Genomic DNA, 117,138 nt, shown 5'->3' on the forward strand with positions numbered 1-117,138 from the left:
CTAGTTGAATTCAAGATTTTAGTTTATTTTTGTTTGTTTTAAAATCAACATTTAAGTAGACAGTATCAGGAAACATGTTTTCACCAGGTGCCACCGGCTAAAAAAGCGATATTTGATTACCAAAAGACATGTTATAATCGCCAGTACTGGTTTCATTTACCCCCCCGCGCCCCCGTAGGGGTTTTTAGCCTGTTTTCTGAAGGTGGGTGCACAAAAACTTTGTAAGAAAATGCTTTTAAAGGCGCTTTTAAAGTCAAAATTTAAGAACATAGTTGTTTTATTTCATTAAATCCCTGCTTTGTTTTACCTCTAAAGTAAATGGGTTTTTTCAAGTTTGATATTGCTGCGCTAATTTCTTAGATAATTCTTCCTGTCAATATTGTAAGAACCCGAAATTAGAATCTTAAAAAGGGATATATAATTACTTGCATGTTGCACCATATTTTCTCCAACTAAAATGAAATGGTCTTTACAGCATGCTAATATAACAATATCCCCTCCCCTCATACTGGACGTAAGAACTGACCAATAAATGAGGACTAAATTAGCAACCTAAATTGACAACAAAATTTACCCAGTTATAATATCCACGTATATTATGTCTATTATTTTAGAGTGTTTTGTTAAATTGGAAACACTATAAAAGCTATTCAGTATGTAATTTACTATTAAATTTAAGCATTTGCTCTTTAATTGTCCATATTCGCAATTTATCACAGTAGATTTTTTGTGCTTCGTTACTTATGAATTGTATCATCCTTATTGTTTACCTTAGAGGTTGAGATAGATAGATAGTTGGATGATGGAAAGATGGATAGATAGATAGATAGATAGATGGATGGATTAATAGATGGATAAATAGATGGATAGATAGATTGATATATAAATGAATAGATAGATGGATAGATAGATAGATGGATTTTGCAATTTACCACACTAGATAGATGGATAGATATCTGATTGTGACAGACTTTATTTATTCAGACTTTGAACTAATGATAATAATGAATAATTGTAAGTTCTATTGCACTAAATGTTGGGGAGGGGCTAAGCCTAAATCAACACCTCTTTATGTTCGAAGTTTTAATGTAACTAAATAATCGTTTCTAAGGATTATTACCATTATCAATGATCTAAAGGGATAAGACAAAGGTCAATATAATTGATGTACATTCCCAATTATAAAACACAAAATTACTGCATTACTTCTTGTGTAGATAAAAATTAGTAGTCAAAACATTTTAACACACAACTGTAAATCTTTGGCGACTAGTAGTGTTATAAACAGCCAAATGTCCCAAAGGTTAAGTTAATATCCAAATAACGTGGTGTTCTTATAATTAATAGATATTGGAATTAGCAAGTAGTGTTATGTGTCTGTCTATTGGTAATGCTTTGCTTTTAAATTATGTAATTACTTGGTCTTCATTTTAAAATCTGCAGTTTTATTTAGGAAGGGAGGGGACATTGGGCTGTTTATTACACTAGTCCCCAAAGTTTTAAAATAAAATTTTTATATTTTTTGGCCTAAAAACTTTAGGAAGTTTTATTGATTTTTTATTGCTTGGTTCATTAAGTAGAGTGTTGAAATATTTTAATCACTAATTGTCATCTACAGAAATCAATTTCATAATATAATTTGATGTATCAATATTATGTAGGTATATACAATATACAATGATACATATATTAATCGGTCATTGTTTTGTTAATTAACCCTTAACGGTTGGGCCCCTTGTCACACATTAATCGGTCGGGGGGAGGGGGTTCTTTTTGCAGGTTCCCTGATTGATAATGAATTTCCGACTATAAGTGATTCAAAGTCAAATTTTGCTTACTTCGCTCTTTTATTCAACAACCTTTGTTTTTAGGTCCTTTTTTACTTAAAAATTTCAAATAGCTGTTATTTTCTTTTTTTTGAAGCTACAAATACAATTTTTTCAGAAAATGTTTATCTTTATGTAAATTTTATATTATAAATCTCAAAACATAAATTTTGGCGGCCGCAGCTGTACTTGGCAGCTGCCAGCCGCCGCAGTCGGCGGGTGGCGGGAAAACGGCGGTGGATCTTTAGGAAATTTTAATACGTTATGTAGACATACAAGAAAAGCTTAAATTTAAAATTTGAAGTCTCTATTAGTCTCTCTAAGTCAAAAATTGCAGTCACAGGAGGCTTTTAAAGATTCTAGAGACCTGGAGGATCAGGACCTTCAAGATCATACCTGGAACCTAAAATTGACTTGAATACCTATATTTTACATAAGGGTTTACTACTAGATGATATTTTAGTAAGATAAAAGGCTTTGTTTAAGTCATAAAAAATGTTTTGCTTTTTATCTGGATGAACCTGTCAGGTTTGCTGGCATGCATTGCCCGCCAGGCTGGAGATATTCAAAAAATTCCAACTCTCAGTTATGTGGCATAGCCATAGTTAAAAAGTCACTCATTTATAGCCCTCTATCTTTCACACACAGAAAATATGATAGAAAAAACGGAGGGGAGGAGGGGGGGGGGAATGACCCCCTCCCCCTAACCATGTAAGGTTTAATATACACAAACAGTAAACAAGAATCATAATTTCATTATAAATATAGATATTAGTTTATAAAAATTTATGTCAATCATGCCTACATTTATAATGGATTTATCATCACTGAACAAACTTGTAGCTGAATAAAATAAGGATTTCCCATCCACCCCCTTTACACCATCCCCTCCCCTTCTACCAAAATGAATTCCCAGGCCCCAACAACCCCTAATTTGACACTTTGAACACTAAAATCGGACTACAATTGACATAGATACACTTTAAAGGGCCAAAAAAGCTAGTGATAGAGTAGCTGCGCTACTGAAAAATTTTCGTATTGCTCTGATAAGTTGAGAAATGCATTCCCTGACCTCAAACATTCTAATTTGACATTTTGAACACGAAATTCGGGCTCTAAATAATTAAATCCCCTTTTTGGCTGACATGCCCCAATGTGCAATGGGAAAAATGTTATAGAATAGCTTTGCTTCTATCAAAAAATATAATACATTTTCAATCATAATCAATTTCTATATTTAAATTGGCGGTAAAACTGGCGGCAAAAGAATTATTTTTGCCTAACTTTGATATTATTATGTAACATAATTGACAACTTAACATAATAGATGTAGGATTTCTATTGTCCTATTGTTATTTGAGATAAGTTAATAGACATCTACTTATAAATTAAATGTTTCTACTGATATGAGTTCTGCTTAACTTTTATATCCACTCCATTAGTAAATTAGATCAAATCTTTTTTGTAGCGAAGCCAATCTATAATTTGAAATGTACGTCCGTAGGTCCGACATTTCGACAGATTTTAAGGGTAGCGTGATTTTCTCGGCCCCTATTCAAGACAGACGGCTGAAACACTTTACACATACGGACTGTTATTGAGCACTTAATTAACTATAAAACATCCATGGCGGTTGGACAGCTTATGAGCAGCTTTTTGGATGCCTTTAATTTTTTTAAAATTTAATTTTTAATACTTTTATGCCTCGCTACTTTTGGATATTGTCATCCTTGTTTTATTCTTTAAGGATTCCTGTGTCTCTGTATTTGGAAATTGTATGGACGCGGCAGAGGATAAAAACAAGATGTCCTGTAAGGCTTGCAGGTCTGGAATTTGATTGGATCTTTCCCTCGAAGTATCAATCAAGCACTGATCCCCTCTTTATTTTATTTAAATAATTTGAAAATAAGGGTTGGGGGGGGGGGGGGTTAGTGCTGGTTTCCAGCACCCAATATAACCTAACTTATCTTAAACATTCAATTTTAATTTCAAAATAAGAGGGGAAAGGTAATTGACAGGTAACTTTGAGAAAAATTGAACGTCATTGCCTTATTTATTCAGAAACTTTTAGATATATTGCATATTTATACATTAATTTATTTCACTCTAAAATTGTTAATTGTTAATATCCTCATTCTTGTCAATAGTTTTTCAGTACCATCAATTTATTTTTCATTCAAAATATCTTAAGACTTCAACTGTGTGACAAGTCAAGCCCCCTCCCCCCTTAAATTGAAAATAAAGGGGGTAGATGTTCGTTTGTTAATCTATTTTTTAATTATTTAAGTCTGGTTAGTTTAGGTTATATTGGGTGCTTTTTTGACCTCTCGCATGTTTAGGCATGGTAATAAAATATCCAACCCCCCTTAATGTAATATATTTTCAAATTAAGCGGTGTAGGGAGGGGGCAGTTATTATTAAAAAATTTAAATAAAAGATTCTAAGATCATACAACCATTGCATCTAATATTCCCTATTGAAGGTACAAGGCATGTTTAGACCATGGTATGCAAGTTGAGCTTGTAGATATCAAAAGAAAATCTTCAGGTTCATTTTTTTTTCATAATATAAGATTAAGCATTTTTAAAATGCAATAAAATAAGACATGATGATCAGAGATGAAACATGACAATATCCATAAGTAGAGAATAACAAATAAACATAGATGAACAACCGCATAAAGTCAGTTTTAGAGCAGATGTTCAGTGGTCATAAAAAAAGAGATAAATACATGATAAAAGTTTTTAAAAAATCACGAAATTCTCACCAATACTCAAATATATATTACTAGCGGCTTCGCCCCTAGCCTCTAGGGGCTTCGCCCTATTTAGTAATGGGAAGTCAACCCTCCTTAATAGAAAAATTCAAAAAAAATATTCTTTGTTTAATTACTCTGTGGTTAAAGTAAACCCAGGTTGTGCGCTTTCTGCACAAAAATTTTAATTTGTACAAATTAAACCCAGGTTGTTTGCCGTATACACAAAAAATTTCCATTCGTAAAAATTAAACCTAGGTTGTTCGCATACACAAAAATTAAAATTTCAAAAAAAAAAAAATTTTTTTTTTTTGGGGGGGGGGGATTCATGGGGGCTTCGCCCCATGTTGCAGTGGGGTTCCCCCACCCCAAATTACTCATTTTTGTTTACAAAAATTTTAAAAAATTAAAAATTTTGGAAGTTGGGATTTTTTTTATTTTTGGGGGGGTTGGGGTGTCCCACCCCCCAATAAAATAGCTTAAAACCACCAGAGGACCAGTAGGTATATTCCCAGAAGGGTAGAGCCCAATTTGATCAGCAGTTACTGAGATTTTAAAAAAAAAAAATTTTAAATTTTTGGTGGGTGGGTTTTTTTTTATTTTTGGGGGGGTTGGGGGTGTCCCACCATCCAAGAAAATAGCCTAAAACCACCACAGGACCAGTAGGTATATTCCCTGAAGAGTAGAATCTGATTAGTTCAGTGGTTACCGAGATCTTAAGGGACAGACAGACAGACAGACGGACAGACATCAAGCTACTTTGTATTATAGATAGTAGTGGCGCCCTTAGCATCTAAGAACTCGTATTTTCTAAAGGGTAAAAAGGGAGGAGAAAAATAGCCTAAAACCACTCAAAGGATTGACCTATAGTAGTGTGGAACCATCATGGGATCTATGTGAAGCTTTCCTAAAAAGGAGAACTCAGTATTAAAAGTAATGAAATCTGAAGCTATAGTCAAATAAACCTTACTTACTACTTTATGTTATAGGATGTCTTTTATAACCTGAACCACAGACTGACAGACTAAGTAATTTGTAAACTGCATTCTCATTGGTAAGGGTTATCAACAATCTATAATACAAAGTAGAACGATGTCTGTCTGTTTGTTTGTGTGTTTGTTTGTAGCGAAGGATCTCGCTAACCGCTGAACCGATCGGGTTCTCCTTTACAGGGTAGCTTCTCATAGGTCCCGGGAAGGTTTACAACTATTTTTTTGGGGGGGTGAGACACCCCCAACCCCCCCAAAAATAAAAAATACCCCCCCCCAAAAAAATAAATTTTTCTTTTTAAAACTAAAATTAAAATAGTAGGTTCGACTACCCCCCCCCCCCAAAAAAAAAATCCCCCCCCCTAAATTTTTTTAAAATTTTTTTATTTTAAATCTAATATACGAAAAATTGGTTTGATCAAACCTCTTGGGGCAAAGCCCCTAGAGGCTAGGGGCGAAGCCGCTAGTCTATTTTATATAGCATCAGAAAAATTAATTTACAGTGTTACCAAAGGACTGACGTACAGACAAAGTGAACTATAGATTAGCTTTGCTAGATGAACAATATTTAAATCCATTTCTGGTACAATGTTTTATATAAAAAACTATGTACTTTATGTATCTACAATGTCAGCGGCGTTATTTCGTGGCTGATTAAACAATTATCGAAATATTTTTTTTACATTAAAAAAAAGTCGGTTGAAGTCGGTTGGCTGGCGAGATATATCAATTAACCAAACCGAATTATTAAACTTATATGTTTATTGAATAACAAATTTTTGTTGGATTGAAATAATCTTTTTATCGTTAAACTTTAATTATAATTTGATTTGATAGACTTTTAAAAAATGGCAACATGATTCTATGTGATAGATTTATTTTGCAGATCAGATCTGCATAGACTTCCAGGGAGGAGGGGAAGGGTGAAGGGGTGTTTACCCCCCTCAAAATTCTCAAACTTTAAACCATTCATTTTACCCTCCTCGAATTAAAAAAAAACATTAGACACCCGCCCCCCTAAAAAAATCATTGAAATCTCTCATTTTATACCCCTCAGAATTAAAAGCTTTGACGTCCCTACAGACCTGGTACTAGGTAGTACATTATTGCATGTTCTGACCTTTCCCCGACATTTTTATAGTTCAATTGAACATAACCATATCATCATACCATAAACTTTAGATGCACAGCAACTCAGCAATTTACAATTGTTGGTCTGTCTTTATTTGTTATGCTGGATTGGGTTTATTGAGTACAATCTTATATTTATATGCTATTGCAAATTCGTGTTTTTTCTTTCCCTTTCTAAATATGTTAGACATATTTATGCAATTTTAAATAAAATGCATACAATTTTTTCACCAACTAATTTTTTGATACTTTTTTTTATAATGTGTATGGACCCAGTGACCTCTAAAACAATAGTCTCTATAAAGTTTGATTGTGTGTCTTACTCAGTTTGGCATATCTTAGCCGATTTAATTTTTTTTTATAACATTACAAGTATTTGACCATGACTTTGTCAAAAATGCTTTCAAAACAGACCTTTTTTGACACTGAAACAGTTTATTTGTAAGCCCAAGTAATCAGTTTTGAACTAACTAAAGTAAAACAAAAAGTTTTTATATGGTAAAAAATTAATATTAGAATCTTGTAAGCCCAAGTAATCAGTTTTGAACTAACTAAAGTAAAACAAAAATGTTTTATATGGTAAAAAATTAATATTAGAATCTTAATTTTTGAATGATGATCTTAAAGATACTACTACTGGTGGTGATGGTGACCCAGATAGTATTTAAGCATATGACCATTATGACAACTTATCTATTGATCTGTTGTCTACTTTTTGTATTTGTAGCAGTCTCCAATCAAGAGAAATCCCTAAATATACAATCATGGTTTTTAAATTCTTGAATTCATAAAGTAAATATTGTAGTTTTTAAAAGATGGTTACATTCTTTGTTATTTCTTTTTCTTGAGACTGCTACAAATATAAAAATGAACCATAGTTTAATAGATAGGTTGTGATAATGCTCATGTACTTAAATACCATCTGGGTCACCATCACCACCAGTAGGGATATCTTTAAGATCATCATCCCCAAAATTAAGATTCTAATACTATTTTTTACCATATAAAAAGACATTTTTGTTTTACTTTAATTAGTTCAAAACTGATTACTTGGGCTTAAAAATAAACTGTTTCAGTATCTTGGGTCGAAAAAGGTCTGTTTTGAAAGCATTTTTGACAGAGTTATGGTCTAAAACTTGTAATGTTATTTTCGAACATATGAAAAACTTACAGACGTTGCATACCCCATATTTTTATGCTATTTTTGTGATGGTTTAGGTTATGTAAAGTAAAGTTTATAATAGGACTTTACAGCTACTTAAACCTTTTTTTATGTTTGTTCAAGGTCACAGGTTTATTAGGAAGCTCTTTATAGTGTCTAAAAAAATAAATCTTAAAACGTTTGACCGAAATATCCCTTTTAACCTTAGACGTATACCATTATTCTAATGTGACGTCATTTGCTCAAAATTTTTAAAGGGGTAGTTGAAATGCATTTAAACTTAAATTTAGTGAACTGTCTATCTACTTTTCTTGTTTAATGGTTGAAACTACATTTATAGAGCATATATTTGAAACAATTTAAATTTTCTACCATGTAGTTTCAAAAATATCTAGACTTGAAAATCGTATTCTTGTGATATATGCAATTTATATGGCTGGCTTATTTTCACAAAAAAAACAGCACGACGACTAATTTAGTATTTAAACTTATACTTGAAATCCTTTTCTGAAATGTACTTCATGCAACTATCTCTTTATACCTTTTTTATATAGGCACTATAAAGAGCTTCGTTCATTATAAATAGCAGATTTTATTTTAGTTCGAGGTACAGCTCGTAAGAAGCGACGAAATTTAACAGGGTCATTAGAGTCAGAACATGAGGAGACACAGTCACAGAGGAATGCTTAATTTCAATTATTCAATTTAAAAGATGAATTTTTATTTAGATTTGAAGTAGCGAAACAGCTCTGTAATTCCAATTATTCTTCTGTCTGTCTGTGCACCTGAAGTGTTTTGGTGGAAACGATAAAAACTTTATTTTGTGAAGATTACTATACTAATGTGCATTAATCATATAACTCAAATGTCCGTTTGTCCATATGTTTTACTTACAATATGTATAAAAATTGAATTCAAGTGTCATGATCAAGGGTTCGTGATTTTTTTCTCCCTCGATTATCTAATTCTTTTTCTCTCTCTCACTCTTTATCTCTATAAGCATCTTCGTAATCCTATCTATAATACAAAGTAGAACGATGTCTGTCTGTCCGTCTGTCCGTCTGTCCGTCCGTCTGTCTGTCTGTCCCTTAAGATCTCGGTAACCACTGAACCGATCGGATTCTACTCTTCAGGGTATCTACCTATTGGTCCTGTGGTGGTTTTAAGCTATTTTCTCGGGGGGTGGGACACCCCCAACCCCCCCAAAAACCAAAAAATCCCCCCCCATTTTTTTTTTTTTTTTTTTTTTTTTTTTTGAAGGAGTTTCCATGGTTCTTTATGGTCTCTCGCAATAATTTTTTTTTATCACCTCTTGGGCAAAGCCCCTAGAGGCTAGGGGCGAAGCCGCTAGTATTATATAAAGTAGTAAGAGTTTTTTGTCTGTCCCAAAGGATCTCACTAACTGCTGAACTGATATTGTTCTCCTTTACAGTGAAGCTTCTTATAGGTCCTGGGAAGGTTTTAAACTATTTTTGGGGAGGGTGTCTTCACCCCCCTCCTACCTTAAGGGCCCCTAGAGCTCTAGGGGCGTAACAGCTAGTTATTCTATATAATAGTTCCTGTCCATCCCATTTTTTAAAAGCGAAGCTTTTCTATAATTAGGGTCAGTCCAATCCGTTTGATCTGATTTTTGGTATATTGAATCATTGATTCCTGGGACAGCAAAGAACAATAGTAGAAGCGAAGCAACTCTATAATCAAGTCCAAAAATGTAAGTATGTCCATAAACATTTTTCTGTATCAAGAAGTTTTTCAACAAATTTACTTACAATTTTGCTCCGACTCTTTCGATACTTTTATATTCTGATTATTCAGTTCAGACACTATACAAGTGTTAATGTACGTTTGTCCTACCGTTTCAGTGCTTCGCTTTTATGGGTGTTGTCATTCTTGTTTATCCATTGTTTTGTCACCCTATATGGACCTAACCCTATACAATTTCTTGGCCTAGCCTTATCCTTTATGTTGGTGCAAGGCTGAACTTATAACTTCTAGTTTAGCCTATGCAATTTATATGATTTGGATGCATGTCTATTTTGAAAAAAATCGAAAGAGATCAAATATAAGGTACGTGTAAATAGGATATAAAACGCTTAAAAGAACATTTTATATGAATATTTTGCAAGAAAGTTTTATTTAGAAGATTTTTTGATCGATTAACTAAACTAGTCTATTCAGGAGTACAGAATAGGCATTAATAGACCTAAATAAAGTAATAAGGCTAAGAAATAAAATTTTGTTTAGTGAATTATCTATGAAATCATCTTTGATTTTGTACAATTTGGCCCTACATTGCGTTGGTTGAAAATGTAAAACTCATTATTTTAAATAGATTTTTTTTGAACTGGGTGTTCAACGAAAAATGTTTTGTTTTCTTTAAACGCTTATTACTTCCTTAATATTTTGACTACGTAGTACGCTTTTTTTGTCTGTAACGAAGGATCTCGCTAACCGATCTTTACCCTCCAAATAAAATATGACCCCCCCCCCCACAAAAAAATCAGTTTTTAAATTTTCGGTTTAAAACTTATATTAGTTAAATTATAAAGAATTGTTAGCTTACTACTGATCATATTACAGGATGCATATAAAAAATCTACTAAAATGACAGAAAAAAAATCCACTTGGAACACCCTGTATATTTAGATCATGATTTTATTGCATAAACAATGCATGCTTGTACATTAAAAAAAATATTTCATCTAAGCTTATCTGGAATTTGCAAGGAGGGAATGTTTTAAAAACACTTTATCTAATTTGTTGGCTGAAAAACATTGGGTAGATTTATTGCACTTTGAATGGTTCAAACTGGAAGTGTCTAAACATTGGTAATTTGTTTAATATTTGAGCTAACGAATAAGACAACTTGGTTATTGAACTATGGGTACCAGTATAATTTACGTTACAATGTCCCTGTGTTCTATGAATGATGTCATCATTTTTCATAATCAATCAACAAATTCAATGTAATTTTGATAATTGATTTTATAAGCATTTATTATCAGAGGAACTCCTCAAGAATCTGAACCCACACCTTCCCCATGTTCTAGTCAACCAGGAAAAAAAATATTTTTATTTTACATGCAAAAGTTATTCTAAAATGTACTTTTTATGATAATTTTTTTCCTCTAGTCAACTGGTGAGAAAGTATTTTATCTTTAGTAGCAAAGCTACTTTTTAATTCACTTCTGTCCGTATGTACGTAACACTATAGGAGGAGCATAAACTCTGCAACGTACAACAATATTTGTCTTCGATAATAAGGATATAAATTTTTTAAGTATTGAAATGCTTTTTTTCAGCTTCTACTATGGAAAGATGGCTGGTTTTTCTTTTAAAGATTCTGTCAATAATAGAAATATACTCAATAACTCAGTTATTTTAGTAAAATGTTTACATATATGCAGAGCTTCCCTACTTTTTTAATGATGACATTCTTTTATAAGATTGCTAATTTTTTGACAAGACTTTAACCCTGTATAAGTATTGTTTTTGTTCTAATTTTAATGGTCTAGCAAAAATTAACATAAACTATATTAATATTTAAAAAAAACAAGTAAATATCTTATTTAAATGAATAATCAAAGTTGGTCCTATTAATAAATTCTATCGTTGTTTGTCATTAATGAATACGTTTTTATCTATTATTTTTTATTTCCAATATATTTTAGTTTGTTATGTTATCTCTTGGTTTTAAACTGAACATTTGAGATTGTATAGTGTAAACGTAGTATATGTGTACAAAAATCAGTTTGACAAGGATGATTATAATTATGTCCAATTGCAGGGAAAGCTCTGTAAAATTATATATTCTAGCGTGCAGAGCGGACGGACGAACTTTACCAAGCTTTAACTGTAGAGAAGCTTCGATTCAATCCCCAAATAACACAGAGGTTATATACACCAGTTTATTTATAAACAAACAATACTGATTTAATATTTCCAGAATTAGGACGGGTAAATCAGGATAAGAATTGATCTAAATTTAATAGTCATAATTTGTCTGAACAGAATTTATACAAGGACGCAAAGTGGGTGCATAGATACTCTTCAAGTTAGTCTGTACCGCTACAATATCACTCACTAAAAAGTAAAAAGAAATATTAAATTTTTTGTTGGGTATGTTGATGCAAATTTATTAAATCCCAGCAAAAAGAAAATGGGGGAAAGTGTTTTGGGTGATTTTCGAGGAATAATGGGAGTCTGGCAAACAGACAAAGTAAAGTTATAGAATTTTTTGTCTTTTGTCGCATTACTTACTGACCAATCATGTCATATAATAGGTGTTCACTAAGGTATGGGGAATCTTTAGAAAAAAATCAGATGTCTATCTTAATTAACATTGTTGTAAATTTAGTTTCTCTCATAGCGTTACGGACTGACAGACGGACGGAGTGACAAAATAATATTAAAAAAATATTTTGAACAGATATCCCTTCGTCCGTGGTTGGATTCTTTATAACTGTTCCTGGTAAATATCCTAGGTAGGTCAAAATCAAATATTGTTTAATACCTATATTTGTGACAACTTTCATTAACAAGAACTTCTAATTTTAAACATTTACAAAACGGCTTGCTTTACCGCATCAAGATCCATGTCGGATCTATATAGAAATTAAATGTCTATGGTTGAGCTCGTTAAAACATAGTAGAGGGCTTTGGAAACTTTTCATTATACCATTTTGTCTTATATTTGAATTTTAGTGTAAGAATGGATATGGAATATTGTAAGGAATTTTCGCATACCCTGCTAAAAATTTTCTCCATCCTGTCTAATATGACGATCCCCCTCATACCCCCTTATCATTTTGCCCTATATCCTCTCCGGAACATGGAGGTACGTATTGACCATTATTTAAGGACTATATTAGCAACCTAAATTGACGACAAAAATTCCCTTGTCATGATATCCACTTATTCTATATCCATTTGTTCATAAGGTCAACTAAAACAAGTACAAAAAACATTTGAAAAAGATTGACCAGAAATTGACAATTTTTACACAAATCCACCAATCCATTTGCCTCATCCAATATTTCATAAAAAAAACTTTGAAAATTGTAGATGGATCCAGCTGAACAGACCAGAGAGAATCCTGGAGCCGTATCAACAACTGAATACTGCCCGGCTACAGCCGTACTCTTCATCAGTGGATTTAGCCAGGACTCAATTTATTTAGAGTATTTATTTTTCTACAGCGATTAGAGCGTTACTTCTTCTCAATATTGATGTAAAGCTGACACTTTTGTTTCGTAGCTTCTCTTTGGCCATGACAGACGGCATGAAAAGCTGTTCCCCATCGATGTATTTAAGTATCTCATAAAATAAATACTTTTTTCGTATTCATTCGAAACCGATTAATATATTGTGGATTAGAACCGGTTCTCATCCATACGAACAAATTATGTCTAGCATCATTTTATATTACATCCAGTTTTCTACGAATATAAAAATGTACTCATAATTTAATCATAAGATTAAAAGCAGTTTTAGAGCCCGTGCCTTCGTCATCAATCTCGTTATGATTGTACATTTTAATTCCGCGGAAAGCTGTTTATAATACGATGCGAGAAATACCTATTATAGTTTAAATTATCATTTTATGACTTATTTTTTACTTTGATAAAATAAGCAAATTTTAGCTTTCAGATTATTTTTATTAAAGGTTAAAAATATTTTAATAATTAAAAAAATAATAAGATAATACAATTTCCCCCCCTATTCTAAAGTAAATACCATATTCTTCTTAAGCAATGAAATTTTGAACCATTGCATGGAGTAGGGGGACAAAGTGTTTCAAAATAAGCCACGTGACGTCATAAAAATGAGGGAGATGAGAGGAGAAGTGGGAAAGAAAACCCTTAAAAAATATATAGATAATCCCTCATTTTTAAGACGTCTCATGGCTGTTTCTTGTGACACTTTGTCCCCCTACTTACATGGATCTGAAGGGATTAAACAATGTACGATTTTTATCCCCAATAACGCACCCCTTCAGTAGATTAAAATTATTGGTTGGAAGGCTTGGGTTTGATTACAGTACCTAAAGTTTTTGGGCAAATTAGAACATTGGGTACCAGTACAATTTACAGTCAAATTTCCCCTCCCTCTCAGATTATTTATCAATTGAATCCCAATTTACTGAAAATTAAATCATTAGCATTTAGAAAAAAAAGTAGATATCATAAGTGACAAAATTTTAATTCGCTCTCAACGAATCTGATTTCATTGTATAGTAATCTTGAGGAAGTGTTAAGAACCAAAGTTGAATTTAAGCAAGAATTCCCTTCATTAGGAAAAGATTATAACATTGTCTCCAGTTCATATGTTTTTAAAAGCAAAGCTTTTCTATAATTAGTACGTCTGTCCGGAACAGTTAGCTCTTTTCGTTAATTTTGACATGTTAGAATTGTCCTATCGTTTTCAAAATTTGTAAAATGATTCTTATAACAATTAGATCCATTTCAAACATATTACTTTTTTACCTTTTAACCAGGGTTCGGAAGCCGCGCCTCAGCCGCGCATAAGCCTCAGTTTTAAACCTGCTTGTGAGCAGAAAAAGAAATTTTTGAAAGAAGGATTGTCTACTAAAGAGACAGTTTTATATATCCAGCTAAATTTTATAGTGATAAAATGACGATTTCACTGAGGCTTACACGCGGCTTACGCGCGGCTTCCGATCCCTGCTTTTAACAACAATTTTTAATGTAATATAATTACCCCATTCATCTGATTTTTAGGATACTTATTAATACAACAAGATACAATGTCATTAGTGAAGCATCTCTTTAATCAAGTCCAAAAATTGTAAGTATGTCCTTAAACACTATGCTTTATTTAAGATGGTTTGCAACAAATTTTGTTAAGATCTATATATTTATATTTCGATTTTTCAGTTCTGACACTCTAAAAGTGTTAATGTTCGTTTGTCATACAGTTTTAGAGCTTCGCTTTTATGGATGTTGTTGGCCGCAGGAGGGGTTAGGCATTAACAAAATTCTCCTTTATTTTTAATTTATAATAAAAATAAAAGGAGGGGGAAAGATATGTGCTCGTTATATAGGAAAAAGCACCATATATAGAAGGGTTATAACATAGGTTAAGTAATAGAGCTCCCGCAAGGGTTTAGTTGTCAACAAGATAGGTTGGGAGAAATTAATGCGTTGAATCCTGTGACGTGCACATGGTTTTATCAGGGGATAAGAAGGGTTACGATTTCTTATACAAATGCCAGCCATTCAATTTAAAATCTTTAAAACAGTGAACAAAGATGTATCAACAAAGCAAGTGAAACAAGCGGTAGCTTATGGCATCAGGGTAAATTTTACATGGTATTATAAAAATTGGATTTTGAAGGAGGGATATGATAATTGCAAAAAGTTTTGATCTCACAATCTAACAAAATTTACATTGGCTGGGCAGCCGCGCGTCAGCCGCGTACAAGCCTCAGTAAAATTGCAATATTGCAATTAAAATGTAGCCGTATGTATAAACACATTCCTAAACAGACAATCAATCTCTCAGAATTCTTTTTTATTTGCACACAAGCAGGTTCAAATTTAAGCTTATGCGCGGCCGAGTTGCGGCAGTCGAGCCAAATGGGCCGGATACTTTTTTGGCCGGATACCGGATATCCGGCTGATTTCAAATGCCGGATATCCGGTATCCGGCCGGATATCCGGTTATCCGGCCAAATTACCGGATATCCGGCCGGATAACCGGCTAAATTACCAGATATCAAAGTAGCAAAAAATATTTATTAATAAACTTTTGAGATTTCATATAATAAAATTTGCATAAAGATAAACATATTCAAAAAATGTTCTTCTATCTTCAATAATAAGAAAATTATAGCCATTTAAAATTTTAAAAAGCAGAGATTTTTGGTGTAAAATATAAAAAAAAAGTTATAGCCGGATATCCGGCCGGATAGTTTCAATATCCGGTATCCGGCCGGATATTGAAAATGGCCGGATATCCGGCCACACCGGATATCCGGCCCAACCATACTTTATATATTAAGTTTCTTTCTTTTATTATTTTATTTTAAGGTGTTACAGGAAAAGTCTAAACGCGAGACACAGGAAGGACGAAATATTGTAAAGCATTTAAAATAAAGTTATTAAACTGAATTATAAAAAAATGTTTGATATACCTTATCAATTATCAATAATATTATAAAAAATGTTTTCTTCTTGATTTATATTAATTCAAATACGTAATTGTAATCATTTTAGCGACTATGCGAGAGAGTTGGAGGGGGGGGGGAGGGGTTAGTCTATCCTCGTTTTGAGAGGCCAGAAGTATCCTTTCTGAAAATAGTTACAAACCTTCCCCAAACAATGAAAAGGTTTTCTGTTTAGGAGAATCATATCGGTTTAGCAGTCAGTGAGATCCTTCGTTACATACAGAAAGACTTCCTATCACTTTTTTACAAGGATAATCGATTTTTTAAGAGTATTGTATTTTCTTTTCAAATATATATCTTAGCATAGAGTATCATCAGAAGGCAAGAAGAACAAGCTAGAGCCAGAAGGAGAGAAGAGCAAGTTGGAGTCAGAAGGACAGAGGAACGGACTTTCCCCCAGGCAAGTTTCAAATATCATATAATGATTCGATGGACTTTTTTTTATAAATAAGATAAAAAAATATATAATTTATTACACCAAACAAATAGAACGGAGGATCGAAAATTCAATTTTTGTTAAATCGCAACCGCCATCCGTTAAGCCTTTTTTATCAGCATTTTTAGCAAAGGGCTGTCAAAAACATTAGGCGCCACTTTTTTTTATTAAAATGTCAGAGACTTGCCGCATTTCTTTGAACAATTTACGAAAAATTGCTTGACCAAGGTGGCATTCAATTTTTGCTTTTTTCTTTAATTTTTTTGTAACCACAAAAGTTTTTAGTTTCTATTTTCTACAATAGAAATTCGAAAGCGATTAATATCCGCTAGTTCTCAGCCATACTTAAAATCATGTATAGCATCGTATTACAGGCAATTTTCCACAAATATCAAAATAAACATTATCAATTTATTACCAGTTTTGTTAGTCCTGGCCTGTGGCCCCTTTGAACAAAAACAAAACTAGTTTTAATCTTGTAATTTTCATTTTTAATTTCCACGAATCCACTGCAAGCTTTCTATGATACGATGCGATTTGTTCCAACAATACTTTAAAAAAAATTGTAGGAGGATGAAAGAGAAATATTCAACAGCATCCACAGAACTATATAGTAGCTCCTCCTCCAATCCTACCCCGTCCCCAAATTATTCTAAGGTTTGATTTAAATTGGACGTTATTGTCCTTGTTACAATTTTTATTTTAAAATGAAAGGTTTCGTGATTTTTAATAAAGATACATTTGAATTAAATAATGTAAATTTATTATTTTAGAATATGACCGAAGATCAAAATTTAAGCCACCCCAAATCTGAATTATTAGATTCTCCCAGACCTTCTTCAAACCAATCGGGGACACGGCCCAGTAGGCCTAGCACAGCCCATAAATATGAACCAATGAGTCCAATACCTGGGACCAGCAAAGCATTAATAAACCTGGAGCCCCCAGGGCCCACCCACAGGATTATAGACCAGTTTGATCCAGGTCCTAGTTATAGTAAAATTAACCTTGATAGGGAAACTCTAGGTGCAAGTATTAGAAATAATAATATACCAGAATTAAGTGACAAGTCATACAGGGTGGGCAACCTTGGTAATTTATCCACCCAGGTGAAAATGGATTTCTCCAACAATGAAAAGGTACAGACTTCTGGTGTTCAGAATCATCATATTTCATACAAGGAGAAATTAATATTATAAAATTTTTAAAACAAATAATCAAAAATATGTTAAGGAAATATTTTTTAGCTTTAGAAATTAATCTTTTGGAAAGGTTATGTAACTCCATTAGAACCTTTTAGAACTATTTATGCATGAATAAGTATTAATATTTATTTCTTGAGTTTTCTGAGAATATTAACCTGAACTCAATGAACATACAGGTAATCTACATAAAAGATCCATACTGGTATAATATTTTAAAGAAAAAACATATACTTGGTATTTCATCAACTTACCTGGAAACATAGGGTTGAAATTAATTATATTTCAGAAGTATCTGTCAAAGAATCCTGCAACTGATGAAAAACTTCAAAAGCTCTTCCATGAATTAGATTCTCTTCAACAGGTAGCCCAATATGTAGAAAAGTTTTACAAGATTGATAACAATATATTGAAAAAAATATTATCAAAATATAATTTTAGCATTTTCACATCATCGGAAAAAAATCCTTTGTGTATAGTATTTTATCATTTTAGGGCAAAACCAAAGTGTTACCATCAATTTCTGCCAATCTTAACAAAAATTTAAGTAAATCATCTAAAGAACCAGAATCTTCCAAAGGAATTCATGAATTACAAAGAAATAGGGAAGATCAACCTCTTCCAATTTCTTCAAGTTCAATTTCAAATGCCAGAACCTCAACTTTTTCCAATGATTCATCAGCAATACCAAGTTCTTCTAATTTAAATATACCAAGAATACCAACACCACTACCAGGCAATAATTTGATAAAATGATAAAATTAAGAAAAAACTTTAAAAAGTATTTTTTTGTAGTTTTAGAATTCTTTTTTAATTGCTAAAATTCTTAATTAACTATCAAATTCTTAAAAGTACTAGAGTATGAAGCAAAGATAAATGTTACTAGCCATCCATCAGCAAGCTATCATCGAAATCAACTTGAACCAAATACTCATCACCACTGTTGCAACCAGCCTCATGATCATCATCAAAATGAGCAACAACCACTTCACCATCATTGTGACAGGCAGCCTGATCTTCCTTATTACCTTGATCCACTTCAATTACCACCAGATAATGATTATTCACATGCTCATTTGCCACCCATGAATCATCAATTTCATGTTCATGAACATGGGAGACACCTGGAAACTTCTCATGCTTATCCACATAGACATTATCAGCCTCATGATAATGCTGCTGCACTTGGCAGCCACCAACACCATCAGTATTATGAGCAACCACATGTGCATCAGCCAATTGATCACAGTGAGCATTCTTTGGGTCTTCCCCACCCTCAAAGCAGACATGGAGAGGGATCCTGTCATCATTGTGAGGGCCATCATTATTATAATCAAGTGGAGAGAAATGATAATGTGCCTATGAATTTACCACCAGGAATATTTGATTCAAATTTTTTAAAAGATTTTCATTTAAAAAACGTTGGGTATAGTCCCTTTCGTGACAACGCCTCTTAAGGGGCGTTTCGTCGTATTTTCACAGTAGATTTTCTCCTTTTTCTAGCTCTAACCCTACGGTACAATCACCTTACCTAACATTACCTAACCTACCCTAACCAACCAAGAAAGGGACTATAACTAACATGTTTTATTATTATTAGAGAAATGCAATTTTGGATTGAGTGCCTGTAATAATTTTTGTAAATCATTATCATTTAAAGTATTCAAATATTATATTCTATTCAGATTTTGATGAAGCAAGATACAGATTACAAAGGTATTTATTTCCTTTTCCTTTTTTAGCGGGTAAAATGAAGATGTTAACTTTTTTTCTGTTGTAGAATTCACTCGGCCCCATTAGTGGATGACCCTTCTTATCCAGCCCATAGCAGCTACCAAAACTTTGGTCCCCAACCCCATAATCAACACCAACATGGACATCATATACCTGCCCAGCAGTATGATAATCAACAACCTCCCCAACACCAGCCAGCAGAACGACATCATTCTCAGCAAGAACAAGAACAATTACATACACACGAAGTCGATTTTTCTCAATATTAAAAAAACTGTAATTTAAAAAATTAAAATCTTTAATAAATTTTAATAAAGGTCTTTAATTCAATATGAAACTTTTTGAATAAAACTTTTGTAAATACATTTATAATTTTAATGTCAAATAAGGGTTGTTGTCTTTGGAAATAGAAATTCTATTAAAATATTTGATTTTGAAAATATATATTAAAAAGTTTTAGTTTTAAAAGTTTGCTAATTTTGCTATAATTTAAAATACGTACTAATTTGAATTTTATTTTGCTAAAAATGTTTTTTTAAATGAAGCAAAATAAATTATCAACATGACAACATCCAATAGTAGCAAAGCACAAAAAAATATGGCATGGAAAAACGGAAAAAGTCGGTTGAAGTGTAGATGTCCTTCGGCATAACGAAGAAAAGAGAGATAATATCTAAATCTCGAAGAAAATCACGAAGCCTGTAAAAGATTAGGAATTTGTCTGTTAAAGCATGACTAACAGACAGACGGACAAACCAATGTATAAAATAGATACAAATATGTCAATGGAATCTTCATTTAAAATTATAGCTTTTTATTTTTAATTGCAGCCGAGAAAACTGACGAACTGAATAACGTACAGACAAAGTAGATAATAGAGTAGCTCCGCTAATAAAACTTTAAATCAGACGTATTGTGCTATTGTTCTTTGACAAACATACTACTTAGTGTTATTTATTTAATTCATGCAGGTGTTATGAATATATTTATGCATGGTCAGGTAGGTGAATAGACATAATATTTCTAGATGGTCCATCTGACCCTAAATTTGTCAACATTTATAAGAAATTCTAGCAGACAAACAACTTTGCATTATTTGCAATATACGACCCATTTAAGTTATACAAGCGACGAAATTTTTCGCCGATATAATTTCTATAAAGCTAACTTTATCCTAAGGAATCAACTATTCATAGCTAACTTAATATATTGTTTTGTTATATGCTTCACACTATACTAGAAAGAAAATTTTACATGATATGTTTTTCAAAAAAAGATTTAAGAAATACACCTATTTGTAGCCGACTAACAATGCGAACGAAATGAAAAAATAAGCCCAAAAAATGTACACAATTTCAACCAAGCTATGGCCCGGTTGTTCCTCCACTGTTATCCTGTTGGCTGATAAAGAGAATGTGTCTCTAGATTTTCTCTATTGGTAGGTGAGACCTGAATTTAGCTTGACAAGGCTTGGGTTGAGCTGTTGCCAGATCACCGTCATAGGATATATATTTATTTTTATATAGACTGCTAGATGGAAATATCAGATTCTCAATATGGGTACGTCAACACACATAAAAAAAACGTGGCTAAATAAAAGATATAGAACCACCCTCACATCAAACTCTTAACAGTATTTAATTTAAGGTTATGAATTTGGTAATTTATAATTAGGTTCGGTCCCGCCATACACTCTTTTCGTTAATTTAAACAGGTTTGAATTGTCTTATCGATTCTGAATTTTGCAGGGTGATTCCTGTAGTTCTGAGGTACGATTTAGATGCGTAGCAACTTTTAATCGTTACTAAAATATCCGTACGTCCATTTTAAAAATGTTGAGTTTGACTTTTTTAACAACAAATTATTATGTGATAAAATTTTCCGATTGATTTGCTTTTTGGAATACTTCTTTCTAGGACAACATAGAATACTGTTATAAGCGTCTCTATAATCGAGTTCTAAAAATTTAAGTATGTCCGTAAATAGTATCACTTATTTAAACAGTTTTTAACAAAATTACTTACATTTTTTTTTCGACTTTTGTACATTTATATTCTAATTATTCAGTTAATATTTGACTGCTATTTTCCTGTCTCTGAATCTCTGATATATATATATTATATATATCACTTATTTATCGCATCGTATTATAGACAGCTTCCCACGGATATTAAAATAAGAATAAAACTAATTTTGTTAGCTCATAGGGGTTCTGATCCAGCGGATATTGATCGGTTTCGAAACCATACTGGAAAAATATGTGTACGTACACAAACCACCTCATCTTGATTTCACTATTAATATGAAACCTGTTAAGAAGGGATGGCCAACCGAAACAAAAAATAGATTTGTTTTCAAAACCGCTTTCAAAACAGATTAATATCCGCTGGATTAGAACCGATACTATACATTACGGGAAAATCATGTATCATGCCTGCGGCCTCTCAGGGCTAAAAAATTGGTTTTAATCTTATAATTTTACATTTTTTATATCAGCGGAAAGCTGTTTATAATATGGTACGAGAAATGATTTTTTCATACTTGTATGACAGATCTTGTCTCTTGGATTTATAATTTTAAGGCGCCACAATACTAAACTCCTTAATGTTATGGTTTGACAAACCCTATAGCGAAAAAAAAATATAAATATTTTGCGTTGTAAACTTCATGCTTTCTGCATAATTTGATAATGTATACATTTTAGTAAGCCAACCAGAAAAGTAGAGTTAATGTGATGATGCAAATATTGTAAAAAAATACTTAGTAATTTTAGTGTATAAAAAATTAATAGATTTTGACAAGTTTTTGTTTTATCTATATAAACATTCATATTAAAATTATATCTTCACATCTGAAAGAAATATACGTTGAAAACAGTTGATCGAAATAGAGGGTCGCCAGTCGCTGTAAACCGATCTTATTTGCTGTATAAATCCGCAGTTACGCGAAATAACTTTATTTTCAGTAATAGTTAATCCATTGCCGCTAAAATCGTTTGCTAAAATTTGACACTAGTCTCCCAATTGTTTCTAATCAGCAGTCAAATCGGCAGACGCAATAAGTCGCCAGAATGCTAGACGTCATTTTGACTTTAATCCGCAGCTTAACAACCCTGTAAATATTTAGCTACAGATTTTAAATATTGATTTAAACAATGGAATGAAAATCAATAAAGTAACATAATCTCCCGATTTGGTTCTTCTTTACAAGTTACCTTCTCATAGGTCCTAGGAAGGTTTATAACTATTTTGGGGGAGGGTACCATAGGCGTCCAAGGGGGGGGGGTAATGGGGCGATTACCCCCCCCCGAACGGGCACCCCCAAAATTTTTTTCATTTTACTCCCCCCATTTAAAATTTACCCCTACCCTGGGGGTGCCGTAGGCACCCCCAACCATTTAGGAGGGGGTATTTACCCCCCCCAAACAATTTTGGGGGGGTAAATACCCCCCCAAAAATAAAAAATCTCTAATAAAAAAAATTTTTGCGCACTTCGCACGCATTTTTAATACTATATATTTAATAAAATTTAAATTACCCCCCCCAAAAATTTTACCCCGGGGGTAAATTTTAGGGAGGGGTAAACTAAATTTACCCCTGCCATAGGTTTCAGGGGGGGTAATTACCCCCCCCAAGCAAATTTTACCCCTGGGGTAAAAATTTTGGGGGGGGGTAAAAAAAATTTGCGGCGCGCTTCGCGCGCCATTTTACCCCCCCCAAATACGATTTACCCCCCCTTAAAAAATTTTTACCCCCCCCAAAATAAAAAGCTTGGACGCCCCTGGAGGGTACCATCACCCTCATAAGAGAAAGAGCAAAAAACATAAAAATAACCCCACCCTGCGACGAAAAAATATTTTTGGTAAACAGCTGATCTAAACATAGATTGAAAATAAAACATTTTACGCACCCCGAAAGGCCTCTAGGGGCGTAGCCGCTTGTGAATGTTAAAGTAAAACCTAATTAGCTAAATTTTTTTGCTGTAGTGCCCAAACACCGTTTAGTGAAATTTGTTCGGAAGGTAATTTGGGACGCGCTTCTCCAAGGGAGGAGAAGGGGATGGGGGGTAGAATATGGCTAAACATTTGAACAATGGTTTATAGAAACCCCAAAACTTCTAAGAACTAGTATTTCTGTACACCTCCTTAGCGATAAACTAAACAAATTGTTTAGTTACATTTTCGTGACATGGAATTTTTTAATTGTGTTTAATTTTCATTTAAATTTAAACCCCTGTCAGAGCTGAACATTATTTAGTTATTGGAGCATTGTTTTGTTAAATTAAATGTCTTGGACTAAGTTAAAATTATTCTAAATTTGTTGTATGTACAATCTATCGTTCTGTTATTACTTGATTTGACATTTAAATTTGATTTGAATATGGTTTCTCTATTATAAGTCTTTAAAAATGTTTTGTTTATACTTCAAATGCAATTTTAATATCATCATATGACAATTATTAAGTTATTTATGAAATTATAATGTAAAAATAATTCGACGATATATGTCATAAAATAGAAGTGGTCAAATCTGACAAGTTATAGTTGATTTACATACCTCAGTAATAAGTCGAATATTTGGTAGAAAATGAAAGAAGTCTTGGCTGACATAATATTAACATAGCAATATTCTAATGGCACTATGACTACATACATATGTTGACATAATTACTTTATAATTTTTTGACATTTAACATAAAGGGCTAAAGAAAACTTCTGAGAGAACACAAAAAATCAATACTTAAAGGGTATGTCTGAAATACAATAAAACTATCATAGGACATGTTTAAAACTTACCTAAAATAGAGAAGCCAATCGGTTAAGTAGTTATTGAGATCTTAAGCTTCAAACAAAAAAGCTTACTTCTTTATGTAATAGAATATGCTGTTAACTTTTGATAATATAGACATGATTAACAATTTATTTGTTACAAGTATGTGGTAGCAATGAGTTAGATTACAGGGATCTTAAGGGATAAGACAATGGCCGATACATTGATGTACATCACCAATAATGATACACAAAATTACCCCTTCTGTAGATTTCAATAAGTTATTAAAACGTTTAAACACCCAACTTTATAAACCAACCAATACAAATCCAATAAAAAGTCCCCAACGTTGTTAAACCAACAAATAGGAAACCGTTATCATAGAAATTTGGTGACTAGTGTAATAAACAGCGCTATTGTCCCCTCCCTCCCTGATTATATTATTATATTAAAGGTGTCAGTATAGTTTGAACCATGGCAGTTCAAGGTTAACTGAGAGTTGTTAGTAAAGTGTTTATAAAGTGAAACTATTTATAGCTAATAGCCCAATGTGACAAATACATGATAATATTTATTTCTATCCATTGGTGACATTAAACCGTTGTAAACTAAGCTTCTTTAAGCCTATTTTTTTATTTGACCCAAAAATATTATATTATCTAACACCTTCTAGTTCTACTAAGACATTTTTTTCGATAGTTAATTGATAAATCAAATTTATTTATTTACTGAAAAGCTATAAAACAAGCAAAAGATTTTAATTGAAATACCTTTTAACCAAAAAATGTGAATTTAGAGAATAAATCAAAATAATTTTATATTGGAAACTTTATAGAAACTCCAACTACAAAGTTATTTGTGATTTTTAAGCTCCCTTAGTAACAAAATTTCTCGTAAATCCGGTGGATAGGAACCGGTTCTCATCCATACGAAAACACTATGTCTATCATCGTATTATATCCAGCTTTCTACGAATAAAAAAATGTACAATCATAAGATTAAAACAAGTTTTTTTTAGCCCCGTGGTGCAGAATTAATCTTATAATTGTACATTCTATATCCGCGGAAAGCCGTTTATAATACGATGAAAGAAATAACTATTAGTATTTTTATTGTGTCCATAGTAAATTATACTTAGTTTAAGAACGGAAATATGTTTAATTTTACCACAAAACAATTTAATTTTATTTTAATTGGTGACAAAACATTTGGTTAACATGATTTTTTAGTCGCAAAGCTATTCCATAATTCATTTTGTTCGTCATCAGTTCGTCAGTCCGTCCGTAATGCTATGGGAGAAATGCGAGTTTCTTAGTTGCTATTAAAGATAAACGACTGAAATTTTTGCTGAAGATTCTCTGCATCATTGAGTATAAAGTGTATAATTTATTTGTCCGTCAGTCTGTCGGTCATGCATTTTTATTATTATTTCAGAAAGATTTCGTTATTTCTATGAATTATTGCATATTTATCAACCGAACATCTTCTCTATAATTCATTTAGTCTGTATGTCCTTCTAAGAATTTTTAGAGCTTCGCTACTTATGGATGTTTCCATCCTTGATTTGTATACTTATTTAGTTTTTTTTATTATTGGAATGATCCAGCTTGAACTATTAAAAATAACACGGATGGCAACATCCATATGTAGCGAATCAATTTCATATAAAACAAAAAAGCAGACATACGAACATTTCAAATTATAGAGTAGCTTTACCGCAGCGATTAGGCATAGGACAATGGGCATAATTACCCTGCTTAGTTTCAAATTTTATTATTACAACTTGGATAAAGCCGCAGCTGTGTGGCATAATCGCTGTCGCAAACATGTGTACTTTAAGCACGCCTCTGTATATAATTGAAATATGTCGGCATAATGTCATTCGAATATTGTTAGGTTCATTATAATTGCCATGTAGTCGATATGAATATTGTAAAAATATAACCTAAAAAATGCATTTCTATACTACTTCAGTCATGACCACTTTTTACTAAAGCCTTCATGGTATATAATTTTCAGATTTATTGTACTAACATGTGAAATAAAAAAATCAATAATTTATTAATAAAAAGTGAAGAAAATTTTTAAAAAATGATTACTGTTTCGAAGCCATGGATGAAAACAGTGGCTATATCTATAATATCAGGAAAGGTTTACATTAGTTGAATATGCTAGATTCTTTGACCTTTTCAGAATGCTAGCGGCTGCGCCCAAAGCTTATAGAGGCCGTTTAATTTAGGAATAACCTCTATAAAGCTTACATGAAAATGAGAACTAAAGCGACAAACATTAGAACCTTTGTAATTTTTTATTTTATAACGGAAAAAACTTGGAGTAAATTTAGCATTTTAGAAGCTCCCTATTAATATCAAGCCATGCTTGATGATTCTTTTGAATGTAAACTTAATTATTAGCTATCTGTGCTGGAGGTATTATAGCGGCCATATGTGTTGGAATATTCACAAATAAATTTAATAATTTAAATCAGGTAAAATTTTTTAAAGTCTTTCTATAAATTCCTAAAGAGTTTCGGAAAAGGTGGTTTCCCTCAAAGTGCTTAGTAAATCCCAGAACTCCCCCCTCTTATTTTTAAATAAATTAGAAATAAGGAGTCGAAGTTTTTTATTTGCTTGTATATAACTTTTGGTCAGATTAGTTTAGATCATATTTGGTACATGATAGCCCCGCAGGAACTGGCACCGATTGGCGAGGGGTCTCTTCAGGTGTTATGAATAGGGTAAAAAACTATGCCCTCCCCTTAAATTCAATTTTTTAAAAGTGGGAGGGGTTTTCAGTGCTCAATAGGCACTTTGAGGAAAGCACTTAATGTTTGAACTGTAAAAAGTTTGTTTTATTGTGATTACTTTGCATTTCCTATTTACAACTCAGCTTTGTCACTTTTCCTTGTGTTTTGATATTAAACCATGATTTTGTTTGAAACAGAATGACAAGACAAAATTTTAATTTATGTAAGTAATCATTTCTAAATAGTATTTCAATTCATTATTCATTTTTGCAAATGCAATTGTTAAATTCTATCTCACAGCTGGTAAAGTCGGGTTTGCATTGCTAAACCTGGAAAAATGCAGCCGACCCATATACATATATAATCAAATAACGCATTTTTTTTTGCTATGTCTAATTTTGATTTATCAGTCCGTCCGTTGACTGCTTTGCCCTCATAAGTATTTTATTCTTTGATGATGTCCGTTTTTTTGTGTTTACCGATCATGATCGTACTAACCTTTCGATTGATAAGACTCGTCTTTAAGCTTTTTATATGTCCTGGGAATTTTTCGGGGTTGGGTAATTTGACCCATTAAAATAGAACGAGCTCTACAAAAATTACCTCCAAAATTTTTTTAAAGTTTGAAATGGAAGGTCGACCTCCCCTTAGTCTTAAAGGCCTTTCAAAGAAGATAAAGTATTCTTATAAAGTATTACTTTATCTTCTTTGAGGCCTTTGGTGCTATAGTCGCCAGTAATTCATGTAGGAAAGGCATACAGGGAGCGCTAAATGGTAAAGGATTATTCTTTGCAGCTCACATAAACTTTTCTTGTTTCATATTTCAGGAAAAAACTGATGATTCTCCTAGTTATGGATCTGACGGGGGTCTAGCAAATGTCACCTTTGATCCATCTCTAGCTCTTCTGTTAGCAGAACCTAGCCCTTCATCAAGGTATAATGTTAGGTTGGCTGTAATGTTCCGAAAATATAGAAATAAGTTACACTCACAGAAACAGATTTGAATTAATGTTCTTGTTAGTAGCTCAAACAAAGTGCAAATTCTTATAAATTTGATATTTGTATATTAATAATTGGTTGACAAGTTTGGAACCAGGATTTGATAAAACTATAGTTTTTGTACCTACGATCAAGAATTCCCGGTAATAAAAGGTTTGTGATTAAAAAAATTTCATTTAAAATTGCTGAAAATCTGGATAATTTTGTGGCATAATGTTGGCGTATAACTTGTTTAGTGCTGTAACTAAGGAAATTGGGTAAGCAGAGGGGAGGAAAGAAGGAAGTGTGTTGGGGAAATTTTCACTTATAATTGTTTTTTTTTTTACAGAAAACTGGTCCCTTGTCCGTGACCAGTAACAACTCCCATATTAAAAAAGAAAAAAATTATTCAACTGTTTACTTTAAATTTCAGTTTGTTGAAGTCTTTCCCCACAGCTGCAGTTGCGGTTGATTCCACGCCCTGCTCCAAAATTGGAAGGTAAATTTGTGTTACTGAGTAATTGTGCTTTAAGCCATAAAGTGGTTGTAGCCAATCAATAAAGGTCGTAGAAAATATTTTTAATATTTTATTTTGACTGCTTATTTTGTTAGTAATTGATATTATTATTTTATAAACAATAATTTTTATTGCTATTTTGCATTTAAATTATTACAAGCCTACTTAATTCTTTGCTGATAATATGAAATGCATTAATATGTTTTTTTCTCATTAAAAATTATAATTAGATTAGATTTATAATCCGGATTAGTTATTGGGAACCACCCAAATAAATAAATATATAATCTCTAGTTAAAACTAGTAATTAGCTAAAATTTTTGTGAATTTTATTTTGATTAGTTACTCAATTTAGGTTATGGCTATTGTCAAAACGTTCATAATTTCAACAAGGATGACAACAAAAAGCAAAACACAAAAAATCATGAATAAGAATGCAGACAAGGAGATCTAAAGAGCATTTGTTGAAATTAGTAATAGATTTTTGGAGAAACATCACTCATGTATTTTTATAGTTTTTATATTTATATTTTGTATGATGACTGAATTAGATATAACTAGATGCTCAGAAAAATGGGAAATTTAATTTTGATATTCTTATCCATAATTTTTTTTAAATCGGGTCAAAGATATGGGCGGAAAATGTCAAATGTATAAAATAGCTTAAAAGCTGATATAAAGCAGTACGACCATTCATGCTCCATGATGATGGGAATGTTGGCAAGAAGTTTTTTATTTCTATCTTAAATGGCAGTCGAGAAAATCACACTTCCCTCATTGCGATACTGACTGACTTACGGACACTGTGGCAATTTTTTTTTGATTTTGATAACATTGTTATTATTTTTAGGGATGTTTTGTTTAGAGAGGGTAGTGCTGTAAAATCGGCTGTTATTGCTTTACTTAATAAAATTGTTTTTTTTCTCATGTATGTATTGTCTAAAAATTCTGTGGCAATTTTATTTTGTTAACATTGTTGTTGTTATTTTCAGGGATGTTTTGTCTGAGGAGGGAAGTGCTGTTGACGCGGCTGTGGCAATTTTATTTTGTAACAGTGTCGTTACATCTCAAAGCATGGGCATAGGAAAGATACAATTTTCATGGAATCTTAATATTAGTTATTTGCTACTAGTGGCTCCCCTCCCCCTCCCTAGGGTCCTCTAGGGGCACTGGAGGTAGTGGAGGGTTGAATTTGACCCCCCCCCTCTCATATTTTTTTAGCTGACCTCTTATTTATCTTCAAGCTTTTCATACTCTCTTTAAACATTTATTAAATATCTTGCTTATTAAAAGTTAACTAAATGCTTTCTCGTAATAATTTTGAGCTAAAAAACTTATTCACCATTAAAAGTTACATTTTAAAACTTTTAACATTTTTAGTAAAATGTATAAAAATTAAATCATTTAAAAAGGCGGCGGTTTCCTTATGACTATCAGTCTTGCCAATGGGACAAGGGTGGCGCTAGTAGCTAGAGAGATGGCTCCTGCAGGAGCTAACCCACAAATGTTTGCAAAGTAAGTCTAATTTAGTTTAATATTATGCCACTAGATGTCGTTAGCATGAACATTGAAGTTTGTTTTTTAATATTACTTATTAATAAATGGACATACTTCATAATCAATTTAACAATCTACGATGGAAGGGAAGGGAAATTGCACCAGCACCAAAAGTTTAGTTTTAAACTTTGGGCAATTTTTCATTGCTTGGTTCCAAATATGTAAGGTCCAAACTTTTTAACCAATAATTCTAATATATTTTGTTTATTATCAATTCAAGTTGGAAAGTAGATTTAAGGCATATTTTACAAATATTATTTTAGTGCCAGCAGTACGATAGGACCTCTGTCATCTGGTGTACCTGGAGAGGTTATGGGGTATTGGGAGGCAAAACAGGTATCTCGTTTTTGTACCTGTAAAGTCATTCTGGTTGTACTTTCAGCTTACAGAATGCAATTTAGGCAAGTCACTATAACTTCAAATACCTATGTGAATTAATTTCATAGGACAAACTAATAATAAAGTTCGTTCTAAAATGGGAATTGCTTACATATATTAGAATTAGTTTAGAGCCTTTTTTCTTTTTTTGTTTCAATATTACAAGACATACTCTTCAAAGTTAAGTAAGGATCGATTCTATATCAAAATGATATTCAGTTATGTTTAATAACAAAAACTAAATTTTAATTTTAGAGATATGGAAATCCTAACATAAGCTGGAAGAGGTTGATTGAGCCGAGTAAAAATCTTTGTAACAAGGGTATTAAAGTCAGTGCTCACTTACAAAGGTAGGACAGTTCACTATTAATTATTATTAGTTAAATGTACAGGATGTATTTATGACATTAAAAAGTTTAGATGTAAATTTGGTAAGAAATAAATTTATATTGGACAATTTTGGATTTATAAATGCCAGTGTTAGATGTATTTATGGCAGTTACTTTAAGTATGGCTGTATTTTTGGTAAAGATTTTTACATTTTGACAAAAATAACATCTAGCTGTATTTCTGCTGGTTGTAGAAACACCATGTACCATCCACTACATGTCAGTTCTATCGGTCTGTCTATATGTAGATAGATACAACAGTTGATTTTTAATTTTATAGAAATGATTTTTTAACAAAGCTAAAACTAAAAATTTGTACAAATTTTTAATGAAACGAAATTATATGTTTTTTTTTATAGGATTACTTCAAAATTTAATCCTTTACGTATATGTGAACTTTTTAACCTTTACTTTTAGATCCTTAAAGAAGTCAGAAAAATACATCAAATCAGATCCTGGTCTATCATCTGTATATCTAAATAAAAAGGTGATTCTGAACAACTTGTTGATTATAAATTATAATTTCTATCAACATTTAACATATCTTATTTTATTTTACTATAACCAAAGCAAAAGTTTTCTATATAACATTGTAAAGGAGCATGTTAAAATAAATCTATCAATTTTTGACCTTTTATAACGATCTCTGTTATGATAAGGTATAATTTTTGAGCTGCATTCGCTTAAATCACAAATAATATATATGTTATAGGCATATCTTCAACCATAGTTTATCATATTCTAAAGGGTGTGCAAATAAAAATGCGGACTTTTTAAAAATTGAAATTGCGCGGCTTGTGTTAATAGTAGAAAAATGTTATGCATATCGTTAGAACCGCTATGAACTCTATTTTTTTTGGAAATATAAGAACGAATCCTGTTCTATGTATAGTTTGGGAGCTACGTGTTAAAATGTCCCAACTGACGTAAAACTTGACTTGCGAGTAAATTTTAAAATATAACTAAAAATTAGAGAAGATATTTTGCAAAAATTGATGCGTACATTTTTAAATTTCAAATTGCGCGGCTTGTGTTAATATTAGAAAAATGTTATGCATACCGTTAGGACCGCTATGAACTGTATTTTTTGGAAATATAAGAACGGTTCCTGTGCTACAAATAATCTAGGAGCTAGGGGCTAAAATGTCCCAAAATTTACTCGCAAGTCAAATTTTAAGTCAGTTTGGACATTTTAACATATAGCTCCTAAACTATACGTAGCAGAGGAATCGTTCTTATATTTCTAAAAAATAGACTTCTTAGCGGTTCTAACGATAAGCATAACATTTTTCTACTATTAACACAAGCCGCGCAATTTCAATTTTAAAAAGTCCGCATTTTTTTCCACACCCTTTAGATAGGTATACCAAAGTTTTGTGATTTTTTAAAAAGATTTTAATTTTAGACAAATGAGCTATTAAAAGAAGGAGAGACATATAAGAACCCAGCCCTTGGCATTACCTTGGACAAAATTGCTAATTTGGTAAGTTCAATGTTTAAACTCCATATTGTAGAGAAGCCACTGTAAAAGTCTTCGGATTTATTTTTCTTTAATTTTATGTATAAATATTGTTTAATTGTATTAAAACATTTAGCTCATCACGACAGGCTTTATGATCTCGTTGGGACGGGATTCTCCTTCGATTTCAAGTGATCATCTAGACAAATCAAAGCATCATTTGCTTGTATTGCGGGGGGGGGGGGGAATCTAACGCCCATTGTAGAATATTAAGTTAAGAAACATCCAACAAACAACCAATCCATTGATTGCTCGATCTTTGTCTTACTTGTGAATGGTAATAAGTTGCGCTTGTTTATGGGCCAAGGCATTTCCTCTATTCTTACTATTAGAGTAAGGTGCCAGACAAAACAGCAGCAATGTCTGTAGTATAGCGCGGTGTATACCAGTGTTTAACCCAACACCTCCTCGACGTCAAACAGGCACGCTGCGGCTAATGTCGCTGGTTACACACAGTGCAGACTACTGAGCTGTGTGCTGATAAAAACAGCAGAATAGATTAACAAAGAACAGCTTTATCACGTTTTTATATGAAATATTTATATATTTTATCGTAGGGAGCAGATGAATTCTACAAGGGGGAGATAGCTGAGTTATTAGTGAAGGATATCCAAGACGCTGGGGGGATTATTACTACACAAGATATGGCGAATTACAGGTCAGCAACATTAAGTGCCACACAGGGTGGATCAATATGGATGATTTCAGCTGTAACCACAATTGAATTAATAAAAAAAAATAATTTGGTTAATTTCAGCTAATTTTTTATGTTTTGGGGACAAGACTTCGTTGTAAAGACGAACATTTTATCTGCCCACCAAATATTATTTAAGATTAATTTCGCTTATTGGCTATACCTTATTCCTGGGATGATTTAAAAGATATGTGGAGAAAAAGCTCAATAAAAGGAATAACCTTATTTTGGACGTTAAAGAGATATGGTTATTAATGCATTGTGAATTAAATCATATTCGTTTTCTGATTTGTGAAATTTTTTTATTCTATTGTTGCTATAATTCTTGTAAACCTTTCATAAATGAATTGTAATAGGAGATTTGTAGGTCAAGGTTTGATACTATTACATTGTTACGTCTTACAGGTGGGTCATCATTTTCGCCAAATTTTTCACTTTGTCAAACACACCAGAGCTGTAAATTACCAGGGATCTAAAGGGATAAGAAAATGGCCGATAAATTGATTTAAATTCCCAATAATGATACACAACATTACTCCTTCTGTTGATTAAAATTTGAGATTAAAACGTTTAAACACTCAGCTTAATGAACCAACCAATCAAAATTCGATGAAGGTCCCAAAAGTTGTTAAGCCAACAAATAAGAAAACATTAATATAAAACTTTGGGTACTTGTGTAATAAACAGCCCAATGTCCACTCTCTGCCTGGTAAAATACTACTACAGCACGAACTAACCCATACTTCATGGATTTTGAGAGATAAGACAATGAATTGATTTACACTCATAATTATGATTAACATGATTACCCTTTTTTTAGATTGAAATCATTGATGAAAATGTTTAGACACTGAAAGTTTTAGCTAACAAATCAAGATTTTATAAAAGTATCCAACCTTTTTGAGCAAATAATAAGAAAATTTTTTATCAGGGGTAGCTATTCTAACCAACAATTCTACAAAAAATCCCGAAACCTTATAAAATATCTGGTGGTATATTTGGTTTTTGTTATGTAAGTAAAGAGGGGTGGGAAAGAAGGGGGTTGTGGGGAAATTTTCCTTTAGAGTTGTTTGTCAGAATGTCATTCCCTTGTCCCTGCGTTTTATGTATCTTTGATAACCCGTATAATTTACAGTCAAATTATCCTTTCCTCCCTGCTTTACTCTTATGAATATCTATCCCTTTTTAAACTCAGTGTGTAGGTTTGTTGGTGAATATGAAACACTTTGCTGGTATGATAATATGCATAAGTAAAAAAAATACAGGAAAGGAGGGGAAAATGGACTGTTTGTTTCACTAGTCCCCAAAGTTTTATAATAACGTTTTCTTATTCGTTGGCTTAACAACTTTAGGTTCTTTCACTGAGTTTTGATAGGTTGATTTATGTAGTTGAGTATCCAAACGTTTCAACTACTAATAGTAACCTAAAGAAGTAGGAATTTTGTTTATCATCATTGTGGATGTAAATCAATTTATAGGAAATTGTCTTATCTCTTAAGATACCTGTATAGTACATCCAACTTACATCATCGTTGAGTGTAACAATAAACCAATAAAGCAATTATTTATTTGTGCTAATACATAGGTATAAAAAGATAATTTCATATTAAAGTAAAACAATAGAGGGGGGAGGGGTTAAGTAACTATGTGTCCACACCCCATGGACCCTGTTCCGACTTTCAATTTTGTCTTTGATTTTAAGCTAATTGCGTCGGAAATATCAACACACCCAAGACACTACAAAAAAGCAGAAAGTAATTTGCTAGCAGACGAAAAAGGTCCCCAACATTGAATCCAGTTAATTATCTATAATTATACATTTATTAATTTTATAAATAATAACAATAAAATTTTGAACCCAAGACCATAGCTAAACTCTGCTCGATATCGGGTTAGTGATGGGATCGAAACCCGGCCCAACAGCATGAAAAAATAGTTTCTACTGTCTATAACCAATCCCTGTATGCCTGATATATTTGACATGGTTTCAGATGACATTTACAATTTGTCTGCATTGTCTGTGACATTTAGACTTATTCTTTTCCTATGTACTATCAATACTTTAAGAGAAAGTAATTTTTATATAGGGAGGGAGAGGACATATGGCTGTTTATGCCACTATTCTCCAGAGTTTTATAGAAATGCTTCACAGTCGTTGGCTTATCAACTTTTGGGACTTATACTGGATTTTGATCGGTTGGTTCATTTAGTTAAGTATCCAAATGTCTTAACCACTAATTGTAATCTACAGAATTTCAAATATCATCATTGGGGATGTACATCAATTTATTGGTTATTGTCTTATCCCTTTAGACCCTTTAATTTTGTTTAATATAAATATATATTTTAGAGTAAGTTGGGAGGAGCCTGTGAGTGTAAAAATTCCTAATACACCCTACACTGTTCTCTCTTCCCCTCCTCCAGGTTCTTTTTTTATAATAATGCAGCTACTCTATGACTCTATTATGCATGTCCTGTCCATACGTCCGTTTATTATCGAAATTTACGAGTATAATACGAGTATCCATACAATTACTTTTTAAAATTTCCTTATTCAATTAATTTTAAAAGCCACAAAATAACTTAGTTACTGATGGACGTATTTTAAATACCTTAGTCATCAGTTCAAATTTACATTTTATTACTTTATTACTTTTTTTGTCATTTTACTGTATTTTGCTTTAATTTGTCAATTGTAGGAAGTGGTATTATAACAGCCAGTATTCTTGGTATCCTTGGAACCTACAGACCTGATCCCTTGGACAGACCGAATGCTTTATTTTGGCACAGGTAATGATGACAAGAATGAAACCATTCATATATATGATTATTTTAAAAAGAAATAAAGACTTTGTTCACCAATTCTAACTTACTGAAATACTTTATCGTCATGTGTATGCTCCCAAGGACCTTTAAAACAATGGCCTCCGAATTGTTTGTGTGTTTGTCTATGCATCACACTTTTTAAAAGGAATAGTGGGGTGGATAACCAAACCTAAAACACAAATAAACTCAGCCGAAAAGATAGTCATTCTTTTCAATAAATGGATGTCTATCTGAAAAAGTGGTTTGCTGTATGAGTGACTGTCTAATTAAGATTATGTATAACTTGGAACTTTATGTTCAGATTTTAAATTATTTTGGCGTTAAGTGCCTGATGATGATTTCTAGACGTTTTTATGTTTTTTTTTGTATTGAATCGAAAGAATTGTAATCTTTTTTCAGAATGGCTTTGAAACCGTCGTATTACAGACAATTTCCCATTAATAATAATCTAAAAATCATAAAACTTATTTCAGTTTTGAATTCAGGACCCTCGGCCCTTCGGGGCTAACAAAGCTGGTTTTAATCTCAAAATTTTTCATTTTAATATCCGCGGAAAGCTGTCTATAATACGAGGCGAAAATTGCTGTCCTTTATTAAAAAGACATAAGTTTTCATAAAAATTAAACTTGTTTTATTTAGATTTATAGAATCATGTAAATTTGCCTTTGCAAAAAGAACTTTGTTGGCTGATTGGCATAATGAAGAATATGGGTAGGTTTTGTTCCATTTTATATCATACTAATAGTAAGTTGTATGAGGTTATGCCTGTTTGAGGCCAGTAAGATCTCGTAAACAAATGGACAGATGAGTCAAAATTTTCTAAATATTTTAGTATTGTCCTTGGGTAGGTTTTGGGCTATTTATTGAGGGTTAGAAAATCCCCCCCCCCCTTAAAATGTAGTTGAGGAAAGGTGAACTGATTGTGAAAAGTTATTTTATCATTTTGAAATTGTACTAATCATATTTTTATGTAAAAAATGAAAATTAATCAATTATAAAACTAACTTACAACCAAACATAGTTGTGTTTTTTCAAAAATAACTTACAACTAATGTTTTTTGCAAAAATGATGTAAATATTATATGATTATACATAATTTTAAGGGAAAGAGTAAAAAGGATAGTACAAGAGCTTTCTTTGAATGAAACCTTATTTCAAATTGCGAGTAAAATCAGGTAAATAGAAAGATTTACTTTTTATTAAACAATTACAATATCCATAAAAGCGAAGCTCAAATAAAACTTAAAAACTGAACATTAAAACATCAGAGATGGGTTTTTAATAAATGATAAAATTATTTAATCACTGAATCAGTCGTATATAAGATTGTCCAAATCTAGGAAGATTAATATAGACACACTTACATTTAATGACATAATTATAGAGATTCTTCGCTAAAAGAAGTTTACCCAAAAAGTTTATAGAACATTTAATAAAATTTAGATGTAATTTTCAACAAAACATGTTTGAAATGTACGAATCGACTTTCATTATAAATTTGAATGTATATTTCTTGTGCTATTGAATTTACCTTCATGTTGTTATAGAATAATATTATAATTCACCTTGCAATATTTGTAAGTGATGGCACCATTCTAAGCGAAATTGCGCAAGGACTGAAGAACATTCTTATTGTAGTAAAGCTTTGTTTTTAAAGATAGTCTTCATATTTTTTCTTTTCTCCGTACCAAAAACTTTTAATTGGGTTTTCAAAACTTTTCTATGAATTTCAAAGTTTATGTCTCTATGGTCATACATTCATTAAGATTTCTTCTCAAATTTCTCTGCTTTTACTTCATTTCTGAACAAAACAAATATAATTATAAAAGCCATTCATAAAATAGAACAACTTTTATGTAACAAATATACTTTGTATCACAGCAAAAACTAGTAACATTCCCCTTAGCATCCTTCTTTGATTTTTATAAAAATTTGGTTTGTGTCCTTTATGTTAGATTTCGTTGTTTCAAAAAAATATCTTGACACTATGTAAGACCAGATCGAATACAGATACAGACAAACGTCGCTCTACTTTGAATGGTTCCAGGACAAACGCAGGAGTGACAAAGGTGTCTAAAATATTAGGTTAATCAGGTATTTCTATTTAATCTAGAATATGCAGATACAAAAAAAGCCCCTGCAGGGATTACCCATTTAAAAAACCTATATGATGGTTTAAAATAGGTTAGATTAATTTGTAACTCCTGCGTTTTTCGTAGTACTCTTGTATTATAATTTTTTTGATGTTTGTTGTATTTAGTGATGTGAAAACGTCTACAGATGTCAACTTTTATGGTGCAGAGTTTACAAGCATAGAGGATGCGGGAACTGCACATATGTCAGTTCTTTCTCCTGCAGGTAAGAGATGTTTATTTTAAATATTAGCACTTTAAAAAAATGGGCGTTTTCCCTCAAAGTGCTTAGCTAACGAGGACTGAAACCCCCACCCTTATTTTTGAATTAAATGGAATTCCCCCCATTATCTTAAAATCTATTTTAATAATAAGGGTGAAGGTTCTGTACTCCATTAGGCACTTTGATGTAAACTACTAAAAAATGATACAGTCGCGTAAACTCGTTTTAGACACATAATCAAATATTCAAAATAGCAAGAATGAAAAAAATCGGCTTCGTTGCTCTTAAATTTAATCAGTCTTGTTTCTTTTTCATGTTATATTAAACAAAGCCAATGTATTTGCAAATATTTAGGTGATGCTGTATCAGTAACATCTACAGTAAACTTATTATTTGGAAGTAAATTTATGTCTCCTTCCACTGGCATAGTTATGAACAATCAGGTCAATATTAATATTTTTAATCTTTCCTTAATATAAAAAGTTTTAGTTCACCTTAAAAATTACTTAGATTTTATAGTTTTTTTTGCGGCCCCTCTCTAATTGTACATATATGAAATGAAATTTTTGTATTTAGATGGATGATTTCTCGTATCCTGGCATTGTAAACTCTTTTGGTGTCCGTCCATCTCCGGCTAACTATCCGGCACCTGGCAAAAGGTATTTATCAATTTGATTATTGCAGGGATGCTACTGCATAGTACCTGGTGTACTTTAAATAACTGATTTAATATATCCTATAATATAAAGTAGAAAGGCTTTTTGTCTAAAGCTTAACATCTCAAAAACTACTGGACCGATTGGGTTTTCTATTTCAGGCACTCTTCTCATAGGTCCGTGATGGTCTTAGGCTATTTAATTTGTACATCTCAGTTTGATTTTATTCCTAACTTACCTACTTCTCGAATCCAGAGCCCCTAGATACTAGGAGTGGAGCCGCTAGTATATTAAATTGTATGATAACAAGTTGATGTTAAGAGGTAATTGTGTTGCACTGAGTAGGCTTCCCTAAAAATAGTTATTTGCATATCATAAACAATGATCTCTAATATAACATAATCATAAAAGGTTTATGCCAATCAATGTTTTTTCATCTTTACCTTACATATATATCCATTTATACAAAGTAGTAATTTTTTTGTCTACCAAGACTAAAATATTAATTGTTACTGATCCAATTGAGTTCTCATTTTCAGAGAAGCTTCGCATAGGTTTAGAGTTGTTTTAGACTGTTTTGTTATTAGATTTAATTCAAAACAAAAAGCCTAAAGAGGCTATGGGCGCAGCCTCTAATATTATAAAACAATTTCTGCTGAAATAACTTTTAATTCAAATAAATTGACCATATTGACAAATATATAACATTGTGTTTGTTCAGCACTTTTATAACTATTGATTAAAGATTCTATTTTTCCCACAAATTCTATCAAAGTTTTCTATTGTTCATTACAAAATTTTCCATTTGCTCCTTTCAACAAAAGAAAAAGATTTTATAAAATGAATTTTCTTCTCTTTTAAGATGAAAGAATTTTCAAATTTTCTAAAAAAATGTATTTACAAAACTGTTTAACTTATGTAACAGTCTGACTCTGGCTGTTAATAATAAATTTTTGATCTATTAAAAAATTGTTTCTAAGGCTTCATTGGAATTTTACTTTATATAAATACTCGCGGCTACACCCTTAGAAACATTTAGGGGCACTTATAAAGGGGTGGAAGTCGACCCTCCCCTGTTTTCAATTCAAGTTTTAAAAATGAAAAGTGGAAAAACAAAAATATTTTGGGGGGTAATTTTTTTTCTAGAGTTGATTTCTCTTTGGAGGTTGGAGATACATAGTTATAAACATAGTATACAACCATAGTATACAACATAGTTATAAACCTTCCCTGGACCTAAAAGAAGCTTCGCTGTAAAGGAGAACCATATCATTTCAGCGGATAGCGAGATCCTTCGCTAAAGACAAAAAAGGCTTACTACTTTATATTAAAGGATAATATTAGGGGTGATCATTATTAAGATCTTGTGGTCAAGATATCTTAAACGCAATAGATTTCTATAATTTTATAGAAAGGTTCCTAATTCTAATTATTAATAGGCCAAACAATATGATTTACTATATCCGATATCATAACAATAAAAAAATATTTGTTTTCAGACCGTTGTCGAGTATGAGTCCTACCATTGTTCTTGACGATAAGAACAGGGTAGTGGCTGTGGCTGGAGCTAGTGGTGGCACTAAGATTATTACTACTGTAGCTCAGGTCATATTAACACTTTCTTGTAAATCAAAACTATAGATTTTTGATATAGAACTAGAATATTACAGCAGTAACTACATTTTGTGTTTAAATTTTATTAGGTCCATCAGTAATTTCCAAAACATTTCAGTTCACATTTTGCCTGTTTTTCTCTTGTACCAATGTACAGTCTTTTTAGTGTTATGAATCCATAAACTGGAAATTTTACTTCAGCTGACAATAGCTGATTCTTATTAACTCACTACCAAAACGAGTAAGGGTTCTTTATTAGCTGATGCTAACCGTTGTTGATATAGAGTGTTTGAAGATTTGCTGTAGAATAAATGAAATAATAGTTGAACCCGGTATTAGTGTCGAACTGATTATGACGCAACAAAAAAAATTAGCCAATGAGACGCCACTATGAATTTTACCATTGGTCAATAATGTCCTCTGATTGGCTAATTTTTTTTGTTACGTCATAATCAGTCCGACACTAATACTGGGTTCATAATAGTTTGATTTGTGTATTTGTTGTTTCTAGTTATCAAATGTTATCATTCTATAAATAAGTTTAGTTTTTTATATATTAATGTTATTGATTGATTGATTTTTCAGGTGTTATTGAGAATGTTATTCCTGGGTGATGATGTCAAAACTGCAATTGATGCCAGGAAATTTTGCAGTTCTTTTATTCTTTTCTATTAATAGTTAAATCATTAAATAATTAAAAATGTTCAATGGATAAAAATAGGTTTTAGTAGGATTGTCGGCAAGATCCTTAATAATTCAATTGGATTAACGACTTAACTTTAAGCCCCTTTACATATGTCTTTGTAATTGTAAGTAGGCCGTGAATGACCCCGCAAGGGTTGGTTATTAAACTGATGTAGATTTTTTGTTCTAAAATTTTGAATTAGCCACTGCGTCCCTAGTATCTTGGATAGTATAAAACCTTTCAAGGGCTTACCCTTAAAAATAAGATTGCCTGAATATGACAGTGGTTGACAATATTTTAACAGACAATAATATATGTTTTAGTATATATTTAGTATTTAGTTATTAAACGACTTTAAAGTAATTTGAAAGACCTTCCTGCTTATTTTTAAAAATTTTCCTATAAAGTGCACATTTTTATGATATGTTTAACTAATTTGTTGTTTGCTCAACTGCATTATTTTCAAATAGGAGGTTACATCATCAACTCATGCCAATGAAGGTATTTTAGAGTTTTGAGGAAGTGAATCTACTCAACAAGTTCTACATTAGTTTTCTTGATTATTTACTTTTTGTTGTTCAATTTTCAACTTCTTTACGAACATATCTCTTTACGACTAGCAACCTTTTCAACTTTTAATTCCCTTTCTCACGTTTTCGGTTCTTACCCTCTTATTAATTCTTAATTACAGGAAACACCTCCCCCCCCCCCTCCTCCCATTTATTAACATACGTAAATTTTGAGTGGATCCAACTACAATTTTACCAGAACAAAGTATGGGTATAGTCCCTTTCATGACAAAGCCTCTTAAGAGACGTTTCGTCTTATTTTCTCAGTAGCTAAAAATAGGGGGGAAAGCTACTGTAAAAATACGACGAAACGCCCCTTAAGAGGGACTATACCCTAAAGTAGGAAGGGAAAGACAAAATTTGTATAATCTTTGTTCCATTGATAATACCATGTATCCCTTCGTGAGTGTTTATCTCTGAAGGGCCTATGAACTAGTCTAGTTCAAAATGATAATTTGTTTGGCGGATTCGTACCTTTTAGGTTTAATTATGCTTTTCTTACACTTTTAGATTTTTTTTAGTATATTTTCGATCTCCCACATAATTTTTAATTTGTATTTGATTTTTGTTAAGGTTAAATATGAAGCAGGAACAACGAAATGGACCGTGAGAGGTCTGGAGAAGTATGGACATGATACAGAACCTTACCATCTAGGAGAATCTATAGTTCAGGTTTGTGTTGTTTAGACTTCAACAAAGCACTACTGGTAACGAATTGTACTTTCTATATGCACGGACATGGGACAGGGATTCTGACAAACAATTCAAAAAGAAAATTTTACCACAACCCACTTCCTTCTCCCCCCCCCCTTTTTTTTACCCAATTCCCTTTAATACTAGCATAAAACAAGTTTTAAGCTAAAATTACACCAATACTATATCAAAATTAAAATTAATTTCTACTGAAATTAATTTGCTGAATCACGACCACTGTTTCTATGTAAGAATTGAAAGATTTATCCCTGGGATAAAAGGATAGGACTATAGACAGTTGATTCAATTTTAGAGCAATAAAAAAATTATATTTATAAAGTTTATGTATCACATATCATAATATTTTTGTTTATAATCCTTAGAATTTTTTTTTCAAAAACTACTTCTGAATACTATTAAGAAATCATGTAAAAAAATGATCTTGTAACCAAAGAAAAAGAAAAAACATGAATCAGTATTTTTAAACTCTAGATTATATTAAAATGAATTATTTATGAAAAAAACATTTATTTATGAACTAGAATAAAATTTTAGTTTTCAGTTTGAAAATATTTTCATGTTTGAAGTGAAACACAATCTACAAAAATCAAAAGTATTAAATCTAATTCCAAACAATTTTGGTGTGAAATGTTTGTTCAGAGAATTTATTTTGAACTTATGTTGTGTAGTTATAAACAAGAATTCAAATATAAAACAAGGATTATATCTTTCAATTAATAAAATCTATGAGCATTCTAATAGCTATTATGAAAATCTTGAAAGCAGTCTGAATGTCAATCTTCTTAATACTACTTTAATCTAGGCAGGCTCATCAATGGCAAGGGAAAACTTAACTAACAATTTCATATGTACATCTTAATATGAAGATTATTACATTTCGAACTATACGGTAACAGTGATACTAATGTATCAGTATTTACACAATTAAATGGGTGCTTTCCAAGAAAGTGCTTTGCGTGGCCATAAACCACCAAGCTTAAACTTAAAACACATAACCTTTACGGATTTTACCCGAAACCTACTTCTCCCTTATATGCTTAACCCCTACGGAGGGAAGCAAGGGGCTAAACTTGCGGTGATCTATCCATTCGGGGCTACATATACCCAAAATATCCTGACCGGAAATAAAACAAAACACACAAAAACTACCTACCCCCTCTTTTTTTCAATATATCTAAAATTAATGGGAGGGATGGGGGGTTCTGAACTCGACTAGACAGTTTGAGGAAAACCACTGTTAAACGATATTTACCATTCCTCTATGTTTTAGGCTATAAAAATTGATCCTGATTCTGGAAAGATAACGGCAAACGCGGATTTCAGGTAATATAAAGGTTGCGACACTAACATAGGAGAGGATTGGGTATTGGTAAGGGGGAAGGGATGGGTAAGGAAGAAAAAAATCTATCTGAATTTAAGAGGGATTACGTACATGAAATAGTAAAGTATTTTGTCTGTTGCTAAAAATTTTGATAGCTACTGAACCGTTGGGTTCTTCATTTTAGAAAGGCTTTGCTGCACAGGTTTCGGGATAATTTTTAACTACATTATTTTTAGTAACCATTGAGATGTTTTAGCTTTTTTTCTGTCCACTTCTTACACTTTGAATGCAGAGCCCATAGTTTAATTATAGGTGATGAAATATCTAAAAGGACACAAATAATTAATTATATTTTTAGGAAACAAGGAACTGTGGATGGTTTTTAATGAAAAAAACAAATAGACGAGTTCCAAAAATTTAGGCCTTACTTTTAAATTTGTTAACTTATATAATTTATTTTATAACTATTCTTTATATAGAAACTGATAAAGAGTTATAAAACTTTAAACTTTTATTGAGTAATATTGACGTCATTGTTTTATATGTAACATGTACTACTATGCCTTATCCTATCGTTTCCAAAATAGTATGACATTGCCATAACAAGCTTTTTTTAAAAAAAAGAATTTCATTTACAAATTTACAATTTCAAATATCTATAGGGAATTTCAAAATTTCAAATTTTAAAGAAGCAATCATATAAAAAAAGCTAATTACTAAAATTTTATACTTTTTATATTAACCAATATTATGCAATTTTTTTTATAGTTGGCTAATATAATTGTACCGGTTCTTATAAAAAAGTTTTATTGCAGAAATTATTGCACACGATTACTACAAATATTTTTAGAACTTTTAAACTTTACTTCCAATTTGGTCCCCAGATATTTGTAGATGCCAAACTTGTGCAAAACAATAAGTTTGAATGAATGTTTTTGCTTTTACCTAACCTATGTAAAAATTACTGTATGATTTGTTAGAATTGTGATAAAAACACTTTTTATATGAAGTGTTTTGTTATTGATTTTATAAAAAAAAACATCGAAATAAATATGTATATGAATATGAATTTTTTTGTTTTGTTATAATTTCATCATATTTCCTTAAGTAGCATAGTTCATAATTCATATTCAAAAACAGATTTTATAGGGCTAAAATTGTTAATTATCATCTCCCCCCTCTAAAGTCCTGAGATTATGAGTCTGAGTATACTGTAGATTATATTAAACAAAATCATTGACTTACATAAAAAAGTGAAAAGTGTCAATATTGAGATTGAGAAAAGTTAGAAAAATTGAGAGAAAACAGAAATAAATATAGATAACAATTTGACACAAGCAAGAAAGTATATTTTAGATTTATCAGGGATCTATAGGGATAAGACAATGTTAGATAAATTGATGTATATCACCAATGATGATAAACAAAATTACCCCTTCTGTAGAATACGATTATTGGTTGCATATGGACACTCAACTTGATGAATGAACCGACCAGAATTCGTTAAGTCTCCAAAGTTATTAGGCCAACGAATAAGAAAACTTATTATAAAACTTTGGGAACAAGTGTAATAAACAGCAAAATGTCCCCTCTCTACCTGAAATTTATGCTCTTATGCTAAATATTTGGAATGGGGAGCCGAACTTGTAACATATTCAATGTTAAAAAATTATTTTAAAAATTCGCGGTTGCAGCTGAATGTGGCAGAGAGGCTGTGGCTGAGGTTTATTAAGTGCCTTTAGTAAGCCGGCTAACCGAGAGAATTAACCAGTGGCTGATGTAAGCCTCACGGCTGACTGTAATGTTTCTGACACAACTGTGTCGCAACTGCTGAAAGTTAACCTACAGAAGCTATGTCAGATGCGCGACATTAATTGTAAGAGAATGACTTGGCTGAAAAATAGGATTAACTCATTATCATGCTTAGTTAGGACTTCCGACAAAGGTCGTGCAATCAAAGGATTGGTTGTCTGCAGTAGTTGGGATGTGAACCCTTGGAAGGAACCTTATATATGTACGTTTTTATCATAGGTAATAATTCGGTACAAGGTTGCAGAACTCTGCTGTATATTTAAAAAAAAAAAACTTTTTTATCCCCGATCCGAATGTTTTTAGGAGATTTTAAACACCCCTTTAAATAATTATTTTTGCTTTACCCGGAATAATCTATCTGAACCTCTTTCAGCATACGATAATATATCCTAAACATTTTTAAAAGCAGGAAACGACAATTTAAGTAAAGAAATCAGGAAAAGGATTATAACAGATTCAAAGTTTGGTAGTATGATAATAAAATTTTAAACAAGGGGGGGGGGGGAGGTTCCAAGTTGGGGAAGAAATTTTAGGTTCATAAGAAAAGTAAATAAAGGGGAGATTTAAAATTTAGAGAGTAAAGTATGGGAGAGGACAAAAATATCTCTCTCGTATTTAATCATCTCCCTCCATCTCTATCTCTCTCTCTCTCTCTCTCTCTCTCTCTCTCTCTCTCTCTCTCTCTCTCTCTCTCTCTCTCTCTCTCTCTCTCTCTCTCTCTCTCTCTCTCTCTCTCTCTCTCTCGTTTTTTATCATCTCTCTCTCTTTCTTTGCTCTGATATGAGAGTGGATTTGTATGTATGTCTATACCTGAGCCTATAATATATAAACATATTTCAGTTAGTTTTCACTCTCCAGTTACTATATACATACACACACTCTCTACTAAACATACCTGGCATTTTTGTCACTCTCATTGAACCTTTATCTCTCCTTCTCTCTCTCTCTCTCTCTCTCTCTTTCTCTCAATATCTTTCTCGCTTTATAGTTTAGTTAGAGATGCTAAGTTTTAGTATTTAGCAGTGTTTCAATGATTATAAGATTTATGTGTTTGTATTGTATTACAGTGCACATTTCTTACTTTTGTGATTGGATTTTGTGAAAAAACTTTTTGTTTTGTTTTAATGATGGTAAGCTTAAAAACATAATTTTTTACCTTTTAGCACCTTTGTAAAAATTTAACTCTTTTTTATTAGCATAAAAAGTTATTTATTAATTTATGCATTAAATTTAATACAAAAGTATCTTAATGTTAATGATTTTTAATGAGATAGTTTTAAATAGTTTTGTTACATTAGTTCAAGATTTTTTTAAAAAAGCGAAAGTAACGGACAAAAGTGACTTTGCAATCCACGGAAAATTGCATTAAACCCTTTAAACATTTTTGTTATGTGTCGAAGTTTTTAGTTTATAATCGTTTAGGTTAGGTTTTGGACTAAGTAATTATTTTAACGGGAAGGACAGGTTTTTCTTCTTTTTAGGATTAGTTAGGGTCTATTGTAGTATTATTATTATTAGGACTTTTTGGTGTTAGAGTAACCACGCAGGTTTTCAGTTCAGAAGCTTGATGTATTAAGTTTTTTTTTTTTTTTTTCGATTTTATTATTTGATTAGAAAAGAAAAATAGATTTAAAGGCAATTATAAACAAAGTTTGAAATCACGAGGACAATTCTAACATAATTATATGGACGGAAAGACATACACAAATCTGTTCATTACACTAGTCCCCAAAGTTTTCTTATTCGTTGGCTCAACAACTTTGGGGTCTTTTATTGAGCTTCAACCATTAATTTTAATCTACAAAAAGGGGTAATTTTGTGTATCATCATCGGGGATGTACATCAATTTATCAGCCATCTTTAGATCCGTGATTAAAACCCCATAATAGATAATTTCCTTGAAAAAAATTTGGTTTCAACCGGCACCAGACACCCTTGTCTGTTGAAGAGAGAAAATTAATGTTAGGTGTTTATACATGATTGTCATTAATTAAACAGTTTTTAAGCAAATTTGCAGATATGTGTAGATAGGAATATAACACTTGAAGAAAAAACAATATGTCCCCAATCTTTCTGTTGCAAAACAATAAATTTGACTCTAAATTATACTGGTCTCCAAAATTCTGGTAAGATTTTTAAATCAATCTTTATTGGGTAGTATAAACTATCAGTGTACTAACTTATCCACCTATGATTTTAATCTACAGAAGAGTTTGTTTTATTTGTCATCATTGGGGATGTACATGAATTTATCGACCATTTTCTTATCCCTTAATATTCCTGGATATTCAGTTTAGTTCATTTAGTCACTTCTGTAGATTACAATTAATGGTTGAAACGTTTGGACACTCAACTTAATAAAACAAGCAATAAGAATTCAATAAAGTCCCCAAAGTTGTTGAGCTAACTAATAAGAAAAATATTTTTTATATGGAATATATTTCTATTAAATATGAATCTTTTGCTTGAATATAGAAACAGTAGTAAATTTGATTAATTACAAGTGCTAACTCAATCTTCCTACACCAAAACATCTCTCAGTATATATTTTCTCTCGCCATGTCGATAGGATTGATTGTCCATTATTAAACATATTAAAAAGCAAAATATAAATAACTTTGAATTAATATAAAACCCAGGGAACAAATAGGGTAATGGTAGACAGGCTTTTACACCTCAACTCTTCCCCCTCCCCCAAAACCCTTGTCAAACCTAAAAGCAATATAACCTCATGTGATTTTAAGATTGGTCCAGTCATAGTTGACATATTATAAATAGCAGAAACAACATTTTCCTTTGCAAAAATTTAAAGTCCCCTGGAGCATTTTATAGAGATTGATGGACCAAGTAAGTTATAGAGAAAATACTCATTGGACAGCAGATTATTCTGTAAAAAATTGACCGACTACATCAAATAACAGTCGAGAAAATCACTTTTTGTGCAGGTTGACCCTTGAAATTATTTCAATATCATGAAAGCGTTTTCCTTAATGAAACACAAAACCTGTTTTGTACTTTTTGCGCTGTGGCTTGTTTAATTGTAATAAATCAAGTGATAAATATGTTAAACATTATGTAAACATTCACAGATAAAGATATAGGTAAAAGACTTAAAATATTTGATGAAGATTTTCTATAATCCTATTATATAAAGTAGTAAGCTTTTTTTGTCTGTCCCGAAGGATCTCGCTAAATGCTGAACCGATATTGTTCTCCTTTACAGTGAAGCTTCTTATATGTCCCGGGGAGGTTTAAAACTATTTTTGTGGAGGGTGTCTTCACCCCCCTCCCCCAAAAAAATATTTTTAGAAATTCTTTTGAAACTCAAATTTAATATTGGTTGAAGTGCCCCTAGAGGCTTCTAGGGGGCGTAGCTGCGAGTCCTATTATATAAAGTAGTAAGCGATTTTTGTCTGTCTCGAAGGATCTCGCTAACCGCTGAACCGATTTTGTTCTCCTTTACAGTGATGCTTCTTATAGGTCCTGGGAAGGTTTTAAACTATTTTTGGGGAGTGTATACTCACCCCCCTCTCCCTCCAAAAATATTTTTTTACTCTTTTGAAACTAAAATTTAAAATGGGATGAGGTCGACTTTTCCCCCTCCTACCTTAAGTGCACCTAGAGGCTTCTAGGGGGCGTATCCACTAGTATGGACATAAAGTAGGTTTTAGAGTGCCACTATTTGGAACAGTCAAGTTTTTCGTAGTGGAATGGAAAGTTTAGAACTATTTTGGGACAGGGTATCTCAACCTTCTACAGAGAATTCAACCCTAAAAAGTTACCCCCCTACACCCCTTCTCACATCTTTTAATATTAGAATTAAAATAAGATGGTAGAAGTTATCCTTCTCTCTTCCCCCATGTGCCCCTAGAGGCCTCTGGGGCGTAATCTTTAATAAATTTTGCCACTAAAAAAGGTAAAAAATGAAAATTTAAGACGGTGTAAATTAGACAAAAACATTTTATAATACTATAATAATTTTACCTATACCTTGTTCACTGGTAAACATTTGTACAACTAAGGTATTATCATTTATACTAAAATGTTGTAATATAATATATTCTATTTGTTTTATGATTATAACGTTTATGATATGTTCCATTAAAATAAAAGTAAAGATAGAAATTGTACTGTAACTATTTTTGTCCAGAATGTTAATGCTTTCACTCAAAGTGCACTAACCCCCCCCCCCCTTATCTTTATATTGAAATTAAGGGGAGGTATTTCTTTTTCTGCGGAGGACCCTAACACTGAATTCTGCCCCCTTGCCTATTACCTAAACTAACCTTACCTAAATATTGTAAAAAATATTGAAAATTTGAAAAAAATCTACCAACCACTTTTTTGTAAATCCACGAAATTCTAAACTATATATAAGTTATTGTAGATTAAACATTCATACATATAGGTTAGGTTAGGTTAGGTTATAGGCAAGGGGCCCGAGCGCCCGCGGCTAGGCAGGCCAAGGGGCTGAGCGCTGCGGCCATGACCTTCTAGCATTACGATTTTTTGAATGTTGGTCTTTTGTAGGTGTTGGTCTTTTGTAGAGTTGGTCTTTTGTAGGTGTTGGCCTTTTGTAGAGTTGGTCTTTTGTAGCAACGCCCCCAATATAATACAACGAAAAAATTTACTCCTTCTCCCTTATTTTTACTTCAACTTAAGTTGGGGATATTTTAGTGCTTAACAGGCAATTTGATGGAAATCGCCCGAGTGTGATTTTATTTTAATTCTTTATTTTGTCTACACAAGTATATAAACTAAATCATTTTTACAAGTCATATACTTCAGTCATAGATAGAAACTAATGATATTACGCTTAAACGTCATAGGAATCATTATTTCAAAAATCAAGTTAGTAAGATGATTATTTCATTAACTTAAATGTATTCAAAGAGCTAAGAGGCATTCTATATTAAACCTTACTGTTACAGGAATCCCCCTACGGTTTAAAAAAAAATATTTCTTATATGAAACAATTTTATCTTGTTTTAATATCAAAGGGTGAATACGGATAAAACTAACTGGAATGACTCACTAACATTTTCTTTGACAATAATTTACCCCTTATCTACAAAATGTCTTTATTTGAACACAAGCAGAGGCGTACAGAAGGGGGGTGTATTCACCCACCTACACCCCTATATACATCCTAATACACCCCCTATATTGCCAAGGGGGGTGTTAGGGTAAAAAGTTACACCCACCATAAACTTGAGGAAGTGTTAAAAAATTTGCGTGATTCGCGCGCCATTTTACCATTTCAGGGACGCTATTATACTTTCTATTATGTGATTGACTCCAAGGGGGCCGGCGTATCATTTTCTTTGACAATAATTTACCCCTTATCTACAAAATGTCTTTATTTGAACACAAGCAGAGGCGTACAGAAGGGGGGTGTATTCACCCACCTACACCCCTATATACATCCTAATACACCCCCTATATTGCCAAGGGGGGTGTCAGGGTAAAAAGTTACACCCACCATAAACTTGAGGAAGTGTTAAAAAATTTGCGTGATTCGCGCGCCATTTTACCATTTCAGGGACGCTATTATACTTTTTATTATGTGATTGACTCCAAGGGGGCCGGCGTATCCAATCCCCCCCCCCCCCCCCCTATGCCACTAAAATAGACCCCTCTTGTTCAATATTTTGAAAAGGCTTATCATTTTACATCAAAGTTATTAGCACTACCAGATGTGATCAGCATGTAGCGTATAGAGAAGTTGCGCACAATAAATTTCCCCTAAATATAAAGCTACTAATGTTGCAGAATTCTTTTTTTTATCGCTAATTCTATTACAACTTTTTTCCATGCTTCGCCTACTTTTGAAACAATTACACTTGTGTGTTGAAACAGAAATTGACAACTTTCCATCCAGGTTTAATTTAACCCTGTACTCCCCTCCCGTGGTAGTGACGGAAAGGCTGTAATTATAGAAAAGCTTCGCTTAAAATAAGACGTTTTAGAATTAAGAATGAAATAATTAAGTATTAAGTCTATGTTTTGTGTCTGTAGCAAAGAATCTCCCTAACCGCTGAAACGATGTAGAATTTTATTACAAATAAACTATATTGGATTGTTTTAACATGTATTACTGCCCTTTTTTCTCCAAATGCAACGGGCACAGCCGCTAGTTATTGACAATATTGACACGTTCTGTCTTAGGCTATCGGATAATAACTTATTAAGTGTGGACTGGACATGTATAGCTCAATTTTACCTCTGCAGGGAAATTGTGCAGAAATTTAATCCTGTAGACTTAATCAGACAGAAGAAATCAAAATTAGAATCTAAACAATTTAGGTCACTGTGTTATACTTTTACTTTAAATACTTTTTAAGGCAATAAAAACAATTCTAATTTCCGCATTGTGCTTTTTAGCAAAAATATATTAATATTGTTCTTTATTTTACAGAGAGGTATGGGACAATTATAAGGGTTTCCAACGTTTTATAAGCAAAAAACACTGATTAGTAGAAATAAAATTTAAGTATTTTATTAAATCTTGATTACAGTGTACAATCTTCAGTATCCAAACTTTACCACCAATGCTTTTGATATGCAGAACGGGGTAATTTGTTTATCATAATTGCGGAGGTACATCAATTTACTGTCCTTCATTATCTTTACCTTTAACATCTCAGGGATTTATAAGTATGACATAAAAGTGTTCTTTAGTGACTTTATGGTAGTTGATAAAAGAGGGTGATAATGGCTATCATATCATCGCTCATCGTAATGTTATAATCTTTAAAGCTTAACGGTTCGATTTTTATATCGAATGTGATGAAATCTAACATGTATCATTTAACGCTAATCTAATAATTTTATTATCCGACAGTCTGAGTACACACATTTGCATTACCCTTTATTATTGCTAGTGTGTGTATTTTAATGCTATATTTCTAAAGTTAGGTGTGCTAACGTGCAAGCTGTCATCCTTGATTTTTTCTTTCCTATTTTCTAAGTAAATTTTATGTTTTGATGGCTGATAACTCTCAATTTCTCACATTGGTCAGACAAATTAAAATGTTTTCCTAAATATTTTCAAGCCTAACAAGAGAAAATTTCCCACCTATCTCTTACAGACAGACACACACACACACACACACACAGTTATTAACAGACAGACACTCCCCCAGAGGGGTTAGGTCTAGCCCTCCCCTTTGCTGGCCGTTTTCCTTTTCCCATTTACCTGTTGAGTTTGACCCATTACTACCCTATATTATTGATAGTTAAGCTACTCCTCAAATAGATTTATCCATACTTCTAAACATTCAAATAGTATTGAAGCAAAAATATTTTGAAAAATACATGTTTTAGTATAGATAAAATTATAGAAATCAACATGAGATGTACATATAATGATAGATTAAATGTTTTTAAGAAAAAATATAACATGATTTTCTTATAACATCTTTAATTTTATTGTTATTCTGAATTCTAACTCTAATTACGACTGTTAAAATAATTTATATTTTGAGAAAAAAATATTTTCTAGCTATGCTATATTTGTATATTTGTACCCTTGTTCCCATTTAGTACCTGATGCTGTTATTTAGGCCACGTCACTTTGATGATCGAGTAGTGATTACAAAGAATTTATACATTTTTATGGATTACTAATTTCCTCAGTTAAATTAAAGAATAGAAACACTTTTGTAGACATCTTGTAATTCAATTTTGGTACGCGTAGGAAACTCTCGAAAAGTTGTAGATTTGTTAATAAGCAGGAATTAGAAGCAGCGATGTGCAACCGAATATTCTTTCTTTTTCTTTGAATGTGGGGGGGGGGGGGGTGGTGCGGCTCAGCTCACAAAATAACCTTAATCAATGCACAATGTTTTAGGTTTGATTAAAAAATGAATATTTAATATTTTATGTTAAAAATAACGCAATCTTTTTTAAAAATTTCCTATTTTTACAAAACTTAAATATATAAAAATTTAAAGAATTATATGGGTTATTTCCAATATAAAGATAATTAGAAACCATAAAAGTCATTTTTATATTTTTGCAAAAATAGGATTACTATTTTTATAACCATCTTTTAATCAAATTTAGAAAAACTAAAATATTTTTTTAGTATTAATATGACCTCATCTTAGCATGCGTTTCAAAGCATGAGTAAATGTATTTTATTTACAGATCTAAATAAAATCTATTAACTCTTAAACAGTTCACTAATGTTTATAAGTGGCTAAAATAAAAACAAAATAAACCTTAGGCCCTTAATGAATTGTTTAATGTGATATAAAATGAAATGTTTGTCTTTTTTCTATCATGTTTGTCTGTCTGTCTTTGCTTAAAGTTTTTGCTCACCAAGTATGCAGAATAAGGTGTGCTTTTCAGGGACTCATCATATAGTTCTTGGGCCATTGTTTTATCTAATGCTAGCGGCTACGCCCATAGAGGCCTCTAGAGGCACTTGAGGAGGGGAGAGTCGAATTTGATATCACAATTTATTATTTTCAATTTTAAAAGAAATTTTTAAAAAAATTTGGAAGGGGGGAATTTTTTTTCTAGCGGCGATTTCTCTTTGGAGGGTGGTGGTGAACTCTCCAAAAAATATTTATAAACCTTCCCGGGGCCTATGAGAAGCTACCCTGTTAAGGAGAACCCGAAAGGTTCAGCGGTTAGCGAGATCATTCGGTACAAACAAACAGACAGACACACAGACAGATAAACACACATCCTGTTACTTTATTATAAGGATTCCCTAACTTTACTTTTTATGTCCAAAAATAAGATTACAGGTGCCTATGGTGAAACCCCTTCTGAAAATGCTAGATAAAAATGCTAGAGGTTAGGTGAAATATTTTAATGTTTACAAGCCTAAGACTTTTTCAAAGTTTCCCCTAACTTTGAATGTCTCAATAATATGTTTGAAGTAATAAATATTAATTTACGACTTTCCCTTTCCAAAATATTTCTAGGTAATATTACTACAACAAATTAGATAGAGTTGTCTTAACTTTCTACTGATACGAATTATACTCTTTAAGACAAAATGTAGTTTTATATGTTAGTTTGAACTAATATAGTGATTTTAAAATGTTTGAAATAGTTTTGAACATGAATTAGATTTAACTTAAATTAAACCAAACTTGAAACTGTAATTAAAATTTCAAAGATTTATTAAGCTTACAAAAATGAAAACGTTCATGAATAAAGCTGAAAAAATAAGGTGGTGCTTATTCGATATAAATTTTAGATTAAACTTCAAATTTACCATATTTTCCTTACTTTTTGTTGGTTTATATAAAAAATTTTTATGTTTTAAAATTATATTTTGGGGAATTATATTACTACCATCCTATCAAGAGAAATCGCCTTTAGAAGAAATGCCCCCCCCCCCCAAAAAAAAAAATATAAAGTGGGGTAAGTTGACCCTCTCTCCCCTCCCCCCAGGGGCGTATCCGCTAGTACTAAAAAAAGCTTGCACTTAATTTAAGAAATTTGTATCTTAGTGCTCCAGAATGAACTTGGGTTAAACAAATGTAAACAAATACCTCACTAGACTTGGCTAGATACACAAATAGATTATTGTATATTGGTTTACAGCTATACTAAGATACTTATATTAGAGTATTGCTTTTTGTATGGCTTTTTGTAAGTAAGATCTCCTAAACGATCATGGTGATATGATTAATAAAATATTTGAAATGAAATAATAAAGGGATTCTTATAAATATATTAAGAAAATAGGAAGAAAAATATTGATAAAAAAACATGATTTTTAGTTTACGGCAATAGAATATCTTTCCCAATGCATAGTGACACATCATGTATCTAACCAAGGCTAGAGTTTGCAATATCACAACGAAGCACAAAAACTTTATTCATTTCAATTACGAGGCAATTTTGCCAGGCAAAAACTATTCAGCCTAATCTCTTTAGGATTTTACAATGTTTGTTCAATTTAGACATAAGTTTAGTTTTGTTTAAGCCCTAGAAAAACTGATTGTTTTTGTCTGAAAATATTATCTTTCTGGTATAAAAATAAAACTCTATGTTCTTGATTAAATTTTAAACTAATACAAATTTAATAATCTGAAAATATTTTTAGGAAAATATTAAAAATTTTGTGTATTTTTTGTTTATGTTTTGTGTAAATTTGAATTTGTTTAGACAAGATGTATAAAAAATGATTACCTGGTGTGTAAATGTTTGTGTGGGCCTGTTTGTATCAACCTGTACATCAACCTGACCAACAGAATACCTGTTTTGCCTCAAAATTATTCCAGCAACGTACAAGCAAACAAATTAAGAATATGAAACTATGTAAGGTAGGAGCATTAACATTTTTTCTAATTCATTTATTTAGTCGGTTTAAAATAACCTACACAGAAAATTGTAGACCGATTAAGAACAGATTTATAAAGAAATAATTTAATTCGTAAATTTACAAAGAGGAAACCGGGGGTAGGAGGGAGGAGAAGTACGTGCAATAGCCTAAATAAAGTTTTATAACACGGAGTATTGGATTCTTTCATGATAAATTTTAAAATATAAAAGTAGATTAGATAATTTGTAATAAACAAACTAAAGAAAACAAGGATGAAAATATCAATAAGTAGCAAAGAAAAAAAACCTAAGTCAATTCTAATAAAGAGCAAATGTCTACTAGAAGCGAAAGAAGGATACAACTATAAAATTGCGATAGAGAATCACGAAACCTTTCATAAAACTACATAAATATTTATGTATTTTATATCATGACCGACGGACCAAGTAAGCTGTATACTGTACACTAGGGTGGGTTCATATCGGAATTAGACAAAGCGGGGATATGCAACAGATAAAATTAACCTTAAAAACATTTCTGACCGAAAAAGAATTTTAAAAAATTGAGTTTTAGAACACGACTACTTAAAAATATAATTCTTTACTTATTAGTATGCAAAGACGACATTCAAAAATTTTTTTGAATCAGAACTATGGCTTCATGGTGCTCCCTGGAAAGGCCTTGAGGAGCTGAATCAGGAACTTTTGTCCGTTTCAAAATATCTCGTTCCTAGCCTTAGAAATCACTAAAAAACCAAAAAAATTAAGGTTTATTGAGAATTGTCTAATTTGTAGAGGTTTTTTAGATTTTCTCCCATTTACAAATAGCTATACAATTGAATGTCTGGTCGTCAGCGGTGAGTGAAACACCTGCAATTAAATTTCTAGGTGTTTATCTTGATCCTAAATTAAACTTTAAATCTCATATTGATATGATAATTAAAAAGATTTCACGCTCATTATTCGCTATAAATGCTGCAAAACATATTATTGGTGGAAAAGCATTGCAACACTATACAATTCACTTGTCCATAGTCATCTTACATATTGTGCTCCAATTTGGGGAAGTGCAACAGCATCAACGGTTGATAAACTTGTAAAACAGCAAAAAAAGCACTGAGAATAATTACCAACTAAAAATATAATGCACATACTACAATTTTATATAAAAATTTAGAAATTCTTCCTGTAACTCAACAAATTGTCTATTCTAAATTACAATTTATGTTTGATTACGTTCATCATAGGCTTCCATGTTCTTTTGATAACTTATGGATAAGAAATAGCACAAGAACAACAAGAGTTCTTAGAAATAATCAACAGTACAATGTTCCATTTGTTAGACTTGAGACATTTAAAAAATTTCCTTACTCTGATCTACCAAAGCTATGGAATGAAATCATTATTCCTAATACTAATCCTAATCCTGAAAATGAAAATAATAATGATGAGGTTATATATACTTTTAGCACAGTTATGTCAAGAAAACAATTTTGTATGAAACTTAAAGATTTTTTGTTGGAAAAACTTAATTTTATTTGTAATAGAGAAAACTGTACCGAGTGCATAAACAGATCTTAAAAAAATGATTTCATAAAATACCTAGTGATTTTTTTTTTATTAAGGGGGGGGGGTTGTCCTTTGGCGGGGAGGGTAGGGCAGGGTTGAATATAGGGCAAAGATCAAAGTGGCATTCTATAAAAAGATATTATTTTGAAATGAGAAACATCTATTATTTTTTTAAAATAACATAATGACAATTACTAGAATTATTGCTTTTTTATCCTTTTCATGTTTTATTTTCTTTCTCCTTTCTTTTTTATATAAAACCTTTACTTATTAATCTTCAATGATATTTTAAAATTTAAAATATGGTATTAAAATTGTATACAACAATGATCTATCTTATTATTTTTCTTTTTTATTCTCTTTGCTTTCATACTTGATTTATTTTGTTTTGTTTTTCTCTAAATTCCTTTATCTATTTTTTTCATCTTTCTTATTATTTACTGATTTCTCTTACATGTTTATTTGTGTTTTTTTTCTCTTTTTTTTACCATCCTTACAACTCAATTTAACTAAATTAAAGTTTCAATTTTCCCTTTCACATTTAATATGTTTCATATTCTTTTTATTTCTTTTCGTATTTCCTAAAAAGGGGCTTCAGGAATCAAATACACTATCCCCATTTTGGTCAAGATAGTACTCCTGTAGCTCCTGGTGCATATCCTGAAAATTTTCCTTCTTTTCCACCAATTTATACTACGTTAATAATTAAACTCTTAGTCAATATTATTTTATTTTTTTGTATGAGATTAAACATCATAATGTAAACTCTAAATTGTCGATAGATAGCAGCAATTTAGAGTATTGTATGTGCTATCTCCTAAGCTGGGGGGTACCTGGCAGCACCAAATAAACATTATTATTATTATTATTTATTTTAAGTCATCCAGAGGTGTATTATATCTATATAAATTGAGTGCAGATCCCCGCTTTTGCCTAAGAAAAAAAATGTCCAAAATCGACCCACCCTACTGTACACTCATTGGAAAGATAGAAAATCACATTTTCCCCATAGCGTTACGAACAGACTGACGGACAGGTGAACGGACAGACAAAGAGTAGCATCGCTATAAAATAGATAAGGATGTCTACAAAAAAAGATGCTAGTCACAAAAAAACAACAACAACACAAGCTTTTAAAAATGTTTTGGATGTTGTAACTAGGAAAATATTTGCTTGTATTTGATTGTTATTGAAAGTGGGTATACTTTATTTAACCCTGTGTGGTACTTGGAAACTTTGTGTTGACAAACAATTTAAATTATGTATGTCGATAATTTGATAAAAGTGGTCAAATTCCATATTTTTACAACTGAATAGAATATTAATTTATTATTATACAATACAATTTGGGACTCTTATCCTCTTATAATATGTAATAAATAGCGGCTACGGCCCAATCTCTTGGGAGAATGGCGGTACCCTTACCCAAAATAGTTATAAGCCTTACCTGGACTTATGAGAAGCTATATTGCAAAGGAGAACTATAAAGGTTGAGCGATTAGGACGAAGGCCAATCTGTCCCACTGTGAGGAAGACGATTCCTATATGACGTCATATGAAGGGAAAATAAAAAGGGAAGGGGGGGGGGAAGAAAATCTCTTCAAAAGAGATGGGAGAAAAGGGCTTCGTCAGCGATTAGCGATATCTCACGGTACAAAAAATTAAATACAAAGATAGACATCCTGTTACTTTTATATAAGGGTTAGGTTATGACTTGATTATTGTGTTGAAACAAACTCAACATCAACTTTAAAGTTTAACATGTATATACACAGATATAGTATATATAACATGTTTTGAAACCTTCTATAATCTGTTACAAGGTTTCAATAGAAAGATGAAAACATAAAAAAAAGCGATGTTTATAAATGGGCTCTAGAGTGCTATTGGTAAAATGAATCTTCACAAGAAATTTCAGACATATCTTGCACCAATTATTCGCCAGTTAAATATTAGTTATTTACCGTATCCTATTGTATTAAGGACAGCTTTCTGCGGAAAGTAAAATGATTTTTTTTTAATATTTAACCAGTTTTGTTAGCCTGATCGGCCGAATGTAAAAAAGTGTCTGTAATACGTTGCTATTCATGATTTTTCAGTATTGTTAGGAACTGATTCTAATCCAGTGGATATTAAGAGGTTTTGAGGCCATACTTGAAAAAAATTCTATTAAAATTTCCATATAAAAGGAAATTTAATGGACAGACAACAGACAAAGTAAGTTACAAATTGAACACATTATAGTCATAGAAATTAAAACATTTAATACAAGGGAAAGCCAAAATGACATTATAAAATCAGATAAAAGTATGACTTCATTTTTGTTATAAAACAAAGGAGCAAAGCTGCTCTCATACTTTTTACTAGAAAACTTTTTTTCCGCATCTAATAAATTTTGCAAAAACTATAAGGGCTAGTGCAGGGATAAGGGATAGGAAACCTGGCCATTAATTAGGTCCCGGCCTAGATTCTAAAGGGATATTGCAACTATTACAAATTACTATCAAACTGGCGGACGCTCCCAAGTAGCTATAGCTCTAAACCAATAAGAATCGGCCTGTTTTTAACAACCAATCACAAATTGGCGAAAATTTTAGAAGCAGATAATGTTAGAAAAAATAATGATTTCGTCTGCTACTAAAAAATAAATATAAATGGTGTTAGATCACATTAGCTTAATTATTAAATCTGCTTAGAGTTAAACATTAAAAAAGGGCCATATAGAAAAAACAAAAATAACGGGATTATTTTTTGGAAAGGAGGTAGCTACGTATTTTCATTTGGTAGTTTATAAATTAGATGTTGTATTTTGAATTTTAAAAATTTAATACGGAATTGATACAACACTTTAACCCTAATATATGTACAATACACAATACAACACAGTACAAATATATCACTACCCAAAGAATACTTGATAGAATGTTACCCAAGTGCATATTAATTTATTTATTTTGAATTTTAATTAGCAATGAAATTTTCAAATAAAATTTTTACTCATTAATATAAATGCAAATAATACAAACTAAAATCTGTCTGAGGGAAACCCAACGATAGCTTTCTGACAGTTCAAATTACCAAAGTAAAAGATAAAAAAATTTTGGGAGAGAAAAAACTTCATTTTAATATATAGGTTTATAAAAAGTTATGTTTTTTACTTTAAACTAGCTACCTGAATTTGATTCTATACTTTATCTACACACACACACACAGCTTTTTATTAGCGTTTTATACGAACCACTGCGCCATCCCAAAACTGGTTTATTAGGCTAAAAATAGGCCTAGGCTTGAAATAGGCCTGAAATAATATTTTCCTACGTTTCCCATCCCTTATCCCTGGGCTAGTGGGGCATTTAATTCTATGAGCAAAATGTTTTTTTTAAAGATATGTTCTAGATAGATGGCTGAATTTTGTATAGATGATTTTAATACAAATCAACATATACTCAATTCATTTTTGTAAATTGTTTAAATTATTTATTAGCTTTGCTACTTTCTGATGTTGTCATCATTCCTTGTTTTAATTAATGTTTATTTCATTTGTGACGCAATTTCTTTTGAATTTGCCTTAACTAATCCAATATTTTTTTTATGAAAATCTTTTTATCATTTCATTATTATTAGCAAATAAACAAAACTATAAATTACAATTTAAAATTATAACTTTTCATCACATTTATTTTATACAGTTTTAAATCAGGAGTTCCTTATTGACTACATTTACTTTGTCCCACAGAATAGTATTATCTTTGCTTTGTCCGTTCGTCCGTCCGTCCGTCCGTCCATCAGTCTGTAACGCTATATAGGAAATATGATAATCTCGGCTGCTATTTTAGTGGACGGCTGAATTTGTTTATGAAGATTCCTAAACCAATGAGCATCCAGTCTATAATCTACTTGGTTCGTCGGTCTGCCAGTCACGCTCTGCAAAAAAGGTTTTGCAATTTTTTCGATGCTTTTTTTTCTTGATTTTGGGTCACTGATTATCTGCTTTTAAATCCAAGTCTTGCTTCTTATATATATTGTCATCCTTGTTTTTTAATTTGTTTGATATATAAGAAAGTTTTAGTTAGTTCTTAACTTCCTAGGGCACAGTCATAGAACGGCTGCGATTCTAAAATGTCAATATGCGAAATTATTTCTTTGTAATGTATTGTTTAAACCATAAGACATAACGGGATACATACTTTTACTGTATGCAATTTTAAATATTGAATATGTTTAAAGCGTTACTTTTCTATAAAGTGGTTCTGTCCTTACGCAGGAACCTTTGTAATAACTTATATGACTTATGAAACTATAATGATAGTATAATATTACATTTTAAAATCTTATACAGTTTTCTGTTTTATCTTGTTACTGCTGCGCTAAAAACGGCCAATAATAACACATTTTAATAATGCTAACAGTACATATTTCTTTATGAAAAAAAACGCCCTTTTAGTGTATGTGTATAGCAGACTTTTTATGATTTTATAGGCCTTAAGGCCTTACACTCCCTTTACAATAAAGAATATAATTCATGTACACACACATACCCAAACACCACACACAAATCAAACAACAAACAAACACACATCAATTTACAGATAAGACAACTGGCAAAAGACCTTTTACTGTAGAATATACGCACGTAGATAATATTCATTTCCTACTTTTTAATGCATACATAAAATTTCCAAAAACGTCAGAATCAATGTAAATAATTTAGTATATTTGTCTATTGTTATTTTAAGAGTACTTTTTGATTAGAGAACCAGGGCCTTACGCGTTTTTATGTGCTTACATTCTAGTAAAAATAATAAAAATATAAGAATCTTTACTTTTAAGTCGTTTAGATTTATAATACAGCGTTAAGTTAAAGATCAGTATAAAATAATTTTTAAATCTATATGATATTTTTCAGCTTTAATCTATAAATCAAATTAATGGACAGTCATTACCAAGATATCAAAAATATAAAAAGATAAATTTTATCTTACGCATATGCCTAGGTATGATATCAGATCAGAAAGACAGGCAGACTTACTCCTTTAGTCTAGTAATATAGTAGCTACGTCTCTTAACTATACCTGCGTTACCTAAGCCCAGTGGGGCTACCAAGTACACAATATAACTTAACATAAAATGACATAAAGCAATAAAAAAACACAAATCTACCCCTATCCTTTCATTTATGTATTTTAGAATTAGGGGGGGGGGGGGTGGTTGTGCTCATTTATGCATTTAAGGGAAACGCCTATTTTTATTTTTTAATCTAACTGTAACTGTTTCATACGCACACCGCGCGTTTGGTGCTTGGTTAGGCCTAAAGAATTACGCGTTTACTTCCCTCTCTAATCAAGGATGATAGCATCCATAAAATCAAAGAATATGAAAACCCAGGTATTTTAACATTTAAAAAGCGACTGTTCATTTACTTAAAAACAAAAAAAATTAAACTTTTAATTTAATTTTTATATGTCATAAAATTGCGTAACCCATTTATGACCTAATCATAAAAAATGTATCTACCTTTATCGTATCAAGAATCACCATTAAATTTCAAACTTACCAAATTTAATTAGCTAAAAACTAAATATAAAAAATACAAAGGGAAGGGACTTTCTGATATTATGGACGGACACTTCCAAATGTATAATAGCATTGCTTCTAAAAAAGTAAGAACTGGTTAAAATGCACTGTAGAACTGTAGAAGGAAGGTGAGTTTTTTAACAAAATAAAATGACTCATTTCTTGCTTAGTAATTCAAACATTTTTTATCAATTGTGCGTAGTAACATTTAAACTGCTAGTTTTTCTTACACAACCCGGAAATAACATTTAGTGAAAGGTGTAATATTGACGTTCTATAAATTTTTTCATTTTTTTGGTGTGAAAAATACTTTTTAGAACTGGATAAGAGATTGTAAGCGCTCAGTTATTTTCTAACTGTGGTTATGATATTTTATATTATTTAGTTATAAAGTGAGTTGGGTTTTTATTTCATTGCATTGACAGTTAATATACATGGTATGACATGCAGTTTAAGTTCAGTACATTAATTGTACTTAATTAGAAATTAGAAAACAAATGTTTTAATTAGCTTCTAGATTTGTATGATTGTTTGAAAGTTTTTCAAGATCATCTAAAAGTTTTTTTGTCTTAAAAAGGCTCATACAAAACAAATAGATGTGATATTTGGTTTTTCTTAAATCTTATCATACTAATTCCATTATCTCCATAAAGGAAAATGGTTGGAGAAAAACCTTAAAACCTTCAACTTTTATTTCAAAATTAAAATATAATACAATTAGAGGAGCACTACGCCAATAGAGCTTCATGATTCAGCTTATGCTAATAAATTTGCTAAGGCCGGATGAAAATATGCATTTTTGAGATGGTGTCATTGTCTACTACACCCCCTTCACGCACGCACCTGACACTGCCAATCCTTATATAAAAGGATCCTCCCTACCGCCGGGCCGATATAGTTCTCCTTTACAGGCTAGCTTCCCATAGGTCCTGGGAATGTTTATAACTATTTTGGAGGAGGGTAACAACACCCTTCCAAGAGAAATCACTTTTAAACTTTTAAATTATAAGACTATCCTTTGACAATACGTAAAAATAATTGCATTTCTATTGAAAAAAAAGTTGTGGAATGCAGAGTATTATATTTCATAATTATCTTACATGTCAAGTACACAATATTATATAATTATTTTTTAGTGGCGCACCTACTCTATGGATATGATATGACGGTACGTCCGACTGTTGCTACAAAAGTATTGTTATGTTTTTGGTATCTTTAATTATCTCTTTGGCTATGGACATAAGTGTTATTGTTGTTCTTGGTGACCGGTAGCGATGCACATTTTTAATGTGTTATATTTCTTAGGGGGAGGGGATGCCCCATGTCTTTAATGAAAAATTTATCTCCAATCTAGTTCCTAATTGCGACAAAACCTAACAAAACACGTTATGAATTGTACTTACTACTACTTTGTCAGACTGCTGTCTTATATTAAGTTTGAGTACTGAAAACCCCTCTTACGTAGAACAGGCAGAAAAATTACCATGCATAGATATGACTTACAGACAAAGGTCTTCCATTTAAGAGTTTTTATATGTAAAGAAATGGAAAAAAAACAAAAGCCTGAAAATGATCAATACAAATTTTGTATATCTTGACAAAAAAAATAGAACAAATGGACACGAAAGTTTTACTGTGTGGATATCTCTCTCAATTGTAATATAAAAGTAATATATAGACCCAAGTTATTGAGTAGCTTCACTATTAACAAACGGTATAATAATTTCAACTATTTTTTTTGGCAACTTTCAATGGCAATGCAACAATTTTTCTACCATACCATAATAAACAAATCACGTCATGCAAAAATCTTTAAAAACATCTGTTAGGATTAATTTTCTTAATTTTACTATCAAATATTGCAAAAAATCTTCCAATGCCAAGTAATATAGTTAGAATATTTCTTCATTGTGATTAATATTGTATATACCCGCATTTCACTTGGTATGAGTTTTTTTTTGGGAAGCTTCACTGGTCATAAGCAGGTTTTGCTCTAATTCCCAGAGAGAAATACGAAAAAAAGCACTGAAAAATACAAACCAACTATAATTAAAAACATTTTTTTGTTGTGAAACTCCATGATTAATCTTTCTAGTAAAGCATTATCCTTGTTATACTTGAAGGATAATAACGATTGTTTTCCTTATGTATAAGATTACAAGGATTAAAGTTTAATAAAAACACATAAGATTTGCTTCAATAATAATTATTTATAGCATGCATCGTATTATAGACAGCTTTCCGTGGATATTAATATAAAAATTATAAGATTTGTATAAGATCATTTTGGTTAGCCCCAAGGAGCCAAAGCCTTGGTCTAACAAAACTGGTATTTATTTTATGATTTTATTTTAATATTCGTGGAAATTCGCGGATATTAATCGGTTTTGAAGCTATACTGGAAAAAGGATTTTCTTGATAAAATAGTAGAAATAATGATTAAACAAGTATGACAACTTCCATAGGTAGCGAAGAACAAATATTCATGAATGGGAATACGGACAATAAGATTTAAAGAGCATTTGTACTAATCAAGAATGGATTATTGGAGAAAAAATCACGAAACCTTTCTTAAAAATTTTAAATTTCTTATATTTATATTTTGTATGATGACTGACAGACCGACAGTATTAGTAAATTACATACTGGATTAATAATAGATTTTTTACAAGATGAGTCTGGGGCAAGTAAACTTTAATACTAACACTGCTTTTTGAAATCATAATAAATAATCCAATTCCAAAATGATTTATATCAATCGGAAATCATATATTTTCTTTATTTATCATAAAAGATTTTGTTTACCCTATAAAAATAAAATTCTGTCGGCAAAATGAAAGACAAGATTGTTAATTTATTAATACAAATATAATTCCAGGCAGAGCGATAAAACTTTTTATTATAAATACAAATATCATCTGAATCAAATGTCATATTGTGCGTCTACAGTTTGCCCTTTTATATTGTTAGTTGAAAACGAATTTAAATGCTGTAGTTCATTTAAATAGTACGTCTTTTAAAAGCTTTTTAACAATTGGCTGATAAAAAGGTTTGCTTTTTTATATTCCTTTATTGACTAGACGCTAATACTGCAAATTTTCGAAATAAAAGTCCCTTTGGCTGCATATTCTTTTTAGATCTTAGCAGCTGGTTAGTATAATTAAGCGATGGCGGGATGTCCAAAAGTTAGGGGCAAGGCTGCTGCTTGCCATTAAAAGGAATACTGCTGATGCGGCTGCTGAGCCTCATTTAAAAAACGTATGATTTTACATATTTATTTATGTTAAAGATAAAAATTAAAAATACAATGTTTAGTTTAGAAACATATTTGTCTTAAAGGTGACTTATTTACACAATAAAGAAATGTTATCCGTTTATTAAAAATAAACAAAACTGTTTTAATCTTATTTAAAACATGAACAATTTAAAGTAAGTAAAAGAGTATTTTATCAATTTTATTTAAAACATAGGATTATAAAAAGAATTTTTTTGAGATCACAATTGTTGTAGACTAACAAGCTTACTATATTTTAGATGAATTACTTCTAGTAAACCCTCCAGTGCATGGAGAGTGGGGACATTAAGCTGTTTATTACACTAGTCCCCATAGTTTTATTGTAACGTTTTCTTTTTCGTTGTCTTAACAACTTTTGGGACTTTAGCTGACTTTTGATTGGATGGTTCATTAAGTTGAGTATCCAAATGTCTCAACCACTAATTGTAATTTACAGAAAGGGTAATTTGTTGCCCATTGATTTACTTCTTTCCATGAAACTCTACAGAATAATATATTTTTGGCTTCCGCTTGGATGTCTAAACCTGTTCCTAAAAATGACAATCTATCAGTTAATTTGATAAGCTTTCTAGCAAACGAACGTGTGCATATTGGCAGCTTATTACGCGCGGTTGCCGAACCTTGACTGAAAAACATTTTTGTTTAGAATTGTTGAAATGAGCCAAGTGCAGAGAAAGCAGGGAATGGGAGGACTCTTCCGTCCTGTTTCCTGGAACAAGGGGCGCAGGTTCACTAGTCCTGGTCCAGAAATACAGGTGGCAAACAAGAATGTGGCCATTCAAAACTATGAGGTATAGGATATATTTGATTATGCCAAACTTTTATATTATTTCTATATTAATCTTAAATTTGGTTTCCTTGATTTTATATATATTTTTTATGTGTGTTATGCTTCGCCCCTAGCCTCTAGGGGCTTTGCCCCAAGAGGTATAATTACATCTTCTTACCTACCCAGCGGAAAAAAATACGAATGGATCGCAAATTTTCGCGACTAAATAGCAGATTTGCAAAATTAGCTAAATTTGCAAAATTCGTAAAAAAATAAGGGAGGGGGATTATTTTGTTTTTGAAGAGGTTGGGGTGTCTCAACCCCCAGTTAAATAGCCTAAAACTACCACAGAACAGAACTTGTAGGTATATTCCCTGAAGAGTAGAATCTGATCGATTCAGTGGTTACCGAGATCTTAAGGACAGACGGACAGACAGACATAATTCTACTTTGTATTATAGATTAAGTTTTATTTTTCAATTAATGTTTTCATTTAAAAATATTCATACTTTTTTGTCACCACTTCATGATTAAATATAAATTGCATTACAAAGTGTTATCAATAATCATCATTCATTAAAAACTAGAAGCTAGGTCCCTAGCATCTAGGGGCTTTATTTTAGAAGGGATATGGATTGGTAAAAAATAGCCTAAAACCATACCCAGACTTTTTTTTTTATAAAGATAAAATAGCCTAAATCCATCCTATGACCTGTAAGAAGCATATCGGTTCAGCAGTAAGCGAGATCCTACGCTACAGACAAAAAATCCTAATACTTTACATAATAGGATAAGTATAAAGAACCCAGGGATCTTATAGGATAACCAATGGACGATAAATCTATGTTCATCCGAAATGTTTATAACTGAGCCTGTTGATTAAATTATTCACTGAAAAGTTTTAAACTGCTAGTTTTGAACCAACAAATTAAGATTTAATTAAAGTTTGCAAGTCTGATGTCCCCTCCCCCAGGAAAAAAACCTGTGGTTAGATGATGTACATTTTTATCAAATGCTTTGCTTATATCACAAGATCTTGAATTATGTATTTGTGAATCTCTAATATGAAAACATGCACAGGTTTTTTTACTTGTGTGTTTTAAAATATTTTTTTATAATTTTTTCCAACTAACAGTGACCAATCTTTTCAACCAATATTTTTTATATACATAATGGGTAATTTTATTTATCATCATCGTTTATGTATATCTATATCAATCTATCATCTATCATCCTATCCCTCTAAATCCCTGGGTGATTTCTGTGGGTTAACCTGTAATATAAAACTTTTTTTAGGGCCCTTTGTTACGGCTCCAGATTGAAGCATATCTGGATGATAATCCAGATTTCACAGAATCTTACTTCCTTAGAAAAATGTCAAGAAAGACAGTAGGTAAAATTTCTTTAAATTAAATGTTTTTTACTATTGCGGTTATAACCTTAACAGTTAGAGTTAAACATGCTAGCCACTAATTCATTAAACTGACCTCAAAAGTTAAAAGTTGTACTTAAAGTGTATTTAAAATTAAAACAATTTGTGGGATTTAAGAAATTTCACTAAGAAAGAATTCAAAATAATTTATTATAGACATATAGACAACTCTAAATTGTTTATTTACAGTACACCTAAAACTAATTCAACAGCATCCAAAACACAAATACAAGTACAAAAAGATTTAAACATTAAGATTATTTAAATTAAAAATATTTTAATTTTAAACTATGAAACAGAAAAAAACTCATTTTAGTCTAAATATGCATAGACTAAAAATAATACACCAAATCTTAAGAGAATTCAAATTTAACTATCAATTCAATGATTCTTTAATATACAAGTTCTATGTCTTAATAGAATAAATATACATAAGTCTTAATATTCTGAACTTGAGCCAACCGTTATGCTAAACAGACAGATTGACCAAAAGTTGAACACTTATTTATCTCATCGTATTATAAACAGCTTTCCGCGGATATAAAAATGTACAAATGCTGAAAGTACAAGCTAACAAAAATGGTTTAAATATTATGATTGTACATTCGATACTATTCATGATTTTTAGTATGGATTAGAACCGGTTGTAATCCATCGGACATTAATCGGTTTCGAAGTCATACAGGAAAAGTTTTACTATTTATTTAATTTTAGAGAAATGGTTGCAGCTACACAGCAATACAGAGGTTCGACCCCCAGCAATTGTTATATCCGATCATTCACCGGAACAAATAGGTTAGTCGCAGCGGGAAATAAAATATGTCAAAATTGGTAGATTAGCCACTAGAGGTATAACAAGAATGACAACAATCCATAAGTAGCGAAGCACGAAACCTTCAAAAAATATTTGTATGTCTCTTGTAGTACGACCGACAGACCAAATAAGTTGTATTCGGAATGCTATTTGGAAAGTGGAATCTTAAGACAAAAGAAAATAAGCAATCTATTCCAAATAGCAGCCGAGAAAATCAAATTTACCTCATATTACCAAATGTCCAATTATATTAATTTCTATTTAATTTTAACTGAAATATGAGCAGTTTTATCATACCTTAACTTAAAAAAAAGAGCATGGTTACATAAAACAATACATTAAAAACTTTTTTGTGTAAGAATTTTGAGGGTAGTCTAGTCATTTCAAGAATTTATATTAAATTCTAAAAGAAGCACAATACATAGTATGTGGATAACTTAGGATTTTAGGGATAGGACATTTGAAACCAAATTAAAGTTTATTCTAATTTGTATTACCTCTGGGGACTTTTAAAAACAACGTTAGGCTCTAACTTACAAACTATTGCAGACAACAAACCCTTTTTGCATGACGTTCATCCTAATGAGATGCTACTGTTGTATTTCCAGGCATTACCACCAACTCTTACTATTTATCTTTCGCTACAGTCATGAGTCTATAATGTAGGATACACAAACAAATTTTCAAAGCATTTTGTCGACACGCGATTTGTATAGTTTATGCTGGCCAATTACCAATGTACAGGAAAGTGGTAATCGCATAAAAAATATCGACATGTAGCTACATTCCTGTATGTCAAGTGTCGACTTTATGTAAATAATTCAAACGAAACCATAAGTTGTTAAATTAGAGTTAAATTACAGAATAATTTGTTGCAAATGTAACTAAATGTTGAATTAACTTGTTGTTGTTTTGGATGTGTGCATAAGACGAGAAATTCCTTCGTCATCATGAAATTGATATTAGAACAGCATAAAACATTTACAATGGTAGACATGTGAACTTTTTTACCAATGTATATTTTTACGTAACTTTATATTATATCATACATTATACAAAAATTGTATTTTTATCACAATTTATTGCTGACTTTAAAAATGCACTTTATATTTAAGGATTATCATTATTGGTGAAATAACTTTTATATAATAAAGAAACGTGCAATTCAGTTATGCAATATAAAAGTTTAATTTTGTTTAGGTAAAACCAATGAAGAGTCAATATCGTCAAAGATTAGGTAACAAATTTTAAATGATAGGTTTAAGTCGCTATGTTTTCAACTAAATGGACCATTAGAGCATTTGGAACTGCTTCATTTATTGTTTTCATAAAACATCCATACGCCTAATTTACCATGCTATAAACACTTTAATTGCAATGTCTTTAGTGATATGCATGTATTGTATAAGGCATGCCTGTTTACTTGCCAAAGTATTTCCTATCTATTATATTTTTAGTCAATATTCTCATGATTTCCTCAACAATATGCTTTTATTCCACATTTTCAAGCAGTGGCATGCACAGAGTTTTACCAGGGAGTGTAACACTTAAAGGGTTGGAAAGGGGAAGATAAGCAACTCAAATTTCAATATTACGGTGGGTGTTAAGACCCCTCTACACCCCCTTTCCACACGCGAATGTACACAAATTAAATCAATTTAGGAAAAGATTCTCCGACAGTACTACCCTGAGCTCCAGCAATGACCGGGCCACCCTACCCAGAACTAAATCGGTGACCACCCCGTGCCGCAAGATTTCGGCCTCAGTCTTCGAGGCCAGCGGCCTAAGGTCGGCCATCCTGAGCACAACAGAGGACGGCGGATCTTCGTTCTTGACGCCGAATGACGCGCTTGAATGGAAATGTCCTACTGGCTTGAAATCGGCGGGATCTTTGAATGTAGCTTCACAAGGTAAAACACAAACGAAGTTAGAAAATAAAACTATTGTTTTTACTATTAGCATTTCCTTTAAAAATAGGCATGAAATACTTTTAAAAAAATATTTTGCTTTTTGTAAACTTGTATGGTTATGACCTCTTTATAATCAAATTATAATAAGTTTAATAAGTACAGAGCACTTTTACTTAAAAATACTTTGCACACAGATTTTTTATAAATTAATTTTCAGATAGTTCTAAATCACCAACGACCTCCAGATCACCGTTTGGAAAGCCTGATCCTCAAACAATTGCTGAAATTACAGACTCTATCATTGGAGGTATCTATACCATTATTTTTATTTTTAGTATTTATTTTCTTTCAGGGAGGATGGGAATGTAGGGCGGTAAATATACTCTGGTACAAAAAGTTTGATTAAAACTTTTTATTCGTTAGATTGAAAATATTGGGTTCATTTATTAAATCTTGAAGTGTACAAAAGTTTTAACCAATAATTACAAATCTTCAACGGGGCTAATTTTGTTTATCATCATTGGGGATGTACATAAATTTATCGTCTATTGCATTTTCCAATATTATACTAGGTATAGTTTGTCATGGCAGTATAATACAGTCTCAACTAAGTAAAGTGTGTCTTCATTGTCACTGAACTCAAAACACACACACACACACACTTTACAAAAAAGGGATAAGACATTCCAATGATGATACACAAAATTACCCCTAGTGTAGATGACAATTAGTGGTTAAAGCGTTTGGACACTCAACTTAAGAAACCAACTAAGCAAATTTATTGAAAGTCCCCAAAGGTGTTAAGCCATCGAACAAGAAAACTTTATTATTAAACTTGGGGGACTAGTGAAATAAACAGTCCATTGTCCCCTCCCTCCCTAATAAAAATATTATTTCTAGACCTGGACGTGTCCTCGCTGTGCCAACAGATCTCGGAGACCATCCTGCAGTTTGTGGAGGGTGCTGAGGCGTGCACCATTGCTGTTCCAGTTGATGGGCTCAAGAGGAAACACAGGGTTGAGACTATTAATATCAAGTAAGGTTATTTATAATATAAAGATTGTAAATAAACAAAACAAACATTAACAAACATTAACAAACATAGAGTAAAATCATTGCCAATATTAGATAAACTTAATTTTGTTCAGATGTCTCCACACAAATTTAATATTAATCTGTCTTAAATTGATTGAAACTGGTCCTACAACACTATCCCTATACGTCATAAGAATCGCCAGTTGCTACGCTTTTAAGATGATATCTAATTGTTGCATAATTCCTAATTAAAGTTGAGAAATAGTTAAGTTAGTTTATGACTACTTAATAATTTTTCAACATAATAATTTGAGGCTTATGTTGATAAAATAACAGAACTAAGGTTCATTTGTGATATATGAATTACCAACCATCTAAAATAAATTAACTTTTTTTTTTTTAACTGTAATGCTAATAAATATATGTTTAGGGGGAGAGAATATGGAGAAAATGAAATAATTCCTGTTGTCAATGTTCTAGAACTTGATAACTCAATAATAAGGTAATATTTAGCTATCGCATCGTATTATAGATAACTTTTCGCGGATATTAAAATGAGAAATTTTAAGTTTAACACCAGATTTGATAGCCCGAAGGGCCGTAGGACTGAATTGACAAAACATTAATTATATAATTTATATTTTGATATTCTTTGAAAATTGTCTGTAATACGATGCAAAGCATTTGTTTTCAGTTTTGCTGAGAACCGGTTCTAATCCAGCAGATATTAATAGGTTTCGAAGCAACGCTGGAAAATTTATTTATCTTTAAAAAAAAACAAGGACAGTTATGTCTTCAAGTAAAGCAGCAACAACAAGTAAAAAAAGTGTAATATTAAGAAAAGGATGTTAAATAACTGTGCATTAAACAATTTAAGAACTGAAACAAAATTTTAAAATTAATTTCAGTTACTATATAATAAGTTTCTTTCCTTCTTTCGCCCTTAGACTGTGTCACATTGGAAAGGTTAAAAAGTTTAGTGTTTATTCTTTGTCAGAAGCGTGACACTAATAATTAGATGAATAATGCATACAATTACTAAATATACAGAAACAGTATGTTTCAATAATGTTTTAGGATCCAGATATTAAGGCCTCGCTATTTAAGTATTTGTGGTTATCCGATGAACCAATTTGACCTTACTTTCTAAGGAATATACCTTCTTGTTTGAGGGTGTCATGTACAAATAAAGCACATTAAGTTATTATAACAATAGTGAATTTTTAGTGAGTTGAGTAATGGTCAGCTGGTATCACTGCCACTCCACGATGAAAGAATCCAGAAACTTGGACTGACAGCTGTACCTGGAGGATACTGTCTCATTCCTTTCAGAGACATTGATAAAGGTAGACAATTCATTTTGCACATGAAGGTTTCGAGTTTAATTATTTTCCGCGGGATAAAAACGGTCATGAAGACTGATTAGTGATAATCCTTTTTTATTTCTGCATAATGTTTACCGTTTTGTTTAACTAAAATTTAGCTTACTTTTGCTGATTTACAAAATTGTCCTTCTATTAAATTTTTATTTCTTTTGTCTAAATAAATGAGTATATTGAATAAAGTAGTTTTCAAGGACAAGATTTGTTTTTTCTGAAGAAATAGTAATATTGACTTTGGGCTAAATCATATAAAATTTTACACAATTGGGAGTTATGGTTTCCATAGCCTCACATAGATATAAATGAATATATAAGACGAAGACCTAGAAAATTCTAACTTTTATAGTTTCCTAGGATAGACTAAGAATTTTTTTAGGATTTGGCTTTGATTTAGCTATTATCCTTTCTTAATCATAAATTGTATTTTTGTTTGTATAGAGTTGCAAGGATTCGCAGCTGTGGCTGGTATCTGCAAAGCTGATCTTATCTCTAACTCTGTTCTCTCTGACTTCTGCAGGTGGGTAAACTTAGCTGTATGACTTTCAAATATTCGAGGACCTTAGGGGATAAGGCAATAGATGATAAATTGATATACATTCAGAAAAAAAGGAATTACATCCAATAAATGTGGCTTTAAATAAATTGGTTTAAAAACTATAAACTCACACAATTCAAACAGAACAAAATCGCTGTTTAGGTATCAGAGTCCTTAATGGTATTAATCCATTGTTGAAATAATAAATAAAACTGAAATACTGTTTTGTTAATGCACACTATTTTTAGGATATGTGGGCTAGCCCTGCTGAATGCCACCAGGTACAATGCTGCCAGGTTGGAGGTCACCAGATCCCAGGTAGAAAAAATAAATTTTTGTTTTGTGATTTTTATCTTACACAAGGAGTATGATTTATAGAATATTAAGATGGTAGAAGTTTTAAATAAAGGCAATAAATGCAGAGAAAACTATGAACTATGAAAAGAATATCCTTTCAGACCTACAAGAAGACCGCAATTTTATAAAACAGCAAAAAATCAAAAAGAACTTCAATATGTGTATGTAGTAAATTTAGAATTTATAGATAATCAATCCCCTAATTGGAACAATAAGAAAATGGCGTAGGACCAATCCGAACATACTATTGGCTAAAAAGTTTTGGTACTGAAGATCTGTTATTTTTTAATTGCATACATATGATAAGTAAGAAATAAATAATAGAATTGAACCTAGTAATAGTGACTAACTTTTTATCTTTGTGACGTAACCAAAATCGAAGGATGAGAGGGGAGGTGGGAAAAGAAACCCCTAAAAAAGAGATGGATTTTTGTTACGTCACAAAGATAAAAAGTTAGACACTATTACTAGGTTCATAGAGTTTCTTATGAGCTTTGCTTAGGAAAATTTAATAGTCTAACAATTAATCGCTCTTATTATTGGATTAAATTATATGTAACTTAATTTTGACTACTAGAAATTCCTTTTTTGTGTCTAAAATACCATATAGGTTAATAAATCTGTTGCAAATTATTTTTTTTAGGTATTCCTTGATCTGGCCAAGATAATCTTTGACGAGGAGTCCTCCATTGAGTTCACTGTGCTCAAGATTCTTGTCAACCTTATCAACTTGATTGAGTGTGAACGTGCTCAGGTATTGCAAATGTCGGTGCTTTCCCTCGAAGTGTTTTGCGAACTCAGACCCCCCCCCCCCCACGAATCCTTAAGATTGAAACAAAGGGAAAGAGTATTTTGTTTTCTGACTACCCTTTATCCCATATAACCTATCCTAAGGTAGCAAACTAACACACGAAAACAAACCCTACCCCCTCCCCCTTTCTATTTTTGATTAATTAAGAAATAAATAGTGTAGTGGGGACGTGTTTCTGTGCTCTGCATGTACTTCAAGAAAAACATCTTTTATTTTATTTATAAGTGTCAAAAGCTTTACTGTACATTGACCTGTCTTTCTGTCATGAATCTTTGAAACTATAGAAATATGACGAAGACCAAAATACATATTTTTTGCACCACTTTTGACGTCATATTCTCCATTTTTTTATGGGTTTTCTTTCCCACTTCTCCTCTCATCTTCCTCATTATATGACACAAAAGTTATGTATTTTGGTCTTCGTCTAAAAATATGATAAAGATACATATATGAACTTTATTGTACTTGTTTGTGCTACCTACATTTTTGCTGAATTTTTCTGAATCATCAAAATGTTTGCTTTGTTTATTTTAGGTTTATTTACTAAATATTGTTTTTATCAATAGATATTGTGTATTACAACTTTGTATTAATACTAAATAGTATAATATGTTTTCATACTTTTATATCATTCTTAAATATAAAGACCTAAAACCTTTAAAGTTCTGTTGCTCTGTTAAATGGTCGACACTAATAAACTGCAAATGCCTTGACCAAAAAATAGCACAACTCTTTACCATGCACACAAAATTAGGACTTCCAGACAACGGTCATACAATCAAAGGTTTGCTTATCTATAATAGTTGGAATTTAATTGTCTTTGGACCTACCACATATAAAGAATTGTTCCAATATGTATTAATCAGGTATAATTCTTATGTGAATAAATAGAGAATTTTTTCAATGATTAGTAACATTCATTTTTATTTTTGTTGCAGGTAATGTTATCCAGCAACGATGCGTCCACACACTTCCAGAAAGTATTTGACCTACAAGAATGTGATCTTTCGGAGCCAGGGATAATTACTAGAATATTATATTTTAAGCATCATTTTATTTTATATGAATTTGTATGAAAAGAAACATAGCCAAGAATTTAACTTTATCCACAATTTAAAGTAATAAGTTTTTTTACTTGTCAAATAAGATCTCGTTACCCACTGAACCGATTAAGTTCTCCTTTTAAGGAAAGTTTCTGGGATGGTTTGGTTACAGGCTAATTTATTTTTAAATTTTTGTCTTAGGATTGTTTTAGGCTATTTTTCTCCCCCTCCCACATTTTTAAAAAGAAAAGAGGGAGCAGCCGCTAATACTTAAAAGGATCAGGATGTCTGACTGTGTGTAGTGGCGAATCTCGCTATATGGATCTCCTTTATAGTGAAGCTTCTTATTAGTAAATATTTATAACTATTTTGGTAAAGTCTAAGTGACATCTAGATAAATTTATTTTTAAATCGAAAATATTTATTCAAGTATTTGTTAAAAGGATTTACCGAGAGGCGGGCTCCATATGAAAACAGGTTTCCAATCAACAGCGCCATTGCCGGCATAGTTGCTGGAACAGGTAGCTCTTTTTTTTATTCAATTCAAGGATAGCTTTCTGGTAGACAAGTCAATTTTCCCATTTTTCAAAAGTATTTGATTTTGAAGCTCTGTTTATTGCCTAAACAAAAGGAGATACATTTTAAAACTTTTAGCCAAAGTATCATGGTGTCTTATCATATTAGAATATTCCATTATTCTAATATGAGGCCTTTCGGGATACTTCGGCCAAAGGTTTTTTAGTTTTTTAGTTTTTCCTTTTTTAATATGCAATATAAAGAACTTCTTTGATTTTGTGTCAAACGTTATTTGCCTGTATAAGAAATCATCCAATAAAGAACTGTTTTTATTCTTCAATACAATACAGGGTGTCTCTCTTTTTGTACCTACTGAACGGATGTGGCTCTCTTTTACAGTGAAGCTTCAATTAGGTCCCATTAAAGTTTCGAACTAAGTTTGGAGAAATTGACCTCCACTTATCCGAGATAAATCATCCTTATTTAATATTGGTGTTAATATAAGTCGAATATTTGAGTTTAAAATTTAAAAAAAATTACTTTTCTTTGTGAAAGATATGTTTTTTAGATTACAAAAATTAATTTCCTTTATATAATAGAGAATTTTTTTTACAAATTATATAGAAATGTGTCTTTTTTAGAATCTGAAAAAAAACCTTCCAAAATCAAATAGGGCAACTTTGTAAAAATAATAAATTATATATTTTCATCAGAATAGTAAAAGTTTATGTTTGTTTAGTCCTAAACAAATATGAGTGTTTTGTTTAAAAAAGGAAATGTGGCTTATGTGTGAAAATAGAAAAAATTATGACAACATCCATAAGTAGCGAAGCCAATAATATATGACATAGAATATAAGCATATGAGAAACTTGATAAAATAAATCATGAAAAAATATTTAATTGTCTTTGAATGGAAACATGAAAATCTAGGAAACGATTTAAAACCTTAATCAAGATAAAGACTAAACTACATAACTTTTGTGTCACTTTTGAGAAAGACGATTCTATATGACGTCATATGACGGAAAAGAAAAAGGGAAGGGGGAAGAAAATCTCTTCAAAAGAGATGGGAGAAAAGGGAATCGTCTTCCTTAAAAGTGACACAAAAGATATGTAGTTTAGTCTTTCTCCCTAACCAATAAGCAATAAAAATCAAAATTCGTGGAAATATGTGGAATGTCGGACTGACGGACAGACAGACAAAGTAAATTATTGTGTGGCTTCGCTACTTAAAAATGAAGGTGTTATTACTCTACACTTAATATTCTTTACTTGTTAGCACAGCTGTGATAGATTCGTCCCATAACGTTAAAACTTAAAACGTTTTATTTTTAAACGAGTAAAATTCAAAGGAATAATGTTACATACAGCATCTGTATATGTTTTTTTTTTATCTTTTTATTATATTTATCATCTTTGTCAATAATTTTAAAAACAATTGTAAAGAGCTACTTTAGCATTTATTTAAGGTTACAGCATCTTTAAAAAAATTAATATTATAAGAATTTTTTTTCTAGTCTTTATGTAGAGAATTACTTAATTTACTGTTTTCCTGAATATAAAAAAGGTGTGGAAAAGACATATTTGTATTTTATTTATTTTGATTATTCTAGGGAGTAAAGGGATACAATAATGAACATTAACAAGATATTTGACACAACCCAATCTTTCCCGATTTTGTATAATTTTTTGAGGAACACGACTCCAGTGACGTCATATTTTTCTTTCCCGAAAAAGGGAAGGGGGGAAGAAAAAAAGAGATGGGAGAAAAGGGGGTTTTCCCCCATCTCTTTTGAAGAGATTTTCTTCCCCCCTTCCCTTTTTCGGGAAAGAAAAATATTACGTCACTGGAGTCGTGTTCCTCAAAAAATTATACAAAATCGGGAAAAATTGGGTTGTGTCGATATTTCATTTATTGATTTAGCTCTAAGAATTTCAAATGATATTGAGTTAAATCTTATTAAGTATCTTAAGTAACCCTTGGAGTTTAAAGTTTACAAATAACTAGGGAAGCCATAAATCCTAGCCTAGCCTAGGACATACTATAGAATTTTGCCAATTATGATTTAGTAAAAGTGGCGTCCATTCAGGTTTTAATAAAGGATTGATTATTTCTAGGATCTTACACGAAATTACCATGTAATAAAATGTAATAATCCATCCTTTACCCCATCCATTTCCCTCCTACTGGTTAAACGACCTGACTATTAAATGACAGTGGAAATAACAACCTAAATTGAAGACTTTTTTTTTCTACATATGCACTGTATAGATATCCACGTATATTCTACATCCATTTTGTTCTTATAGTATTGTAATATCTAAAATTTGATTTCTAAAAAATTTGTTTGGGAATTATTCTCTGCCTTTGTAACTGTAAATAGTAGCATTTTCACATCAACGTTTCGATTCGAACAAAAGTCTTAAAAGACAGCAAAAAAGTTGTATTGCCCCCCCCCCCCAAAAAAAAAAAAATAAGAAATGGAAAACATGATCTTTATACATTTTCCTATTCCTACAAGCCTGCTATTCTGACATTAAAAGAAGTGCGCATATTTTTATTCTATTTTGTTAAAGTGATGAAATTATTGTTTTCCTATCCTTTATATATTCTCCAGGGAGGGAGGGGACATTGGTCTATCTATTAAACTAATCTCCAAAGTTTTATAATAACATTTTCTTATTAGTTGGCTCAAAAACATTGGCAACTTTTATCAAATTTTGATTTTATGTTTCAATTAGTTTAGTGTCCTTAGGTTTCGACCTCCATTTGTAATCTATAGAAGGGGTATTTTGTGTAATATCAATGGGGATGTATATCAATTGATCGGCCATTATCTTATCCCTTCAGATCCATATACATTCTCTATATTTTGTATTATATATATTTTGTCGAGTAGGTGTTTGTATTCTAAATCTAGAATTGTTGAAAGCTTACAAAGTTTTCTTACAATCAAATTGTGCTATTTTTACACCCACTTTTTGGATAATACATCAATAGAGAAGAGTTTTATAGTGAATATATAAAAAAATAACATCATATTGGCCTACCAAAGGTCGATTAAAATATATACTGGCCTGCTGTTGGTAATTTAGTCTGTGTATTGGCCTATCATTGGACATTTGTATTATATGCCGACATTTTTTTACAGGCACTATAAACAGCTTCATAAATAGATTGTGTTAAACAAAAACATTGTTTTTCATTACTAACATTAAACCTTAATGGCAAACGGTTGAGGATTTATTTTTAGGTGTTTTCAAAGTGTTGTGGATTACACTAATCCTTTTATCAATGTTAGGTTTGGTAAAATACAAATTTTCAATTTAATAAATTTCATGAATGTGTATTACTAAGCATTTTTTTCACTGTTAAAATTTATAGCTGTTTTGAAATTTGTTTACTTCAACTTTTTTTAAAAGGCGAAACAGTTTGTATTGATGACGTGACACAAGACCCAAGATTTGATCTGCATTTAAATGGGGACTCTGATTTAGTTTACAGGTAATTATTTAATTTGGTAGATTATTATACCGAGAGTTAAATCATGTGTCTGTTTGACCAGAAAGGAAGGGGACAGACAGGAGACTGTTTGTTATGTTAGTCCCCAAAGTGTTATTATAACGTTTTCTTACTCGTTGGTCTAATAGTCTTGGGGACTTTTAATGAATTTTGCTTAGTTGGTTTATTTAGTTGAGTGTCAACGTTTCAACCACTTTTTGTAAAATACAGAAGAGGTAATTTAAAATTTTGTGTATTATCATTGGGGATATACATCAATTTATTGTCCAAAGTCACTTTTTTTTTGTCCCAACTATTTGGTTGAAATAAACATATATAATGTTATTTCAAATAGTCGTGAAGCTATTTTGAAAACTGCAAAATTTTCAGAAATAAACAATAGGAAAGGTAAAAAATGAAAAAGAGGAGATTATTCAAATACTAACTTTAGTAACAAAAATCGGAATAACCCAGCGTTACTGGCATACAGACCAATGAAACTATAGAGCAGCTTTGATACTAAAAATAAAATTTAACCTTTTTTGAATCTGTTTTAGGTCTCTGCTGTGTATGCCAATCATTGACAGTGAGAAAAATATTCTTGGTGTTGTCCTACTCATCAATAAAAAGGTGATTAGATGATACTATTTTATAATTAGTAACAGGATGTCTATATTTCTGTCTGTAGCTCGAAATTTCATCAATCGCTGTTACGATATGGTTCTCCTTTACAGTGAAGCTTTTTTTAAAGTCCTAGAAAAGTTTATAACTATTTTGTGGGAGGGTTTATCCACCCTTCCTAGAGGAATCGCCCCTAGCAAAAAAAATACTCACACTGAATAATTATTTTATTTTTTTCCTTTTCAAACTAAAATTGAAAGTTGTAGATCGACTTATCACCCTCCCCTTCCCTCATGTGACCCTAGAGGCTTCTAGGGGCGTACATGATTATATAAGAAAAGTAAAATATGAAAGAAATCAATCAATTTTGTTATTTTTATTTTATTGTTTAGAGTGGTTGTTTCTCCGCCAATGACGAACAGTTTGTTGAAGCATTTGGAATATTTTGCGGCATCGCGCTCAGAAATGTTTCTCAGTACGAAGTTGCAATTGAGGCGCAGGCTAGAGCTCAGGTAGGAAATAGTTCGCGGCATTCTGCTTAGAAATTAAAATAGGAAGATATAAGTTTTCGTATTCGTTGTCTTTAATAATATGTTTGTTAAATCTTGATTAGGTGCTACAAAATGTCAATGTGTCTAACCTTTCCGTCAATAGTTTTAATCTAAAAACATTGTAATTGGAATAGTACATCAATTAATCTTCTATAGCCTTATCCCTTAAAATCCCTGATTGTATAACATATTTTGTGTTGTCTTTAGATTGCCATGGAGATAATGTCGTACCACGCCGACTCAGACCCCAGGGAAGCTGAACACTTGGCCAAACTATCTGTCCCTTCCGCCCTGTCACTCAACATACAGTCTCTTCATTTCAGCAACATTCATCTGGAGGTAATATGGAATAAAAATAATAAAACCTATATTTATATTAAAAATGTATGTATCAAACCCAGTAAAAGTGTCGGACTGATTATGACGTAAAAAAAATAATTAGCCAATGAGAGGCCACTATAAATTTTACCATTGGTCAATAATGGCCTCTCATTGGCTAATTTTTTTTTTACGTCATAATCAGTCCGACACTATTACTGGGTTCGTATGTATCTTAATGGCCAAAGTAAGTTGTATGCTGGCTACATATTAGTGTGAAGAGTCTTACCTAAAAAAATCTATCTGAAAGCTTCGATTTACCCCATAGTGTTATGTACTGACAGACGGACGGACTGGTAAGTTATAGATCAACAGTAAAGTTATTCTCATCCTGTGAAATGTATTTAATACTAAAATGGAAATATTTATTTTTATTATCTACGTTTAATCATGAAATTTTCAACGGTTCTTGAATTACGACTGGTATATACCCCTCCCCTCATCCATGTGTATTTTGATAATTTGTTATTCAAATCACAAGGACTCTAGCTTCTTATAAAAGCGGGAAGTTTGTAAATATTTTACTCAACACACTAAATCATTACAATTTTCATGAGAAATACGCATTTTATAAGGCACACAAAACGCTCTAATTTTCGTTCTATTTAACGTAATTTTGTAATTTTTTTTGCTGGTTATTTCATTTTACATATACTTTTATCATTTTATCAAAAAAAAATTTATCTTTTTTCATCATTTTTTGGAGAAATTAATGCTTAAACTAAGGGTATCTTTAAACGCAAAATTGACGCACTTAGAATAAAAAATGCGTATTGAGTACAAAGGGGGGATAATTTCAAGTCATGCATGTTCCAAAGATATCTTTTTTTCCATAAAATTTTAATGTTTAGTCCACCGGAGATTACCCTGAAAATCATATATCAATTTAGGAAGGTAATTTTTGTAGAATAGTTACTGAATTTACAACTTTATGTACACTAAAAGTATAGTTAAGATCAAAGGCGTGCAAAAGATTGGTGTAGGGGTTGTTTACACCACCCTTGTAAAATCAAGGGGGATGGATACACCTCCCTAGGTGTCCACCCATGTCCACCCTCTTGACAAGAGCCTACACCCTCAGATACACCCCTCTATAAATTCCAAGGGGGTGTAAAGGAAATAAATTTACACCCCTTAAAATAAAGAGTGGGGGGGGGGGGGGAGGTGTTTAAGGCGGGTGTTTAAAATTAAGCCACTGATTTAGATAATTCTATGCTATCTATTTTTAGATAAATTAATCATTAATTTCCAGACTTAACTAAAAAAAATCTTGCAATATTCTGTACAACTGTACTGTACAAATTTTTATCAGTAAATAAAAGTGATTGACACAAGAAGGAGCTCTCATACATATGTAATTAAACCACAGTTAATACCTCTAAAGATCTTGATTGATATATATTTATAACTTTTAATATTGTTTACAATAGTGATTAAAGTTAATGTTGGGGAGGGAGATATTTCCCAATCCTCTTTTTAAAGTTTGTAAAAATGTATTACTTATGTAATGAAGTTTTGGTGACATACTTAAATAAACTATCCTTGATTTTGGTTAAAGGGAGCTGTTAAAAGTTGTAAAAGTCAAAAAATTTAGGTGGTTATAAATTAATGGAATATAACCTGATATTATTATCATTTATGTACAAAAAGATTATAGATACAGTATTACACTTTTTTTCATAAGTAAATTGGATAATTTTTTTTATTTTTTATTGCAACACAAGGTTATTTGTTTATCTCCAGGTTCAAGATTCAACATTATTATTAGTTAAATCTAATTTTCTATTGAAACAAGCATTCAACAATTTTTACAGTATTATCGATTTTAATATGAATTATTAAATATGTATTATTAACCCTTAACAGTCGGGCCCCTTGCCGCACCTTAATCGGTTGGTGATGGGGTGGGCGTTCAACGCTCCCCCTCTATTATCTCAGTTCCTATTAGACCTAGAGGGCTAAATCTTTTTTGTGCAAGTCCCCTGTTTGATAATAAATTTCCGACCTTTTATAAGTCAAAGTCAATTTTTGCTTAGTTCACCTTTTTATTTACCAACCTTTTTTACTTAAAAATTTTAAACGGCTGTAATTTTCTTATTTTTGAAGCTAGAAGAACAATTTTTTTACAGAAAATGTTTATCTTTAAGTAAATTTTATATTAGAAATATCAAATATAAATTTCAGCGGCCGCAGCAGGCGGTCAGCAGGGAAAACGGCTGCGGATCTCTATGAAATTTAGATATGTTATGTTGACATAAAAGAAAATCTTACGTTTAAAAGGGGGACGTAACTGAAGCTTTTTTGATGCTGGGGGGGGGGGGGGGGTTCTCCGGAACCACTTGATGAACCATGCAAATTTTTTGGACTTAAGCTTTTAGGGGTATGAACATCTTATGGTTTCAAAGTCAACCCCCTACCCCCATCCCCTAGCCCCCTGGGGCTCAAAACCCCCCTAAAAATGAACATAACCTTAATTTTCTCAGAAACCATTTGACCAATAGGGATGATTTCTTAAACTTAAGCTTTTATGGTTATAAACTAACTTCTAGTTTAGAAGTCACCCCCCTGCCGCCTACTCCTAGCCCTCCGGGGCTCAAAAAAACCCTAAAAATGAACCTAACCTTAATTTTCTCAGAAACCATTTGACCAATAGAGATGAATTCTTAAACTTAAGCCTTTATGGTTATAAACTAGCTTTTGGTATAGAAGTCACCCCCCTGCTGCTAACCCCTAGTCCTCCGGGGATCAAAAAAAACCATAAAAATGAACCTAACCTTTATTTTCAAGGGGGTGACTTATAATCTAGGAGTTAGTTTATAATCATAAAAGCTTAAGTTTAAGAAATCATCCCTATTGGTGAAATGGTGTCTGAGAAAAATAAGGTTAGGTTCATTTATAGGATTTTTTAAAGCCCCGGAGGGCTAGGGGTTGGTTGCAGGGGGGTGACTTCTAAACTAGAAGTTAGTTTATAAGCATAAAAGCTTAAGTTTAAAAAATCATCCCTATTGGTCAAATGGTTTCTGAGAAAATTAAGGTTAGGTTCATTTTTAGGTGGGTTTTGAGCCCCGGGGGGCTTGGGGGTGGGGGTAGGGGGGTTGACTTTGAAACCATAATATGTTCATACCCCTAAAAGCTTAAGTCCAAAAATTTGAACGGTTCATCAAGTGGTTCTGGAGAAAACCCCCCCCCCCCCAGCATCAAAAAAGCTTCAGTTATGTCCCCCTTTTATGTCTCTAAGTCAAAATCAGATGGGTAAGAGGTAAGATTTTAATTGCAATGAACATGATTAATGTTAAAATGCACACTGTATTGTAACTATTGGTGAACTTTAATGATGTCATGCTTATGAAGCCCTAAATAAGATTTCACAAAATCTATTTATCTAACAACTGCAAAATATCCTTAACCTTAAATATCTCAAGGGGACTTGCACAAAATTTTTTAGCTTACTAGCTCTAATAAGAACTGAGATAATAGGGGGGGGGGACGCCCCCCCCCCCCCCGACTGATTAAGGTGCGGTAAGGGGCCCGACCGTAAGGGGTTAATTAAGTAAATCAGTCTGTTAGACCAATGGTAGAAACTCAGCAGATAGACGAGACAGACAGACAGGCAAGAAGAATGATCAAATTACAGTTTGACCATAATAGACAATTCATTAAATAAAATCCAATAGAGAACCTGTGAATGATCAGACAGATGGAGGGATAGACAGACAGACGGACAGACAGACAGTTTTTGAGGCATTAACAAATTAGAATTAGGCTATGCTAGATGATTCATTGAAATCCGAAAAAGAGGCAGTTAGACAGATAGACAGACAAGTGGTGGGACAGACAGACAAAAAAACAGACAGACAGAGGGACAGACAGACAAAGGGGTATTGCCTAAAAACAGTTTGGCTGCTATATGAATCATTAAAACCCACCATAAAAAGAAATTTACATTAGTTTCATTATTTCGATACTCAACGCCCCCCCCCCCCCCCAACTCAAAGGGGTTTATTATTTCTTAAAACCAATAAGTGACTTCTCAGCATAATAAAATTGAAAATACTTTTTATTTCATCAATTTATCTTAAATAGAACGAAAGTTATAATCATTTTATTGTCTACAAGAAAAATGCTTTGAGTAAAAATCAACCTAATTGTCAGTAAAAACGTCATATTTATGCATATTTACACAGTAAATAAATTTTAAAATTGTATTCTATTGTAATGAATAACTTAAGGGGGTTGTATGAATTATAAAAAACCTAAAAAAACCCTAATTTGGTTAAATTAGTCCACGTAAAGATTGATTTAGTACAGTACGTATGAATAAGTTGTCAATTTCCTGCCAGAGTCCTTGTGAAATAGATCAAAATGTAATTTTTCTTAATTTTTTTCTTCATTTTTAAGGAGAATGATATGTTACGAGCCTGCCTGAGAATGTTCTATGAATTAGATTTGGTTGACAGGTAATTCTTTTGTTTTAAAATAAAGTCTGCATCCCTAACCCTTAGACGCGTTTCTTATGATAAGAGCCTAAAACTCCTAACATCTCAAGTTTAGAGCATAAAATCATCACTTGACCTACGTGAAGTTTCCCTGTAATACGAAACTCAATCGTTTAGTGATAAGCAATACGCTTCTATACACACACACACCTGCTCAGACAGACAGACATACAGACACTAAGTTACTTTTATATATAGACTTTTAAATGGACATACATTTGCTAGATTTGGCTTGGATCATGCAGTGTTGTGTCGTTGGTTGTTGACAGTCAAGAAGAATTATAGAGCAGAAGTACTTTATCACAATTGGGACCATGCTTTCAATGTTGCTCAGGTTCATACTTTTTCTTTGGAAAATGAAGCTATATAAATAGGGCTTTTATGTCAGTGATCTTATTGATCAAGAACTTTTATTATTTTTTTTTGAATGAATGAAAAAAATTAGTGAAAATGTTATATGCCAAGCTACTCTATATTTGTACAGAAAAGTTCTAAGGAAAATTATTTCAATGGACAGGTTTTGTTCATTTTAGAATCATTAAAATTTTTGAAAATAGTCCCTTTCGCAACATCGACCCATAAGGGGCGATTCGTCGTATTTTTAAAATGGCTTTTTATAGGTAATTTTAGGTTAGGTTAGGTTATATTGGGTTAGGTGATTGCCCAACAGGGTTAGGTAATTGGCCCCGCAGGGTTAGAGCCTCCGCGGGTAGAAATAGGAGAAAAGCTGCTGTGAAAATTACGAAGCATCGCCCCATAAGGTGCGATATTACGAAAGGGACTATACCCAAATTTTTTTAATGAGTTACTTTAAAAGAATGGCTGTGTTTTAATTTAAATTAGTAAGCAAAAAGATTATACTTTATTCCCTATCTTAGACGTTGTCATCCTTGTTTATCAAAAGAGAAATCCTTTTTAGTATTAATTTCTAGAGAAATCATTCTTCAATTTCTTAGCAAAACCACACGTCATAATAAATAATCAAGAGCTATTAAACAGAAATAATATAGTAATTATTTTTATTGTTATTTAATACCTATATTTGAGACAACTTTTACTACAGAGAAACTCCCAATTTTGAACAACTACAAAATCCCTGCCCCTCTCGGAGAGCCTCGAACCCGCAACATACGGATAAGGAAACCAACGTTCTATAAATGAGCTACGGAGGAGACCAATTGTCATATGTGAAAATAGACAATGTACACAAAAATTTAATTCTTATGGTATACTTTAAAATTTCACATGTTTCCATATCGGTTGTCTTGGCTCAGGGGTAGAGATGGGGGTTCAGTTTTGAATCGGTTCAAGTCGGAAGGTTGTCAGTTCGAAACTACCCAAACACTAAATATTATTTTCACTCTCTGAGATATTAAGTAATATTTGGTAAAAGTTAAAAATATTTACATTTACATTGTATTAACAGTCACTTAAAATATCAAAAAGCTATTTTTTAAAATTTGTTTTTGGTAAGACTTGAACTTGCATCCAAGGTAGACAAGGAAATGAACAGAAAAAGATAATTATTGCCAAGATTTGAACACATGATCATTGTGATCATTGGCTAGCACCTTGCTCACTACCCCACAAGAGAACATTATTATTAATAAAATTATTAAGGATAGGATACAGAGAGAGAGACAAAGAAATAATAAACTGAAAAAATTAATCATGATGAACATCACCTGGATTTGAACACACTATCATCACATCTGAGATATAGGACTCTGACCACTATACCATAAATGATACTGTTTTAACCCAAAATCAATAATCAACAAAGAGAGAGAGAGAGAGAGAGAAAGGAGAAAGGAGAGAGAGAGAGAGAGAGAGAGAGAGAGAGAGAGAGAGAGAGAGAGAGAGAGAGAGAGAGAGAGAGAGAGAGAGAGAGAGGAGAGAGAGAGAGAGAGAGAGAGAAAGAGAGAAAATGGAATTCATACATCATAGGTTGCGTAATTTTTCAATCATTATTAATTATTGGTTAGTTTTAATTTGAATAATTTTTCTCAAACAGTAAAGGACTGCTATAAATTAACCCCTAATATTTCAATAGAATTTATTTTGATTGGAAGGTTTTTTTGAAGAAATATATTTTAAAAATGGTGAAGTTATTAACCAATCAATTTGTTTGCAGATGTCTATAATTGTAGTCTTTGCCTTTTCCAAGATTGAATGTGACTTTTCAAAATCAGTTTTATTTTTTATTTATTTTATCATTATTTACAATTTCATACGAAAATGATTTTTGTTCTTTGACTGTGGAGATTTGAACACGCGACCTACAGACAAAGTAAAATCTAAAAGAAAAATTCAATTGACACGCTACCACTAAGCTACGTCGGTACTAATATTTTCAGAGAAAATAGACATATTTAATCCAAAGTAGTACAATTTTTGTGAAGATTTCCGCGGATTTAATAATGTACAGAAATAAGATTAAAAAAGATATTTTTAGCACCGATATGAACAAAAACTGGATAGAGTATGATCCCAAATTATTTATCATTATGGCTGATATCCGATTCTTATCCACCTGAAATTAATCGGGTTCAAAGCAATACTAGAAAAAAAGAACTCAATTAAAATAATATTAAAACATAGTAGACAATATTTTATTTTTATAGTAATTGTTTAGAGATAGACCAATTTTAGCAATAACATTTGGTGGTGCTAATAGCCCTGTGGTAAATTCAATTATTTTTTGGGGGGAGTTGTTATTTTTTTGGGTTGGGTGGAGGGGGGAGGGGGTTCAATTAACCTCTATTTTTATTTTAAGTTTTTAATTTTGGGGTGGATTTTTTTTTCTAAAGTGATTTTTTTGGAGTGTGACGATACCCTCCCCCAAAATAGTTTTAAACCTTCCCAGGACCCATAAGAAACTACCCTGTATGGGAGCACCATATCGGTTTAGTGGTTACCGAGATCCTTTGGTACAAACAGATAGACAAACAAATGGACATCATGTTACTTACTGATATAAGAATAGGACAGATTTTCTGTGTAATAATTAGGTTCTATTAGCTCTTTGGTACATTGACTACTTAAAACCATCTATCATCTAGGTTCGAAATCCTAAATTGTTTTTTGAAGGGAGGGTGATTTTTGTTATTTTTTGGTGGGAAAAGAGAGGGGGGGTCAAGCAACCACCAGTTATAATTTTGGTTTTTAAAAAAAATTCAAAACCTCAGTTCAGTAGTTATCAAATTCTTAATCTACAATCAAAATAACCATTCATACTTACTACAAGGTTTTAAAAATAATCAAATACAATTGATGGTGGATTAGAACAGGAAACTTTTCTAACAAGAGACTGTCGCACTAACCACTAGACTGTAGGTATAACAAGATTTTGCGAAAAAATTTAGGTCATAATAATAAAAATAAAGTAAGTTTTGCTAGAGCAAATCTCCTCTAACTTTTTTACACCTTATATTCAATCTTCATTTTATATTTTTTTAACTTGAAAGAAATATTAATATAAAGTAATATAGAGCGTATTTTATATTGTAAAACCAAAAGAAAGTAAATAAAACATTGAATTAATCTAGCCAATCGCGTGATAATTTTAGAACGCGGCCTCTAACCACAAGACTAAAAAAGAAAGAAATTTTTGCAAAAAAATTAAGGAACTTAAAAACAAAAATGAGAAAAATATACATCCGTTGAGTATGGAGGTGTGCAGCGTATTATAAACAGCTTTTCGCGGATTTAGAAATGTACAATTATAAGATCAAAGCCAGTTGAATTAGTCACAAAATGATGAAGACACGGGCTCAAAGAATGGTTTTAATTTTTTCTTAGGAGAGTGGTTGAACCCTCTCCCAAAATAGTTACAAACCTTCCCATGAACTATGATAAGCTAAAGGAGAACTATATAGTTTCAGTGATTAGTGAGATTCTTTGGTACAAACAAACAAACAGAGAGCCAAACAAACATCCTGCTACTTTATTATATGGATACGATAGCTACAATAGTTTAAGTTACATGCCGAGATTTGAACTGGAATTCTTAGATAAGTTACGTAAAATTTACCCCAAGACCACAGCGGCATAATGATTTAACCGCGGTTTTAAACATAAGAATTTATATATAGATAGGGGCTTTATCATATAAATTACTTTATAACAGTTGTTTAGTAAATGACATATTATGTTCAGTTCAAGTAAAACATGCGGTTGTGATTCGATATCCAATATATATTAATACGCAGAAGAACATGTATCAAATAAAAAAATAAAGTTCTGAGATTTGGTTACGCAAATAATAAATTAAGGGTGTTAAATTGCGTAAGTATGTAATTCTTAAGTACGTACTTTTAAAACCTGTTTTAAAATGTAAATAAAATAATACATGACTATTGTATGTGTATGTAATATATATAGGATATATATAAACGGGTTTTTTTGTTACATAAGCTAGACACCTTAGCCCTCACAACCACACAGCTAATGCAACTACAGTAGGAATCTTTTACAATACTGTAATTGTTATATATTTGTGTTTTGAAAAAAAAATAATTAAAATTTTATCCGGGAGGGATGAGACATTATATTATAAACCCTTAATCCAACTATTTAATTTTGAATGCTTCGTAAACTAAAAAAAATATAGATATCATCCTTGAAGGGGGAAAAAAGCAGGGGGGTTGCGTGATTCTACATTTAGCAATTTGGAGGTTGCGTGATTATAATATCTTATAGGAACACAACATTTTTAGTTTCATAACATGTTCCTTATTCTAAAAAAAAAATAATTTTAAAAAAATATTAGGATCCCATACCTAATATTTTAAAGAAAGAGAGGCAAAATTATAAATATGTTTTTAAATAAAATAATGAAATTAATAAAGAGATGGAAGAAAAGGGATGATAGAGAGAGGGACATTTAATCTTTGACAAATGATTAATATTTGTAGTTTGATTTGAAGAGAGAGAGAGATAAGAGAGAGAGTGAACCCACGAAAAAAAGAGAGAAAGAGAGAGAGATCGAACGCACAAGAGAGAGAGAGAGAGAGAGAGAGAGAGACATACAGAAAAACAGAGAGAGAGAGAGAGAAATAAAGAGAGATTTAATGTTGAAATGAGACAGGTTTGAAAATCATTGGCTTTCAATTTGTCTAATTTTATTAGAAGCTGATTTTTATGTCAGAAAAAGTCGTTCGGGAGAAGATAATAATGGAAGAATATGGTATACAGTCAGAGATAAGACAATGGAAGAAAAAGTTAAATTTTTAGGAATAAGGCAATGAAAGAAAAAAGTTAAAAGACGGGGATAAGACAATGGAAGAAAAGAGTTAATATTCAGGGTTAAGACAATAAAAGTAAAGGGTTAATAGTCAAGGATAAGGCAATGGATGAATACAGCTATTAGTTGGGGATAAGACAACAGAAGAATATATTTTTTAGGTGGTGCCTGCACCACCATTTTTCTAGTTTTTAATAAGTATATTCACTTTAAGTCGAACAAAATTGTTTAGTTAGTTAGAAATTAGACTATAATATTTTGATACATAAAATTTCGGAGGCAGTCGACATGTAGACATTAAAAAGTTAAAATATGAAGTAAAAAATTGTCATTAGTTAGAGCTATACAAAGAAAAATGGAGACCTGTAGGATCAGGATCTGCAGTATCATACCAAAACTATATTTTATATTAATGTGTACTGTTTTAGGACATTTTAGTATTTTGGTCATTTTAAATGCATTGCTTTTTACCTGGATAGCCCTGCCTGGCTGGCAAGCAACTTGTGTTTTTAATTTAAAAATTCAATTTCCATATGTGCATACCTAACTTTTAATGTTTAGATGATGTTTGCCTCGTTGTTGAACAGTAGCTGGTGGGACGGACTGGGAGCTGTCAACTGTCTGGCCTTGATCATTGCCTGTCTCTGTCATGATCTGGACCACAGAGGAACAAATAACAGGTGTGTCATGGTGATTTTTATTCTTTCAGGGGAGACATTAGACTGTTAATTATAATGGTACCTAAAGTTCTAAAACTGTATTATATTTGATGGCTGAAAACTTTTGGTACTTTTTATTAAATGTTGTATGGTTAGAATTAAACATATAGTGTACATTTTTTTCAACCAATAGAAAAAACTACCATGCCACCTTACTTTAAATCTATTTCAAAGTAAATTATTTTGTTTAGTTATCAACTTGCTACAGACTCGCCACTTGCTCGTCTGTATTCCACCTCTACCTTGGAAAGACATCATTTGAACCAGTGTCTTCTCATTCTAAACCTTCCTGAAAATAGGTAATAGATACTAATAAAATTGATCAAATTTTGTTTATTTTAAATAAAGAAATGGGGTTTTAAGAAGAGGAAATTAGTGTTTAGAAAGATTATAATTACATTTTTCTAAACTAGTGGCTACGCCCCTAGAGGCCTCTATGGACACTTGAAGTTAGGGGGGGGGGAGGGTCACTTACCCTCCTCTTTTAAATTTTAAGTTTTATAAAGATAAAGTAAAAAATTGTGGGGAGGGGATCATTTTTTCTACAGCAATCTCTCTTAGAAGGGTGGTTGTTGTTGTTGTTGTAGCAATGATTCTCTGAAGTTAGGACTTAGATGTACACGGAGACTGGATAAGTATGTAGAAGGGTGGTGGTACCCTCCCTCGAAATAGAAATAAACCTTCCCAGGACCTATGAGAAGCTACATTATAAAGGAGAATCGGTTAGCAAGATGTTTCGGTACAAACAGACCGACTGACCATAGACATCCTGTTACTTTAGTACATAGATATCTTTAAAATTGTAGAATATTGGATAACCTATCCCCCGTGGAGTATTCTGAAACTTTGAATGTGATAGAAGAGGCCATCCTGGCCACTGACCTCGCTCTGCATTTTAAACATCTGGCCAGCCTCAAGATGGTCGCCAAGAAGGGACCTACAGGTAGAATTTCACATATTAATAGAAAGATAGAATCCTTTTATAAAAGGAACTCTGTTTCACTTCCGTTAGTGTATTGATGTAAGAATGTGCAGAGAGAGAAAGAATATTTAGATACTAGTAGATTATAAGCTGGCCAGACATTGAGACAGTAAAAGAGAGAGTGTGAGAGAGAGAGAGAGAAAGATAAATATGTAGCAAGTTACGAGAATTGAGTTATTTATTAGAAGCAAAGCACTTAAAAGTGTCAAAGACAAAGTGATTTCTAGAGCATATGTTCATAAAATGGTCATAAAATCTGTGAATGAATATAATTGACTAGATTATCATTCTCTTAGGTGACAAATAAAAAATTATTATTTTGTAATCTTTACATTTCTAAGAATGGCTGACAGACCATTGTACCAAGTAAATTATAAACGGGATGCTCATAAGTATATGGAATCTGTACTTCACAGCAAATTTCAGCAATCTATCTTAAATAGAAATTGAGAATATCACGTTTCCACCAAAATATTTCAGACAGCCATTTTAAGTCATAGAGAAGGTTCGATTTGGAGCGTAGACGGATAAAACTTGTTATATTAAGGTATAAACTGGAACGAACCCAGAGATGTTAAAATTATTCGGTCAGCTCTCATGACCGGAGCAGATTTAGGGGCATCTACAAAGCCCTGGAAAGTCCAAAAACAGGTACATTTTTATTTTGAAATAAATTTCTTTGTTTTTATTTCATGTAAAACTGTTTGATTGACCACTTTTCATTAGAGCCATAAAGTCAATGAATTTGTATGTCAATATTTTATCCGTCGCTACACTTATAAAAGCCTTATGGTAGATATAAACTCTTAAAATTGCAAATGCATATCAAAAGAATGCCAACAGGTTTGACAAGATAACATAGAATTTTCTTTAAAATTAATATTATGGAAATTTTATCACCTTGAATAAAATATTTCTTTGATTTTCTACTTACTTAATTTTTAAGGTTGTGTCTCTAATAGCAGAAGAATTTTGGCAGCAAGGTGATCTTGAAAGACAGACTTTGAAGGCGCCATCTAGTGATCTTATGAATAGGTATTTTATCCATGTTTTCTCTTTGATTTTCATACTAAACATCTACACTTTATCTTATTAAAAAAACATTACAAAAATTGCTTTATAAAAGTAATATTTATTTTCTTGTTTTAGAGAATTGAGCGAGATCTTCCCTAAACTACAGGTATAAAAATTTTATTTTATTCTTCAATTAATGATACTCACAATCATATGAGAGGGTGAAAAACTCCCCTGACGAATATCAGGCGGTGGTTAACTCCCCATAGGATCTTTATTATTGTTTTTATAATATAAAGTAGTAAGGTTTTTTTTTGACTAGAGCTTAGGATCTCAAAAAATACTGGTCCAAATTGGTTGTCCATTTCAGTAAAGAAAGTTCTTAAGATGGCTTTAACTATTTTCTGGACCGTTTATGCCTTCAACTAGTTAGCTAAATATGACATTTATTTATCAGGTTGGGTTCTGTGAGAATGTTTGCCTACCAGTGTACGAAGCTCTGGCAGATCTGTCCACAGAGTTGGTGCCTCTCAAGGAGGGAGTCATTGCCAACCGTGACCGCTGGCGACAGGAATGGATACTTGAAAATTTATTTACTTTCACTTTTTAGTTAATTGTGCGATATAGAGATTAAAAGTTTTTTTTACTCATCTTTTCGGGGAGGGAGGGGACATTGGGCTGTAAAAAAGTTTTCGCTGACTCAAAAACTTTTGGGTGCTTTTATTGAGTTTTGAATGGCTAATTCCAAACTAGATGTGTCGAAACTTTTCAACCAATGATTTTAATATACAGAAAGAATAATTTTATTATTATTTGGGACGTACTATTTCTAGCTACAAACTAACCTCACATTAAAAAAATATGTGTTAAGCGTCCCAAAATTTTAATTATCCACTCCAAAAGATAATGTTGAGCGAGTGCTACACTGGTGGGTCAACCTCGTGCTCTGGGGAGGACGGGTCCAGCAGCAGCAGCGAGGGGGAGGAGATCAGCCCTGTCCAGGTCGGGGGCACTGAGAACACAAAGATTACCAGAAACTTGTGATCAATCGTTACTTTTCTTAAAGCCAAAAGCAGGAATTTGTTTTAAAAGATTTCAAAAATTCTAAGGTTATAATGAGATTTTTTATAAGATTTAAATATCTCAGCTAAAACTTGTGAAAAATGTATTTGAATTTTGAAAGTTAACATATTATGTGATCGGTAAGAGATTATATTATTATAAAAAGTTGTAAAAAAAATTTCCATCAATCTACAATAATAAGATATTTTTAAAATATCTTAATTTGACAAACTTGTGTATTTTAAATTGAAATAACATTACTTTTTGCTCATTGTTATATATCTATTTTTTCAAAACTTATGTTTATTTCAAAAACTGTTTATCAATTAAGCAGATGAAATGATCTATTTTTATGTAATAAAGCATATATCATCATAACTTAAGTAGGGGTATGTATGTAACCTGAAGAAACTTTCTATCATTTAAACTTTATACCTGAAATCGTCTTGGGCACCTACTTTTTATACTACTGTAGGATATTTCATTATTTTGGTTGTTTTAAATGCTTTGTTGATTCTAAAAAAAAGTTTTTTGGGTACAGGGAATTATTAAGGGGATCATTTTACTTAGAGGCGTTGATTTATAACCCCCCCCCCCTCAAGAAAAAAAATAACCTATACCTGCATAACAAAATACCAAGCTGCTTTTAAAATACTATTTGATATACACAACATACTATTATGATTAATGCAAAGAAGGTTTTCTTCAGTTACACTTTCCCTCTATCAAAATTGTATTTTTTATATTCTACATCATAACTTCATTAACGCATTTAATGTATTACTTATTTTAAATATTGTATGTAAATAATAAAACATGAAATTATTAATAATCAAGAGATTAAAAGAAGATTTTTCCTTTTTATGTACATAGATAAAATTTGTTGTTGATATTTTTATATTTTATATTAATAATGTAATTCATCCTATGAAATATATATTTAAAGTTAAACATTGGGCTGTTCTAGTTCTCAAAGTTCTATAACAATGTTTTATTATTTGTTGGCTCACAAACTTTGTGGACTTTAAATTTTTAAAATTTAATTAAATTTTGATGGGTTAGCTAATTAAATTGATTGTACAAACGTTTCAACTGTTAATTGTAATCTACAGAAGGGATGATTTTGTGCATCATCATTTGGGATTTACATCAATTTATCAGCCATTGTCTTATCCCTTAAGATCCCTGCTAATAACACCAAAGCAAAGCAGTTACTTTTTATTTCAATATAATATACCTACAAAGATAATAAAGCTACAATTGAAATTACACAAATAATCTAAGAACTAAAAAAAAATATTTTACATAAGACATATTTCCTGAGCTATAAATATGAATAAAAAGGGGTTTATAAGAAATGTAAATATTTAGATAACATATTTGGGAAAGTTACACAATTTCAGTCAGTTTAAATAAACACACAAAATATTTTAATTAAAATTTAAATATCTTTAATATTCAATATGGATTTTGATTTCAAAATGATGTTATTAGTAATACTATGACTAATATGAGCCTATATAACTGAAGATAATAAACTATATTTTAAACTGTAAGACATATTGGAATGAAGAAAGTAAACCATAATTTTCTTTAATAACAAAAATTGGAATAGAATTGTCTTACATCAACAAAAGACACATTGATTCAAGAACTAAAATATTCATAAAAAAGCATTGGTTGAAATTTATTTGTAATCTGAGCCATTTTTTCTAAAGCTAATAACTATAATCACACAAAAGTTTTAGGAATAATACGAAGTTATTTTGTTACAACTAACAATAATACATTTTGGAGCTTTAAAGTAACAGGAGCGCGTGCACAGAGTAACAGGAGCGCGTGCACAGAGTAACAGGAGCGCGTGCACAGAGTAACAGGAGCGCGTGCACAGAGTAACAGGGGCGCGTGGACAGAGTAACAGGAGCGCGTGCACAGAGTAACAGGAGCGCGTGCACAGAGTTACAGGAGTGCGTGCACAGAGTAACAGGAGCGCGTGCACAGAGTAACAGGAGCGCGTGCACAGAGATTCTATTCTTCGTCTCTTTTCCTGTAGCTATGTCTGTCCCATTCATCCTAAAAATATATTGTAAATATTAAAATATTATGTATATAATTTTTGTCGTTTTAGGATATTTGAAAATTATTAATAAGTGTTTTTAACAGGAATAAATCACTGATATGAAATTTTCCATTTGGAGAGCTCATTGCTTTAAAATCAATAAATTTCAAAATTTCATTAATTAAAGTCAAACATTTCTTACAAACATTTAAAAAATCATGCTTCTTTTGTTACTGCTACATTTTACGAAAGAATAATTAATCCCACTTACCATGTACCATTCCGGAGCAAATTCCATGTCCATGTCATAATGGATTTTAAGTTCGGTCCCAGCTTTGATTTGCTCAATCGTTCTAAATTCATTTTTTTATGTTGATAATAGATTTAACAACCATAATACGTTGAAAAACAATCGGCTACGTATTTTATTTATTGTAATTTAAGCAAAACTTAGGTATACATGTGAAAACTTATATTGTCACTGAAAAGATCTATGATGTGTATATCTGTCTGTTCAAAATCATCTTGCTAACCGCTACACATATCTGGCCATCTTTTACAGGGAATTTTCGTATGGTTGCGCATAGGTTAAACTGCTATTTTTGGAAGTGTAGGTTAACCCTTGTCACCATGCTTACACCCCCTCCCCCTGTTAGAAATTTGTAACCTACATATCTTTTTTTCATAAAAACGGAGTTGTATACTTCGATCTTATAGCTTTGCCCCTAGATTCTAGCAGGTGAATATGACAGAAAAATAGCCGAAAACCATCTGATATTGTCTAAAAATATCCAAGGATATTAAAGAAATTGCTCTAAAATTAAGAACCCAATCGGTTCAATTGATATCAAGATCTTGTTGAGAGACAAACAAACAAAAACTTTACTACTTTGTATAATAGGATAAACCTTTTGTACTTTACCTGACACAGGGCACTAGACCAAACACAGGATGTTCTGAATTGTCCCAACGGCAATTGGGCTCAAAACTGTGGTTGATCTTGTGGGCTAAGGTTGAGCTGTACGCTTCTGAGGACTGATACTAAAATAGTGTGGTTGCGTATTTTATATAATCAAACGGATGGACCGTTGGCCCTTTGTTGTAATGGAAGCTTTACATTAATCATTTTGTCATTTTTTTTTGTAAAGGAGTTGGTATCCAGCAGAGAATTTGTTATTTGTTGTATTAAATGGTGACGAAAAATAAAAGAATAGAGAAGAAATGTACTAAACACAATGCGTAAATTGGTAATTAGTATTACAGTGTTTTTTTCTCAAGTATATCGTTCACGTCATTATCATCTCCTGAAAGTTAAATCAATTATAAATAATTCCCAGTATAATATTAATATACGTTCAAAACTCAATTAAAAATCTACATATATCTTTGATTTAATGGCTACTAAAGTGAAAATTGGTGTTTTTTTCTAGGTGCAATTTTACTTGAGAGGGTTAACATCTAAAAGGCTTTAGTGTAAAGGAGAGCAATATCAGAACAGTGGTCATAGACACATAGATAGACATCATACTACTTTTTTTGTAAGGATGGTACTATAATAATTCCATAGTATTTTCATTTCATATTGAGTTGGCTATACATTGCTTGTTTAATGCAAAATTTTATAAATCCACAAAAATACATGTCATCAAAAATTGTGTTTGTTTCAACAGAACTATCCTTTACAAAGAAAGGTTGAAAAATATTACCTTTTCTGGAATGTCTAAATGCTTTGCATTTTTGTCTTTCCTAAAAACAAAAAAATCATATTCTTAATTCTAAGAAGTATTTAGGTTAAAACGTAAAAGCGTTGACAAACAAGTTATTTGTTGTCATTGAATTTCTTGTACATTTTCAAAAATATATTTAGTATGATTTATTTATCAAATGCTTTGTTGATATCAAAGTGAATAAAATATAATTAAATGAGTAAGTATGAATTAATCTTTAATTTTCTTATCCTCCTCCATACAGAATGGGAAATAAATAATACATTTTCCATGGACCTAACACTGAAAAAATTGCTAAATCATACCTGAGATTAAGCTCTAGAAATATGTCATAACCAGTTTCAGGTAGAATACATTCATCCTTCTCTAATCTGAGTCCGTTGTAGAAACTAATTATTTGGTTCTCTGGCAGGTCAACTAAAAAAGAAATGTAGTGGGTCTACACACTTTATTAGTGATAATTATCTATTGTAATCAACATTTCAGAAATCAATAATTAGATCGCTTAAAAAAAAATGATGTAAAAATATCTAAAAAAATGAATCATTCAAAAATAGACATTCTGGTAATATTTGTTCAGTGGCTATGATTTCTAAATTGCATAATGTGCAATTATATAAAAGAAGATATTTTTAAAAAACCGAGTATATCCTAGTTAAAGAGCATTAATGGCAAAACCTTTAGCATAAAGTCCTTCACAAGCGCCCTCTATTCTTGATTGTTTAACTTGAACTAAACTGCTCTCATATGGATCTGACAGGTGGGGTGGACAGGCAATATCCTAAATATCAATAAATTTTGGTTACAGAGTAGCTGAGCTAGTAATAATGGAAAATATATAGAAAATAGTAGTACAAATATCTATGTTTAACATGGTGTAATAGTTATTCATCACATCATATTATAGACATTTTTTAAAACGAGTAGTAAATGAAAATTTAGGAGATTCCGACCAGGTTTGTTAGCCCCCAGGAAGCCTTGCTTCAATACGATACGATGCATGATTTTTCAGTATGACTTAGAACCAGTTTTAATCCATCAGATATTTATCGGTTTCGAAGCCATACTAGGATATATATTTCCAAATTAGCGCATCAGGGAAAAGCTAATAATATTTGAAATAAATACAGCATTAAAACTGAAAACGTGTAAGGGTGTATGGCTTTATGGTCTAAGTAGTTAAAAACTGCGATAAAACTGTTGTTTTGACGACCTACATATGTTACTAATGGGTACTTTGTGGATATTTTGACAATTATACCTGACTTGTAGAAATCCATCTTTGATATATCCTAAAATGTTTTAAAACTTATTATATTGAATGCAATTAATTATAATGATTTTCATTAAAAATAGGGGGCTAATAAAGTCAAAATTATTAAAGTTTGAGTTTTATTATGTAATTTTCTTTTAATTTTATTAGATCGTTTGATCAAAAAAATTCTATAAACTTTGTAAATATTTCACTCCTAAAGAAAAATTCAATTCCCTGACGAACCCCAAACTGTCCCACTTTGAGAAAGACGATTCCAGTGACGTCATATACGTTTCAGGAAAGAAAAAGGGAAGGGGGGAAGAAAATGACGTCACTGGAATCGTCTTTCTCAAAGTGGGACAGTTTGGGGTTCGTCCAATTTCCTCCTTCTATTTGCAAAAAAGGCAATAATTTGTTAACGATCATAAGTCACAATAACTATTGGTTCCTAATCATGTGTTTAATTAAGTCAAACTTACTTTTCTGAAGTAAAATGAAACGTGGGGACCAAAACACCGTTTTTAAGTTCTGTGGATAATACTCTAGCTGGCTTTGCAGATACCAAAATTCCTAGGTTATAAGCATTATGAGGGGAGTGAAACAAAGATTGAGTTAAAAGTACCAGAAGGTTTGTTTATGTAGTCTTGAGTAACCTTAGGGATTAGCAAATTGCGGCCGATTGTCTTAGAGGTGTCGGATTCGAGTCTGGACCACATCACGTTTAACTGACGACATTAAAATTGATACTACTGCTAGGTAATTCGAGTTACATCATTCAATTTTTTGGCCATAGGCGCAACTTATTGCAGTGCAGTGTATTAGTAAGACTTTCAGCCAAAGGAGTGCAAACAAAGGGTTGGTTGCTATTGGGTGTTAAAAATCATAAAACCGTGGATATTTGGACACAAAAAGTCGACATTGCTCCCCATATATAACCCAGGATGTAGGACATGATGTTCTAGTGTTTTAACGAAGTACTTCCCTGAACAAAGTTCCACATTCCCCAGTAAAGTTTTACCTTTGTCAAATTTTCCAAACAAAGCTGTTTCAAGGTCAGGATAAATAAAAGCAATATCTTCTCCTAAATACATCAAGTAAATCATTTAAATATTCAAAAATACGAAGCAAATGAGAGTTAAAATCAATTTAACTTAATTAAAATCCAGCTTAAAATCACGAAACCTCAAATTTATATTTCATTTCCTCACTGATTTTTCATGTTGTGAGTACTGGTTGTAGAATAAAAGTATGCACGTTTTGTTTATAAAATAGGAATACTTAATTACCATATAGGTTAACACACTATCGGTTGCGTCTCTAGCGTCTAGGACAGAAAAACCTAGAAAAATAGCCTAAAACCATCCCAAGACTCAAATATGAAAGTCAAATATCCTAAAACCATCACAGGACCTATGTGAAGCTTAACTAAAATACAGATCCTAATTAGCCCAGTGGTCATTGAGATCTTAAGATTCAAGCAAAAAAGAACCTTACTACTTTATAGAATATCTATTGGTACATAAATTCTCTTGAATTGTATCAAAATAACTAAATATTAATACAAACCTGTAAAATCTCCAGTAGAATCAGGACATCCTACCAGCCATCCATCTCCTCTGACATATTTCCAAGTTAATCCTGTTGGGAGCCCACAGGAGTACCAGCCAATGTAATCCAGGCGACCATTCAATGTTACTCCTCTAAAACCAAGTAAATTTTTGTATCAGCACTAGGTTAAGTAAAATTTTCAACAAAAAAAAACAACTCTTTGATTGTACGACTTTTTTCTGCAAGTCTTAACTGTGTATGATGAGTTGCGTCTGTTTTGGGCCAAGATAATCCTTTTCTCTGTCCATTAAAGTCACGCATCTGACATAACAGCAGTAGGAACCATATTAAACGACTAGTTATAAAGCGATGTTGAGCCGAGATTCGATCTCATCACCTCCTCTAAGACGATCGGATAAACTATGTGTTAAGTCATAGTCGCGGATTTTTATAGAGTGTAATAAGACCTCACTAGCATATTTTATGCTTAATTTTGAACTATAAAATACATTAATAAATTACTGCAAACTATGCATTTTATTTTGTTTTTAAAATTTAACTATTTAGAGATATTTCCTGATAAAAGCTTATTTAAAAGTTACATGTCTAGAAATCAATATTCATGTTACCTTACAGGGCCATGAAAATAACCATGCTGATACCAACCATCTCTAAAATAAATTCATTCATATAGTTGTTACATATTTTATGAGGCAATAGCTAGTCTGTTTTTTTCTAATATTATCAAATAACATATCAAACCATTGATTTGGGAAAATTGAAAATCATCCTCATAATACCAATACACATTCTAAACTTTCAACTTCTTCACCAGCCTCTAGGGGATTTCTCATTAGAATAGGTTTGGTGGGTGTGTGTGCATCCAACCATTTTTACTTTTGTTTTGCTTTTGGTAAAAGGGCAATACTCTCAGAAATAATGCTCTCGATCGAAAAAGGATGGTCAAATATGGGTCTAAACACAGAGGTTAATCATTTTAGAGACTTAAAACAATTTTTTAATACCTGATAGTTTGATCTTCAAAGTAGACCTTTCCTTGGCCAGTGAGAACACCATCCTCGTAGTAACCAGAAATATGCTTTATTCCCAGCTAAAAATATATATAAGATTTTATTATTTATGTTATGCAAGTATCGACAGCTGGAGCCATCACTAGCCTTTGGGCTTACTAATACTAAAGCCTCACCGCCAATCAGCCTCATTGTTAGACAACCGCGGCTTTGTAAACCACCCAATAAGCCTGAAGTCAGCTGCGCGGTATTCTCAGCTAGACAATAAGCCACAGCAAACAAATTTTTAATTAGCTCTTTATGGGGAATGCAACTACACCAATTCCCTTGCTATATCTTTAAACTAGCGGCTACGCCCCTAGAGGCCTCTAGTGGCACTTTAAATGTTTTTGTTTGTTAAAGTTAATTTTTTATGTACCACCTTATTTGACGCTGAAGTCTCCTAGATTTTAAGAAAATTTTCAATTTTTTTTGTCATTTCTTTTGGGAGGGTGGTAGTACCCTCCCCCAAAATAGTTAAAAACCTTCCCAGGACATTTGAGAATCTACCCTGTTAAGGAGAACCCGATCGGTTCAGCGGTTAGCGAGATCCTTCGTTACAAACAAACAGACAAACACACAAACACACAAACAGACAGACATCGTTCTACTTTGTATTATAGATAGATAAAAAATATGATCTGCCTCTCATATATTCCTTTTATTGATTTGTTTGGGCCGTAATACTATAGATGTTGAGTTTGACATTTCTTTTTTTGAAAATTCGCAAATATCAAGAATGATCAAACAAAAAACGGCAAACAATATTTATAGTTAAAATAATGTCATAAATAAACAATGACCTAACAAAAAATTCCTAAATAATATTTTAGTTTAGGTAAAGTAATGTCATGTGACCTATGTCCTTATTTTTGTACGCTTGCGTCACTCTGCCTTATATTTCATTATCATGCATTGACGTAAACTTTGAGTTAGGTTTACAGGGATAGGTCAACAAAGGAGAAAAATAATATGTTGACCACAAACTCCCTACCTTTATTTTTTAATAAATTAAAAATAAGGTGAAGTAGACGGGGAGTTTTTCGTTTGTTTGTTTATTACTTTAGCTCAGGCAAGATTGGGTTGTATAGAGTACTAGGTAGCCCCGGAGGGTTAGAACCACCCTCGTACGAAAAATATCCCCCACCCCCTTATTTAGAAATTATTTCAATAATTAGGAGAAAGGGGTTCAGCGCTCGACAGACCCCTTGTGTGAAAGCACCCTAATTTTTAGTAATGTCATTAAAAGTATTGATAATGAATGTTTCGAGTTGGTTATGATAAAGTTAAAAGGCATATGAAGGTTACGAATGTTTTCATTGAGAACGAAGTAATTTTCTCTCAATATAAACTGTAATAACTTGATACTGCATATCTGTGTTTTTAGTGCAAATTTGTATTTACACATCCCTTTATCCTTGTGTATACTGTTACAACAAAAACTGGGGTTTACTTGACCTAAGAATGCATTTGATTGTTTAAATAAGGTTAACGCTGTTTTGATGGCTGCGTGAATTTTGAGGAGTACAGCTTTTCTTAAAGTTTCTCAATTAATTTGCATTAAAGGAGTATGGGGGGTTTCCATTTAATTGTCTTGCGAGCACAGAACATCCCGAATTTAAATTAATTGAAAATAAAGGGGAAATAGTTTTTTTTCTTTAGGCCAATCCCCTGCCGGGCTATTCTGTACCAAATTTAACATGACCTAACCTTTCTTAATGTAACTTCCTGTAATCTCTTATTTTCAATTTATTTCAAAATAAGGGGTGGGGGAAGGGGGGTTATGTACTTCACTAGGTACTTATAAGGAAATTATTGACATCAAATATTCGACTTACCTTTTCCAGCCTTGGTCCATAGTAAGCTCCAGGTCCAACCCTCTTGCCATCCCTCCAGCTTCCCTGCAGCTCGTCACCATTTGTCAGCTTGACAATACAGTCACTACCACTTAGCTTCACCAACTCTCTAAATATCAACAAGCAGGTTAATTGTTGACTACAGGATCTTATTCCCTTTTTCAATTTACAAACGGTGCATCCTAAATTGCAACCAAACTATTATTCACATTTATTTAGCTGTTGCTAGATGATTATGAGTTTGTATATGATTTAGAAGTATATTCATGCTGTTTTGATTCATTGATAAAAAACCAACAGGATTTCTAATTTATAGGTAAACATTTTAAATTTTGAAATTTATTATTCATTTGGACAGTTAAAATTCTTCAATTTTATTTGATAACAAAAATTCTCTTACTAGTGATTTTCAAATATTTATCAAAGATAAAATTTACCTCAATTGGTTTATTTATTTAGTTTTCCATGCATTCAAAAAGATTAAAAAACTACACTCAATGTTAAAAAAAGGGAAAATAACAAAATTTAGTTTCAGAAAATGATAATACAAAAATGACATTGTTAAAAGAAAAAACAATATTTTTCACAAATATAACACAAAATTTCAATAAATTATATATTACAAAATTGATGTTTTACAATATATAAAATTTAATGAAAATTTGGGTCGTGTGAAGAAAATGAAGTTGCGGGTTTCGTCATAGTTTCATAGTAGCGTTACTCCTATTTCTAGCTCCTGCGGGGCAATCACCTAACTTAACTTAACCTTTCAAAAGCTACTGTGAAAATACGAAGAAGCGTGCAACTTCGTTTCCTTCACATACCCCGTAAATTTTAATAACAAACTTAATTATAATCGTGAGAATAAAGTTTTTCTAGGGTAGACGATACTTACCATATGAAACAATAAAAACAGTATGAAAACACCCTGTACAGACTTTAAAGAAAGAAAACAACTGGGATGAGGGAATTTATATATTATACCTGTCCTCATCTTGTTCTCTCTCTAGTCTTGTTTTATCTGATGTTCTAGTAGTTGTAGTAGTAGATAGACTTCAAATATTAAATATTCTCATTTAATACATTCACAATTGTCTCAGTTTTCACATGAAATTATGCACCAGCTATAGAACACAAATTATTGGCAAAGATGGCCACTACAACTTTTTTTCTTATACTTACGTTGCTAATGTCAATAAATTAGAAATAATTAGAGTTCATGCATTTACAATAAATTTATCACCTAAATAGTTGGAATAAGAAAGCATGTCCCTTTTTTTTGTACAGGGTGTTCAAAAACAAAACTGTTACATTCCATGTAAATTAAGTTGGACAACTAAGAATGTAAACTTCAATAATAGGAGTTTTAAATAAAATTTTAAACATCAAAGTTTTTTTATAACCAAGAAATTTAGTATTCTTTCTATGATAAAAAACTTAGTTGTTTAAAAAAAATCATTTTTGGACACCCTGTACAATTTTTTGCATGTATGTATATCACAAACTAAATACTGCATTATTTACATTAATGCAAGCATTATTCTTAGAAAAGGAATGGAAAAATTATAAATTTATTTTATTGAAGATATATATATGATTTTGAAAAAATGCATCTATTATGAATTCTTAGTATTTTGTAGGGCTCGGCAGCTGTTTGCTTTGATCTGCAGTTAAAATAATCAAACCTCACGGCTGCGGTTAATTACACAACTTCTCTAAGTTTTGAGGCCATCTGCAGTTTCCAAGCCCTGGCAAACTTTTCCTGTCATTTATTCCATTCATTTTCTGAGAGTATTATGATTTTCAAACATACACTAAAGACAATCACAGTTTTGCAGAAGTTCTAAACCTTACAATTGCAATTTCTCAACTTATGTCTAATACCTGTTTTTGCTTCGATTACCGGTAACCTCAGCAATTCTATCCTTAATACGTCCGGCGCCCAAATCAAAGTAGGGGTCGAAAATCTAAATTTTTAAAAGTTGGGATTAGCCATCGGAGAATAAAAATAAGGATAAATTATGAATACTTTTTACAAGATCAAATATTTTCCCTAAAAACAATAAATAAGTATATCTATTTGTAATAGAAATCATATTTCTATAACAATTCATTGTAGAAATAGCTGTTATGATCTCTATTTAGCAAAGTACCTACGAATATATAAAAGCTTTAAAGATGTTTTAAAGAAACAATAATATTCGTACCTTAAATTTTGCATCTCCTTGGAGAACGTCAGCTACACTTACTTCCTGCAAAATTACAAGTGTTTATGTCCAATTATAGTGAAGCTTTTTGGATTATTTATTGAAATATATCAGTATGTCCAACCATTTAAACATGTTTCTTTTATATAAATTTTGACATTTTTTTGGTGTAGTATATTTCCAACAATTTGCTTCCTAAGTCTTTGCTTTTATAGATGGTATCATCCTTGTTATTTCAATATTTATAACCTTATTCCGTTCATAATTATTAGTTAATTAAAAAAAGAATTTGATATTTCTAATATAAAATTTAAATAAAGATAAACATTTTATAAAAAGATATTTATCTAGCTTCAAAAATAAGAAAATGGTAGCCGCTTGAAATTTTTAAGCAAAAAGGACCCCAAAACAAAGGTTGTTAAATAAAGGGTGAAGGAAGAGAAAAATGACTTTGACTCATTTATAGTCGAAAATTCATTATCAAACAAGGGACATGCACAAATTTTTAGCCCTTTAGCTCCAATAGGAGCCCCCCTAAAAGCCCCCCCCCCCCTCCCAACCGATAAAGGTGCGGCAAGGGTCCCAACTGTTGAGGGTTAAAGAGGAACGATTTTTATCTTTCTTCATAATAAATATGAAAAATCCAAAACACATAAAGAAGACAAAAAAATCTAAAGTTTTTTACCTTAGCTTTTTGCTGATGAATAAAGTCCAATGATTTTTGTATTTTGTGTAACCATTGACGTATAATATCCCCTAAAATTACAAATGTGATAAATTTTACTCAAGAGTCAATTTGAAGTTTTTTTGTCCTCTTGACCCTAAACTAAAATGTTAAAATCCAGTTTTATCTGGATATGTTTTGGTCAAAATCATATGTTAAATTTGAAATATTTGCTTATTATTCCACAAGAATTTATGAAACAATGCGTAAAATAGCAGAAAATGATAAGAATAGAAAATTCTAAAATCTTAAATTAAAGTTTGATCATTTTGAAATTAATTTAAAAAGCTTAAAGTCATTGAAGAATTTATTTAAACTGTTCTAAATACTAATTCTCTTATAAACTAGCAATAAATCCCTTTTTAGCGGCTACACCCCTAGAAGCCTCAAGTAGCATATAAGGTGGGACTTGGAGGGGGAATTCCACCGCATCCCTCAATTTACAATTTACGTTTTAAAAAGAAAAAGTAAAAAAAAATGGGAGGCGGGGCTTCTTTTGTTTAATGCTATATAATAGTATCAAGAAAATTGCAGGAATTTTTGGACATACTAACCTTGGTTCTGATTACTGTTATTTTCCTCTTTTTCAACTATAATTGCCATTTGTTTAGTTCTGCAAGGATAATGGATGTACAATATACGTGGATATTAGGACAGGGGAAAAAATTGTCGTAATTTAAGCTTGCTAACATAGTTGATCGTTTATTGGTCAGTTATTTTATCCAGTATGAGGGGGGGATAGGTTTTTAGCCCACTGAGTGTTTCACTTCATGAAATCATGAATATCAGGTGTAAGATCCAAGCAATAATATAGCCATTACATGGTTTAATTTAGAACAGCTTGACTTTAACAAAACAAGCAATTATTTCTTGTATTTCATGCATATCTGTATTAATAATTTGAAATGTTTAATGAACTTTCTATTGAAAAAATCTAATCTTGTCCTAATTATCTAGACACACAATATTAAATTCAAATAAAAACAAATAAAAAATAAAATGCCCATTTCATAATTTTTAAAGAAAATCTGCTAAAAATATCCGATTAATATACGCTTTGCGTTGGGCAAATTTGCAAATTAGCACATTACATGCAAAAAAAGTATTTTCAAATGTAAAAAATCACATTAGATACCTAGAAGGGCCCAGGTAGGAAATGAACAGTTAAACTTTAGTGATATATCTTTAGGAAGCCACCTTTAAACTGTACATATATAGCTATGTATAGTACACTGTAAAGAAAAGCTTGTGTGAGTGTACTATTTATCCAAGTAAAACAACAACAACTAAGCTGGCTATTGTGTAAAAGTTCTCCTGCATTGAGAGGGAAAAATCAGCTGATTATCCGGAACTGACCGAAAAGCTTAAGGAAAGATAGAGAGATAATTTAATGGGTCGAGAGAGAGAGAGTATAAACAAAAGAGCGCCAGAGAGAGAGAAAGAGAGAGAGAGAGAGAGAGAGAGAGAGAGAGAGAGAGAGAGAGAGAGAGAGAGAGAGAGAGAAAGAGAAAGAGTAAAATAAATAAAGAGATGAAGTGAGAAAAAGAGGGAAAGAAAATAGAATGTAATAAAAAAAGATAATCTTACAAAACTAAAGACAAGTATTATAGAAGCAAAATTGACTTATAGAAATAATAGTCTATCTTTATTTGAACTTTTAAAAATCTATGTTTTTGAGGAAGCAATCTTCTTTAGTGCTGTACATGTACAATGTTAAAAACATGTTGTTAATTTAGGATTTTTATGATGCTATGCTATATAAACCAAAGTCATTTGAAATAGAAAGTCAAGACGTCAGTTTGGCGCTTTTCCTCCAAGTTCCTATCAAGCACTGAACCCCTCCCCACTTATTTTTGAAAACTATAATAAAGATAATGAGGACGGAGAGGTAGTTTTTCCCCCAATACCTAACCCCTGCAGGTCTATATCTGCGGTACCCTAGCCCTGCGGGACTACCAAGTACCCAATATAACATAACTGACAAAGTAAAAATCAAACAGACTGTAACCCCCCCCCCTTTTTCAATTTTATTTTAAAAAGGGAGGGGTTTTCTGTGCTCGATAAAACACTTTGAGAGAAATTGCCGCCGTTAGTTTCTGTTATACAACAACTAGATTTTACAATTTTTCTCGTTTCCTAATTTCCGCGCCTTCATTTATTTTTCTGCGTCTTAATTTGTATGAAAATACTTAAAATTTTACATTTATCACGTTTTAAAAGCTACTCTGTAGCATATAATTTCCACATTGCTTGTTCATTTCAACATGTATGTAAGAAATAAAGATATAACAGGTATAATTTGGTGTTGAAAATTTTATCTATAATACAAAGTAGCTTGATGTCTGTCCGTCTGTCTGTCCGTCTGAAGCTTAAGATCTCAGTAACCACTGAACCGATTGGGCTCTACTCTTCAGTGATTATACCAACTGGTCCTGTGGTGGTTTTAAGCTATTTTCTTGGGGGGTGGGACACCCCCAACCCCCCCAAAAAATAAAAATTCCCCCCCCCAAAAAAATAAAATTCTTTTTAAAACTAAAATTAAAATAGTGGGGTCAACTACCCCCCCCCCCCAAAAAAAATAATAGTTTTTTTAAATTTTTCTTTTAAATCTAAAATACGAAAAATTTGTTTGATCAAACCTCTTGGGGCAAAGCCCCTAGAGGCTAGGGGCGAAGCCGCTAGTATATATATACAACAGATCTATAGTATAGATGTATACACAGATAACTAACTACCCCCCTTTTTTCCAAGGACCTTTTTCGTCTGCTAGCAAATTGTTTTCTGCTACCTGGTTATTTTAGTATTACCGAAGCTGAACCAATGGAGAGTCGGCACACGTTCCTTGGGATGAGGACATTCAGTTATTTAACCCCTTCCCACATCTAGTGTTTTACTCTAATATATTTACTAAATTCAGTAAATAATCATATGAAATTATTTTTGTGTAACTTATTAGATTAATTTCATTTATGAGAAATTTTGCCAGCGTACTTTTTAAAGTTTTAGAATATATCTTAGATGCTTTGAATTCGTCTATCCCTGTCAAAATAAATTCAACTACGCCACACCTTCAAAAAAGGAACATTGTTAGGATATTTAAAATTGTTCCTATGATTTAAGTTAAACCCCTTTAAATGCAAAGCAATAATTCGTTATTTGCAATTTGTATTGTAAATCAACATGTTAAAAACATAATGTAATTAATTAAGTAAAGTTTACTTATAATACATTATGAATTTCAATTTTCGGAGCCGACTGGCTCTCGGAGCCGGCTCGGAGAAATATATTGTAAACGAATCATAATTTTGAATTTATTGGTTGAATGTCTGTTTACAGCTTGACCAACAAAGGACGTCCAAGCTTTTCTATTTTTTTTTAAGAGGGGGAGGGGGTATTCAGGTAAAAAAACAAATTTTGGGTATGACCTGTAAAAATTTTACCTGGTTTTTGAACAATAAGGAAATTGACCTATCCAAAATGTTTATTATGTGTATTAGAGGTTTTGGGTAAAAATAACACGACCATAAAACATTTTGGTTGTACCTTTGGTCTTCATTAATTCTGTTAGAAGCCCTACACCAGTTTCTTTTACAAAATAAAACAGTAAAAAAATAATTGAAGCGGTCCATAGTGAACTCAATAAATATTACTAAAAAGTAAACAGTATACATTTTTATGTTGGACAATAAATTCATTTTTTTAAAGATTTTATTTTCTCCTTAGTTTTTCACTAATTAGCAGCAATGATTTATTTAATGGGTTAGCTAAAAACTTCATTGATAAATCTGTAAAAATACTAGCGGCTTCTCCCCCTAGAGGCCTCTAGAGGCACTTAAGGAAGGGAGAGTTGAATCCCAAAATGCATTTGTTTGGCTGGGGGCGGGGGGGGAGGAGGAAGTTCAAATCCAATCCCATCTTTTTTTTTAGTTTAAAATTTTTTTTTATATTTTTTGGGGGGAGGGGGGGTAAATTTTTCTAGGGCCGATCTCTCTTGTGAGGGATGATACCCTCCCCAAAATAGTTATAAACCTTCCCGGGACCTATGAGAAACTACCCTGTTAAGGAGAACCCGACCAGTACAGTGATTTGCTAGATCCTTCGGTACAAACAAACAAACAAACATAAAAACAAACAGACAGACAGACAGGGAGACATCGTTCTACTTTGTATTATAGATAAACAGAAACCAACTAAAATCTTACTTGTGCAGGAAGCTTTAATTATACATGATGGGCTTAACTATGAAGAACTAAACCTACAAGGCTATACTGTATTTTGTCTCGGATCGTCAACCGCTTTTTTGCCCAAATGCACATTGCACATGGCTGTAAGTGGATCCTGCTTTACTCTGAAATTACTCAATTCCCCATAAATAATTAATCCTAATAAAAAAGTAACATTGGCTGCATTGTGTAACCACTGCTAACCACTGAACTGATATAATTCTCCTTTGTTAAACTTTACATAGGTCTAATGAAGATGTATAACAATTTTTGGGGAGGGTTCCATCAACCTTAATTGAACAATCACCTCTAGAAAAAATATAGTCTCCAAACCTCCACTGGCATAGCCGTTAGTTGTCCAAATTTGAAAGCGTTATATAAAACGAAGATCCATGAAGTATTTATCATGAGGTTATTTAAATTAAGGACTAAAAAGGACTAATTAAGTCTAAATATATGTTTCAAATTAACAACCCTTAATATAGAATTAATATAATTCTAAATATATAATAATAGTTATTTCTCGCATCGTATTATAAACAGCTTTCCGCGGATATAGAATGTACAATTATAAGATTAAAACCAGTTTTTTAGACCTTCGGCACCTCGGGGCTAAAAAAAAACTGGCTTTAATCTTATAATTGTACATTTTTATATTCGTAGAAAGCTGGATATATTACGATGCTAAACATAGTTTTTTCGTATGGATGAGAACCGGTTCCTATCCACCGGATTCGAATGAATACGAGAAAGAATAAACTATTAATTTATTAAATCCTGTAAAAGGGATTGGATAATAACATCAAAAGTCGTCCTCTACAACATTATCTTAAAATCTTAAATGTCATTTTAAATAACTAAATAACACAAAAAAAGAAAAAATAATCCCATGAATTTCATATTTGATCATTACTTTAGGTTATGTAATGCTAGGTTATATTTGGTACTCTGTTGCCACGCAGGGTTTGGGCATCGCAAATATAGGCCCAGCAGGAGTAAGACAAAGGAAAAAACTATCCCACTTATTTTCAATTTATTTTAAAAAGAAGGGAAGGGGTTTCAGTGTTTGGGAAACACTTTGAGGGAAATCACAAATAATTTTATTTCGGTGTGCTTTACAATTACGCTGATTTTTGTTGTTGAAAATAAGTAGATGTTGATTTTAAAAACACAATGAAAAATTATAAAAACTTAACTTATTTTTTTTATAAAAATTTATATCAAGGCATACATCTCCTGGGTTTTGATAATGTTAGTTTAAAAGAGTTTGAAGGCAGGGATCTAAAGGAATAAGACAATAACCGATAAATTTATATACATCCCAAATGATGATAACAAAATTACCCCTTAAATGATCGCAATTAGTGGTTGAAACGTTTGTATACTCATCATAATGAACCAACCAATCAAACATCAAGTCCTCAAAGATGTTGAGCCAACTACTAAGAAAACATTATTATAAAACTTTGGGGACTAGTATAATAAACAATGTCTCTTCCCTCCCTGGGTTAAAGGGGAAAGGCACGCCAACAGTATGGCATATTCTTAAGAAAAATATATCGAATATTTTCATTCCACGAATCTACTATATTATTTTGTCGAAAAAATCACACAACCTTATATAAAAATTTCAATACCAGTTATGCACTGGACTTATTACAGATTTTAGCGAAGCTCTGGGGTTGGAAAAGAGAATGTACATTGTATGTACATCGCTAATGATGATTATAATTGTGATAACATTTGAGCTATACATTATAGGGCAGATTTCCTTAGGTTCTATAGTGGTTTTAGGCTATTGTTCTGCTCTTACCTGCACCTTAGAAGCCACCAGATGCTAGGAAAGCATCAGCAAATAGTTAAGGCAATGCCACTGCTAGTTTTAACCAACCAATAAAAATATATATAAAAGTTTACTAGGATTTTAAGATAATTCTATAATTCGAAATTTCCGTCTGTCTGTCCGTCTAAAAGTTTTTGGGGGAAACGTATCGTCCCTGTTTGGTGGTAAACATCAAATTGTAACCCCTCTATTATGTTTTTAAAAGCAAAGCTTTTCTATAATTAGGGTCGGTCCGTCCGTACGTCCGTAACGGATAGCTTTTCCCCGTTAATTTAGGCATGTTAGAATTGTCCTATCGACTTCAAATTTTGTATGATGATCCCTGTAGTAGTTAGGTACAATTTAGAATGCGTAGCAACTCTATAATCGTTACCAAAATGTCCGTACGTCTATTTCAATATGTTGATTTTTTCACTTTATTAACAACAAATTTTTATATGATCTAATTATCCGATTGATCTGATTTTTGGTATACTGATTCATGGGACAACAAAGTACAATATTATAAGCGAAGCAACTCTATAATCAAGTCCTAAAATTGTAAGTATGTCCTTAAACATTATCCTGCACCAAGCAATTTTTCAACAAATTTACTTACAATGAATATGCTTAGACTCATATATATTTATATTCTGAATAATCAGTTCTGACACTATACAAGTGTTACTGTCCGTTTGTCTTACCGTTTCAGTGCTTCGCTTTTATGGATGTTGTCATCCTTGTTTATACCAAATTTCATTAACTCTTTTAAGTTTTAACTTAAATAGTAGCGCTGTTACTTTCATATAACTTCTTTTAGGTAGCGAAGCTGCTATATAATTCTAAGTGTACGTCAGTACGTCTGATAAAGACAACTGTTTTTTTATTGTAAAAATTCACTATACCAAAATCATCCAGTATATTTGTAATTTACATCCTTCAATCATGATACACAAGGCATTTATGTAAAGGTTTCGTGATTACTTTTAACCACATTCCCTCTTTTTCTACTTCTAAACATTTGCTCTTAAACTCATTTTGTCTTTTTATTTTCCATGATTTTTTTCCGCTTCCGCTGCTAATGAATGTTGTTGATATCCATGTTTCTACATGTATGACGCTAAGGTTAAATACCTCTCTATTGTTTAACCATCTTTTTCTCTTTTGTGTATGGTCCAACGCCCTCTTTAAATCGCATTTGCAGAGAGGGGAATTGACAATGGGGGGAACGTAAATATTATGTACATGAATAAAGTGTGTGTTTATCATTGAGTAAAACTTCGGAACGATTTGGTTTCGTTTAACCCACGATCGTACCTCGTACCCTCTTTATCTCTCTCTCTCTCTCTCTCTCTCTCTTGCACTAACGCTACCTTAATAATTCTCTCTGTATTGCTCCTAGTTTCTACTCTTGTATTTACGTTTTCTCTGTTTCTCTCTTTTGCGGTGATACTCGTCTCCGAGAGAAATAGAGAATCAAAAGGTGGTTTCTCCAGCCGATCAGTCATTTTTAAATCACAGCAATTGCCGCGCAAGTAAGGACTGAATATTGATTTGTTATTAACAATGAAAAATTCACAAGAACAGCCTTCAGTTGGTAAACAAAATTCTTCTCTTCTCTCTCTCTCTCTCTCTCTCTCTCTCTCTCTCTCTCTCTCTCTCTGTTTTCTCTTTTTATCATTTAGTAAAATATAAAGAGCTACCTGTTGAAGACACAGCTAACATTTGGGACATTCCATATGGTGAAATTTTAAGTGAATTTTATTTAAAAACTAAATAAGTACTTAACAACTTTGATTAAGGTGCGTTTTAGACATATTTTGCAAAAGCACTTACGCAATTTTAAATATATGTGTACTGTAAAAAAATCAATCAAATAAAATGACAATTCATATATTTAACTTGAAAATAATTTAATGTGTCAAAATATTTTTGCTTAAGAATTAAGCAAAGATAAAATTGTTTAGGCTTTCTTTAAAAGATATTGCTATTTTCAAAACTTTTTTGTCTCAGTTAAAAAAATGCGTACATTGATTTTGTTGTTTTGTCCATCTTACATTTTCAATTCCTTTTCCTGGATTTAAAGAAGTGTAGCTGTCTAGTAATTGTGTCTGTCTGTCTGTCTGTCTATAGCCTTATATTTACCATTACCGAGACAAAAAAAACTTGATATAAAATAAGATATTCAATAATAGTTATTTCTCGCATCGTATTATAAACGGCTTTCCGCGGATATAGAATGTACAATTATGAGATTAAAACAAGTTTTTTTAGCCCCGAGGTGCCGTAGGCACCGGCTAAAAAAACTGGTTTTAATCTTATGATTGTACATTTTTATATTCGTAGAAAGCTGGATATAATACGATGCTAGACATAGTTTTTTCGTATGGATGAGAACCGGTTCCTATCCACCGGATTCGAATGAATACGAGAAATAGTATTATATTCATTTGTAAAAATAATTCCCTGGGCCAAACACTGTTTTATAATAAGATTTTATATAATTTGTAAGTAGCATAAAACCATTCCTAGACTTAATTAATGAATAAATAAATAAAAAAAACATTACTACCTTGCATGTATTGTGTACGATTGCCCATTTCTTTGAAGCAATTGAATTTTAAAAGAACACAGTAATAGTGTCAGACTGATTATGACGTAACAAAAAAAATTAGCCAATGAGAGGCCACTATAAATTTTACCATTGGTCAATAACGGCCTCTCATTGGCTAATTTTATTTTGTTACGTCATAATCAGTCAGACACTATTACTGTGTTCATTTTAAAACTAAAAGCAAATAGTAAACTGTGTAATGATCTTACGAAACTGCGAACGACGAACGGTGGGTCAGACATGCAGACGCAGCCCTAAGTATATATCAGATGGGCTACTAATCAAATAAATCTAATGATATTATCAATTATATTTTCTTCCATTTTATATTAAACACAGAAATCCTACGTGTGTGTTAGAGGGGGTATACAAAGGGGTGTCAATACCCCCTACCACTGAAATTTGGTTGGTTTCCTTTCCCCCTGTCTGCAAAACCCTGTGCACGCTACTGACAGGAAGTCTGTCTAATATTTACTTTGTTTGTTTTCACTTTTTTTTTACAATATTTGTTCAAAACAGTTGTCAACATACTGTAGTTAGATGTGTGAATAGACTTCTGTGTATTTGTTAGGGGTCAATGATGTACTATTAACTTTTCTGTATTATA

General features: G+C 31.7%; 5 protein-coding genes across 10 annotated transcripts in view; 4 read left to right on the plus strand and 1 right to left on the minus strand.

Annotated features, from left to right (window-relative positions):
• LOC145331103 (nuclear hormone receptor family member nhr-53-like) overlaps nt 1–10,977 on the plus strand; it is a 14,550-nt gene extending 3,573 nt beyond the window's left edge. Inside the window, exons 3-6 of the mRNA XM_080176069.1 lie at nt 3,574–3,650; nt 4,309–4,373; nt 8,465–8,541; nt 10,867–10,977. Coding sequence (XP_080032195.1) covers nt 3,574–3,650; nt 4,309–4,373; nt 8,465–8,541; nt 10,867–10,962 — 315 coding nt within the window. The 3' untranslated portion in view covers nt 10,963–10,977. The remainder of the gene's footprint in view (nt 1–3,573; nt 3,651–4,308; nt 4,374–8,464; nt 8,542–10,866) is intronic.
• Nucleotides 10,978–12,312: 1,335 nt separating this feature from the next.
• LOC145321657 (uncharacterized) lies at nt 12,313–19,849 on the plus strand. The gene is made up of 14 exons (XM_080163155.1): nt 12,313–12,347; nt 12,928–13,024; nt 14,098–14,156; nt 15,123–15,180; nt 15,915–15,945; nt 16,352–16,451; nt 17,057–17,144; nt 17,261–17,666; nt 17,828–17,868; nt 17,979–18,053; nt 18,185–18,425; nt 18,542–19,063; nt 19,372–19,405; nt 19,470–19,849. Exons 7-14 carry the CDS (start codon nt 17,061–17,063, stop codon nt 19,690–19,692), a joined length of 1,626 nt encoding a protein of 541 aa, XP_080019281.1. The 5' UTR covers nt 12,313–12,347; nt 12,928–13,024; nt 14,098–14,156; nt 15,123–15,180; nt 15,915–15,945; nt 16,352–16,451; nt 17,057–17,060; the 3' UTR covers nt 19,693–19,849.
• A 6,373-nt stretch (nt 19,850–26,222) lies between these two features.
• Nucleotides 26,223–44,771, plus strand: LOC145321666 (scoloptoxin SSD14-like). The gene is made up of 24 exons (XM_080163166.1): nt 26,223–26,336; nt 26,605–26,680; nt 27,766–27,872; nt 28,350–28,415; nt 29,426–29,515; nt 29,844–29,948; nt 30,254–30,326; nt 30,624–30,718; nt 31,175–31,244; nt 32,163–32,240; nt 32,834–32,934; nt 35,321–35,394; nt 35,670–35,760; nt 36,436–36,507; nt 36,900–36,971; nt 38,057–38,154; nt 38,506–38,594; nt 38,728–38,810; nt 40,307–40,412; nt 41,007–41,060; nt 41,575–41,607; nt 42,249–42,347; nt 43,660–43,712; nt 44,069–44,771. Exons 1-24 carry the CDS (start codon nt 26,284–26,286, stop codon nt 44,094–44,096), a joined length of 1,866 nt encoding a protein of 621 aa, XP_080019292.1. The 5' UTR covers nt 26,223–26,283; the 3' UTR covers nt 44,097–44,771.
• Nucleotides 44,772–55,680: 10,909 nt separating this feature from the next.
• Nucleotides 55,681–95,546, plus strand: LOC145321669 (dual 3',5'-cyclic-AMP and -GMP phosphodiesterase 11-like). Of its 4 annotated transcripts, none has more exons than XM_080163190.1 (29): nt 55,681–55,814; nt 66,897–67,041; nt 68,316–68,412; nt 69,166–69,246; nt 70,466–70,502; nt 70,928–71,175; nt 71,393–71,482; nt 72,076–72,211; nt 72,641–72,712; nt 73,438–73,556; nt 74,031–74,109; nt 74,376–74,445; nt 75,128–75,238; nt 76,234–76,310; nt 76,780–76,859; nt 80,280–80,361; nt 80,916–80,988; nt 81,372–81,491; nt 81,738–81,869; nt 86,307–86,365; nt 86,630–86,738; nt 92,211–92,329; nt 92,560–92,667; nt 93,175–93,311; nt 93,898–94,001; nt 94,297–94,385; nt 94,500–94,530; nt 94,822–94,933; nt 95,266–95,546. In XM_080163190.1, the coding sequence occupies exons 2-29, from the start codon at nt 66,907–66,909 to the stop codon at nt 95,406–95,408; spliced, it is 2,850 nt and encodes a 949-aa protein (XP_080019316.1). In that variant the 5' UTR covers nt 55,681–55,814; nt 66,897–66,906; the 3' UTR covers nt 95,409–95,546. The 4 variants fall into 4 exon arrangements, with proteins under 4 accessions (XP_080019316.1, XP_080019321.1, XP_080019328.1 ...); XM_080163195.1 differs by lacking the exon at nt 55,681–55,814 and adding an exon at nt 63,137–63,347; XM_080163202.1 differs by lacking the exon at nt 55,681–55,814 and adding an exon at nt 63,142–63,213.
• Nucleotides 95,547–96,630: 1,084 nt separating this feature from the next.
• On the minus strand, nt 96,631–109,072 carry LOC145321687 (histone-lysine N-methyltransferase SETD7-like). Of its 3 annotated transcripts, XM_080163214.1 has the most exons (18): nt 108,427–109,072; nt 107,834–107,904; nt 107,149–107,193; nt 106,826–106,908; nt 105,926–105,994; nt 104,924–105,050; nt 103,041–103,126; nt 102,645–102,686; nt 102,034–102,167; nt 101,486–101,548; nt 100,947–101,037; nt 100,474–100,504; nt 99,891–99,993; nt 99,518–99,629; nt 99,192–99,231; nt 98,408–98,526; nt 97,757–97,838; nt 96,631–97,499 (listed from the first exon to the last, which is right to left on the minus strand). In XM_080163214.1, exons 1-18 carry the CDS (start codon nt 108,473–108,475, stop codon nt 97,455–97,457), a joined length of 1,392 nt encoding a protein of 463 aa, XP_080019340.1. In that variant the 5' UTR covers nt 108,476–109,072; the 3' UTR covers nt 96,631–97,454. The 3 variants fall into 3 exon arrangements, with proteins under 3 accessions (XP_080019340.1, XP_080019352.1, XP_080019361.1); XM_080163226.1 differs by lacking the exon at nt 105,926–105,994; XM_080163235.1 differs by lacking the exon at nt 106,826–106,908 and having other exon boundaries at nt 108,427–108,487.
• Nucleotides 109,073–117,138: the final 8,066 nt, after the last annotated feature.

This window comes from Acartia tonsa, chromosome 1 (assembly GCF_053477335.1).
Source record: "Acartia tonsa isolate MP-2025a chromosome 1, ASM5347733v1, whole genome shotgun sequence".
Classification (NCBI taxonomy): domain Eukaryota; kingdom Metazoa; phylum Arthropoda; class Copepoda; order Calanoida; family Acartiidae; genus Acartia; species Acartia tonsa.

Bases quoted from the DNA above. Each gene is read 5' to 3' on its own strand.
- LOC145321657 (XM_080163155.1), top strand. From the start codon at position 17,061: ATGAAAGAGAAATATTCAACAGCATCCACAGAACTATATAGTAGCTCC. The intron at 17,869-17,978 runs GTAATCTACATA...ATTATATTTCAG, and splicing joins TGAACTCAATGAACATACAG to AAGTATCTGTCAAAGAATCC. The intron at 18,054-18,184 runs GTAGCCCAATAT...TTATCATTTTAG, and splicing joins AATTAGATTCTCTTCAACAG to GGCAAAACCAAAGTGTTACC.
- LOC145321666 (XM_080163166.1), top strand. From the start codon at position 26,284: ATGATTACTGTTTCGAAGCCATGGATGAAAACAGTGGCTATATCTATA. The intron at 30,719-31,174 runs GTAGGACAGTTC...CTTTACTTTTAG, and splicing joins GTCAGTGCTCACTTACAAAG to ATCCTTAAAGAAGTCAGAAA. The intron at 36,972-38,056 runs GTAAATAGAAAG...TGTTGTATTTAG, and splicing joins CAAATTGCGAGTAAAATCAG to TGATGTGAAAACGTCTACAG.
- LOC145321669 (XM_080163182.1), top strand. The intron at 68,413-69,165 runs GTAAAATTTCTT...ATTTAATTTTAG, and splicing joins AATGTCAAGAAAGACAGTAG to AGAAATGGTTGCAGCTACAC. The intron at 73,557-74,030 runs GTAGACAATTCA...TTGTTTGTATAG, and splicing joins TTTCAGAGACATTGATAAAG to AGTTGCAAGGATTCGCAGCT.
- LOC145321687 (XM_080163214.1), bottom strand. From the start codon at position 108,475: ATGGCAATTATAGTTGAAAAAGAGGAAAATAACAGTAATCAGAACCAA. The intron at 102,687-103,040 runs GTATTAAAAAAT...AATTTATTTTAG, and splicing joins TTTGAAGATCAAACTATCAG to AGATGGTTGGTATCAGCATG. The intron at 99,630-99,890 runs GTTTTGCCATTA...TTTCTTTTTTAG, and splicing joins TGAAGGACTTTATGCTAAAG to TTGACCTGCCAGAGAACCAA.